Source organism: Papaver somniferum, chromosome 1, assembly GCF_003573695.1.
Source record: "Papaver somniferum cultivar HN1 chromosome 1, ASM357369v1, whole genome shotgun sequence".
NCBI lineage: Eukaryota > Viridiplantae > Streptophyta > Magnoliopsida > Ranunculales > Papaveraceae > Papaver > Papaver somniferum.
In genome coordinates, this window is record NC_039358.1 from 52,083,471 (window position 1) to 52,227,649 (window position 144,179).

The following is a 144,179-nucleotide window of genomic DNA, read 5'->3' on the forward strand; positions in this document are numbered from 1 at the left end:
TAAATGGGAGCATCTCCATTGTATTCTAATGTTAGCTATTTGCTTGCAGGAACTTTAAGACTTGAAGCTTTCTACGAGTGTATGATCAAATGTTCAGCTTCCACCTTTGTCGTTTTAACCAGTTAAAAAGAGAATGATTAACCTACAGATGAGTTTACAGGTGACGATTCAGTCTGCGGCATAACTAGTCTCGGCATACAAGAACTGTGCCGGCTGACTGGCACCTTATTTGATCTCTGATAATAAACTCCCATTGCCTGGATAGTATATGAATTAGAAGTCGAATCTAAAAGGGAGAATAAATAACCTGTAGAAGCTAGTTAGCAAGTGGGGGCAACTGCCCCCACCAGCCCTCCAACCTAATATTTGGAAACTGTCGATTCAAGGAAGTTAAAAAAGTAGTAAAACGGGTAATAAGTTCTCAGTTCTCACTTGGTTTTGCATGCAACCGAATAAGGAAAGGATGTGTCCTCCTTTAGCATTATACAGTATATAAGAGTACTGTCCTGTGTGTCCCCTTCTAAGCCGTAGCCTTTGTCGAGAACAAGAACGAGAGCGTAGGTTTTTTTTTTTCTTTTTGAAAGTTCCTGCGGTTTTCGAACCAAGTGCAGAAGTATTTTTCTGCATCCCTTTTCAAGGAGGTACCGGAATCCTTGGCGCAAATTGGACATTCAAGTATAACCTTCCCGCCAAGTATAAAATGTACGGAGAGGAACAAGGAACAATGTGGAGCACTGTATGATTCATCAGGCAAGACTCGCTCACCGGTTAAGGAGAGATCTTACCAGGAGATTCTTGAATAAGGGTCAGTCTAGTTCAGCAGATAGTTCTGACGGACAGTCTAGTACAGCAGATAGCCTGAGGCCGCTTTTCGGCCGGATGATTTCTGTGGAGCTGGAGATGCATGAAAATCAAAGGGTTATTATGAGGTCAACTGACGTCGTCTTACTCCATCTTGGAGAAAGAGGTCCTGGAACCCTTGATGCCAAACTTAATGAATTCGTATACACAGCCCCAAATTTTGGTATGGTCATCAAGAATGCAAATGTAGACGGGTGTTTCTGGCAGGGGCCTCTCTTGCAATTCCACCTAAAGCACCCCATCATGGTGGAGGAAAGAACGACGACGGATATCCAGTTCTGTTTTTATGACGGGACTGCAGGCCGCAGTGAAGAAAAGTTGAAGAACTTTGTCCACAAAGTTAAAGAAACTCGGTTGACTTACAGGGGCGGAGCACCAATCACACCTGTATATTTTGAGGCGCTAGATGGGTGCAAATTTCATGGATTTTTTCCCACGGTTAGACCAGCCATCTTTGCCGTGACTTATTCTGCCTTAGTTGAGATGGGAGCAGAAGAACTTTTCTCTGTGGTATCACTACACGACATCGAGATTGTTAACTTGGCACTCCTTGAGCCTGAAATGTTTCATATGACAGTCGTATTTAAAGACTTCAAGTGTGCTGTGCTTGAAATCCACTCGATTGGCTTAGAATTTCTCCCTGACATAAAAAAACGTCTGAACTATGCGGACGTCAAGTACTATGTTAACAAGGAAAAACGAGACTGGATTGATACTGTGAAAAGGATCTCTGAGTCTCCAGAGACCTTCATATGTGAAGGTGGATGGGAGTCATTGCATCTCGAGGATGATCGTACTTTGGCCTACTATCCGGAGGAGGATTCAGGTTCAGATTCAGAAAAGTATAATATGTCATTATGCTGAAGAAGTGGAAAGTGAAGCCTGAGACCGTGCTGGCATAGTAAACTTCTTCTAATATCTAAATATTATATATTGTAGCCTGAGCACAGTCTTAAGAATGTCAGTATTGTCCAGTTTTGCTAATAACAACGGCTAAGAGTAATAATATCAAATCATCAATACACAAAGCCTCAGCTTATCAATCACATGTGCATATCAAAAACAACTCGAGGTCTGTCGGATCAACAGTTGGCATGAGCCAAATTGGAGGTCTAGACCAAAAACAAGTATCAGAGTTATCTTTGTCCGAAGCTGCCAGAGAGTGAGCTAAATTGTTACATGTTCTTGGTTGAAAACAAAATATGCAAGCTACAAGATTAGAACTAAACAGAGAAATATCTTAAAATAAAGCATTCATCCGTTGATTGGCTTCAAAATTTTCCCGGGAAAGATAGTCAATTGGAGTTTTTGCATCACTTTCCACGATGAAGTGAGTAATTTGTTATTTCGCTGCTTTCCTCAAAGCTGTCCAGATGGCTCTGGTTTCTGTTTACTCTGGAGAATAGACTTCAATGGTGATGGCAACACAAAAAGATGGTCTGCCCGAAGATTCACGCATTATATAGCCGGAACCATTAGCCAAAGAGACATGATTGAAAGCACAATCAATAATGCTTTTGATCCAACCAGAGTCTTCCATGTATCAGCACCAATGGCATTAGAATAGGGTGATGGGGTATAGTGGAATTCCTAGGAAACAATCATGCCTCTAGCTCTAGATGAAATAATAACAACAGAAGGATTCTCTTTTTTCTTGTTGAAAATCAGATTGTTTCGACTATTTCCAAATAGATCACATAATAGCAGGTTTTTTTTAAGGTGTGTTATAAACGGAAGTTTATTTGGTAGATGCCTATTTTAGTGGGACCCCATTACTTGGACACAAAGTATGTAAACTCTATAAATAGAGTCTCAAACTTTTGTAAACACACACATATTAATAGAATTTTTCTTTCTCTTCATCCCCTCGAGCTATACCGAGTAAGCAAGAAGAAAAAAAAAAGTTTATTCTCGGTCCGTAATAGTGGGAAGTGTGATCAAACAGGGATAAACTTCCTGCCACACATGTGAATATTAAATCACTAGGGAGACATCTTATTCTTTAATCTTTGTTTTTAAGTTTTTTTTTTTCTTTTTTTGAAACTGAACTTCTATTAATAAGCATTAAGTACATAACTTCAGGTTAAACACATCATCCTTATGGCATCTTCAATTTCATCAGGGATACTATGCAAAATATCAAAAGAAGCTCTTAGCTTTCTAGCTCTGTTTGCTATTTTATGCGCTACATTGTTACCTGACCTAGTTACATAATTTAAATAAACTCCTACAGTAGTAGATAACAGATGCTTTATTTCATTTACAATGCCCTGATTCACCCAATGTACATTAGGGCCAGCATCATTGATAGTTGTCACTGCATTTAGACAATCCGATTCTAGATGTATGTGCATTGAGTGAAAATTCTTGGCCTAAAGCAGTGCTTCCTTAATGGCCAAGCATTCAGCCTGTTCAGAGTTTAGTCCTCCATTGCAGTTCTTGCCCCTGATGTCCCTGGATTTGCCTGCACAATCACGAGCAATTAGCCCAATTCCAAATTTTTTTGTTACATTATCAAATGATGCATCAATGTTGATCTTAAGTTGGTTGTTCGTCGGCGGTTTCCAGTTGTTATTTTTTGGCCTAACTTGCTTATTCTGGCCTTGCTCATTCTCACATTGCCTTATCACCCATCTAATATTACTGAGTGTGATCCACTTGTTAGGACTTTTGTTCCGAAAGAGCTTATCACAACGATTTTTTCAAATCTGCCAGGCAGTGTTCATTAAGATAAGCAACCAGTTATTATATTCTTCATTATAGGCAGCTTGAAAGGAAGTAAACCAGCTTATTATCCATGTGGATACTGGGATGTGCTGAGTTTGTAAATCAGAAACATTAACATTCATATCCATCCATAAAGATGAAGCATAAGTGCAGTCATAAAGAAGATGTTCTAGAGTTTCAGTGTGTGATCCACAATGAGGGCAGAGAGTATCAATTCCAGTCTTGTAATGGCTGATTTTGCACAAAGTAGGGACAATCCCTTTTAAGCATTTCCATACAAAATGGCTTCACTTTATGAGACACATTAACCTTCCATAATCTTTTCCATATAACCTTTGTTTTTAAGTTTATTATGCGCTTTTATATCTTACAACAAAGATTTGTTTCATATGGGTTCCCATTGGATATTGAGAACATTTTTTCTTTTTTTTTTGTCTTTTTGTAGGTCAAGTCGTTGCACTGGCGGTGGGCTAGGAAGATTTTAATTTTCAATCCTAGTCTGGGTTGCACGGACTCTCCATTCATTGAGCCGTGTCTGCGTCCGACTCGTGTCGGACACGAGACGCGAGTTGGACGCTGACACGACGCGTGTCCGACGCACCAATTTGCGCGTCATGCGCGCGTCTGGTTTGGATGCACCGATGACGTGTGTCTGACGCATTTTTTTTCATTTTCATTTAAACTTTTTCTTTTATTTTTACTATTATTAACCAAATGAAGAAAGATAAACATTTAGATCAATAATTTAGGTCTTTATTAGGTTTTTGTAATTGGAAATGACATCACATATACCCTTAGTTGGGCATGTGTTGTTCTAAGAATGCATTTTGATTATGCCATGTGTTTAATAGTGACAAATTGTTTGACTTTTGGCGTGTATATTCTTTTCTTTTGAAATTTATATGCATGTAGCATCATTTTCTAATTTTTAGAATCGAAATACTTGACTTTCTTGTATAAATACATGATTATATATAAAAATAATATATAAATAAAATATATATATACGTGTCCGCGTCCTAATTTTTTGAGAATTTTATAGTGTCCGCATCTGCGTCGTGTCGCGTCCGCATCTATGCGTCCGCATCTGTGCAACCCAGATCCTAATTAACCGTTTGGTCAAGATGAATCAAAGCTGTTTGTGGATGGGATTTGTCCTTTTTGGCGTTTGTCCACCACTATATCAACAGTATTTTATGTTTTGTTCTTATTTGATTTTTTTTCTTTCTTTCTTGGTCATTGTTTTTACTAAGGTAATCAACTTTGTTGAATAAGTTGATTTTTCTTTATTTTTTTCTCTATGTTTTTCATTAAGGAGAAAAAATTAAATCCATCGAAAGATGGTTTACCGTTTTTATCTCACTAGTGAAACTGTAATCACCAAAAATTGGCTATTACAATTTGATTACCTTCACGGTAATTGTTCACATGCATGGTTGAAAAACCTACGTCCAATTTAATTGGTATCTTTGTCCATTATACGAAGATCATGTGATTAATGGTTTCTATTTATTTATTTTTGTAAGAAACCATCCGTCAGCTGCCTATGCGATATTGAAAACGACAATATTTTTTCTAATTTGTCGATACAATTTTATTAATTGTACAAACCAATTGGTAGTGGTTTTTTCCCTCAATTCTCTTTATGAGTTGTAAAAAATTGGCAGTTTAAGAACATTTATCCAATTTTGGTTATTGAATTCTACTCCTTCAAAGAAATTTTCATCAACCAAAAGGTAGATTTTTCTCTACAAAGAATATAATAATGATTTCTTTATTTTCTTAAAAAGAATCATATAAGCCAATTGAAATTGGTTTTCTCTATTGGCTTCTGAATGATATATCATTATTATGCTATTCGAAAATGCAAACACCGATGAATTGTTGCATTCCCGGGGGATATTGAACAAGCTTTATTTTATTTTTTCGTCTTAATATTCTCCAAAATTTGAAATAGTTCCACTTGTAGTTAGAATTGGACACTAAAGATCAAAGGGTGCGCATCCGGCTTGTTAGCCAATAACATTAGTCATTGTAGTGACTATATTGATCTTGATTTAGTTTTATTTTGGTATAAAGAAAGTGTCCATACTTTAATTTTAAATGATTATCTCACCGTTCACCAATTTATTGGAGATTTTATTTGCATAAATTGGTTGTAATCAATGAAATCCATGGTTGATGGTAATTATATATGTCTATTAAGACTATATTTTTATGTCGAAAGACATATTTCATGATAAGTATATGTCTCGAATTAATCGGATAATACTTTACGAAACTTGTTTTCGTGTTTGAGATGAAAATATTTCCGTCATAATCAGGGGGAGACTATACACTACCGGAAGTTGGTGTTCATTAACTTGAATGTTATATTAATTCTTCTCCCATCACGATCAAATCGATTAAGGATGTCATTATATGATTGGCGTGAAATTTCTCATTTTGCTTTTATATAAGCTTTTGCCTCTTAAGAGGAATCCAGTCACATCTATGAACTTTGTAGAATTTTGTAAGAAGCTACAGATAGTTCTCCAATTGAGTCTATCAAAACAATATCCACATTCTCATGATTCATATCTCCTCACTGGAAGATAAGGAGATTTATAATGCCCGTGGGTGCTGGTACCAGCATTTCTGTAAATTTTTCAAGATGTACATACACTTGAGAATTGTGTAGAATCGTAGTTAGTTAATATTGTCGAATATTCATTTACAGTAGCTACTAAATGATGGTGGTTTTGAACCCCTCTGCAGAGGAATATTGACAAATGTGATTGGTTAGCATACAAATATAAAATTAGATTGGTTTAATTTCTCTATCAACGCGATTTTGGATCCAAGACTCAACACCTTACAATTTCCAAGCCTACTAATTACTGGTTGGTGTAATCATAATGTGTTGTACGAGAAATATGTTCGTTGTAAAAACGATTTGAGGGTTTAATTTTTGCTCAGACCCTAGGATTGATTCAATAATATTTTGTTCACCATATATGATGCATTTGGCGTGGTAGTCCTTAAAGGGCTCATATTGCATTTACACAAGAAATGTTATTAGGAACATACTCAAATCTGTAATCCCTGTGGGATTAAAATTATATTCTGGCAGCCACCTGACTCGATTATGTCATGTTTAACAATCCTTTATGTGTTTTTAGAAATTTGGTACGAACCAAAAATCCGGATTAATGAATTGATGTTACCAACTTTACAGGTCTCTTGAGGAGTCCTTAAAAACACAAAAATCCACGCTTTAGAAGCATATATTTTATTTTTTCCTTAAATCTGCAGTTAGAATTATGCTAGCTTAAACACTTCTTTGAGATATACTAGAGTTATTTGTTTGATGCTTGTGTGTTGTAAAACTCATATTGTTGGGTTAGCATCCATATTTTTGTCAACATTTGTACTCTTTTTCCTTCATTCAGGTTTTGTCCCATATGGTTTTCCTGATAAGGTTTTAACGAGGCAACATCTCATTGACGTTTATTTTTCTTTGAAAATGTTGATATTTATGCTCTTTTTCCTTCGCCCATGTTTTTTTCCCATCGGGTTTTACTGGCAAGGTTTTAGTAAGAAAATTTTATTCAACATTATGGTCATCCGAGGGGGAGTTGTATAAATTTTGATTGTTTAGTGGATCCCCACATTTGATTAAACCAAATCAACTTAATCATCTCCTAAGAATTTGGATTTCCTTCTCACAAATACGATTTGTGTTCACGTATGATAAGGTATTCTATTTTGGCACTTTGTTGAAGAAACTGCAAATCATCTCCAAGAAATTAGCAATCTAAGACACAAGTACTTAATGTATTTAAAGAAAGATGAAGTCTCGAGAACGGGACTATTAGAAGATTAAAGCAAAAGAAGACTACATCAACTGGCAGATTTCTCACAAAAGCATTGTTGTCTCCGGCATTCAAGAAATTCGTTTATCGAAATTGGGAAGTGTCGACTTGAAGATTTGCAAGCCAAGACTTAAATGAAGTACTTATCAGGGGGAGCATCATAGTAAAAGCTATTTTACTGGACTATCATGGTGTACTCTTTTTCCTTCGCCAAGGTTTTGTCCCACTGGGTTTTCCTGGTGAAGGTTTTAATGAGGCAACATATGCATGTCCAACTCTGTTTTAAGTTTTCTCATAATTTTACTCTTTTCCCTTCAGTCAGGTTATGTCCCTTCAGATTTTCCTGATAAGGTTTTTAATGAGGCAATTAACTTAGATACAGTGGTCATATAGGGGGAGTGTTATAAACGGAAGTTTATTTGGTAGATGCCCACTTTAGTGGGACCCCATTACTTGGACACCAAGTATGTAAACTCTATAAATAGAGTCTCAAACCTTTTTAAACACACACATATTAATAGAATTTTCTCTCTCTTCATCCCCTCTATTTTGTGTCTCCTTTTCCCTTTCTCTAGTTTACAATAAGGTGGTAATATTAACAATCCAGTAATCAAGCCATTCAAGCAAAGTAGAGTTATTATGAAAGTTCTGAACAGTCAAACAAAGAGAAGAAGAAAACCAGACAGAAGTAGCAAAAGGGCATAAAACCAAAGCATGCATAACAGTTTCATTGCAAGAAATACATCCAAGACAAATTATAGTGTCAATAGGTATTCTGATTTGTGAGACAGTTCTAGTTGGCAAGGAATTTCTAGCATATGTCCACATGAAAAGCTGAATGCGATGTGGGGCTCTGAGTTTCCATATGCACTTCCAAAGAGTGTTGCTTGGGGAAGGTCCAATACCTCTGAGACCCAAGTAGGCAGATGTAGAACTAAATCTACCATTCTATGAAAGCTCCCAAGCCCTCCTATCAAGAATTCACAACTGGCTTAAGGGAATAGTAACAAACTTCCATACAAGAGCATTATAAGTGGAAAGTGAAGCAGGGAGTTGTCTACTATTATTTTTGTTGCTCTAGTTTTTTTAGATTATAATATGTTTTTGTTATTCTGAACTAGATTTGAGCCCGTGCTGGCATAGCCTGAGCGCAGTCTTAAGAATGTCAGTATTGTCCAGTTTTGCTAATAACAACGACTAAGAGTAATGTCAAATTATCAATACACAAATCCTTCAACTTATCAATCATGTGCATCAAAGAAAAAACATCTAATTATCCTCAAAGGATTAATGTAGTCTGAAATTTGCGCAAATCGTTGCGTATATGTTAATCTTTCTTATCAAGAAAACAATTTTCAAAAGTAGTCTTTAAATCACTTTCAGAAACTGAAAAAGCAGGGGTACATGAACCACACCCAATATTTCGCTTGGAAATCTGTATGGACTAACTCCAATATACTTTCAAAAGAATCAACTAGACAGTCAGACTCAATCTTGAGAAAAGTATATCAAAGAGTTAATCTTTATTTCTTAATTCAATCCGCAATCAAACAAATAGGAATTTGTGAGCCTGATTGAACATAAGAAATAACTTGGACGGTATCAAAAACCAATATCCAAGTGTCAATCAATTTAATCAACAACCAAAGGTTGGATTCCCAATTGATTGAACTTACGCACAACCTGTGATATTCTATTATATAACAAAATATAATGCGGAAAAGAAATAACACAGACACCAAAAAATTTGTAACGAGGAAACCGCAAATGCATAAAAACCCTGGGACCTAGTCCAGATTAGAACACCACACTGTATTAAGCCGCTACAGACACTAGCCTACTCCAAGTTAACTTCGGACTAGAATGTAGTTGAGCCCTAAGCAATCTCACACTAATCAAGGTACAGTTGCGCTCCTTACATCTCTGAATCCCAGCAGGAAGAGACTCTACGCACTTGATTCCCTTAGCTGATCTCACCCACAACTAAGAGTTGTTACGACCCAAAGTCGAAGACTTGATAAACAAATCTGTCTCACATAGAAAAGTTTATTGTATAAATAAATCTGTCTCCCACAGATAAACCTATGAGTTTTGTTACGTCTTTTGATAAATCAAGGTGAACATGAACCATGATATACCAGACTTATATTCCCGAAGAACAGCCTAGAAATATCAACCAAATCACAATAATCTTAATCGTATGGTAGCGAAACAAGATATTGTGGAATCACAAACGATGAGACGAAGATGTTTGTGATTACTTTTTATCTTACCCATCGGAGAATAAATCTCGAGCCAATCTTAAAGAAGATAGTACTCAATACGATAGAAACAACAAGATCAGATCACGCAACTACAGAGAAAATAGTTGGGTCTGGCTTCACAATCCCAATGAAGTCTTCAAATCGTTAACCTACATGGTTTCGTGAAAAACCTAAGGTGTGGGGATTAGGTTTCCCAGTTGCTAGAGTTCTCCTTTATATAGTCTTCAAATCAAGGTTTGCACTCAATGTTACCTTAGTAACAAATCATTTAATATTCACCGCTAGATGAAAACCTAATTTGACTCAAGCTAATATATTTCAACTGTTAGATCGAACTTAGCTTGTTACACACAAATGAAATGTACCTTCATTTAGATATGAGTAACCGTACCTAAACATGTACACCTTGTTGGCTCAACAATAGTTAACCGAAGTTAGCCATATGAACACTTTCATATAAACCATATTCATCTTAACCATAACTAGTTCAAATGACTCAAATGAAACTAGTTCTAGAGTTGTTAAATTGTTAATATTCTTATAGAAGTATACAAGATACAATTGAAGTAAAATCGATTTTGATTCACTCGAATCAAGTCATGAACATTATAGCCACGGTTTGCAAAAGATTGCATTCCTTATTATATAAATGTATTAGTTCATGAACAAACCGATTTTAAAGCATCATCCACTTAGGTATGCGTATGGGTATGCGTACCTAAGTAGCCGGACTAACTTTGGGTTTCTCCAGTACGCGAACTGGTGCGCATACCGTCCAAACTCAGCAGAAATTCCTAGACCTGAACCTTTCGCCAGTATGCGTACCGGTTTGCATACCAGGTTCCCGGACTTATCAAACCAACAAGTACGCATACGGGTATGCATACCATGGTTCCCGTATATGGATTACATATATGCAATCATGCATACTATGCTTAAATACAATTGTTCTAAACTCTCATTTCAACCATTGAAACATTCTTGGAAGACGGGAATAGCTGTCTTACACAAACTATTAGCTTCAAAGCAATTTTCAAGTAATCGAATGATCAATACGAAATATTCCGAGTCTACATCAAATGACTGTCTCACACAAATCATGTAAGATTTTACCAGGCGATTTTCACATGATCATATTTTGACTTTCGTCAAGAATATAAGATGAACTTGGTTAAAGCGAAAGCTTACCAGCACATATTTCGAGAAATATGTAAGCGAGTTAAACTCAGCTCGAAATATCAAATGTGTATAAATGAAGTCTATATAACTATACGACTTTTGTCTCAAATAGGAGATAGAGTAGATAGACTTTTGAGTGATAGATGAGTTCAAGTCTCCACATACCTATTGTTGATGAAGTTCCAAAAGCTCCCCTTAGTAGTTCTTCGTCTTCAACGATGAACGCAGTGAAGTCTAAAGCTCAACTACACTTTCAATCCTAATCCGAGACTTAGCTATAAGTAGACTGAAAATCAAGACTTATAGTTTTGGCAACTAAACTTGAAAACAAGCTTGAGATAGCAACGCTTGCGAGTTCGACCGAGCAGTGCTCTAACAGAAACAACTCGAGAAGCATATAATATCAAAGGACGTATAAATAAACTTTAGAAGCTAGTTAATAAGTGAGACTAATTTCTTTATTTTTTTATTTTATTTTTTAAACAATGGCCTAAAGAAAGGCTAGAGGTATGCTTGATCAACAGTTGGCATGATCCAAATTGGAGGTCTATACGAAAAGCAAATATCAGAGTTATGTTTGTCCTAAGCTGCCAGAGAGTGAGCTAAATTGTTACATGTTCTTGGTTGAAAACAAAATATGCAAGCTGCAAGACTAGAACTAAACAGAGAAATATATTTAAAGAAAGCATTTGTCCGTTGATTTTCTTCAAAATTTCCCCGGGAGAAATTGTCAATTAGAGTTTTTGCATCACTTTCCACGATGAAATGAGTAATTCGTTGTTCCGCTGCTTTCTTCAAAGCTTCCCAGATGGCACTGGTTTCTGTTTATCCTGTAGAACAGACTTCAAAGGTGATGGCAACACAAAAAGATGGTCTTCCTGAAGATTCACGCATTATATAGCCGACAACATTAGCCAAAGAGACATGATCAACCATCAGTATGCCTTTGATTCAACAAGAGTCTTCCATGTATCAAAATAGGGTAATGGGGTATTGTGAAATTCCTAGGAACCATTATGCCTCTAACCTTAGATATAATAATAACAACATAAGGATTCTCTTTTTTCTTGTTGAAAATGATATTGTTTCAACTATTTTAAATTGACCACATAATAGGAAGGGTTTTCTTTTTCGTCGGAGAGAGAGGTAGTAACATTAACAATCCAGTAACCAAGCCATTCAAGCAAAGTAGAGTTATGAAAGTTCTGAACAATCAAACAAAGAGAAGAACAAAACCAGAAGCAGCATAAGGGCATAAAGCATGCAAAACAGTTTCATTGCAAGAAAAACATCTAACACAAAGTATAGTGTCAATTGGCATTCCGGTTTGTGGGATAGTTCTAGTTGGAAAGAAATTTTCATCATATTTCCACATGAAAGCTGAATGTGATGTGGGTGAGTTTCCATGTGCCATTCCAAAGGTGTTGCTTGGGGAAGGTCTAAGACCTCTGAGACCCAAGTAGGCAGATTTAGAACTAAATCTACCATTCTCTGAAAGATCCCACGACCTCCTATCAGGAGTGCACAACTGGATTAGGAAATAATAACAAACTTCTCTACAAAAGCATTGTCAAAACGGGTATTCAATCTAGAAACATTCCAATATCTAGTTTCATGGTTAATGAAATATGACACTTTTAAGCTGGAATAAGGAGGACAAGAGGATTAGGTTTGTCGGAACCTAAGGTAGGCATCTAATTATCATACCAAGGATAAAAAAACTAACCATCACCCACAATCCAAGAAATGAAAGGTTTTATTAGCTCCTTAATGGTATGGACACATATTCAAATCCAAGAGAAAGTATAAGGGCACTTAGCATCCAAAAAGCCATTATTAGGAAAATATCTAGCTTCAAGAATGGTGCCTAAAAGAGAGTTAGGATTTTCAACAAGTTTCCAAGCATTTCTAGTTAGCATAGCAAGATTATTTAACTTAGATTTTCTAAAACGCCCTTCACTCTTAGGAGAGTATAGAGTATCCCAACAAAGAAAGTGGAATTTTTTTATCTTTTGACTCTAGAGTTTCCCCCCACCAGAACTTACAGAGATGAGAATTCAATTTCCTACAAAGAGCTTTAGGAATGAGAAAAACTGTCATTTGGTAAATATGAATAACTTGACCAACATGTTTAACTAGAGAGGTTTTGGCATCTTGAGATAAAAGTTTAAAATCAAGAGGTAATATTAGCAGCAACATATGGCAAGATACTCATTTGAGTCTGGATTATATACTTCTGGAAACTAACCAGAGTGCCCAAGTATTTTTCTCCCAGATCTAGGGAGATAATACTAAGGATAAAAGAAAGTTGTTTATGGTGTGTTTGGTTGCAGAAATCATATTTCCGAGGGATATATAATTCCTTGGGATTGTAAATACCGGGAATCATATAAATTCCTCATGTGTTTGGTAGCTAAGAGAAAAAATTTAGACTTCTCATAATTTTCTTGTTTAACTCCCATATATTGTTTGGACGCTGTTTAGTGGGAGAAAATATGGTTTTAAAGTTAAAATAAAATGAGTACATAAATCCCTCCTAAGTTTCCCTGCAAATCTTTGTGGGTGGGGGATGTGATATTCAAAATGGAGGATTTGGTGGAATTTTAAATCCGAAGAAAATGTAAATGTAGTTGCAGGAAATCCTACACTACACTCTTCATGTGATTTCATTATTAATCAACTCATTTTAAGTTTGTATTCTTAATTTTATTGATTAATCTTTGGATGTTCTTACAAGAAAAGATAAAGAACTCAACAATGATCTCTGCTCTAAACTTTCTCTCTCCTATTTACTTGTTTCTTACTCAAAAAAGATCTCTCTCCTCTTTACAACTTAAATGACTATTTATAAGGAAATACATAGTGGATGACAGCTAATCTGTCCTTTATTTTCGTATATGGTCTACGACATTCTCGCAACCTTACAAATATTAATTTCACAAACTCTCTAATTTTCGCAGGACTATCATATCTTTCTCGTGATCTTAGCTGTCGTCATTTGTTTTATCATTTCTGGAATTGTTCTGCGACGCTTAAGTGTTGTGTCATTAATAATTTCGCTGAAACATTATCATTGCGAGATTCTGATCCTACATCTTGCCTCTTCTCATATTTTTTCTGCGAAGTAGAGAATGATGTGAGAAATATCGCAGCTGTTCTCCTCTTTATATTCTGCATTTATTACACGTATTCTTTCTTCCATTTATTTCTCGACACGTCTTTTGTAACCGTTATTTTTTAACCTCTTATATCTTTCCGTATTAATTGTGTTTATTTTCTCGAGGAAAAATTCCCTCTATATATATTCCTTTCCACTCTCTTCTTCTTTCCTTTTATTTTCTCTGCAACTTCATCGTTTTTCTGCAAATTCCATTATTGCAACTTTTCTTCTTTCTTCTTCAACCTTTTTAAATTCTTCTTCATCTTCATATTATTTCTTCTGCAAATCTTCATAGTTCATAATTTTCTTCGAAACAATCTCCCTGCTATTATCTTCCATGGATTCATCAAGGTTAGTTTTCTTTTTTCTTCTTTATGATTTTTTCTGAAATTGATATTGTTTATTGCCTTTGTTGAAATTGATCTTGTTTATGTGATTCCCATACTCTTGTTATTTCAGCAAAAGTGGCTCCAACACTAGATTTACAGTTCAGAATCCTAACATTCCCAAATCGCAGCATAAAGTTGTTGCACATAAAAGAAAATCTGTGAATGAGAAGGTAGTGAGAAACATTATCCTTTTCTAATAACAATATTGTTGCCTCTATTTCTTATCTAGATTGTAATTCGCAGGGTGATAAAGATGTCAATAAACATCTCAAGAAATCTCGCCACCTTAAAACTGTTCCAACCTCTGTTCCCTTTCATTTACTCATCTCTTCTAAATCTCCTGCGACATCTTCGCAGGATAAACCTTTATCTCAAATTCGTGAAAAATCTGCCTCAGACTTCATTTCTTCATCTGACCTTTTGATGACTGAAACTTTCCCTATTGATCCTACTGTGAATGAAACTTCTTCTCTTCCCGTTGAGAATATTTCTAAGCCTTCTATCTCTACCAGTTCTCTACCTCAGTCTCTTCCTCTTTCGAAAGAAACTGTGGAAGGGATAGATACCGCCTTCAAAGTCTTATCTGAGGTTTTGGATGATGTCAAGAAGTTTTCTACTGATCCTATCAAGTCTAATGTTTGCGAAAATCTGAGCAAGCATTTGGGTTCTGATAGAGCTGCTTCGCAGACAGCTTTGGAAAAAGAATGTAATGCTCTTCTTCTCGAAAATCAGAAGCTTCAAAATGTTTTACTGGATCGTGACAATCTTCGCAAGAAGAATGATGAATTGAGAGGTATAATTTTCTTATCCGTGTCTTGAATTTTCCTTTTTAATGGTTTTATTTTATCCTTCCCATACTTAATTATCCTTGAAATCCCTCTTTCGTATGTTAAGCTTTAAACCAGAAACGAATAATGGAGAGATACCAATTTGAATCTGCTGTTGAAGAAGCCCGTGTTGATAAAGAAATTTTGATGGATCAATATAACCAATTAGATAACCTCTATTCATATTCTCTTGATCATATAATAATCTTACCAATGAAAATACCCAATTAATTGAAAGACAAGATTTATTAAGCAATGAAGTATCTCGTCTTTCTTATTCTTTAACTAAAGCTAATTTAGGGATGAAACTTTATCAGATGAGAATAAAACCTTATCAAGAAGAGAACTTATTTAAAAAGATGGCGATATCTTCGCAACAACTTAGTATTCTTCAAAAAGTATGTGATGACCAAGAGCAATCTCTTCGCTCTTTGAGAAATGAACTTAAAGAAGTAACAGAGTCATCTATCGCTGAAAGAGATACACTCATTCAAGGTAGAATAGCTTTAAGTGTAAAGGCAATCAGCTTAAAGAACAATATTCCAAATTAGAAGAATCTTATTCTTCTCTTGCGAAGAAAAATGCCTTTCTTATTTCTAAAGAGAAAAATCTTCAGTCTCGACTTAAAGGTTTAGTTGGAGATAAATTTGATGACGCAATGGACCGTTGGGAGAATAGTTGTCTGTCCTTGATTCAACACCTTATTTCGCAAAAGGAAGGTAGTCATAATAGTTTGACTGCCTTAATTATCTTTTCTTTGTCATACTCTCTGAATTCTTATCTTAATGAAATTTTGTATTCTATCTTTCGCAGAGTCTGAGAAGAATCTTCATTCTTCTATTTCTGTTTTGGAGGCTAAATATGCCAAAATTCGCAAAGAAAATGCATTGCTCGTCTCTACCTTACTGGTTCTCGCGACCGAGCAGAAAGAAGACTTGATTATCTTGCTTATTTTAAGGATATTCAAGATAGGAATCATCAGAGAGCACTTCTTCGCCAAGTTCATCTCCGGGCTGAAGTCCTTGTAAATGACATTTTATCCAACTCTCTTCCTCCTACATCAATTGATCCTTTAGAAGTAGATGATGATGAAGTTCCTCGTCCTGCTGATAGTGATTATGATTACGAAAGCGGTGCAGAGGATAATTTCTTGGAAGATGAAGAAGAGGTTCCTTCTAAAGAAGTCTGCTGGTGTTAATCAGAATGAGAAAGAAATTTCTCCTGAAGAAGTAATTGCTGGCGATAATCAATGCTAGTCATGGCGAAGATCAAAACCGAAATGAAGGAGAGGCTTGCGAGAATATTGGCGAAGAATTTCTGTTATCTCCTGCTACTGAATTAATACTGAAGCTTGAGCTTCTTATCTAGCTTTGTTTCTTGAACTGTCTTATTTTATCACTTTTGAGAGTTACATTTTTCAACCAACTTTGGAGTCAACTTTTCCTTTTAATATTTTGTTGATAGAAAGATAATGCTTCTTGTGTATTGATTCCCATACTTGCCTCTCATTATCTTTCTTGCAAAAAAATCTGTTACGAATACTTATAATTATTTGTTTTATCATATGGTCTTATTTTGCCTTCCTAATTAAAGGTCTTATTATGCCACCTCTTGTCATTGCGACAAAATCGCAGGACGTCCTTGCACTTTCATGCAAAAACCCATTGATCTTGCCTTAACTTTTTCTTTTGTATTATGGCCTCTTCAGGAATGTTGCGACAATATGACAGGCCTAAATATTCTTGCGAAAATAAAGCCCCATGACATTGCCGTCTTGCGACGAAATCGCAGGACGTCTTCGCACTTTCATGCGAAAACCCATTGATCTCGTCTTATCTTTTCTTTTGTATTATTGCCTCTTCAGGATTGTTGCACAAATATGACAAGCCTTAATATCCTTGCGAATAAAAAGCCTCATGACATTTGCGTCTTAATACACTTATCAGCTCCCTAATGGAGGGTGCCGCCCTTATCTCCCCCTGGTTGCCCCTTCAAGGAGGCGTACTTCTACCATACAAGGTTAGCTCCTCCCATCCAGTCTTAACAACAACCAGTTGTTTTCGCAGCCTCTTATCCCTTTACCTATAGGGTTATGGTTACGAGACTGCACCCTAAGTGGGGTTTTCTTCAGGCCGACCGGTGCAGTATAAGCCAAGACTTGTCAAGAATGGCAAGGTACGCTTCAAACGTCCCTGGCACTCTTGACTCAACCGTGTACCTCGGCGCCTTGATCAGATCTGCACTCCTTGGGAGAGTCCTTATTACCTTAGTCGCCCAACCAAGTCATATGCTTAAGCTGAGAATCCAAGGTGCCTCTCCCGGATGGGCTTTATTGACCCCAAATCTCCATGACTCAGGTTCCGGTGGCGGTGTAGCCTTTCCCTGAGCCATGCAACAGGTACCCCCTAATATGACGTACTTTAGGTCTTACATTTGCCTCTTGCGAAATTTTATTCGCGAACTAGGGTGTACGCCATAAAGGTTCGCCCCTTTCTTTTATGTCATTGTTCTGTATTATCTCTGCGAAAATTTCGCACATCATGATCTTGTTTTGATATGAGTAATCTTGCAATTATTCTTTCAAATCCATAACTTCTCAAAGCTTCTTACGGATAATATTTTTTAAGTACAACCTGTTCCATGGTCTGTCTAATCTATGACCAACATCTCTTCCTTCTGGATCCATTAATCTATAAGCTCTGTTCCAACTATCTCCTTAATGATGTAAGGTCCATCCCATTTTTTCGCTAATTTTCCACCATTTTCTCGCTGATATATGGTGTTTCTCGCAGAACTAAATCTCCTGGTTGAAATTCGCGTATTTTGACACGTTTATTATATTCTCGGCTAATCTTCGCTGATAATTCTCCATATGTTGTAAAGCTTTTTCTTTTTTTCTTCTAATTCATCAAGTTTATTTATTAAATCCCGCACTAAGATTTTTCTCCCAAGCTTCTCTTTTTGTTGTCGGAATAACAACTTCTGTTGGTAACACCGCTTCAACTCCGTATGTTAAACAAAAAGGTGACATTCCAGTAGCTTCTCTTCTAGTTGTATTATAAGCCCATACTGCATTATGTACTTGTTCGCACCATGCTCTGTGATGTCCTTCCAATTTCTTCTTTAATATATCTGCAATTGTTTTGTTTGTTGCTTCTACTTGCCCATTAGCTTGTGGATACAAAGGAGTAGACTTTCCACATTTTATCTTGAATGCATTAAGTACATTTCTATATTCTGTCCTTCAAATTGTTTCCCATTATCAGATACCAACTGTGCAGGAATTCCGAATCTGCAAATGATATTTTCGAATATGAATGTAAAGATATCTTTGTCGCGAATATGTTGTACTGCCTTCACTTCTGTCCATTTTGTGAAATAATCTGTTGCGACTATTAAGTATCTTCTTTGTCCAGATCCTGGTAAAAATGGCCCCACAATATCTAAGCCCCACTTTCCAAAGGCCATACACTGGTTGAAGATGACAATGGTGCTCCAGGTGCATGTATTTTCTTTCCATGCCGCTGACAATCTTCGCAACGTCTTGATTTTTTTTGCATCTTCATGCATGTATGGCCAGTAATAACCTTGCATTTTTGCTCTATGTGCCAAAGATCTTCCTCCACTATGATTGCCAGCTCCCCACTATGTAACATTTTTAGCACCTTTTCTCCTTCCTCTCGTGTCAAACATCTGAGTGATGGTCCATTAAAGGATTTTCGGTATAGCAACCCATCTCTTAATTCATAATTCGTTGCACGGCTTTTTAACTTGTGTGTTTCCAATCTATTTCTTGGTGTTTCTCCTTTCGCCAAATATGCATGAAGTTCCATTCTCCAGTCTGCGATATTTTCATTTGTTCTTCTTTTCATTGTCTATTATCATCACATCCATCTTCTTCTTCTTTATTGATTGATGGTGACAAAGTGTTTGTATTTTTATGCATCTCGCAGTTGGATCTGTCATCATGCTTGAGATGAAAGCAAAAGCGTCTGCGAGTCTGTTATCCTTTCTTGAAATGTGCCTCCATTTTATTTTTGGGATTTTCGCTGACAATTCTTCAACCAGCTTCTTGTATTTCTTCAAGGATGGTTCATTTGTAGTATACTCTCCCTTTATTTGGCGAATAACTAGCTGCGAATCACTAGTGATCCTGGCATTTTCTAGTTTCATTTCTATTGCGAATTTTAAGGCATGTACACAGCTTCATATTTGTTTCATTATTAGTGGATGCAAATTCCAATCTGAATGAAAAAGCCATCTTTATTCCTTCTGGCGAAATTAAAACAATTCCAACTCCATTTCCTTCTCCATTTGATGATCCATCTACCAATATCTCCCATCTATTTGGTTCTGTTAAAAATCTTTTGGATCTCCATGTTCTTCTTCTACATCCATCATTTCTTCTACTGCTTCATCTTCTTCTAAAGGAAATTCTGCCAAAAATCTGCAACAACTTGTGATTTTGGTGAAGACAAAATTTCATATTTAATATCAAAGTGGCCTACTTGTGCATTCCATCTCTCCACTCTTCCTGATCTTTTAGAATTCTTCATCACTGATTCAATTGGTACTTTTGTTAATACCTTTATCTTGTGTGCTTGAAAGTATATGCGGAGCTTAAATGATGCATAAACTAATGCTAAGATTAACTTTTCAATCTTTGAGTAATTCTTCTCGGCAGTATTAAAAGTTTTGCTAATGTAATAAATGGGTTTCTCCACTCCTGCGTCTACTCGCAATAACACAACACTTAATGCATGCGACGTCGTCGCAAGATAATCAATAATTCTTCTCCTGATTCTGCTTTTTTAAAAATAGTTGTATTCATAAGATGTTCTTTGATTCCTTGAAAAGCTTTTTCACATTCATCAGTCCATTTAAATTTCGCACCCTTCTTGAGTATATCGAAAAATATTTGCATTTGTCTGATGATCGCGAAATGAATCTCCCCAGCGAAGCTAGAAGCCCATTCAACTTCTGTACATCTTTTATTGTTGCTGGTGTTGGCATGTCACGAACTGCTTGCACTTTTTCTGGATCAACCTGTATTCCTTCCTTTGATACAATGTAGCCTAAAAATTTTCCCGATGCAACTCCAATAGTACACTTCTCAGGATTCAATTTAATGTTATATTGCCGCATTTGTTCAAAAATCTCCCTCAGGTCTTGTACATGGTCTTTAGCTTCTTTACTCTTTACTAACATGTCGTCCACGTATACTTCTAATGTTTTGTGTATCCATTTTGCGAACACCTTCTCTACCATTCTTTGATATGTCGCTCCCGCGTTTCGCAAACCAAATGGCATTTTCGTGTAACAATATAAATCTCTAGGGGCAAAGAAAGCAGTATGTTCTTGATCTTCTTCAGCGAGAGGGATTTGGTCATACCCTTTGTACCCATCTAAAGATGATACCCTATCATTTCCCGCTGCGAATTTTTCCACCATTTGAGGAATATATGGTAACGGAAAACTATCCTTGGGGCAAGCTTTGTTTAAATCAGTGAAATCTATGCAAATTCCTTTGTTTTTCTTTGGGACAATGACCATATTTGCTATCCATTCTGAGTATTTAGCTTCTCTTATAATTCCTGCCTCAAGCATTTTCTGTAGTTCTTCTTCTATTTGGGAATGGTAAGTTGTTGCAATTTTTCTTATTCTCTGTTTAAATGGTCTCACATTTTTTTTAATCTCCAATTTGTGGCATGTAATTGATTGATCTATTCATGGTATCTCATCCATGCTTCCTGCGAAAATATCTTTATATTCTCGCAACAGGTTAACAGTTCTTTCTTCTTCTTCTATATCCATTTTGGTTCCAATTCTCAGCATTAGAGGCTCATCTATAGCCAACGTTTATTTCTTTTGTTGGTTCTGCGGCAGTGTAACTGGGTTTAGGTTCTCCCATTGATGTTGGTTCTTTTATTGTTTTTATGGGTCCTTCTCCTTCTTCCGAAATTTCGCTGGGTATTCCTTTGCCTTCTTTTTCCCTTATCATATATATTCTAAATTTTTCTTCCTTCTTTGCTTCCTTTGCCAATTTTCTGCGAAATTGTTTCTTTTTTGCTTGTCCTTCATAATGTTTTACCTCAATTTGATGACATAATTTCGCATTGTCAACATCTCCTCTGATTTCACCTATTCCATTTGGAATGGGGAATTTAATACATTGATGCAACGTTGATACCACAGCTTTTATCGCATGTATCCATGATCTTCCTAATAACATATTATATGGCGATTCCATATCCACCACGCACAATGTTACATGTGTTTCGATTTCTCCAAGTGGAATTCGTACCTCTATCTCTCCTTTAGGTTTTGTTGTGGATTTTCCAAAAGCCGTGAATAAAATATGTTGAACTGGACATTTCTCCATCTTTAAATCCCATTCCCCGGAATGCGTGATAAAATATTATATCAACTGAACTTCTTGTATCGATTAAAGTTCTATTCAACATCCATTCTCCTGTAGATTTTATTGTTGTTTCCCTCTTTTTTCGTGTAATAGGCACTGTGATGACCAACGGAGATGTGTGGTTCAAATTTTCTTTTGGTATTTCTTCCGCCATGAATGCAATTTTTTGCTTTTCCCAATCTTTCAAGGGTGATGTTTTTTCTACCGCCATAACTTTCTTTCCTTTAAAATTTCGTTTATGTATTCTTCGTTTGATGTTTTCATGGAATTCATTAATCATCGTTTTTGTTATCATATTACACTTCAATCTTTTGCCATTTTCATTAATTCTATTCATCTTTCTTCTAACTGATTCACTGATTTGTTTAATCACTTTCTTGACTTGAATATTCTCAATCAACAATCTTCAACTTTTGATCTTCAATTCCCTGTTTCTAGCGCCATTATGTAGTTGCAGGAAATCCTACACTACACTCTTCATGTGATTTCATTATTAATCAACTCATTTTAGGTTCGTATTCTTAATTTTATTGATTAATCTTTGGATGTTCTTACAAGAAAAGATAAAGAACTCAAGAATGATCTCTGCTCTAAACTTTCTCTCTCCTATTTACTTGTTTCTTACTCAAAAAAGATCTCTCTCCTCTTTATAACTCAAATGACTATTTATAAGGAAATACATAGTGGATGAAAGCTAATTTGTCCTTTATTTTCGGATATGGTCTGCGACATTCTCGCAACCTTACAAATATTAATTTCGCAAACTCTCTAATTTTCACAGGACTATCATATCTTTCTCGTGATCTTAGTTGTCGTCATTTGTTTTATCATTTCTGGAATTGTTCTGCGACGCTTAAGTATTGTGTCATTAATAATTTCGCTGAAACATTATCATTGCGAGATTCTGATCCTACAGTAAATTTCAAGGATTTTTGCAATCAAACGTGCCAAGAAAATCATAATTCCACCAAACCCATTGGACCCATGAATTCCATCTTTGAAATTCTGTATCCAAACCCAGCATTAGTTAAATGATGAGGCAAATCCTTGCTAAATATGATTTCATTCTCATCAAAGTTGATTTTCTGACTAGAAGCAAAAAATTATTTTTACAGATAGTCTTTCATGGTAATAAAATCTTTTTTTAACACAGACTTTCGCTTAAAATTACAGACCAAAGACTAGAGCCAGAGACGATTTTTTAGGAAAACTCTCAAAAACAATTCGTGATTCTTTCCCAATCTTTCATTGATCTTTGATCTTCTTCTGTTTTATTATGATGCCTTGGTGTCTGTTTTGATTCTTTTCTAGATTAGATTCGTCTTTCTGTTTTGTCTTTAGTTTTTTAATGCTGCTTGTCTCGTTTTCTTTTAGGAAAACTCTTTAACTTTTCAATTCATTCAGGTTTTCTCTCTTCTACTTCTAGTTTTTTTGTCTAAATTTTATACTTCATTCTAATGTGTACTTAATCTTCCTTGCAGGGCCTCATCCTTCTTTATACCATGGGGGGCATCCTTTATTGGACCTGTCTTTCTCTCTTCCTCATTGAAACTATATTGTTTCAATCAACAACAGTATGTAACAAGTCTCCTTCGGCAGTTTTGCAGACCATCATTCTCATGATGGATTCTAACAGTATGTCCTAGTATTTTGCAAGAAATCATTCTAATGATTTCAAAGTCTCAACCAAGATTCAATCTCAAGTGGTAATCTCTTGACTTCAAAATAGAGTTCAAATCATCCACCTTCCAGGGAGGGGAAACTTTCAAATTTTGAAGCTCCTTGATTGGCGGCATTACAGACGTTGTGCGTTATTTCAGCCAGAATTTTATAATTCTCTTAATTGCTCTCTTAGTCGTATACAAGGTGTCAATGGAGATTCTCTCGCATGCAAAGTCAGACTTATACTCTTTCAATACCAAATATCCGTCAAGAGTCTCAGTGGTTATATTCTTTCCGTGTATAAAAGATTTCCCTTATTCTTCTTCAACAAATTATGGAAATTCTGTTGCAGTCTTCATTCTTTTTAACCAAATAAAGTGGAAGTTGGATTCTCATCTTCTCATGTCAAACCATCTTCATTTTATCCAGGAAAAAGATATGGCCTCAAGCTCTAAAAACCCTGTCACTTCTATCACCAACCATCTCCAGAATGTGAACATCCGAAACATATATGTCATGAAAGTTAGGCAGTCAGTTGATTCTGCGAAGGCTCTCTCAGCAGCGCAAGAGGAGATAGAACATACTCTCATTGGTAAGATTTTTAATAAGGACTCCTTGAAAACATACCTAGTGAGGAAGGAGTTGAAATCGCTTTGGAAGCCTTACAAGTTTAGAGAAATACGTGCACTTGACAGGAATATCTTCCTTTTCAAGTTTCATACACAAGAAAAAATGGAAGAGGAACTCAAACTAACATCCTGGGACGTTTGCAAGTCCCATCTGAATCTTCTTCCTTATGATGATATAGTGCCTTTACAAGACTGGAATTTCACTCACAGTGAGTGGACTATTCAATTCAAAAATCTGTTGTTGGAACATCATTTTATCCAAGTTATTGACGAGGCTTTGATCGAACTTGGACCAAAGATCTCGACTGACCCGCCGAATTGTCGTCCTTCTTATGGAAGTATGATATCTGCGAGAGTTAAAATAGATCTGAGCAAACCTGTTTTTAGAGGAGGTTGGTGGAACACTAGGGCTGGAGGAGTTACCTGGGTTAGGTATCATTGGGAGCGTCAACCTCATAATTTGTGTGACCATTATTGGATAATATACCATAATGATGAAGAGTGTGCTGATGTTGCACACGACCTGAAGGCTCGACGATATACGAATGAGGAATATCTCAACTACATTCATAACTTGGAAGCACAATATGGAGTTGAAATCTGTGAAGATCTGGATCTCCTTATACAGAGAATTTGTGAAGCTAGTAGACAACTTTTAGCAGCTCAAGAAAATGACCATGAGGAACCAAGAAGGGCTAAACGATCTAGAAGTACTGAAGAAGAAAAAGAGGATGACGCTACTGAAGGTTTGGATAACAATGAGATGATCAATCTGGATGAGAAAAATACTGTAAAGAATCCATCTGGCACTGAGTTTGATGGAATGGAGCATGATCTAATAGAGGAGGGAGTTAATATTGCTAAGCAATCCCCCCAGGTGATGGATAAGACTACTGCTGTTGGGAACTTTTTGGTAATCTCTTTTCCACTGTATTTCTTTTTCAGTCATTTTCATCACCTGCAATTTTCTCATTCGAACTTTTCTTGCATTTTTATCTTAGTTAATTGCAGTTCCAACGTTTTTTTCAGTATGAGAATATTAAGTTGGAACTGTCAAGGTTTTTTAGGCAAAGATACCAGGGATCACCTTCTCTACCTCAATAATATTCACCGTCCTAATATTATCTTCATTTGTGAAACAAAAATTAATGATAATAGAATTGTCAGGCTATCAAACTTTCTAGGTATACCCAATAGTGTTTTTGTTCCTTCCGTTGGCTTAGCAGGTGGTTTACTCTTGCTTTGGAATGATGGATTTTCCCTTAATATATCTTATCGGGATGACAAAATTTTTCATATGTGCATTACTAATGACCCTAGTAGAGGTGAATGGTATCTAAGTTGCATTTACGGTACTCCCTATAATAATGAAAAATTTTGCTCAATGGTCTTTGATTAAGAATCTGAGTACGTCTATTAATAAACCTTGGGTTCTTATTGGTGACCTTAATATCACTTTCATTGCTGATGATAGAAATACTGTTTGTGATAATATAACTTCCAGTGATGTCCTTGATCTCATTAGGGATTCATACCTTACTGATCTAGGGTTTTGTGGTAGACCTTTCACTTGGACTAGCAACAAACACGGCACAGGCCATTAGAAGTCTAGGCTAAATAGAGCTATGGTAAATAGTGAGTGGTTTCTTCAATATCCTGATTCTGTGCTTAAGCATCTCCACCACTATGGCTCAGACCATACCCCTATAATGCTAGAAATTTCTAACACCAATAGGGTTACAGGTAAGAATTGGAAATTTTTCGAACATTGGCTCAAACATGACTCTTTCTCTGAGAATATTAAAGCTGCTTGGTCTACTAACTGTTCTGGCTCCAATGCTTTTGTCCTTACAAATAAGTTGTCAAATACTAGACACTTACTGTCCTTATGGAGTAAAAGCACTTTTGGCAATTTCAACAAGCAGATCACGCAACTTCAGTCAGAACTAAACTCTCTGCAATCTGATGACAATAATGGTTCTAATACATAAGTTGTTATTAATATAGAAAGCAAGATCAGATATTTGAATGAAGTTCAAGCTAGTTCCAACAGGCAGAAATCTAGTGATCACTTTTATAATGACATGGACATGAACTCGAGGTACTTCCATATTAGAATGAACCGTAGAAGAATATGCCGAAATAAAATTGATGCTCTCTTGGCACCTGATGGTACATGGTGTAATGATAGGAATTCTATATCTCAACTACTTCAGCGGCATTTCCAAGGTATTATGACTACTTCCAATCCTCCTAGCAGTGAGAATTTTCTCAGACACATACCTCAATGCATCTCTGAGCAAGACAATGAAGAACTTGAAGCTATTCCTTCATAACAAGAAATCTATCAAGGACTCATGACGATGGAGCCATGGACTTCACCTGGTCCAGATGGTTTCCCTCCTGGGTTTTACCAATCCCAATGGCAGTTGGTAAAAGAGGATGTGTGTAAGATGATAAAATCTTTTTTTCACTCAGGATTCCTTCTTCAAAAAATCAACAATACCAGAGTATCTTTGATTCCCAAGGTCCAAATAGAAAACAAGCCGGAGAATTTTCGTCCTATAGCATTGTGCAATACAGTATATAAAATTATCTCAAAGATCATTGCTTTGAGAATGAAGAAGCACATCACCAAAATCATCTCACCAATGCAGTCATCTTATGTACCTGGTAGACTAATCTCAGAGAATATTTTCCTGGTGCAGGAAATTGTACAAGCCATGAAGAAAAAAGAGGGAATCAGTGTTCACCTAGCTCTCAAAATGGACATTTTTAAAGCCTTCGACAGACTAGAGTGGAGCTTTCTTCTAGATATCCTCAAGAAATTTGGTTTCTCGGACAAATTTCGACCGCTAATAGCTCAATGCATTACTACAACTCATATTGAAGTTATGCTGAATGGTGCTCCAACACAATCTTTTAAACCAACTCGAGGCATCAGATAGGGTGATCCATTATCACCATATCTCTTCATTCTTGCCATGGAGTCATTCTCGAGATGCCTTGCTTACTGTGAATCTACTGGGCAACTCACAGGTATGAAGATTTCTCGTCCAGCACCTAAAATCAATCATCTGCTTTTTGCGGATGATTGTCTCTTATTTTGCAAAGCTAATGACGTGCAAGTGCAAAATATGTTGAATATGATCCAACAATTCTATCTATACTCTGGGCAATTAATTAATTTTCATAAGTCTGTTGTGTACTTCAGTTCTAATCTGTCACCTGAAGCTTGCCAGACTATCAGTGGTGAACTGCAGGTTAGATATTTGAATATTTCAGATGAGAAGTATCTTGGGCTTCCTTTCTTTGTTGGAAGGAAAAAACGCATTCCATTTTCTATGCTTTGTGATAAAATGGACAATAGATTTGCAACTGGAATGGAAGCAATATGTCAGAAGCAACGAGATCAGTAATGATCAGGAATGTTTCTAATGCAATCCCAGTTCACCATATGACAAGCTTCAGACTTCCAGACGTTACCATTAAAAAGATGAGCTCAAGTCAGCAAAAATTCTAGGGAAATAAGAAAACGTGTAAAGGAAATCACATCATCACTTGGAGAAGAGTTCATAAACCTAAAGAATAAGGGCGATTGGGCTTTCGAGATATGCACACTTTTAATAGGGCCTTGCTTGCGAAATCTTCTTGGAGACTCACTTCTGACACGGAGTCTATGATGGCAAAATCCCTGCAGGCGAAATATTTTCAAGATGGAGATCTTTTCAACCTAAAAAAGAAGACTAACACAACACGGTCATGGAGAAGCTTAAGTTCTGAATTATCTTTTGTACAAGCAAACAACTGTTGGTGCCTTGGAGACGGAAAAAGGATTCTAATCTGGCAACACAGGTGGATACAAGTTCTTCCTCATCCTCCAGTACCAAGACAAGGATCAACAACTCACTTGAATTTTAAGTATGTTTGTGAACTGTTTAACAGAGTAACAACTCATGGAACCTGGACCTTCTGCATGAACTCTTTGATCTCAACACTGTAAATCTCACACAGAATATACAGATTCACATCAACTGCGAGGACAGATTAATCTGGTTGCTGGAAAAGAATGGAAGATTCTTTGTAAAATCTGCTTACAGTAAACTCCATGAAGAACATAATAACTCATAATCGATTGAGCCAAGAATGATCAAAATCTACAAGATATTGTGGAAACTGCCTTTACTTCCTAGGATTCGGCAGTTCTTATGGAAGGTTGTCTCCTCACTTCTCCCTACAAGAGACGTTCTCCATTCTAAAATTCCTGGTATCAATCCTGTTAGCTCCTTCTGTGAATTAGTGCAGGAAACTCCATCACATGTTTTGATGGAATGTAATCTATCTCGAGCTGTGTGGTTCTCCATCACTGGTTGGTCTTCAGATGGTTCTATCCCCTTTACAGATTGGACTCAAAGCTGGTTTGAAGATTTTCAAACCAAGAGAATAGCAAAACAAGAAATCTGCAGTAGAGCAATCATTGTGTGGTGTCTATAGACTGATAGATGTGATAAATCTTTTCAGAACGTTAACCTCAATCCAGAAAAACCATTCTTAGAGCTCGCAGTTTCATTAATGATCACTTAGATCAATATCATATACAACATGTTACATCTGCTAGAGTTTGTCGTACCAACATACACTGGATACCCCCATCTGTTGATGTTGTTTCTATTAACGTCGATGGCTCTTATTTACACATAAACAATATTGGAGGAATTGGACTGATGGTTCGAAATTTTACAGGTGAACAACAAGCAGCAGAATGCATCTACTTGACGGGAATAAGAAGTGCAGCTCAAGCGGAGTGCATGGCTTTGTGGGAGGCAGTGAATTTGGAAGAGAGGCTAAAGTTGGACAAAGTGCGTTTTGAGCTTGATGCAAAGATAGTGGTGGAAGCCGTCAATAACAACGCTTCTATTGACTGGCAATTACTTAATTTAGTTAAAGATATTCAAAGTTTTCTTAGTAAATTCCGCTTTTGGAAATGTTCTTACAATCCTAAATAAGGCAATAAGGTTGCAGACATTCTCTCTAAACTAGCTAGAGAGAATGCATTGTCAGTAGCTTGGTCTAATTACTCTCCTGCTGAATTTAGATCTCAGCTTACTCGAGACAAAACTTATGTACTACATTAATCTTTCTTTTAATACATCACTTCTCGTTTCAAAAAAAAAACTTGAAAAATAGCTTTTGAGAAAAGTAATTAAACAATCATCAGCAAGCATAAAATGACTAATAAGAGGATCATTCCTACACACCTTAATTTGTTGCACTAGATCTAATCTAGTAAGTTTATCAATATGGGAAGATACAACTTCAGAACAAAAAATATAAAGGTAGATGGATAAAAGATCTCCTTACCTAAGGCCTCTTTCAGTTTTTATCGTACCAGTGGGGACACCATTGAGTAAAACAAAATAAGAGATAGTGGCCAAGCATTGGATTATTAGAGAAATTCAATGTTCACATAGACCCATCTTCCTGGGGATTTCTCGAAAAAATTCAATTCAAGCTTGTCATAAGCTTTGGACATATCAAGTTTAATTAGAATTAAACCTTCTTTTCCATGATAATAGTTCACTATATAAACGACCTCATTAGCAAGGAGGATATTATCTGCAATGCTTCTCTTAAGCACAAAAGCACTTTGATTTTGAGAAATCAACTCATCAATGAGAGGTTTTATAGTGTATTTGCAAGAGTTTTAGAAAAAAAAATTATAGGCAGAGTTACATAAAACGATGGGAACCAGCTACTAGATAGTTCGATCAGTCTTTCACACCTATACCCTAGTCAGAAGAACGATTTTCACGTCAATATTACTGCGAACCTCCACCAGAGTTTCCTCTGGCTTCTCCCTGCTCAGGCATAGTTCACCATCTTTCGGGTCCCAACAGGTATGCTCTCACTCGATTACTTCACAGAAGTTCTAGGTCGGTCGGCAGTGCAACCCACAAGGGGATGCCGCCAATCATCTTTCTTATGCCTTATGGGTTTTAATCCCCCGTGGACTCGCACACATGTCGGACTCCTTGGTCTGTGTTTCAAGACGAGTCAAATGGGGAACCCATAGGCTGACGCCTGGAGAACGATGATGCTAGAGGCACGACGTTAGGCGCATGCTACCTACCACGATTTATACGACGACGTCTCCGCGGTCATGACTACATCAAGGTCTTGAGAAGCCGACTCAATCCGCGTCGGTCCATACCCCGAGTTGATCGGTGGACCGGCTCATCACCGTTCAGCATCCGACCGGGGTACATTGCCATAGGAGTTTTGAAAATAAGGGCAATGTTAATATGTTTAAGGAAGTTGGTCACATAGGGGGGTATTCAAAATGGAGGATTTGGTGGAATTATAAATCCGAGGAAAATGTAAATTTCAAGCGTGCAATCAAACGTGCTAAGAAAATCATAATTCTACCAAATCCATTGGACCCACGAATTCCATCTTTGAAATTCTGCATCCAAACTCACCATTAGTTAGAAGAGGAGGCAAATCCTTGCTAATATGATTCCATACTCATCAAAGTTGATTTTCTGACCAGAAGCAGAAAAATATTTTTGCAAATAGTCTTTCATGGTAATAAAGTCTTGAAAAATAGCTTTTGAGAAAAGTAATTAAACAATCATCAGCAAACATCAAATGAGTAATAAGAAGATCATTCTTACACACCTTAATTCGTTGCACTAGATCTAATCTAGTAAGTTTATCAATATAAGCAGATAAAGCTTCAGAACAGAGAATATAAAGGTAGATGGATAAAAAGATTTCCTTGCATAAGGCCTCTTTCAGTTTTTATCATACTAATGGGGACACCATTGAGTAAAACAAAATAAGAGATAGTGTCCACATTGGATTATTAGAGAAATTCAATGTTCACATAGACCCATCTTCCTAGGGATTTCTCGAAAAAATTCAACTCAATCTTGTCATAAGCTTTAGACATATCAAGTTTAATAATGGTTCACTATAAAAACGACCATGATAATGATTCACTGTAAAAACGACCTCATTAGCAAGGAGGATATTTATCTTCAATGCTTCTTTTAGGCACAAAAGCACTTTGAGTTTGAGAAATCAACCATCGATGAGAGGTTTTATAGTCTATTTGCAAGAGTTTTAGAAAAAAAATTATAGGCAAAGTTACATAAAACTATGGGAACAGCTACTCGACAGTTCGATTAGTCTTTCACCCTTATACCCTAGTCAGACGAATGATTTGCACGTCAATATTGTTGCGAGCCTCCACCAGAGTTTACTCTGGCTTCGCTCCGCTCAGGCATAGTTCACCATCTTTCGGGTCCCAACAGGTATGCTCTCACTTGATTACTTCACAGAATATCTAGGTCGGTCGGCAGTGCAACCCACAAGGGGATGCCGCCGGCCATCTTCCTTGTGCCTTATTGGTTTTAATCGCCCGTGGACTCGCACACATGTCAGACTCCTTGGTATGTATTTCAAGACGGGTCGAACGGGGAACCCACAGGCTGACGCCGGGAGAACAATGCTGCCAGCGGCATGCCGTGAGGCGCATTCTGCCTACCACGGTCTATACGATGATGTCTCAGCGGGCATGACTACAACACGGGCTTGGGATGTCGACTCAATCCGCATCGGTCTGCACCCCGAGTTGATCGACAGACCGTCCATCACCGTTCAACATCCGACCGGGGCACATCGCCGTAGGAGTTTTTAGGATAAGGGTAATGTTAGTATGATTAAGGAAGTTGGTCACATGGCTAGTTCTAAAATAGGTTTGCACCATATTAATGACAGAGTCCCCAACAATATCCTGATATTTTTTTTTTATAAAAAAAAGACTTGTGGAACCATCTGAGATCTGGAGATTTGTTTCCCCATTTGAAAAGCATTATGCTTAAAATAGTGTTGTCATTCAAGGAGAATTTGGAAGGAAGATCAGCAAGTAATTCTTCTTGGAAAGATTGAGTGTTGGATGAGTAGAGGTTTTTTAAGTAAAGGAGGTACCAATACTACTTTTAAGGATATCTTCAGAGTTATTTTTTATCCAGCTGATGACGTTTCTTTTTCTTTTGTAAAGAGTGACCCTGTGAAAATAGGGAGTATTTTTATCTCCTTTCAATAACCAAACCTCTATGGACTTGTCCTTCCAGTAGAGCTCTTCCAAAGAACACAAGTAATTTAGTATAACTTTATGTCTTGAGACATGGATAGTATTAAAAGGATCAGAGGTATGGATTTCTTTAAGATCCTCTCTAGTGATAGATATATTGGTTTGAATATTACCAAAAGAGTTTTTGTTCCATTTTCTTAAACCTTTCTTGGTATTAAGCTTTTAGCTTTCAGTTTATAAGAAGGTGATCCAACCACATGAATAAACTAGGAAATAGCTATGATGTCTCTACAAGTGGGGTTTGTTATCTTCATAACCATGAAATTGAAGGGTTTAGGTATACAATCTCCATAAGGGTTTAGGTATACAGTCTCCACAAAATTAAAACCTATATGCATGGGATAATGATCATTAGAATCCTTGGGTAAACTATTAACACATCGATTGGGAAACAAAATTTCAGCATCATGGTTAATTAAACATCTATCAAGTCTCTCAAGAATCAAACCAGGACCACTTTGCATATTAGACCAAGTAAATCTAGGACCTGAATATCCTCATGACCAAGTAAATCTGCGTGATCGTTGCTAGGGATATGTGGAAGGTTTTTCTGGTTAGCCCAAAAAGCATCCTTAAGAGTTCGGTTTGGTTCACCATAGATAAGGTGTATGTGATATAGTTTGGAATGAGTAATATGATCGGTGGTAACATAGATGCCTCTTGAGTTGACCAGCTGGTTCATGAAAAAAACCATATGGGTTAACAATTTGATGATATTTATCATGTTGGTTAGGCTCAATGATGAGGGAAAGGTTCTCAAGACTATTAATTGGTAGGCAGAGGGTATTATAGTCAGGTTCTAGAGATTCCTGATTTTCTGAGAGGACAACAACAATATTGGCCAAAGCAGATTTAGCAGTCCTGGTGCGTATTCTTCCATCGACACGAGGGTTAATCTTTCTCTTTAGAATAGTGAGAGCATCATGTTCAGCTGCTAATGAAACAATTTTTTTCTCTAGAAAGAGGAGGAGGACAAAATGGTATAACTGCAGTCTTAAACCTTTTAGTGGAAGATTTTGGATTACAAGAATGATTAAACTGTTGTTGCTCAAAAATAGTAGGTGTTGGAGACGTTGGCTTAGACAAGAAATCCATTCTCTATAGTAGCCACAGCCTAATTTTTAATTTGACCCACTTCATGAACTTTCAGGACTGGAGATCTGCTGGTGAAAGGACCCATATTGAGTTTTTTTTGTAGATGGAGTTATCAGCCAGAGGTGAAGAAGTATCCTAAATGATAACAACTTTCCCTTTTTCTTGGAGCAACGAACTTCAATATCCTCTACCATGGTATTCTCGCTGACAGGTTGAGCAGCCGATAGATTCTAGAGGATACATAAACTGGTTGTGGAGGCATCCATCCAAAAACAGTAATTCTGGAGCAGGACTCGTATGAGAAGATTGACTAGATTCACCTTTCAGATGGATCCCATCATCATATTTGAGACATTTCTCCCTTCTCGGTCTCAATTTCTAGTGTTATATCACAAGTTTAGTAGTGTAGTTCTTCTTTGGCAAGATGAAACTTTTGTCCTGGAACATACAGGGTATAGGTACCCCTCTCACTAACCATTTTCATTACCTTAGCCAGTTCTATAACCCTGATATAGTGTTCCTAGCTGAGACAAAAGCTCCGGTGTCTCGGATGGATTTTTTCTTCAAAAAATCCAAATTTCATGACTGGTTCATCATTCCGTCTGTGGGAATAGCAAAAGGGTTAGCAATTGCTTGGCATAATAACATCGATATGAAATTAGTGTCAGCAAAATATAACGTGTGTCATTTTGAAGCAATCTTAGGTGACGAGAAGACTTTTATCACATGTGTTTATGGAGCTATTGAAACTGATGAAAAAAAATCAGACAATGGAACTACATCTCAGAATTGGCCCAGCAAGTGAATAAGCCATGGGCCCTAATTGGCGATTTAAACATCATCCTTGACCCAGATGAAAAGCAAGGGGGAAATAAAGCTAGCTCTAGCAGCAAGACTATCATCATCCAAACAATCGACTCCATAGGACTTCAAGACGCGGGTTATGAAGGCGCACTGTTTACATGGTCAAACAACAATAAAGGAGAAGAGAACATTTGCGAGAGAATTGACAGAGCATTGACATCATTTTTATGGGATCAAAAATTCCCGTACACCAAGGTAACTCGTCTACCTAGAGTTGGATCAGATCATACACCTATCCTACTAGATACAAATCCGAAAAAATTGAAACTTCAGAAACCTTTTAGATGTATTAGATCTTGGCTCTCTCACTCCACTCTAACCGAGGTAGTCAAATCTTCCTGGGAATTACACTCCAACAACACAACAAATGAAAACTTCTCCTTGAAACTCCAACTCTTATCATCCGATCTTTCCCAATGGAACTCAGACATATTTGGAAATATTCATAAAAATATTAGGAACCTAAATAATAAAATCGAGAGCATCCACAAAGCTGGAAATATTTTCAGAGACATGGACAAGCTAAAAAATCTCCAAGAAGAATTAGGAAAATGGTACGAAATCAAAAACGATTTCTACCATCAGCTGTCTAGAGATAAATTCTTCATGGAATATGACCGAAACACAGAATACTTCCATGCCACCGCATCTAATAGGAAAAGAATAAATTCCATCAACACCCTCAAAGAACCCTCGGGCCTCTGGCTCTCGGACAGGGAGCAAATTTACTCTCTTCTGGTAAACCATTTTACCCACATTGGTACAACACAAGTAAACAATTATAGTTTTGACATGTCCAGCATCATAAAGCCCTGTATATCTGATGAGGAAAATCTATCGCTCCTAGAAATCCCTTCTAAAAATGAAATCCGGCTCACTTTATCTAACATGAATCAGTGGGGGTACTCCAGGACCCGATGGATTCCAACCAGGGTTCTTCAAGTCTAATTGGGAAGTATTTGGTCCGGAAATTGTTAATACAGTTCATGAGTTCTTTAAAACTGGTATTCTTGATACTGAATTAAACCACTCCTACATTACTCTTATCCCAAAAATCTCAACTCCCCAACTCCAGGTGATTTTAGACCAATAAGTCTAAGTAACACCATCTACAAGATAATCTCAAAAATACTCGCAAATAGATTAAAGCCTATTCTTAACAAAATTATTTCCCCCAACCAATCTGCCTTTTTCCCGGGTAGACAAATCACAAATAATATTATAATCGCACATGAGCTCATCCATTCTATGAGAACTTCGAAAGCGACAAAAGGGTACTTAACACTTAAATTAGATCTTTCTAAATCTTTTAATAGAGTGGAGTGGAATTTTATCGAAAGGGCTATCCTTAGCTTTGTATTTGATGAAAAGTGGATAGATATCATATTACAATGCATTTCCACTACTTCCTTCTCAATCCTCCTCAATGGATCCCCTGGGTCAAAGTTCAAAACCTCGCGAGGATTAAGACAAGGGGACCCCCTTTCCCCATATCTCTTTCTGATATGCATGGAAATCCTATCCAGGCTTCTATAAAATGCGACAATGGAGAAGAAAATCTCAGGAATCCGAATCAATAAAAACGCGCCAAATATTTCCCATCTATTTTTCGCAGACGACTGTTTCCTCTTCACAAAAGCTGATCTGGGAGAAGCAAAAAATCTCTTAGACGTTTTATCCCTATTCGGAGATATAACGGGACAAATGATAAACCTACAAAAATCCAGTGTTACATCCTAAACATGGAAAAATTATAGTCAGAATTCTTAAAGTTCCTCTGATGACCAAAAATGATAGATATCTCGGCACTCCTCTATTCTTTGATAAAAATAGGAAAGCGAACTTCGAGCCACTCCTACAAAAGTATTACTCCACTTTACAAGGCTGGAAATCCAAACTCCTATCTCAAGCGGGGAGGACAGTTCTGATAAAATCAATTCTTCAAGCTTTCCCAACGTACCAAATACAGGTGCTTGCCCTACCGAAAGAAACGTTGAATCAATTAGATCGTATACAAAGAAACTTCTGGTGGAATAAAGAAGAGCAAAAAAGACAAGGGGGTTTCATCAGAGCTTGTAAATACATATGCAAGCCTATTGCTCAAGGTGGTTTAGGTATTAAAAATCCACATCAGTTTAATATAGCCCTTCTCACTAAACTAGCCAGCAGATTAATTTTAGAGAAATACCAACTATGGGCAAAAATTCTTAAGGAAAAATATTTTCCAAGTTCTCATCCTCTGGAAGCTTCTAAAGTTTCTAAATTATCTTGGATTTGGAAAAACATCCGAAAAGGTCTAGATTTAATCAAAGGAAATTTTTTCTGGCAAGTCAAAAATGGAAATTCGGTTAAAATATGGGAAGACAGATGGATTCCAAATTCAGAAATAATACTGCAACCACAAAAAATGCAAGACACGGCTCCAAAAAGAGTTCAAGGGCTAATAACTGTAGAGAATAAATGGAATCAAGACTCAAGACTCTAAAAAGAGTTCAAGAGCTAGACAGTTTCTTTAGTCCGGAGGTTAGAAAGAAAATTAAAGCGATTACCCCAAAAAAATAAGAAGAAGACAAAATCCAATGGTTACACCACCACTCAAGACTCTTCTCGGCAAAAAACATCTATAATTTCTTAGCAAATTAAAATCAAGAAGATGATAATTCCTTATTAGATTTACGATGGAAGATTATATGGAAAATTCAAGCAATACCAAGAATTAAACTTTTTGTGTGGAAACTAGCTGGGAAAGCTTTGCCTACATCTTCGAGACTAGGGGCGCATAACCCGGAAATTGACCCAATATGCTATCTATGTAATTCGCGAGCGCATGAAACAGAGAATCATCTATTTGGATCTTTCCCTTTCGCAAAAGTTATTTGGTTCAATTTCTCGCTAGGAAATTTAGCTTCTTCGACCAATACGGATCTGATTACAACTTGGGTTAAAGGGTGGATTTTAAACCCAGATCTGGATAATTTGGTAGGAAAAATCTCAACCATATTATGGTTCATATGGAAATACATATGCTTGGTGGTTTTTGAAAACTTAACCCCAAATCCAATGCAATTAATTGATCAGATCAACAGATTTTTGCAATCCACCCCTCAAAAGAACACAAAGGAACTGGATAACAATCAGTCAATGAAGATCAACACCAAACGGTCGGATATAAACACAGACTGGATAATATTTATTGATGCTTCTTTCAAGGAAGAAGACCTTTCAATGGGATACGCACACATTGTTTATTCAGTACAACACCAGACTTACATGGCTAAGTGACAACGTTTTGTCTAGCGTTTCAATAGTAACTGATTGTAAAGCCTTGGCAGACAGCATCAGCAAGGAAAACACAAACCCTTCGTGGACAGCCGAAAACACAGTTCAAGAAGCCAAGAAAATCTTAAAAGATCTTCCTCAAGCTCAGGTAAAATTTACAATGAGAAAATATAATTCATCAGCGAACCAAATCGCCAAGGAAGCAAGAATAAAGAATCTTCATCACATGTCTACGAAATTACAACAAAAAATCGAGCATTCTAGCATTATTTCTAATGTTTTTGATAGAAACGAAATTGTAAATCTTATGTACTATCTTTGCTAGTTAATATATTCTTCTTTCCATCCAAAAAAAAAAATTAAAAAAAAAAAAAAAAAAAAAAAAAAAAAAAAAAAAAAAAAAGACTAGATTCACCTTTTTGCTGAACCATAAATGCCCCCACTAGCCCTCCCTAAGAGCAACCACAGTCAAGACTAAATTTGGGGACTAAACCCAAATTTGGTCTCAAAATGTGCCGCAGCGGAAGGGAGTAAACTCAAATTTGGTCGCCAAAATTAGGGTTTGAGACCAAATGTGGTCGTCAACCCAGACTAAACTTCGTTTAGTGGGACGGAAGTATTAATAGCGTATGAAAGCAGGCAAGATTTTAGTGATCGTATGAAATCAGACGAGAATATAATTACCGTTTGAAGGTGGGGCGGTGATACAATTAGCGTATGAATCAGGTGCATCTATAAACTCCGCCTAACCAAACGCATGTAATACATACGCCCCAACACAGGCTTAGTTATATTGTACGCCCCAATGGGGCGTTGGTATATTTTCCGTCCCAATGGGGCGTTGTTTTAATGTCTGCCCAGTGTAATGCATGACTAACTTTAAAATAGACTTAATGCATAAGCTAGGACCAAGCATAAGACCAGTTAGCTAAGACCAGTTAAGCTAAGACCAAGCATAAGCATAAGCATAAGCTAAGACCAGTTATCTAAGACCAAGCATAAGACCAGTTAGCTAAGACCAAGCATAAGCATTCAGGCGTTGATAATAAATACGCCCCAGTTCAGGCGTTGATAGTAAGTACGCCCGGGTATACGTTGGTTATATGTCCGTCCCGTATCAGACGTTAATTGTAACTATGCCTGTGTGGAACGCTGTTAATACTTACGCCTGAACTCGACGATGTTAATACTTACGCCTGAACTGGGGCGTTTGTTATACTTCCGCCCTACCCAGACGCACCTTCTATGTCCGCCCGAGTCATACGCACTTTCTATCTCCGTATGTATCAGACGCACATAACTTCTCCGTCCCAGTAGACGCACTTCCCATCGCCGTCCCATGTTAGGCGTGAACTATACCTACGCCTCAATCAGGCGCACGTAATAACTCCGTTTCATTCAGACGCATATTTTAAAGAACGCTCGGTCAAGAAACGTGAGTATAAGTTCCGTCTGCACCAAGCGTTCGTATAAGTTACGCTTCACCAAATTTTGGTCGTCCTCCATTGCGCTTGAACACCCAGAATACCAATTTTTTTTGGTTTTTAGTCTGGCTTTTGGTATTTGGTCCGTATCATGACTGTGGTTGCTCTAATAAGTACTCTTTAAAATATGGGGAGTAAAAAGAATAAATTAATCCGGGTTCCAAAGAGAACCAAAAACACCAAGGACCATTAACAACCTAGAAGAAAGAGGGCAAGTCCAGTTTCTTTGGTATCCTTGTAGCAGGTCCTCTTCCCCCCTGAGCTCCTAAGATGCAGAGACTTTCGGCGTCTTCTTCAAAAACCCATCTCTGCAATCAAAATTACAAACTCATATTATCTTCGTTCAGTCTAATTGACAATCATAATCTCATTCCTAACCCTCCTGCATACCAATCTCACCATTTTTCATCAAAACCCCAACATTTCTCCACTTCTTCTCAAAACCTCACTAAGGACTCAACTTTTTCGTCGCATGATAACAATCGAGAGACCCCAAGATTCAGTTTTCTTGAAAACAAGCCAAACTTTCAAAAACCGCACAACTCTGATTCATACACTGCAGATGCAGAAAAGGTATATAACATTCTAAGGAAATTTCATACTAGAGTACCAAAACTAGAACTAGCTTTGAATGAATCTAATGTTGTTGTTTGTTCCACATTAGTTGAAAAGGTATTACGTAGATGTGGTGATGCTGGTAACTTAGGGTATAGATTCTTTTCATGGGCATCAAAACAACCTGGTTATACACCTAGTTATGAAGTATATAAATCTATGATTAAGGTTTTAGGTAAAATGAAACAATTTGGTGCAGTTTGGGCTTTAATTGATGAAATGAGGAGGGATAATCCTCATTTGCTTACTAGTGATGCATTTATTGTGTTGATGAGAAGATTTGCGTCTTCAAGAATGGTGGCAAAAGCGGTTCAGGTACTTGATGAAATGCCTAAGTATGGTTGTGAACCTGATGAATATGTTTTTGGTTGTTTGTTGGATGCGTTGTGTAAGAATGGAAATGTTAAAGAAGCTGCTTCGTTGTTTGAAGATATGAGAGTTAGGTTTAAACCTGATATTAGACATTTTACGTCGTTGTTGTATGGGTGGTGTAAATTGGGGAAGTTGATGGAAGCTAAGTTTGTTTTGGTTCAAATGAGAGAAGCTGGTTTTGAACCGGATTTAGTGGTTTATAATAATCTTCTTAGTGGGTATGCGATGGCGGGGAAAATGCAAGATGCATTTGATCTTATCAGTGAGATGAAGAGGAAGGGGTGTGAGCCGAATGCGAATTCGTATACTATATTGATTCAGGCTCTTTGTGGTAAAGAGAGAATGGATGAAGCAATGTTGGTTTTTGTTGAGATGAAGAAATGTGGTTGTAATGCTGATGTGGTTACGTATACTACTTTGATAAGTGGGTTTTGCAAATGGGGGAAGATTGAAAAGAGTTATGAGCTTTTAGATAGTATGTTGAAGGAAGGTTGTCAACCGAATCAGATGACGTATTTGCATATTTTGTTGGCTCATGAGAAGAAAGAAGAATTGGAAGAGTGTTTTGAACTTGTAAAGGAGATGAAGAAGATTGGGATTGCTCCTGATCTTAGTACTTATAACACTTTGATTCGGTTAGCGTGTAAGTTGGGGGAGATAGATGAGAGTGTTCGAGCTTGGAATGAAATGGAGGCGAATGGGCTTAGTCCAGGACTTGATAGTTTCACTATAATGATTCATGGGTTTATAAGTCAAAATTGTTTGGTTGAAGCTTGTGGCTATTTCAAAGAGATGGTTGGAAGAGGACTTTTTTCTTCTCCTCATTATGGGACCCTGAAAGAGCTTCTGAATCCTTTACTGAGAGCACAGAAGATTGAAATGGCAAAGGATATTTGGAGTTGTATTTTGGGTAAAGGGTGTGATCTTAATGTACCTGCGTGGACTATTTGGATACATGCTTTGTTTGTAAATGGGAATGTGAAGGAAGCTTGTTCGTACTGTTTAGATATGATGGACACTGGTGTTATGCCACAACCAGACACCTTTGCGAAGCTTATACGAGGTTTGAACAAACTATACAACAGAGAGATTGCTGCAGAGATCACCCAGAAGGTTAGGAAAATGGCTGAAGATAGAGGGATGACTTTCAAGATGTATAAGAGAAGGGGGGAGAGAGATTTGAAAGAAAAGCTGAAGGCCAAAACTGATGGTGATGGAAGGAAAAGGAGGGCACGGAAACGTCAGTGGGGTCCTCGTCAAGGTCGACCTCAAGCTGGTGTTCTTTAATTCAGACAGAAGGTAAAAGCAAAAACAAAATTTGACCCCTTGTTCTCTCCTCAGAAAGGGAGTGTGTGCAGGCTGTATTTGGCACTGGCAACTACCCAAATACCCAATACGTCAAATTCTGGATGTGGCTAGATCCGGTGGTTCGAAAACCCTAGTCCTTGTGACCTCATCCGCACTGCTGCTCAACGCTCCAGCTCGTTATAAAGTTGATCCAGACAGTAGTGCAGCACCAGATGCAGGAACGATACTCTATTCAGGAACAGTCGCTTTGTTGGAAGAATACCTATAACCAGGCTTTTATTTTTTATGAAATGCTTGAATGCTATATGTACCTTGATCAGTAGAAAAGATTTTAGGTCACAATAGTTTGGCAGTTCTTTGGTCACTGCAAAATTCACAACAACCTAGTACACATAAATGTCAGTTACTGAGATCCAGATGAGTGTTTCATGTACTGTCTGCAACATTTACTGTGGTTTTCATTGTATATGATTTGAAAATGAGAAATTATTGTTTAACAATCTGTGGAACACCTTCCCGTTCATTTCTCTTTAAGAGCCGAGGAGATTTAGATTCTGCTTTCTAATGTTCTATTATTGAAATCGAAGTTACATATATTACAGGACATTGATGTATGATCCACTATACACAAGAAGCAACTTTTGCCTATAGTAGACCCTAAAGTTGATCTCATAATGCCAGCCTTTTATGAAAAGAATACAACACTCTCAGAACTCAAATGGTCCAAAATTCTTTGCCGGGAAAATTCATAATCTAATCTGTGTCGGAATTGTCAGAGTGTGCTGTTGCATTTATGTACAAGGCATTCTGGAATAATCAGATCACACAGTAATTATTCCATCAGCACTGCCCATTCTTCCTTTCTGATTTAATGGCCTCGTAGGATGACATCACCTCTTTAAACTTCGCCTCAGCAGCATCTGCAGCCAAATAAAAAAGAAACACAATTAAGAAATAATCAACACAATGAACCACAGCACCAGAACATTACAATATTTACAATCTCTGCTCTCTCACTCTCATCTCTCTTTCCTTTCATATATCAATTCTGTTTCTAATATAATTCAGTGCAAAATTGCTGTGCTCTCACCTTTATTTTCCTGGTTCTGATCAGGGTGGAACTGCTTTGCTTTTGCTCTAAAAGCTGTCTGCAGGAAACCCACAGAGAAGTTGCCTCCGAATCAGATGGCGATAAGAAAAGCAGAAACTAGAGCAATTACTTCAACAATATTATTAGGAATCTCATATGAAATAGCAGAACAAGTTTACAAAGCTGTAACGTCAGGGAGTCTGTTATAAGAGAATTGCAGTCACAGAGACACCTAAAATAGGCCAAATCACCTCCCCATACGGTGTTTTTTAATTAGCACAAACTCTTGTCACGTGACATGCAAACAAGAGGTAGATTCCAATTCCACCAATTCATTACCAAGAGATCGTCAAATTCTTCTTGAAGTCTGATTTTGTCCATGTCTGGTGCAATGACCTACTGGTATTTCCGAAGTGAGTACTAACCTAAACCCTGAACCCAAAACACTAGTTAAAAGGGTTATACATAAGCCAACAGCATTAAATGTGTTCATATATGTACCAAGGGAAAGAGGTAAAAGCATCAAGGCCCTCAAAGAAGTCTGACCCAAACATGTAACTACACAAGAAAAAGATTCCAATAAAAATAATGAGCTAGCAAGAAACACTCTCATTTCTCATATGTTTTTGCACTGTTATAAGCTAAATATCAACTCCGCCTATGTAGTCTTTCCTGCATAGCCTGTCCCATGCCAGGATAAAGGAGGGGGATCGTGATAGGCGTGGAGAGCCAACGACTGAATTTCAGGCTCAAATGAAACCCATATTTTCTGTCTTTGGCTTTGGTAACTGTGACATGGGTTTCATTTCTAGCCTACCCCAACTTGTTTGGGACTAAAGGCTTGGTTGTTGTTGTATAAGCTAAATATCCCTGATGCGATAAATCCGTCTCTGCATTGTAATTTCGTGAAACTTATTTGAAGCTTTGGTCTTCCTTGGTTCTCAATTGGTTTCCTGAACATATCTAATTTATAAGTGGCAAACTAACAAATCAATTTCAGAAAAGCCATGGTAAGTTGGTCGAAAGCATGTGCAAATACATCGCAAACACAGCATATGCATAACCATATTTATGAGTCCCATTGATAGAGAATCTAATAATTTCACAAGTTTCACTAGCTGAAAGGTGAAAGAGCCATTCTTACCTTAATTTCAGCTTCTGTATATGGCTTTGTCCTCCACCTAGTGCACAGATAAGGCAGCAAATTATTTTAATAATTCAAAAGATGTGCATGTTAAAGAAAGAAAAGTAGATCATGTGTAACATCTGATTACATTTACTTTCACTTTATTAGTTATGACAATCTAAATATACGAGAACATAGGATTTGAACTAATCTGTCAAGTCAGATCTTAAACTGTTATTGGTATATTTGAATTTCAGCTAAAATATTTGATGAGAGGCTGAGACAGTTGTTTAGCTTCTATATTTGTATTTGCTTGCTTCTAAACTAATATTTTTGCTCCAGACTCCCAATAACATGAAGGGATATAGTCTCCTTAGAAGGCCATGCATACAAAACGAATAAGATTTATGTACGAAAGTCACTGTTTCGGAGAAAACTGAAAACCTTGGGCTTTCTTAGAGGAGCCAAGTGGACAGATAGATATGACCAACTCCAAAGATAGAAATCACCTCAGAGCTAACAAGCCATTAGCAACTGGATATACCAAGAATATAGATCATCTTGGCGCTGTGTATATACACACTTTCTTGCAATTGTATCTATAGAAACATAAACTTCAATGTAAACCTTTGTCACGACTTGAGACGTTATGTGTTAAGAGTGCCAGCAGAAATTGCAAAAAAACCACAGTACATGTAATGTTCCCAAGGTTTCAGAAAGTTTACGCCTGGACTGGACCCATGACCAATATCACATTGCATGCCAGGTGTAGATGCAAAAGTTCATTTTACTAACCTTTTCAGGCAGACATAATTTTTGTAACCTGGATTATGAATATAAAATCTTGGTATTTAACTAATACTTTTATTTAAAGGCAAGGATCTTACCTATCCAGGCCCAAAATCGAGTAGTGATGAGATAACATATAACTTCCAGGCTCCCTTGGAGCAGCTCTAGCATTGGAGTTTTCAGCTTTGTGAGATGTACTGGTTTTCCAATACCAATCTTCACGCTGGAAGTGCTGATGATATGCATCTGGCTCTGCCTCGTTCTCCCTCCACCTTTCAAAGCCCCTCCTATGTTTATTCCTCTCTCTGTTAAATACACTCTGCATACGCCTTATACGTTCCTGCACAAGGGTCGACGAACTAGGTAATGAGGAAAAACTGTAAGAATGCAAATACACATTGTTAACCACAAAAGGAGGGCTAAAATTTATTATGCGGGAATCCAAAAACAAATTAAACCTCAGCCACAAACCAATAATTATTGCACAGATGTTATATAATGGCATAATGGTAATGGCCTAATATGGATGCCACCACAGGCCCAAAACTGTGGAGGCCGACAGAACATTTAAATTGTATAAAAACTGATAGACATCACTATGTTGCCCATATTTGCACAAAGAAGCTGTTATAGGTGCAGAACGGAACCGCCAAGACTTGATGCAGTACAACATTTGACATGTTTAGTTTTACATGATTAGAAAAGAAACTACCATGTTAGACATACACAAGAGGGAGTTTTCTTTTCTTTTGATAATCTCGGTAAGTTTTTCAATATTTCAATTCAACAGGAAGCATATGTATATCAAGCAAAAGTTAAAGTGTGTCTGCAAAGCAGCTTGACCCAAGATGTCAATAGTTCCTTCCTAAAGGAAAATTTCTTGGCTGCAGTTCTCATTCACACTATTCCGGAAGTAGTTCTTTCACATGATGGTTCAAGATATTTATGACAATTATTGCTATGGAAAGAGGGATCTGCTAGGAGATGCACCATGTTGGTGTACTTGTAAATAATAGAAGTTGAATGTAACTAAGAAAATGGGAGAACAAAAGTCAAGCTCACCACTCTCTCAATTTCTTCTTCTAATTCCTCCTGCATCCGTTGCTGATATCTTCTGCGTGCTTCCTCCTTGAAACTTGAACTATATGAACCGTTTGATGTGCCTTTCCATGACGCCGGTGTCCTGCCAAACTTTAATTGAGACATCAAAAATACATTAGCTACACTACAACTTCTGGAAACAGGAAGTTAACCATAAGAGATTAAGACATGCAGCCTATTGATTCTGATAGCTTTGGAAGAGACACTCAAACAGGTTTCCAATTAAGTAGGCACCACTACTAAAGTTATCAGAAGTTTTAGAAGAATTTCAAGCAAGCAATCCCACTAGATGATAGTCGAAGAAGCCTTCCAACCACTTAGATTAATAGGCATCAATCTCAGAGTATGAAAAGAGGTACAAAAGGGTAGCGCAGGTACTGAATGTACATTAATCAGCTACAGATAACCACCTAGATGAGCTTCGAGTCTGACTACTGACTCTTAAAGAGCATGAAAGGAACCACAATGTTATGACCTAAATTACATAAAAGCAAGCAACAACTTATATTTACCTGGGAATATATCCAATTAATAGTGTATCTCAATTGTCCAACCTGCACAAACAATCAAAATACAAAACTTACTCAGAAAAAACTCGTATATGAATGTCATAGACTCATAGTGCATTCAAGCAGAGGGTTATGTTTATGAATTGGTGAAACTCTATAAAGGGGGAAAAAAAATCCAGTAGAAATGCTTATTAATCAAAAAGGTTAAAACTTTAACCTTTTAAACCTAGCTGAGCAACTCAAACTACAATTGGACAATACAGTATCGCTAAATTAAGAAAGAAAATGTTCAAATTGGGTTAAAAAAACTCTGAATTTCCCGAATTAGATACAAGATTTAAAGCCCCAATTATATGACTTTCAGAGTAGAAATGAAACAACTTACAGCTAAAGTGGTGGCGGTGGCGCCAATAAGACCAAACAATAGAATTCCCCAAACCCTCATTCCTTCTTCTTCTTTATGAGAAACATTTTTATTGGGCCATGAATTTGATGATGATGAAGAAGATGGTTTATATCTATTCTTTCTTCTTTCTTTCTCTTTTTCTTCATCTTGTTCTGAAACCATTTTCGTTTTCTAACTTTCAGAACTCCGCAAACCTCAGACACAGAGACGAGAACCACAAAACTCCGTAAATATTTTTCTAACTCACAAACCGGATTCACGATTCACAAAAAGTTCACCTTTTTTTTTTTATCTACTTTTTGAGTCCCCGACTCTGTTGATGTTTTCCCATCTACTGTATGTGGTTTGAGCACGTTTGTTCGAGTTCGACCCTGATCTGGAAAGAGCTCACGTGAGGTCAATTAGTACACGAGTCAGACAGACGAGCAGATTATGAGTCAGTCACTGTTCAGATTCCCGGTGGAAAACAGATTTTTTGGTCCAGCTTATATGAAAACATCTCTGAATCACCGGTAGGGATGGCAATGGGGCCGGGACCTTCAATCCCATCCCGTACCCGTTCAAAAAACCAAAACCCATCCCATACTCATTGCCATAAGAACTGGAGAGGGGACGGATATGAGAAATACCCATAGGAGACGGGGCTTTTCATGGGTTACCCATAGTTAATGAAAAATATTTATAACGCTGTCACAATTCACCAAGTGCGATCGAGCATATCCATAATAAATTAAGCCAAAAGTGTAAAAAAAATTATATCAAGTACAAAGTTACTTTTTCTTTTCAATCTTGGTTATAGTCCAATGAGATTGATTATATAGGTGGACTAGAAGAAAATATAGTTAACATTTTAAGATCGATCATCTACGGTATAATTTGTATGAGTGAGTTACAGAAATATTATATCATTCATAAATTTATATGAACATTGAACGAAATAATAAATAAAATTCATGATAATACTTTTTTGATAAAATTCAAAACCCTATATATATGAAGGGTACGGGGCGGGTATGGGGGAGGGGATCTTCAATCCCATCCCCACGTAACTAATTTCTGGAATTATCCGTATCCAACCCATTCCCGTTTGTGTGGGGAAAACTCTATCCAATAGGGACGGGTACCCTCGAGAATGAGTTTGGGCGGGGAAATTTGTCATCCCTAATAATCGGATAGATTTAAGATTTAAAGAAAGAGCGGTGCTATCCCATGCAGCTGCGTGGGAAAGCCTAATAAGCAAGCATCATTTTAGACGTTATCTAATTATACACTGATAGATTGAATTTTACTTTATTCTCATTAAAAAAATACAGCTGGCAGAGTTTGGATATTAAATTTAAGTCCCTTTAATTTATTTTTATTTCATTCTATGTCCTTTAATCTGTTAGGTGTTTGTTTCATCGCTGTTCTTATTGCAAGGACCAAACCGATGATGATGAACTCGAAAAATAAAGCAGACATACATAAACTATTATAAATTCACCATGCAGTACTAGGGGTATACTGGTCCTATGTTGTAACAACAATCATTGATTTACCAAGTGCTCGTGTATACAAACTATATATCAAAAGCTATGTACTAATCACTTAGATATACAGTTAATGAAGCACTAACTTAATAGTAATAAGTGGGGTTCTATTCTCTGTAATGTAAGAGATGCTTAAAGGTCGTAATAGAGAGAACTTGGCGAGGAAACGAGCAGTGTGTTATTAATTATTTCATCTTACAAGAACTGAGTGTTACAAGGCTATATATAGCCGAGCTATACAAAGAGAGAAAGCCACGTTGAGGAGGAACGTGTCATTATAAGGATTATCTTTAATCCTTAATGCTCAAGTAATATCATCCTTATCTTCATTCGGTGGATAGAGCTGGAGGACTTATGAGAGGTTTCTCGATTCTTTCCAGGTGGTGAAAATGGTGGGCCACCTCTTAACTCATTCTTACGTAACACTCCTCCTTGGACCACCATTCTTAAGAACATTGCCTCATTAAAACCTTGCCGGTAAAATCCAGTGGGACAAAATCCGGACGAAGGAAAAAGAGTACAATAAAAAATCTTAGAACGGTGTTGGACACGCGTATGCTGCCTCGTTAAAACCTTGACAAGGAAAAACCCAGTGGGACAAAACCTTGGCGAAGGAAAAAGAGTACAGCGCGTTATAGTCCAAAACTCCCCCTGAACAAAACCTCCGTTAATTTTTCTGCTTGTACATGTGGCGCATTCCGATTCCATATACCAACTTCTGAAAAACTTTAGTTGGCAGAGACTTGGTGAATAGATCAGCATAATTCTCACAAGATTGTATCTTCTGGATATCAATCTCCTTATTTTTCTGGAGGTGGTGAGAATAAAATAACTTCGGTGAAATGTGCTTTACTCTATCACCCTTGATGTAGCCTTCTTTCATTTGTGCTATGCACGCCGAGTTGTCTTCACAAATTGTCGTTGGCACAGTAGTTATGGAAGTCAGACCGCAAGAGCTTCTGATGTGTTCGATTAATGACCGCAACCATACACATTCTCTACTTGTTTCATGGAGAGCAATTATCTCGGAGTGATTCGAGGAAGTAGCTGGGATGCTCTGCTTACAGGAACGCCATGAGATTGCAGTACCGCCGATGGTAAAAACGTACCCTGTCTGAGAGATTCCTTTGTGCGGATCTGATAGATATCCAGCATCCGTATATCCTGTTATCTGTGGATAGTCTAAAGAATCTTTCGAGTAGAATAAACCCATGTCAGTAGTACCACGAAGGTAACGGAAAATCTGTTTTACCCCTGTCCAATGTCTTTTTGTTGGCGCAGAACTATACCTGGCTAGTAAATTTACTGCAAAAGAAATATCGGGCCTGGTACATTGAGCTAAATATAATAAAGCCCCAATTGCACTTAAGTATGGTACTTCCGGACCAAGAAGTGCTTCATCCTCCTCTTTAGGACGAAATGGATCTCTTTTGGGATCAAGGGATCTTACAACCATTGGGGTGCTAAGCGGATATGTTTCGTTCATTTTAAAACGTTTCAAGATTTTCTCTGTGTAAGTGGATTGATGAACAAGAATTCCGCTTTCATAATGCTCAAGTTGTAGGCCAAGACAAAATTTTGTTTTACCGAGATCTTTCATCTCGAACTCCTTCTTTAAGCATTCAATTGCTTTGGAGAGTTCACCAGGAGTTCCAATTAAATTGATGTCATCTACATATACAGCTATTATTGCAATTCCAGATTCTGTCTTTTTAATAAATACACATGGGCAAATAGGATTGTTTACATATCCCTCTTTTATTAGGTATTCACTGAGGCGATTATACCACATTCGCCCGGATTGTTTAATCCATATAGAGCTCTATTTAATTTTAGTGAATACATATGACGTGGTTTCCCTTCAGGTAATTTGAATCCTTCCGGAAGTTTCATATAAATATCTGTATCTAGCTTGCCATATAGATACGCAGTGACCACGTCCATTAGATGCATGTCAAACCTTCCAGAGACTGCCAGACTAATTAAATATCGAAAGGTAATTGCATCCATAACAGGGGAGTATGTCTCTTCATAGTCAATCCCAGGTTTCTGTAGGAAACCCTTTGCCACTAGTCGTGCTTTATAGCGAACGACTTTATTGCTCTCATTACGCTTTCTTACAAACACCCATTTGTAATCTACAGGATTCACATTTTCTGGTGTCTGTATTGGGCGCCCAAAAACGTTGCGTTTAGAGAGAGATTCCAATTCATCTTGGATTGCCACTTTCCATTTAGGCCAGTCGTCTCTTTGTCGACATTCTCTATAGAGTGTGGTTCAATATCATCATTATCTGTGGCGATTTCAGTAGCTACTGAGAATGAAAATATATCGTCGACAATTATTGTATTACGATCCCACACTTCTCTGTCGCATGCATAATTTATGGAAATTTCCTCATTCACAGGTACCTGTGTCTCAGCGGAGACTTTATTCTCTTCAGGAGGTTCATCAGAGAAAGTGGATCGTTCTTTGATTGTCTCTTCAGGAGCACTATCTGTAGCCTCTTCAGGAGCACTACCTTTGATTGAGACAGATTGGCTCTTCCTCTTTCGAGGGACAGAATCTTTTGAACCAATTGGTCGTCCACGCTTCAGGCGTGGCTTTGATGACTCGTTTGCCGCTGGGCTCCCAATTTGTCCCGTCGGTACATCAATCCGAGCTGGAGCATTTCTAGCAGGCACATAGGATTTTGTAATTCGACCAGTATCAGTAAATGCATCAGGCATTTGGTTTGCAATATTTTGCAGATGTATAATCTTTTGCACCTCAATTTCAGATTGATTAGTGCAAGGGTCAAGATGAGACAGACTTGGTGTGTACCAAGATATTTCACGCCGTTCTTTGACGGTTTATCCTCCCCCTAACGGCGGGAAAAGTGTCTCATCAAAATGACAATCTGCAAATCTAGCTGTAAAGACATCACCTGTTAAAGGCTCTAAATACCTTATAATAGACGGTGAATCAAAACCAACATATACCAAGGCGACGTTGTTGACCGAATTTAGTGCGTTGTGGTGGTGCAATAGGCACATAAACAGCACAACCAAAGACACGTAAGTGCGAAATATCTGGTTGCTTCCCCAAGACAAGTTGTAGAGGGGAGTATTGATGGCTAGCAGTTGGTCGAAGTCGGACTAAAGCCGCTGCGTGCAAAATAGCATGTCCCCATGCAGAAACTGGTAATTTAGTCCTCATAAGCATGGGTCGAGCAACCAACTGAAGATGCTTTATAAAAGACTCAGCTAATCCATTCTGAGTGTGCACATGTGCTACAGAATGCTCGACATCAATACCAACTGAAAGGCAATAAGCATCAAAAGCCTTAGATGTAAATTCCTAGCGCCATCAAGCCGAATGGACTTAATAGGAAAGTCCGGAAAATGGGCTCGCAACCGAATAATTTGGGCAAGCAGTCTGGCAAATGCAACATTACGTGTTGATAATAAGCAGACATGAGACCATCTAGCAGATGCGTCTATCAATACCATAAAGTATTGAAATGGTCCACAGTGTGGGTGGATAGGCCCACAAATGTCACCATGTATCCTTGTAGGAATGTTGGTGACTCAATAATAACTTTGGTTAAGGATGGTTTTATAACCAGTTTTCCTAGGGAACAAGCAACACAATTCATATCCTTACTTAACAAAAGCTTCTGGTTTTGTAACGGATGTCCATGAGCATTTTGTATTATTCTACTCATCATGGTAGAACCTGGGTGTCCAAGCCGGTCATGCCAAAGCTTGAATAATTCAGGGTCATTAAACTTCTGGTTAATGACAATATGAGATTCGACTATTCGAATTCTCGTAATATATAACCCAGAAGAGATGGCCTTAAGCCTCTCCACAACGTGCTTCTGGCACGAGGCAGATGAAGTAATATACAGGTACTCCATATTATGCTCATCCGCTGTTTCAAGGTGGTAACCATTACGCCGAATATCTTTAAAACTCAACAGATTCCTTTGGGATCTGGTAGAATATAAGGCGTCTTCAATAATTAATTTTGTACCACCTGGTAGAATGATACACGCTCTTCCGGAGCCGTCTATCATATTACTCGAACCCGAAATGGTATTCACATTACCCTTAAACCTCTTCAAGGTTATAAAATATTTATGGGTTCTAAAAATTGTGTTTGTTGTTCCACTGTCAACCAAACAAACATCCCCACCGTCCATTTTGGATAGATTACTTCTGGAATCCATATCCTTCAACACAAATAGACGGAGAAAATTAAACATTAGTCAAAATGTCCACTTATATTACACCAAAAAATGTGGTATACATCACCAAAAAGAACAACCCAAAATTACAACAAGAGAAAAGAAAAAAAAAAAACATACAGAAAACACAAGGAAATATACTACAGGGCATAAGGAAGAAACAGTTCTACAGCTCATCAAAAGAAAACTGACTAGGCTCGCCACTTTCAAGGTCGACGAGATAATCAGATACATCCAAGTGGGTATCACTGGTACTGGGGGACTGGCATTTTCAATTAAATTTGTTTCTATGTCTTCGGCAGGTCGCTTCAGGGACGCCTGATAGAGCCTAACAAAATGTTCTGGCGTACGACAGGTACGCTGCCAGTGATCAGTTAAGCCACACCGATAGCAAACACTTTTCTGAGAAGGTTGATTAGAAGAACCCTTCCCATTTTCTTGCTTCGGTTCCTTTGGTTCCGCAGTTTTTAGCTGCCGTTGGTACGGCTGGTAACGGACACCCTTTCCTCGTTCATTTTTGTAGCCCTCACGTTGGTTTCCTTTACCATTTCCATGTTTGCCTTTGTTACCATGATTATTTCCTCGTCTAAAATGCGTAGCAGCGTGTGCTTCAGGCACCGCTGCGGAACCAACAGGACGAGCTTCATGGTTTCTTAACAAAAGCTCATTATTCTGCTCTGCAATCAACAAACAGGAAATTAACTCGGAATATTCTGTAAATTTACGCTCTCGATATTGCTGCTGCAGGAGCACATTCGAGGCATGAAAAGTTGTAAATGTTTTCTCTAACATTTGTTCGTCAATGACATTTTCCCCACACAATTTTAATGTCGAGGTAATTTTAAATAGAGCAGAATTATAAGCTGCCACTGATCGAAAATCTTGCAGCCGCAAGTTCAACCAATCATTCCGAACTTTTGGAAGTATGACCAACTTCAGGTGGTCAAACCGTTTTTTCAGACAGTTCCATAAAGTAAATGGATCTTTAACTGTCAAATATTCCCTTTTTAAATCATCATGGAGATGATGGCGAAGGAAAATTAGAGCCGTAGCGCGGTCCTGATTGGACGCGTTGTTTCCTTCCGTAATAGTTTTCCCGAGGCCTTTAGCTTCCAAATGAAGCTCGGCATCAAGTGCCCAAGAAATATAATTATTTCCTGAGATGTCAAGACCTGCGAATTCGAGTTTCGTTAGATTTTCCATTTAAGAAAAGTATTCAAAAGAACAACAACTACCTATACTCCCTGTATTTTAGTTGTTGAACAGCAGTAGCTTGGCCGTCGAGCGTCGGGAGCGATTCGTGCTGATAACGTATTATAAATTCACCATGCAGTACTAGGGGTATACTGGTCCTATGTTGTAACAACAATCATTGATTTACCAAGTGCTCGTGTATACAAACTATATATCAAAAGCTATGTACTAATCACTTAGATATACAGTTAATGAAGCACTAACTTAATAGTAATAAGTGGGGTTCTATTCTCTGTAATGTAAGAGATGCTTAAAGGTCGTAATAGAGAGAACTTGGCGAGGAAACGAGCAGTGTGTTATTAATTATTTCATCTTACAAGAACTGAGTGTTACAAGGCTATATATAGCCGAGCTATACAAAGAGAGAAAGCCACGTTGAGGAGGAACGTGTCATTATAAGGATTATCTTTAATCCTTAATGCTCAAGTAATATCATCCTTATCTTCATTCGGTGGATAGAGCTGGAGGACTTATGAGAGGTTTCTCGATTCTTTCCAGGTGGTGAAAATGGTGGGCCACCTCTTAACTCATGCTTCCGTAACATAAACTATCTTGTAACCTGCTGATTTAAATTTAACGGAAACCTTACGATAGTTCAAGTGATTGTCGTCCTAAGTTATCTAAGGATGTTATTGGTGAATCTAAAATCTAAATCACAATTAGCTGTTGGAGCCAATGGTTTGCTCGTGTTTTAATATTTCAAATCTGATTTTGTAACCAACAATTAGTCTAAAATTGATTTTTAAAAAAAAAATCACGAGTCTGAAAGGGATTAAAATAGGATAATTGGAGTTTAGCACTCGGGTTTTGACCAACACTAAGGTTTGGTCTAACATTTGTCCAACGTTAGGGCTTGATACCTGCACTGGACGTCGACTGCAATTGACAAGATCAAATATTAATATATATTTATAAATTATTAAATAAATTTCAAATAAAAATCTACAATTAAATTAAATGAAATTGAATAACGAATTTACAACTATTGCCTTCTACATAAGATTATTAATTTCATTTCGCGTCCTTCTTCCCAGACGACCACCACCATCACCTTCTCTGTGATGCTTCAGAAAAGGAAAAATCACCTTCTTTGTCTCATTTTTTTCCATCATGAATGCAACCATCATCACAACCAAAGTCTCATCCATCCCTTATTTTTTCTTCCCATCGTTAATTAATTGATGAACTCAAATATTTACCCGTTCGAATTTTAGATCTTCCATTCTCCAACCTCTTTTTCTTCAGTAATTTGGGGGTTTCCATTCAGTGAAGTTGGGGTTTGATTTAATTCGGTAAATTGGGGTTTCGTTTGAGTCAGAAATTGCGATATTGTTTGATTCAGAAAACTATGGTTTTGTTGATTGAGAATTGTTGTTAACATAACGAGGAACACCATGAGTTCTGGTGGTGGTTGATGTCATTGGGTTTTTAAATTAAATCGTTTTTTATCAGTGGGTTTGAGTTGATTTTAAAAAAGAATATCAACAATTTTGATAGATTCTTCATTGATTTTATGAGGTTTATCTCTGAACGTGTAATGAAGTTTTAGGGTAGAAATGGATTTGAATGAATCTTTAAAGTTGGTGATGTTAACGTTGATGATACTGAAATCAAGGGAAGAAGAGAAAATTTGTGGTCGTGTGGGTAAAATGGATTTGAAGATGAAGTTACTGAGATGTTGATTGAAATTTGCAGAAGATTTACATTAGGGTTTGTTGGTGCCAATTGAGATTCAATAAGGGTTTTAATTGAGATTTCGATTTGAGTTCATTACCCTTTGATATCAAATGCTCAGATTTTGCTACTTTCAAGTACTGATTATTATGGGTGAAATATTTTTGCTTTTGGATTTGGTTTTTACTGTTTGCAGAGATTAGAGATGGGTTTTGATGGAGGAGATCAAGGATGAAGATTAGAACAAATAAGAGATGCGTCTGTGGTGATTTCGGGGTAAGATTTTGGGATTTGAAGGACTGTGGTTGAATCGAATATGGTAGTTGATTCAGGGTTCTGATGATAAATTAAGGATTTAATTCTGGTGTTGTTGGTGGTGTGAACAATGAGAAAAATTAGAATTTGGGTCTTGTTCAATTTGATAATGGTGATAGAGAAGAAGATAAAGATGCTAGTGCTTTGAAGGCTGCTGTTGTTGGTTGTGATGTTCAGAAGAGAAAGTGGTGAATCAAGAGGAGATTGAATTTCAGCGAGAAGAACAAGTTGATAATTTGGTAAATATTAAGAAAAATGAAGGGTATGATAGCACATTCTTTAGTAATAATATTTTATATCAATTTTTAAATAATTATTAAACAGAAGTGAGGACTTAACCAAGTCAATGGGGGAGAACATCCAGTCCAGGTACCAAGCCATAACGTTGGACAAATGTTAGACCAAATCATAGTGTTGGTCAAAACCTGAGTACTAAACTCCAATTATCCCGATTAAAATACCCGTATATCTTGCATCTTGTTCTTAAACTTCATATCTGAAAATTTAAAATAAAAGCTTTGAGAAATTTTTCATGAACAGTCGGAGCTGTTCTTCATCAAGATTTGATTTTTGTTCTTTCAAAATATTAAACCAATATCAGTTTGTATTACAGATCTACTGTTAACAAAGCTTGTTCTTCGTACCCATCTCAAAGATTTTCGGATTTATTCATTAGCTCTTCTCAGAGCCGGTACTGAGTCTACAAGGGCCTTGTGCGAAAAAACTTCGCAGGGTCTTTTATAAGGTCAACTTCTTTTTTACTGACGCGAATGATAACTTTTTGTTAATGTACACTTACAAGAAGAAAAATACATGAAGGAAACTCAAAATATATAGCTATGGGTTCTTTACATTTGTATAGGATCTAGCAATGGGCAGGTGCTTGTGTTAATAATATGTCAATTTGGATTAGTGGTTTGCTAAACTACCTTCTACCGGAGGCTTCTTGTTCGAACCTCTCCGGCTCTTTTTTTTCCCTTCTTTTTTCTTCATAAACGGTTATAAGAGAAACATGGGCTTGAAAAAAGCCCTTAGGTCAGAGTCGGGCCTGGTGCATCGCACCCTCTGAACCCCCTCAAGAAAGGCTCTGGCTCTTCTCACACCATGCTAGAGCTAGAAAGCAGAATCAAAATGAAGTTGGTTGGTGATGTCAACCTGTTTTTGGAATAAATATAACTTCACCAATTTCAGTTGCTCATGCAATTAATTTTGTATGCACATAATCCATCTCTCGACACGTGTCCAAAGATCTACACGTGGAAGGCATGCGGACCATTATACCAAGGGGCACTGAAACTACGAACCACCGAGAAATAGGGAAAGGTGCCATAAACGTTATTTTATCCAATCTCAAGGATAACTCAAAGATCGACAATAGGGGTTCAACATACTGACATGGATGTGATGGGACCTGCAGACAGCTGACTGTCGCACGCAGACGACCCAACCACCCATATTAAATGCCCTAACCATAGGGTACGTGTCAAGATATCTAAGGAAGAGAAGACATCGATCCAGCGGTATCAACAACAGTCGCTGGGGGCATCGGTTCGGAACGAAGACACCAACGGGATTGGCACAGAGAACAAGAAGATAAGATTTCAACGGTCTCTGACAAGAGACCCCGCATATTTTCCCTATAAATACCCTCCTCCTCTGAGAGAGAAAGGGGAAACCAATCTGTAAGAGTGAAGAGAGAACTATGAGACAGAAATAGGAAGAGTAAGTATGATTTCCATTCCCTCCATTATCGTATTTCACTTAAAGTCATTTGACTTCATATGTAACCCATCAACGCATAGTGAAATTCAACACCCCGTGGATGTAGGCCTTAGTGCCGAACCACGTAAATCTCTGTGTTATTTACCTTTTAGCAGCGTATTTACAGTTTATTACTTATATCTGGATCGGTCATGCTTCGTAACCCTGTGGGATGATTGATCTAACTTAATCTCGACTAGACAATGACGAGTCCGAAGACTCTGAGGCGATGAGTCATCGTGTTTATGCGATATATAATCGTCGTACTGTGTATAACTTCTTTCATTTATGAATGCGAACATTGTTTGTGGACACGTGGATGCCTTCGTGATTTATGTGTTTTCGATACTATTCCTCGTGAAATAGTATCTCAAGCAGTTTATTCTAACTTCGTTATGGTCGCCTTTAAAGGCCTTAGCAATTCTATAAGAGTTTTATGCTGATTCTTCTACAAACTTCGTTTACGGGCTTGTAAAAACAGCAGATCTGTTTCCTAGGATTTGTCTTTTATGTTTTAAGGTAACAGATCTGCCATCTGTCCTTTTAAAATACCGAATCTGTCGACTTTGAGTGTTGAAACCGCAGATCGGGTACCTTTTCTATTTAAAACAAATAGATCTGCCAACCATTATCGTTTAAAAACCGCAGATCTGTCGTATTAGGATGTTAGAACACATTTAAAACTCCCTCGTGTTCTTCTTAGAGTTTCACGATGGATCGAAGGAATCAAGAAAATCCAATACCTCTGAAGAGGAGAGTAATAGATGGAATATTTTTTTCGCACCTTCAGTGTCGTGATCGCCCTCACTTAAGTTTAACTATGCTAACAAAACCGTTGTGGTCCCCTCCTCCCTCGACTGCTTATCGTCTTTTGCAGGAATCTGACATGGAAAAAGTCAAAGAGGTAGGAAAAAGAAAGGCCCCATCAAAAGAAACGTTGAGGACCACACCAGTTGTGACCCGCAGTAAGCAGAAGGGTGAGAAGGCAAAGACAGCGACCCAGAAGGTGGACACAACTGAGATCACCTCACCAATGAACGCCAGCACGATAGCAGCGGCAGCGGTCAAAGCCCTTGCGGCACAGGCTGATAAGACCAATCTAGCAACGGGATCACGCGTTCATGAGCAACGTGAAGGGTTCGCAGAATCAACAATGCACCTGGAATCCTTCGGAATGCCGTAGACAAATGATCAAAACCAGACCATTCCAACCACTCAGCCATTGCTAACGATGAATCAACCCATCGTAACACAAGGAGAGCCACCGATGAGGGCTACCGATCCCCCTGCCCCCCAAATCCATACAATCGACGAAGGTCGAACCATGGCGGTTGGAGGGCAGGGACAGGTAGGGACACCAAACCAAGGATCAAATCATTCCTCCCAATTGATGGCAGAGCTCGAAGAACTAAAGAAGAATCAGAGAACATACGCAGAAGCAGTGGCATTACTGGCTAGAGAAAACCAGGAGCTCAAATATAAGTTGGCGAACCAACATGACGAAGATAATTCAAAAGCACCAGGGCCGAATCACGATCGAAGAATGGTCGTAACAAACGAAGCCAATCCCGAGCCCTTGAACCGAGGATACATCAGGGGAAACCGATCGTCAGACCAAGAATATGATCCCGAAGACTCGGATTACTTCTATAGTAATGATCAAAGACCAGGGAAATCCGCAGCAATAGCCATCCATTACCGTACGACGGAAGATCTTCGCGCTGAAATGATGGCAGAGATCAAGCAGCTGAAGGCCCGGCAAGGAGGTGGAAGATTGGAGGAAGTCATGAGAGAAGCTAATACTACTCCTCTAGTCCTAAGCTTAGCCAAAGCTGAAATCCCCAAGAAATGTCTGATCCCATCATTTGAATGCTACGATGGATCAAGCGATCCCGCGTCCCATCTTCGTATTACAACCGGATGTTGGCCCGATGAGATCAGGACGACGTGGTCCTCTGTAGATATTTCCCTTCAAGGTTGAAGGGATCGGCTCTGTCCTGGTTTGATAACCTACCTCCCAACTCCATCGGGTCGTATGAGCAACTCACAAAAAAGTTTTTAAGAACTTACATGTATAACAAGGCTGTTCACGCTGGGATGGACAAGTTATTCCCATTAGCCATCAGATACAAGGAGACGACCAGGGAATACACGGATAGATAGCATAAGATATGCCAGGCTATACATAATGTAGACCCAGTGGTCAACAATAACTGCTACAAGTGGGGTTTAGACAGGATGAGCCCGTTGTTTGTCGAGATTCATGGGAGTGTACCCACGACGGAAGGGGATCTTCGAGTAATCATCGGAAAACATGCCAGGTTGGAAGAAATCCAACGAGAAAATCCGAGGGCCCATGCTCAAAGATCTCATCGAACTAATTCCACAGAGCAGGCCAGCGGATCGAAAAGAAGTTCAATCGAACGCCCATACGAAGATAGGAGAGGAAGAAGAGAAGGTCCTCGAAACGATGATCGAAGATTCGAAGATCAAGTCTACACAAAGCTAAACACAAGTTACGCTCGAATCTTAAAATAAATTAAGGGTCGAGAAAACTTGGAATGGTCATGGTCAAAAGGAAAGCAACCCCCAAGATCCGAAAAATCGAAGGAATACTGCGACTACCACTGTTTAAATGGGAACCCAATCGAGAAGTGTAAGAACTTGAAGATAATGGTACAAAAGCTTATCGACAACGGAGAACTTAATACATAAGGAAGGAAGAAGCAGATGACAAGTCGAAACGAAGCAAACAAGTTCAAGTGCCTGAAGGCAATCGAACACTAAACACTATTTCGTGTTCGGAAGCCGCTGGACCATCGTTAACAGCGCAGATTGGAAAAAGGCTGAGAAAGCAATTCGAAGAATACTGCGAGCTGTACAAGATAGATGGGTAGAGATAGACGATCACGATCAATGGATGGATGCACCGATCACTTTCGAGGCAAATGATGTGGAGGAAAACATGGAGGATCACAATGATCCTTTGATCCTCACACTTCCCATAGCAGGGTGCAACATCAAGAAGATCCTCATTGACGGAGGAAGTTCAGTCAACGTATTGTTCTATGATACGTTCAAACGAATGGAGCTAAACGACGAACAGCTGATATCTTCGCACCACACCATTTATAGATTCAACGGGGTTCCTACGAAACCATTGGGGGACATTGTTCTACAAATAAATGCAGGACCGATGAAGATAGACACCTTTTTCAGCGTGGTAGACGCTCCTTCCCCCTACAATGCTATCATCGGACGAAGGTCAATGGGATAGAATCAACTTATCACCAGTGTCTTCGATTCCCATCACCCGAAGGGATAATGGAGATCAAGGGTGACCAGGTCACTGCTCGGGAATGCCAAGCTATGCAAAACCAGCTCAATAACGAGCTAGATGAGCAATGGAAATCTCGCAGAAGCCGGAACAAGGAAGCTGCCAAAGAAAAGGCCATTGATTTGTACCTCGAAGGAATCGCAGGAAAAAGCCTGACGAAGGGGGGAGACGTCCAATGCGCTGAGGCAATTACCTCAGTGGCCAAGACGACGGAGGAGCCTGCCAAATAGCAATTAAAGAACGTCCCTCTCCTAGGGGAACCGAAGCCTACATTTACATCTTTGGAACCCACTAAGGAAATCAACATAGGGACAGAGAAAGATCCGAAAATGATCAAGATAGGAACTTTAATGAGAAAGGAAAGAGAGCAAGCCCTAACCAAACTACTCACATAGTACGCGGATGTCTTCGCGTGGAAATTAGGAGACATGCCGGGAATAGATCCGAAGATAATTCAACATGAGCTCCGTATAAACCAGGCACAACTCCTTTCAGACAGAAGGTACGCAAGATAGCTCTCGAGTATCATCAACCCATTGAGAAGGAACTCAGCAAGTTGCTAAAAGATGGATTCATCAAGGAGGTGAAATACCCACGTGGATTTCGAACATGGTCATCGTGCCAAAGAAAAACGGAGGGGTGAGAATTTGCATCGACTTCACCAACCTCAACAAGGCCTTGATAGGCACATTTTTGTGTCTTATATAATCTCAATTGTATATATTATTAGTGCTCGATTTTATATTTATTATGGCTTTTTATGTCCCTGTAGGTATTTTTGGAGAAATAAGCTTTTGCGGCGAAATTGGCTAAAAAAGTGGTTTTTGCGCCCGTGGGAGAAAATTACTATACGGGCTCTCACTTTGGATAAGGGGTAACCTAATTACTAAGGGGTGACCCATTTCCAGGCATCTGCTAAAGGGAGACCGGGACTGGATAGGGGAAGGTCACATTTCTTCACGTTTTCAAACATTCGTTTTGGCGGGAAACTATGGGCAGCGAAGAACAATTTTTAGGGTTCGAATTTTGGAGCAGATTTCAAGAGATTCAATCGCTGGAAACAGTTGGGATGAACGTGATTAATCTAAACATGGATAGTGTAAGTGATTTCACGAAGCAAATTGGGCTGGATAAGTTGTGAAAAGAGAACAAAGAATGTTGTTTTCACGGGATTCTGTTGGGTCCAGTTTTGGCAATTGCGTGGAGGATTAGGAAGGATATCTTCTCTTATTCGATTCCCTTATATCTTGGGAAATTTTGGTAACAACAGAAGACGCGTACGAAGAGTTTGAACAAGGATCAGCAACCGTGTAGAAAAGAAAAGCCGTGACTTGGAAGAAAGGAAGAAGAAGAGATTTTCTCGGGATTTCTGGAGCTGATTGGGTATATAAAGGCTGGTGCGAAGTGAGAGAAGATTATCAAGATTTTTGGGGTCGATCAGAGACCAGAGGGAGGTTGCAGAGGCGAAGAATAGGATTTGCAGGAAAGCTTCCTGCTGCTGCTCGAGGAGGAACAAGAAGACGAAGAACGGACCTTCCAGGGCCGTCGTTCTTCAACAGTGCAAGCAGCAGAGAGGAAGTGTCGTAGTTTAGCTGCAGTTACCATCTATCGTTTCTTTCTGGACGCTTACTGAGGGTCGTTGATCCTCTGTTTTATCCTTTTTCAATCTTTTAAACATCTTGTGAGTCTTAGAATCATTGTTTCATAACTTTTGACTCTTTTAATCAGATTTTGAGCATCAAATATATATTTTTAGAACATGATTATTATGAATAGATAAACCCCATTACTGGGATGATGGAGGAAACCATTCTTTATGCATGAGTAATTCTATTTAATTCTTTTATGACTATTTGCACTATTATGAGTTGATTTATGATTTTTCTTGATTATTTGTGATTTATCTGATGATGTATGCTTAGTCTAGGAACTCTTGATGCATTATGCTTATGATTTACATCTAATACTTTACAAAATCTATTTTTTGGCAAAGAAAAGAGTCGATATTTGTTATCATTATAAGCTATAGTTTTCTAGAATTAATAGTTGATTCGCATGAGTATAAGAATTGGTGGAATCCTGAGTCCTAGTATCTCTTGATCCTGTGACAAATTTTGTATATATTTTTGTTTTAAAAATCTTTTCAAGTCCGAGCAACGAATCCTTATTTACCGCAATCGAAATATTACAACAAATTGGCGCCGCCGACGCGGATTTGTGTTTAGGTAGAAGTTTTAGGTTTTTATTATTTTTTATTATTCCATTTGTTCTTTTTACGTCTCTTTGGTTGTGTCTTTGTATTGCAGGTTTGAAGTTGGATACTAAAGACCTTGGAATCAAAGCTTAAAGCTAAAAGAGAAGGAAAAAAGACAAAGCAAAAAAAGAAGAAAAAAGAGAGAATTGTTTTTTTAAGAGACTTTCCATTTTTTTGTAATTATTATTATTATTTATTTATTTTTCTTTTCTTTGGACTGGACAATCGGGACATTATTTTTATTTATTTATTTTTAAACCCTACGGAAGGGTTATATATATAAAAATATATATATATATATATATACACATATATAAACTGTTTGCAGGGAAGGACGACGATTACTATATCGTCTCGGCCCCTCGGGTTCGTACATGACATAGGAGTCGTGGCCCGAGTCGACTTAAACGGTTCATCCCCCGTCTGGTATGGGAGGTAAGTCCATCGAAACACTCGCGAATCTCCTGTAAGCGAGTTACTGTATTCCTTAAGGTGATTCATTGATTGAGGACGAATTTGGACTGTTTTTAAATTCCTAGTAAAGGGCAAGGCCTGGCCAATACAAGATAAGGGTTCGGATTTCATCACCGCTCCCTTCTTGCCCGCCTTAGGAAAACGAAACCTAACGCGAACCCAAGCTTTAAAATTTGGAATAGAACGAGACCGATAGGGTAACGAGCTTAATAGGAAACTCGTTCGAAAAATATTGGTTGCTCTTTAAGCACACTTCAAAGTTCATGATGGTTTCTGTGAGTTGAATGCGTGATTGCGCCGCCTTCTAATGCGGTGAGGCCTTGGGTATCAAAGCTCTACTAAGCTTCCCTCGCCTCGATTCAACTTACATTAGCTCGGATTGATTCCATAGGGGTGTGCTCAAATTGTAACGAATTCCTTTTCGAAGGAATAGAAGATGGTCCAGAAAACAATCTAAGTGGAGCCATCACGCTTTTTGTTTGCTAGATTCTATAGGTTTGATTTGGTCGAGTCAGCCTTGTTTGTGATTGTGTAGAATTCCCTTGCAATCAAGAATGTCGAACTGGTATGACAGAAGCCAATACAATGAGTATCGATCTGAATTTGAATATGGACATCATCATTTTTATGACCATGGTGGTAATAGTAGTTGGGAACGCCAACCTTTTCAAGGTTATGGTTCATACCATGGTGAGCCAAATTACTATCCACACGCGAATTGGTCTTACGAGCAAGAAAATCAGGAACATTGTAGTACTGGTTACTCGTTTTTGGAAACTATTCCTGATTATGATATTTCTGAACCTGTTCCATCTCTAGAAGAGACCCAACAACGGATTGAAAGGACGTATAAACGTTTAGTTGCAATGAATAGTTCAAAAGAAGAGTGTACACGATATTATGAGATGATAAACGAGAGTGGTGAACGTATAAGTGTTATGCTCAGTGAAATTCAGGCACGTCTAGAGGCAGAAAATGAACAGTTGGCTAATGTTGCTCGAAATAATCTAAATTTCCAAAATAGGGTTTCTAATTCTACCCTTGATATCAATAGTGAATATTTGCCTAATTTAGAGGATGAGGCTAGATAAAAGACACTACTTATTTGGATAAGGTTCAATCATCTTTGTACTATTATGATGATGATGATAGTAGTAATGAAGAATCTGAAATATGTAGGCATAGTGATCAGGATTCTATTAATCCAATTGAGCTTTATAATGATTATATTATTTCTAGTTCAAATCCAAATAATTTTTATGATTATTCACTTATTCAAAAGGACGAGGATTTGATTAGGGATACCACCGTTTTAGACGATGTAGTTTTTCCTTTTGATTACGAAGCCGATAGTGGTTTAGAGGAACGGGTTTATTCTGAAAATGTTGTTTTAGAGTCTAGCGACTTAGAAACAATAGTATTAGATGAAGAATATATACCCGTAGAGATGAGTAAAGATGCACTACCTGATAATAAATTAGAAGAATCAGTTGACCATTTTCAAGAATCTAATGATCCAGAAATTAGGGAGATTGTAACTAGTCTATTTAGAGACACTGAAAACTCTAAGTTTGGGGGTGATTATCACCTTCCTAGTGCCTTAACTTTAACTCTCAGAAAGTCCCTTCACTTAGGACTTGATATCTCTTCCTCGACAATTTTACAAGATTACCTTCATACTCGTTTTCCCGAACCTAATGATGTCCAGGAAGAAGTTCAGTCGTTAGAAACTCATCCTCTGGTTGATGTGGTTTGCCCAGGCTATGATCACCAGATTGACTTTGTTTTCCCACCAAATAGTTTTCTTCCAACTGTGGGAATGTTTATATTCCAAATGTGTCGAATATTAAGTTGTGAGACTAAACCTAAATGCTTTAGGAAAATAGAATCAACACATTTGCTTAAGAATGACCACTACTCTCATTGTGGTCAATTATGTAAGTCAAATCTTATTGACTTAGAGGATCCTCAGTTATTTAGGTTATTATTGTGCGCTTCTAAGATCATATTTGAGTTTTTCCAGACTCTAGGACCTAATGATTCGGATCCCACCTATGAAGAAACGCAGCCAATGAAAATTTTCTATTTAGACCCTTTCATAGAACCTGAACCTAAACCACAATTAGATATAAATTTCTTAATCAGGAAACTAAGTAAGGGCATGCTAGTCTTGTTCACTTTCTTGGTTCATTGCAGTTTCCTTTGGTCAGCTCTATTTAGTTTTGAAGACCCACAGTTATTTCGACTGTTACTTTATGGTTCGAGTTGACTAATCCTTTCCTAAGTCTGGCTGAAGACTTTAAACTTAGCACTTCTTGGGAGGTATCCCATGCTCAAGCGACACGGTAATATCTTTCCTTATCTCTTTTGCTTCATTGGTAACAGTTTCTCCTTGTTCATGCTTTTAATTTCATCTTTAGAACATTGAGGACAATGTTAGATTTAAGTTTGGGGGTATGGGAGAAACTTTTTAGTTGCATAATAAATAAAATCCAGAGCCTAGAAATTTATGCCTGTTAAGGATTGCACTAACTAATCTAAGTGGATGGAAGCATTTTGGTTGTAGGAGTTAAGGAACCAATCTGATTAGATGGAAACATCTAAAGAGTCTATTCATAAAAGCACAGAGCTCAGGTGTTAGAAATAACATGATAGTTTCACCATATCTCGTTGAGTCCTTTTCACTTCTATTTTTATTTTATTTTGTTTTTAAACTATGTTTCTCTAGGTGATAGGTGGGGCCCACGATTCAAGTTGTTACCAATTCTAGGGTGAATTAGAGTGATTGAGATACCAAAAAAAAAAAATTGAGACCAGACCATTTGACCAAAAGGAATAAATTCAATAAAGTCGACCACTGGTACCCTTGTATATGCCAGTTGTGTTGACCTAGAGTTAGGATATCGACCAATGGTTCCCTTGTATATTCCAGTGTGTTGATATTAGTCAGACTAGTACCTCAATCCATTAGGATAGGTTCATTTTGGCGGAGGTATTCAGACAGATATGGGAAACGCCGTTTACTTAGTAAACATCAAAACCATCTATGTTTTTCTATATCCATCTTCTTGATCTATCCATGTGATTAGTTTTGACTCCGGATATTGATGTCCATAGTGCAACTATTTGAGTAGAGCTATGTCACTTTATATGAATTTTAGTATGCTTGAGTGCAAACTCGTGTACATCAATTGGAATTTCGCATCAGGGTACTTCCTCTTGTAGTCAATAAGTATGCCAACCAAGGATATTCTTTAGTGCCTTCCAAGGTTCGTTGTAGATAGCTAGGGTCCGGAGTATTAAGGTTTTGTGGGTATATCTCTAGTAAGCCCTCCCGAGACTATAACTCGGCCACTAGGGACACCTAGGGGTTTAAAGGCTTATTGCATACGCTAAATGCAATCGACGATGCCTGCGACAGTGAGTTAGGATTTTATTTTCTATTTGATTTGCTCGAGGCCTAGCAAATAATAAGTTTGGGGGTATTTGATAGGCACATTTTTGTGTCTTATATAATCTCAATTGTATATATTATTAGTGCTCGATTTTATATTTATTATGGCTTTTTATGTCCCTGTAGGTATTTTTGGAGAAATAAGCTTTTGCGGCGAAATTGGCTAAAAAAGTGGTTTTTGCGCCCGTGGGAGAAAATTACTATACGGGCTCTCACTTTGGATAAGGGGTAACCTAATTACTAAGGGGTGACCCATTTCCAGGCATCTGCTAAAGGGAGACCGGGACTGGATAGGGGAAGGTCACATTTCTTCACGTTTTCAAACATTCGTTTTGGCGGGAAACTATGGGCAGCGAAGAACAATTTTTAGGGTTCGAATTTTGGAGCAGATTTCAAGAGATTCAATCGCTGGAAACAGTTGGGATGAACGTGATTAATCTAAACATGGATAGTGTAAGTGATTTCACGAAGCAAATTGGGCTGGATAAGTTGTGAAAAGAGAACAAAGAATGTTGTTTTCACGGGATTCTGTTGGGTCCAGTTTTGGCAATTGCGTGGAGGATTAGGAAGGATATCTTCTCTTATTCGATTCCCTTATATCTTGGGAAATTTTGGTAACAACAGAAGACGCGTACGAAGAGTTTGAACAAGGATCAGCAACCGTGTAGAAAAGAAAAGCCGTGACTTGGAAGAAAGGAAGAAGAAGAGATTTTCTCGGGATTTCTGGAGCTGATTGGGTATATAAAGGCTGGTGCGAAGTGAGAGAAGATTATCAAGATTTTTGGGGTCGATCAGAGACCAGAGGGAGGTTGCAGAGGCGAAGAACAGGATTTGCAGGAAAGCTTCCTGCTGCTGCTCGAGGAGGAACAAGAAGACGAAGAACGGACCTTCCAGGGCCGTCGTTCTTCAACAGTGCAAGCAGCAGAGAGGAAGTGTCGTAGTTTAGCTGCAGTTACCATCTATCGTTTCTTTCTGGACGCTTACTGAGGGTCGTTGATCCTCTGTTTTATCCTTTTTCAATCTTTTAAACATCTTGTGAGTCTTAGAATCATTGTTTCATAACTTTTGACTCTTTTAATCATATTTTGAGCATCAAATATATATTTTTAGAACATGATTATTATGAATAGATAAACCCCATTACTGGGATGATGGAGGAAACCATTCTTTATGCATGAGTAATTCTATTTAATTCTTTTATGACTATTTGCACTATTATGAGTTGATTTATGATTTTTCTTGATTATTTGTGATTTATCTGATGATGTATGCTTAGTCTAGGAACTCTTGATGCATTATGCTTATGATTTACATCTAATACTTTACAAAATCTATTTTTTGGCAAAGAAAAGAGTCGATATTTGTTATCATTATAAGCTATAGTTTTCTAGAATTAATAGTTGATTCGCATGAGTATAAGAATTGGTGGAATCCTGAGTCCTAGTATCTCTTGATCCTGTGACAAATTTTGTATATATTTTTGTTTTAAAAATCTTTTCAAGTCCGAGCAACGAATCCTTATTTACCGCAATCGAAATATTACAACAAATTGGCGCCGCCGACGCGGATTTGTGTTTAGGTAGAATTTTTAGGTTTTTATTATTTTTTATTATTTTTTATTATTCCATTTGTTCTTTTTACGTCTCTTTAGTTGTGTCTTTGTATTACAGGTTTGAAGTTGGATACTAAAGACCTTGGAATCAAAGCTTAAAGCTAAAAGAGAAGGAAAAAAGACAAAGAAAAAAAAAGAAGAAAAAAGAGAGAATTGTTTTTTTTAAGAAACTTTCCATTTTTTGTAATTATTATTATTTTTATTTTTTATTTTTTTTTCTTTTTTTGGACTGGACAATCGAGACATTATTATTATTTTTTTTAAACCCTACGGAAGGTTTATATATAAAAAATAAATAAATATATATATATACATATATAAACTGTTTGCAGGGAAGGACGACGATTACTATATCGTCTCGGCCCCTCGGGTTCGTACATGACATAGGAGGTCTGCGTAGATGATATGCTGGTCAAAAGTAAGATGTGCGTGGATCATCACCAGGATTTGAGAGATATCTTTGAGGCTATGAGGAAGCACGACATGAAAGTAAACCCGGAGAAGTGTACGTTTGGTGTTACTTCAGGGAAATTCCTTGGATACCTAGTAACTAAAAGGGGCATCTAGGTTGATCCTGCCAAAATCCAAGCCATCGTAGAAATTCCATCCCCGAAGAACTTGAAAGAAGTCCAAAAACTCAATGGATCCCTAGCAGCGCTAGGGAGGTTTATCTCAAGATCATCAGATAGATGCAAACTCTTTTTCAACATCCTCAAGAAGGGATGCAAATTCGAGTGGACCCCTGAATGTGAGATAGCTTTCCAACAAATTAAGGAGTATTTGGAAACAATCCCCATTCTCCAGAAGTCGGATCCTGAAGAAGTATTGGCTCTTTATATAGCTGAAATCGATGATGCGGTCAGCGCAGTGCTGGTTAAAACCAATACGAAGATTGAGCAGCCAATTTACTATGTCAGCAAGACACTTAACCCGGCGGAACGGAATTACACGAAGATCGAGCAGCTCATTTTGGCACTAGTATGGGCAACTCAGAAGTTGAGAACCTATTTCTTGACTCATTATGTTCGTGTCCCCTGCAAAGCACCGTTTGAGGCTATTCTCAAAAGCACTGGGAAAGTTGGGAGGATAGCAAAATGGAACAAACATTTCGACCAATTCAACATAATCCATGAGATTCAACATTCCCAGAAATCTCAAGTTTTGGCAGATTTCCTAGCGGACTTACCTCTGGACAATGACGAGGAAGTCCAAGGCATGCCAGAAACCGAAGATGGAAAAGACCCTGTCGATATTATGGAACCTACAAACCAAAGGCAATGGGAAGTCTTCGTAGACGGGTCCAGAAATCGGGAAGGTGCTGGCATAGGCATCGTAATCACCACCCCCACCGGAGAAAGGATCGTCCATGCGCTGAGACTAGAGTTCAAGGGGCATGCCAACAACATCGTCGAATACGAGGCTGTGGTACACGCTCTTCGTTTAATAATAGAGATGGGCTTAACCGAGGTACGCTTGACAAGTGACTCACAGCTGGTCATACGGCAAATCGGGGTAGAATACAATGTCTACGACGAAACCCTTTCAAAGTATATGGCGTTAGTCCAGACTCTGGCAGCCCAGATACCGAACATCAAATTTCGGCACCTATGCAGAAAGAAACTCAGGCATGCCGATGCCTTGGCATACATTTCATCTATGTTAAAAGATGAGGGCGTGAAAGTATCAAAGTATCCAGGGTGTACGAACCTTCCATCATCCCTCGGCAATCCCTCGCCACACACCGCAAGGACAACGTTGAGAAGGACATTGCTGAGGATGATGTAGGGGAGGATATTGCCGACGATTTCATGGAAGATGACATCGTAATAAAAGAAAATGAGGATGAGGATGAGGATTTTACCAGGGAAAAAGATTGGAGATCTGAGATTCATCTTTACCTATCAACTCAATTCAACCGTATACAATTTGATCTGACGGCAATTGTGATGCTTGCTTATGAGGCTTTCCCACGCTGAGCACTGCTCTTAAAAAAATCGCGATTTAGTCGCGAGTAAAATCTAGATCAGGGTACAATTTTCAAGTTATCGGATAAATTTTGGATAACAATACAACTTTTTTTTGAACAACTCGAGGGGTATATTTTGAGTCAGACCTCAAAATGTTTGAAAGACAAAATTTCAGTTAGCATTCTCATTAGAAAAATGCTACATACTCTAAATACAAGAAAGACAAAAATTAAAGCATGTGATGGTGGGGAAAGATGAACTCTACAACTCTCATTAAACAAATTGCCTTGGCACTACAAGTTCACTTACAGATACAGAAAACTAAACAGAGCGTGAAAATCAATAGAAAGATTCCATGAAAGGGAAGATATCAAGAACAGATCGAAGTGGTGGAGGTAACTAGTAAATCTCTTGTTTCCTCCCTGCCATTTTTCTTCTTAGTCTCTTCTTCTTCATCTCAAGTAAACATCAATTGCAGCACCAAATCCATTAAGGAAGACTTTTAACATGGCAGAAGGGAGAGAGTTCGATTTTTCTCCACTTATGCAACTCATTGCTGCGAAAAATGTCAAGAAACAAATCCCAGCTGAACCACATTGGGTCTTTTGTTATTCCAATCTTCAGAAAGATTCTCCCATGATCGACTTTGCAGTTCACCTATGCTTGAGCCCCGAGCTTCGTGACACTTTCTGTGTTTCTCATCTAGTTCTCAGGGCGCTTGATACAGTTGAGGATGACATGAACATAGCTTCTGATATTAAGGTGGCTATTCTTGAAAATTTTCATCATCACATATATGATAGTAATCTTAACCTGTCATGTGGTACAAAGAAGCACCACAAAGATCTGATGGACCAATATCATCACGTTTCAACCGCATTGTCGGAGCTTCAAGAAGGCTGTCAGGAGTTAATTGTAGAAACAGCAAAAAGAATGGGAGCTGGAATGGCGAAATTTATACTTAAAGAAGTAGAAACAGTTGATGATTACACCGAGTACTGTCACATTGTAAATGGCATTGTTTGGGTAGAAATGTCAAAATATTTTCATGCATCCAATTTGAAGGAAGTGGCGCCCCCAGATTGTCTCGCCGATTCCTTGGGTTTAATGACTCAGAAGCAACATATTATTCAAGACTTTATGGAGGATATGAATAAGATACCGAAAGCACCCATGCACTGGCCTCGGCAAATTTGGAGTAAATATGTAGATAAACTTGGGGACTTGGCATCTGAAGAAAACTCGGAAAAAGCTGTATTTTGCTTGAATGATATGGTTACTGATGCCTTATCGCATGCCCAGAGTTGTTTAGAGTACCTGTCTGCATTGCAGGATCCTGCCATTCTCCGATTCTGTGCTATTCCTCAGATCATTTCCATCGGAACGTTGGCTTTGTGTTACAACAACATTGAAGTTTTCAGAGGAGGCGTGAAAATAAGGCATGTCATCCGTCTTTGTGCAAAGGTTATCGACGAACTGAAATCTATGTCTGATGTTTATGGTGCTTGCTATGATATTTTGAGTACGCTAAAAACTAAGATCGATAATAATGATCCAAATGCAACAAAGACACTTAGCCTGGTAGAAGCAATACAAAATGTCTGCGAGAATTCTGGTTTATTGAATCAAAGAGGTGCATACTCAGAAATGGGGTTAGAGGGAAAGAGAGATCAAACTCAGCAGGGTAGGAGATTTTTGGTTGAGGGACAAGTAGACCCATTTTCTCTAGTTGCTGATGAACTCTGTCTTATTGGTAATCGTTTAAGGGATATGGTGGTTGCTCATGAGGTCCCTCGGCTTTCCTTAGCTGCAGAATATTTCTTTGAGATGGGAGTAGAGGGAAAGAGGTTCCGTCCCACAATTCTGTTGTTGATGGCATCAGCACTGAATGTGTCACTACCTGGGTCCATTCCTGATGCTGCGACCAATGCTTTTAGTGGCCTACGTACAAGACAGCAGCGTCTTGCGGAGATCACCGAGATGATCCATGTTGCAAGTCTTCTTCACGATGATGTCCTAGACGATGCCAATACAAGGCGTGGTGTTCCTTCCCTTAATTCTTGTATGGGGAATAAGCTGTCTGTGCTAGCAGGAGATTTTTTGCTTTCCAGAGCTGTTGTGACATTAGCCTCTTTACAAAACAATGAGGTTGTTACCTTGCTCTCAACGGTTCTGGAACATCTTGTAACTGGTGAAATAATGCAAATGTCCGGTACATCAGAACAGCGCTGCAGCATGGATCAGTATATGAAGAAGACTTTCTACAAGACAGCATCACTGATTGCAAACAGCTGCAAAGCAATCGCTTTTCTGGCGGACCAGGAAACTGAAGTTGCAATGTTGGCTTATGATTACGGCCGAAACCTGGGGTTAGCATTTCAGTTGATTGATGACATTCTTGATTTCACAGGGACATCAGCTTCTCTTGGAAAGGGTTCCCTGTCTGACATCCGTCACGGGATTATAACTGCTCCGATATTATTTGCTATTGAAGAATTTCCACAACTACAAGAAGTCATCAATCGCGGCTTCGACAACCCTGCAAATGTTGATCTTGCCCTTGATTACCTTGGGAGAAGTTGTGGAATACAAAGAGCTACAGAGCTAGCAACAGAGCACGCCAACTTGGCAGCCTCGGCCATTGACGCTCTTCCTCAGAGTGAAGATGATAATGTCAGAATATCCAGGCGGGCACTTGTGGAACTTACTCGGATAGTCATCACAAGAACAAAGTAGACGGGTATCATTTTCCTTTTAAACATTGATTTCTTGTACTCGTCTTATTTTGAAGTGACGATTTGTTTATCAATTTTTAGTAGGACGGGTTGCCAGATGTTTGATTTTCTAAGGATTTTAGTGCATGTAATGAAAATGCATCCCTCGTCAGAAATAAAATTGAAGATTTACTAAAATAAAGGGTAAACTGGAAATACTCTGTTGAAGATTGAAAGTATCTCTTTTTATGGGACGGGAAGTATTGAGAAACAACTACTACATCAAAACTATGATTCTCTTCATTTATGATTCTTCATAATACATCAGGGTTCAATGTCTACAATATTTTGCTACAGAAACCATGTTACTTACATGTACCAAATGCATACGTGTTACGAATTCTCGTCATGATGATCTGTCTCGTCGAATATCTCCTCCTACAGTTTTCAAAACAACAGTTCATCTTAATCAGCTCTACAAAGATGTCCCGAAGAAACTAACAAGATTTTGTCTTTTTTTTTAAACAAGTTTGCTTCCAAAATTGTGTTCAAAACTTCAAATACCTGAAGTAGCTCTTCAATGAGATCCTCCATGGTTATAATGCCAACAGCCTCCTCTTCCTCACTAAGTTTGGGAAGTGGGTTGTCATCAATCTGCAATACATCAGCATCGATATCTCTCGCGAACTTCTTGCTCCTCATAGTCCTCAGTGTTCCCTTATTTGAATTGCCTTTGTCTTTGCCATTATAGGGAAAGCTTTTCCACCTTTGCAACGATACCTGTTTCTTCAAAGTCTTCTCCTGTTGCGTCTGCTCCCCATCAATGTCCACCCTCACTGAGTCTTTATAAGCTTGTAAATAGCAAAACAGGAAGGAACATCATATAAAAACAAATTAACTAAAAAACTTGAGAAATTCAGAGTGAAAAAAAAAAGATTACCAAATTAGTGCTTACCATCAGCCAGAATCTTGCTTTCTGGTGTCGTCGATTTGTTGTGGTGCCTTATGACGACAGCCATGTGGCTATGCCCTTTCTGAAACTCATTTAAGATATCATACAAGGGCATATTCTCCGGTACCCTAGCACATGAACCACGTTTAAAAACATTAATATTAACTACTAGTCGTGACCCATTTTCAGTCTAGCAGTTACTATTGGAATATGGCTCAGAGTAGGTAATTATGGGAAACATTCAATGACACAGCTCAAAAGAGTCGTGATGGAGCCAAATGGAAACCTCATTACATTTTATAATTTGCATCCTCACTTGGCATATACTCAAAAATGACGGAAGCTAAGAGAGCTACTTATATATCTTTTCATGCACTTATTCACATAGAAGAGTAAGCCTACCAAAAAAGAACTAAACAGGAGATCAAAACATTGTCAAGTGAACTAAAGAACGACGAAGTGAATTATTACCAAAGCAACATACCTTGGAATCTTGCGAATTGTGACATTCTTAACAGGTACCTCATCCGCAGGATGGATGGTTAGTAAATTCTTTACCTATATTTCAGAAGGAAAAAAATTAAGTTAAGGATTGGCAACATGGCTTTTGCCAAGGAAAGAAGGGCTAGTTTCCTGGTCACTTAAAGTGCACAAAAGACAACAAAATATACCAGAACAAGTCCGATTATGTTTGTAGGCTGTTCATAATAGACAGGTAGTCTGCTGTGACCTTTGTCCAGTATTAGCTTCATCAGATTCCTGAAATCACAAGAATCACATAATGCCATGAAACAAAGCTTGAACCATGTAAAAATGATATGATTGTTACTTGCATTACAAAGTAGTAGCGCACCTATCAAGCTTCGCATTAATATCAATAACAAATGCTTCGGAAATAGGAGTCATGGCGTCACTGGCTGTTTTCTCTGTGAGCTCTAGTGCTCCTGCAATGATTGTTGTTTCGTCGTGGGTCAGCTCCCCACCCTTTCCCGCCTGTTACCAAGAGCAGTGTTACAACAGCGTAACAGTATGACATTTGCGTGAACTTAAGACTAACCAAGCAACAAATATCAGATAAACGTAAACGGGATGAAATCTAGCCATAGAGAAATGGAGAACCATCAAGAATTTTGTTCATTTTTAATCAAAACAGGATTTGTTAAAGAGGAACTTACCTCATTACCATGGAAGCCCACTAGTGTTTTTAACTCAGCTCTACGGAAAAGAGCGACATGCCGATCCCCCAGTAGAAAGTCCAACAGCTGGAAAGAATAGCATATTAACGGCCATGAGAACTATCTAGAATAACATAGCATATCTAAAACAAAACAAATTAAAGTAATATAAGAAAGAGAACCCCAGTGCAAGTATATCGATAATTACCTTGCTAATTGGATATGCCACCGGAAAGCAGATCCAAACTAGTACTCGGACAACTGGAGCCACAGCAGCTCCAATTGCCAAACCATGTCGAGAACAGATAGATTGGGGTATAATCTAGAAGTGTACAGTGAACCAATTAGCATGCATCAAGAATAAATTAAATTAAAAAATAGAATGCATCAGTGTTTCAGATGGTGTTTAAATCAAACAATTGACTACAAGACGATTAAGAATTGACATCTGATTGAATTTCATAACTTAAACAGCAACCATGAGTTGCTAACCTCTCCAAACAAAAGTATCAAGGTAACTGAAATCAGTATAGCTCCCCAAGCTGTAATGAGACTATCAAGGAAAATGGGCAGCGCCTGGTGAAAAAACGGGAATTCAATAGAAAGTTAGCCTCACCTGGAAACGTGTTACAAAAATTATTAATAAATATTCCTGAAGAGACTTTACCTCCATGGCAGCAGCATTGCAAATCAGTAGGGTGCATAACAGCAAATGCTGTCTTTTGACCACTGGTAATATCTTCGCTGGTGGAAACAGGTTGCCAAAACTGTTAGTACATGCAGCTACATTAAGATATATATCATATATTGTAACTTCATAAGGCCACATTAAGATATAGTTATTGTCTCATCTCATATCACATGATATATCGCACGACATGAGTACAATGAAAAGTACAGACAAAAGCATATACTACAAATACATGTAACAGTTACACAGTAGTGGTACTTCGCTGCTCAGCCTTAGAAATGGAGTTTCCAACATATAACAGGGCTAACTTGGAAATGATCAAGTGGTTAGCTTGGATGATGACATTTGATTCAAAAAACATATAACCCGTAAGTAGACGATTCACAACGTTTTCAATTTTAACGTTAACATGGTGATAATCTATGATGGGAATCTTTGCCTCCTAGACCATACACAATTTGATGTGGACAAATTATCTGCCCCTCTTCTATTATTTGGGTACAATTGACTTGAAAAGAAGTCAAGAACTCAATCTGAGCACCAAATAAGGGCAAGTTTACTCTATTCCTCTAATTTGCCTGCTCGAATTATTGCTTGAAAGTAGAAGACCTACTGAGTACTCACACAACCTTAACTGCATTGTTGAGACTACAAATTTGAAGTTACAAGTTGCTACTTCTCTAAAACACCACATATAGAACCTTATGGTGTCTCTTCAAGGGCACATTTGCATAACCAAAAGAAGATGAGGAATCCCAATTGCTCTGCATCCTTTGGGAGAATACATCCCCAGGAATAGTATGCGAATCAATCAAGGAATAGAATCACACAATTGACCTCCATCGACCCAAAATATTAAAGAATTCCATGAAAAGATGCAAAAAGAAGAAAAAAAGAGAGTAAATAAAATGTACCGGCATGTTTCCGATCAATTGGTGTACCGGATTTCGCAAGAACTTCAAGATCAACCAAACTCATCGACATTAAACCAAGAGTAAGTCCAGACATCATTCCAGCAAACAAAACTAAAACTGATATTATAAGTACGTGGAGGAAAAACCCTGCCTCACAACAAGTATACTCTACCGCCATTCCCAAAATTCAATTCTTGAAACACTCTAAAACCCTAACAGATTCACACTCATAAACCCTTAAATCAACAACCAAAAAGCTTCAGCAACTCCATTAATGGGTTGATATTTCAGTATCAGAGAAGAGAGATGTTTCTGACGGAGGAGGGTGGTGGTGGGGATCAGAGTGGCAGTTAAAAGAAAAATAATGGAGTTTAGTTTTTATGGGGAGAAAACAAGCTTCCACGGCATGTTCCACCTATAAATGCACGTGTACTTCTCTCATGGTTTTCGTATGTGCATGCATGAAATAAAGGGTCCGTTTGGGAGTTTGGAAGCGGGATAACATATCCTGGAAAAGTTTATCTTAATTTAATTTATGATAACCTTGTTAATGGTTATTTTTAATAGTGTTTGTCTAAAATTTTATCATATCTTGGGTTAGGTTAATTTGTGTTTGTTTGACTACAAAAATAGGTTAATATAAATAATTATTTCTTAGATAAATACTTATTTTAAAGGAAAATAACTGTCTAACCCAGGTGAGGATACAGGTATCCCAGGTATTTGGAAGAATACCATAACCTCACTTTTTATACTTCCTAAAATCAAGGAAGGTTTAGTAATCCTTATCCAGGATTGGAATTGTAGTGAGACAAACACATTTTAACAGTTTTTTACTGGATAACCCAACCTAGGATGGGATATCCAGGATACCAAACATGACCAAAGTGCAAAGCTGAGAAAAGGGAAAGATAAAGGTGCATTTGCAAGTGGGGGGTGGGGGGGGGGGGGGGGGGGGGGGGGGGGTCTGATGTTGATAAAAACAATGCAATTCGGTCATCAGCAAACATTATCTTTCTGTTGCAACAAAAAAGTCGAACTTATACCAGAAATGCTGATGCAGTGGTAATGTAATTCCTCTTTTTCTTTTCTTTTATGGAATTATTCACTGTTGGTGTAGTTTGATTCCTCAAAATAGATGTTTTGGTTTTCTTTCGAAAATAAATGGTAGAAGTACCGGATCTGAGGATGTAAGATGTTAGACATATTACTCTTGGGTTCTGTTGATCACTTTTATCGCATGACTACGAACATTGTTGTTTTTCTGATGGTATCCAACTCAAAATCAATTGGCAATGAATGGGGCCCTAAGGATTATAAACCGCAGGATCGACACAAATAGCATGCTCTCAAACCATGTTAGAACAACACAAGTCCATAAGTTTGGTTCCTTCGCAAAATAAGGATATCACCGAACTTTAGTTTACGAAAATAATGAGAAGAAAGTTTTAAGTTTCTTTGTAACCGAACTCTACCTTTGAAACTTCGTAACCGAACTCTACCTAATTCGCCAAGAAATAAATTTCGTAGTAACCGAACGTTTGCCTAATTGCATATATAAGCCCAGTTCGGTTGATTCGCAAAATATGTTGAAGTTTGCGAACCAACCGAACTTCTAACACTAGGTTACTTTTAACCTGCAATTCGGTTGGGAACTTGGTTGCGTTGAAGTTTGCGAACTAACCGAACACACAAGATGTACCCAAATAAATTGTTAAGTTCAAAGTTCGGTTACCTACCATTTTATCCTAGGTAACCGTACATTACACTGTACGACCAAAACCTCCATTAACGAATGAGTTCGGTAACCTGCGTGTTTGGAAAACGTAACCGAACTACACTTTCAGGTGTGTTCGGTTACATGTTCTTGACATATGGTAACCGAACTGGCCCAAATCTACATAAAAAATTTCATTTTTTTTGAAAGTTTGGAGCAATTCAACCAACATTATCTAAGTTTGAAGCATACCTGGGTACCCAAATACCCTTCCTCCGGTTGTGGTTGGTAAAATCCATCGTTTTTCATGTTTTCCTTCTTCATCTTCTCTAACTTTACTCTCTCAATAATTCTACTTCTCTAAAAAAAAAAAACCATCTGATTTTTTAATCTCACTAATTATCCTTAACTTAATCATCTCACTACTCATTACACTAAATATTATTAACACTAACTAATCATCACCCAAAATTAATCAGGAGGGTAATTTAGGTATTAATATAAATATCTAGATAAGGGGTGACCTAGATTTACTTCTAATGTCTTTACCCAAAATAAAACCATGGTCCCCCAAAAAAACCATGGTCCCCAAAAAATCGTTCCTTGTTCTAGTAAAGAGGCCAAAGGATTATAAACCGCAGGATCTTAGATGACTCAGACAATGTGGGACTAATAATCCCAACATATGTTTATGTTAATTCGCATATGACTTGCTAAGTATCCCCTAGCTGGGGACTGATTCCATAAAGCATTGATGTCCCAATGAGGCTTGAACTTGGAATATGAGAACCTTACTAGGTCAAGGTCTTCACTTTACATTTCGAAAATCTTATATTGGTCGCTTACCACTATCGTGATAGCATTGGATTTTCTCTGACTATTATTCTGATTTTGCAGGTTATCGCAGATGTGATGGGAAAATTAAAGGGGGTATACTGCAAATCATCGAGCACAACACTCGCGCAAGCTTAAGAGAACAAGCCAAAAGCATGAACAAGTCTCAAGACAACGTCAACACCGTCATGGAGAGGACAATCAAGGAAAAGCATCCAAAGAGAATGCACCCAAAGAAAGGGCATCCCTAAAAAAAAGTATCCATGGAGAGAGCGAACACAGACAGAGCAACAACGACTAAATTAGCATCATCCAAAGCGCTATTGCGCTAGTAACTAAGGAGATGGGAGAAAATGCATCATAAAAGCTGAAGATAGCAGAAAAAATTCACTTAAATAGGACAGTAGAACAAATTAGAGAAACATTGGGAACGCGTTAACAGGAAAGCTACCGCTACTGGATACCGAAAATCGAGACCTGGTGCTGGGAGGGATGTTTACTCGGTTGTCGCAAACTAGAGTGATCTAAGAAGTCTTCTTGGACCAAAGAAACCAGTCAAAGGACCCAACACCACCCAAGGTTGTAACCTATGTTGAAGATAGCACACCGAGAGACGCTACCCAGGAAGCCGTTGCCACATCCATTGCATCGGTGAAAGCCACGGCTCTGGCTGGAGCGAAAATTGTATATCAGGACGCGCAGAACAACCATTCTTGATTCAACTTCTTGCAGCTATTGTGATTTCCCCCTATTGGTGAAGTTCTAACTGAATCTCGTGTTAAGTTCTTTATGCAAAAGCATGATTAGTACAAATATTAGTGGCAGGACAGGCCGGAATCCTCCTGATCATCCGGCGAAAATACTTATCAAGAATGTATACTGAAAAAGGGGTCTCGATATGCGGTAGACAAACCTTTGTGCGGGGAGAAGAAGATCGAGGAGCGCAAGAAGAAAAATCTTAATTCTTCTAACTTCGCATCTCCTCGTTCAGAGCGTGTTGTCTTTCTTATTGTGTAGCGCCTCCCGATATGGAAAAAGATTGCAATGGGTCTTATTTACAGATATTCTCGCGGGCCTTCCTCCAGTTCCGACCATTGCGCACGACGAGAGCCGAGCTCTTCGCCAAAAAGACATCTTTAGACACCTCTCCTTGGACGCTATCAAGATTTCCTTATATGGTGAACATGACGACCTTACATATAGCATTGACCAAGGTGATTTTACGTGGTTTAGTCGGAGCCGGGTACTGAGTGAGTTCTTACCGGTAATGATTAGTGTTACAAAGTGATGTACAATTTTTAGTAATGAAGTATAAATAATGTTGTTATTACAGGTTACTTCACTCTATTCCTAGCTCCTTCTCCAAAAATTTGCCAACCCCTTCTCCAAATATCTAAATCCATATTTATATAGTTCTGAGCGGGCATTTCCAAATTCTCCAGTTATCGAGCATATCGTAGACCAGGTATCGCTAAGTTCTGCTCACGCTCTCCTCTAGTATCCCTCGTTACGCTGGAAACTAGCCACGTGGTAGGTTGGGTAGGTGGTGGCATTAAATGTTGAGTGTATTTGTCTCGTATGTGTAACAACGACGTTCTCTCATATCCTGTCGAGTCAATGCGCTGTGGTTTCTTCCCATCCGTTCATTGAAAAGTGTCTTGAGAGTGTAAATATAACTTATCTTTAGATTCTGCGCATCACATGTGCATTTGACTACATTACTATAGTCTATAGCCCTGAGATTTTGCCACGTCTATGTTGATAAATTGGTAGTTACAACTGTGGCAAGACCTATGTCATACCACAGGGATATATTATTTATATGTCCCTATTTTTGACACCCAATAAATATATCCTTATACAACAATAAATACGTCTCTACTTTTTAATGATCTTATCCATTTAAAATTAGATTCCCTTAATACCCCCACCAATATAATATTTTTCTTTATTTCAAAATGCAACAAATTTCTTCCTCTATCACTTCACCACCACCACTAGCACCACCATCACCAACATTTTACTACAATTCCACCACCACCTACCAACCGCCACCACCACTAATATTCTACCACCACTCCTTCACCACCACCATTACACCACTAGTTCGTCGTCGCCACCACACTAGTCCGTCGCCACCACCGCCGCCGCCGCCACCACTGGTTCAGATATTTTTGTATCAACAACAGTAGTTGATCCAAATAAAAATAGAACCAACAGTAGAAGTTGATCCAATTTAGGGGATCAACAATGGTAGTTGATCCAAAAAAAAGGATCAACAGTAGAAGTTGATCCAATTTAGGGAATCAACAATGAAAGTTGATTCATGCAAATGGGGTGAACTTGGCGTGAATCGAACACGCATTATCTGACATGGAATCAGTCATGCTACCATTGCACCACAAGTTCAACATTCGAAGAAATTTACATGATTTAAACTACAACATTAGATTTAAAATACAAGCATGATTATACTTATCCAAGGAAATATTATCAACAATAGGAGTTGAAAGGATCAACAACAGTAGTTAATCCAATAAAAAATTGGGTCAACAACAAGAGTTGATCCAATAAATGGATCAACAACCGTAGTTGATCCCATAAAAAATTGGGTCAACAACAAGAGTTGATCCCATAAATTGATCAACAACCGTAGTTGATCCCATAAAAAATTGGGTCAACAACAACAATTGATCCCATAAAAACATATAAACAACAACAGCTTCATCTCCTTCATTGCAGTAACCACCAACAGAAACATCAACCACCATTTATAATCCATAGCAGCAACCGCCACCGTCTTCTATGAAGCTTCAACACCAATTCGAACCACCACCACCATCGCCACCAAAACCACCACCGCCGCTACCATTATCATCATTACTTCTCTCTTCATAATTTTATATTCCTTGTAATTCCTACACATTCATCTATTCATTTTAATCACAACCCATTAAAAGCATCAGCAACTTCAGATTCGAACACACCCATTACTTCTCAGCAACAACAAGTTCATTATCTCCAACATATCATATTGATTCACACACCATAACCATCTCGAAAATCAATTTTATCGTAGCAGCTCTCAGATCCCCTTTTCTTAATCGAATCGGACCACCAAATCGTTCGCAGACGTTGCTCAAAACTTGATTTCAAAACCTAAAAAATCAGATCTCATTTTCTTTGGATATGATTTTAAAAATCGATATAGAAGAAGAAGAAGAAGGTTTCATATGTTGCTGATACATCTCGATTGTCGGCGACGAAGGTAGGAGAATTTGCAGAGGTGGTGACGATGGAGATGCTGGTGGTGGTGGTGGAGCAATGGATATGATGGTTCGCTGCTAAATGAATAAGAAGAAGAAGTAAGTAGGGATAGATAAAAAATAGATATAGGGCAAATTTGGAAGAAATAAAATCCTTATTGGACCCCTGATGGGCTTATAGATAGAGAGGGACATATTTATTGTGTGATAAGGATATTTGTAAAGTCCATCAAAAGTAGGGACAAATATTCAATTACCACATACCACAAGCCAGTTCATTTGTCGTGTTATATTGAAGATTGGGGTCCTCCACCATGGTGGTTCTAAGAGACATGATTCTTGGATAACTCCATATTGAACTCGATGAAAGATTGATGGGTTTCCGTAAGAGTGGTAGGTTTATCCTCAAATGAACTATCACTGCGTCTCAAGCTACCTATACAGATCATCTTAAGTTAGTTTTTGAAGACTCGGCTGATATGCAAGAGAGGTATTGTAAGTCTAAATTCAATGACATCTAGAAAACGAGAGGAATATGAAGCATTGTTAGAGCATTGCTCGATCGAACTCACAAGCATTGCTATATCAAGCTTGTTGTCAAATTTAGTTTTCAAAACTATATCTTGATTTCTAGTCTACAATTAGTTAAGTCTTGATCGGTCTAGGATAGAGGTAGTTAAGAAACAAACCAGTCATATTTTGCGTTCTACCATTTGAAGGTAAAGATCAACCGAAGCTTTTGGAGAACTTCATCAACAAAAGGTAAGTGAAGATTGAACCACCTATTTCTCAAGTTATATTCACCTTTCTATCCTTGAGACAATTGTCGCATAACTAATTAGACTAGCTTGCCTAGACAAGAATTTCGAGTCGAGAACTAATTATTTAGTTTACGAATTTCTCGAAATATAATGACTAAGCTTAATGAACATTTGTTCATACTTGATCAAATTCTGTGGAGACCATTTTATTGTTCGGAACCATTTCTTGATTCAAGTTTATCAATCGAAAATAGCCTGGAATAATGATATGTTTCATTAATTTTATTCAGGAATGTCTCGAATTGAGTTAGAGAAATATAGAACTATATTTGTAATACAAGACAGTGTAATCAGTCTTACAAACTGGGAAAACTGTTATATGTATGAAGTCGTATTACATATACTCGTACACGTAGCGGAGTATCTATATATGGACTTTAAGATTTGTGTGATACGCATATTCGTATGCACATCATGGGAAAATTTATTTGTTTCGTGATCCGGATAGGTATGTATTTTCATATCAAACCATTATGGAACTGTGGTAAGGGAACCTGATTAAAGTATTAAAACAGGTATGCAAACTAATACAGTTCTATGTTTTAGAACCAGTTTAGTAACCAAATTAGTAAGCAAATTGAAAAGGTTTTGTGAACTCCAGAACCGGTGAATGTTTTAAGTTTGCAAACCGGTACGTGAATTGAAAAAGTTCTGTGAACTCCGGAACTTAGTGTTGCACCTAATTTTGCAAACCGGTACATGAACTGAAAAAGTTCTGTCAACTCCGGAACTCGATTTTCCTTGTAAGTTTGCAAACTTGTTCGTGCGCGTACCTTGATTCAGCCGATTCACAAACTACTCAATTGCGATTATGATTCAATTGCGATTAAATTATTTCTCTGAGATAATTTGTATTTGATCAATTCTCTAATTAACACTAGACTCATTTGATCACACGATTGTAACTCAAGATCAATGTCTTTGTATTCATGGAAATGAGTGTTAAGATTTTAAGTTCAAACCGGCTAGTTTCAGCTAACCATATTGGACATAGTTTTTATATACGGTTCAGTTACAGTTTACCTAACCAAAGTGTATATCTTGTTTATGTGAATAAGATTCAAAGCTTTTATCTAACGGTGAATATTGTTTACTTGATTCCAAAGTTATCTTAGCTTAAACCTAAAGCAACTTAGGCTTTGAATTCTATATAAGGGGTGAAAAAGTGGGGGTACAACAACCTCAACCAATATTTCGCTGAGCAATCTGTATGGACTAACTCCAATATACTATTAAGATAATCAACTAGGCAGACAGACTCAATCTTAATAAAAATTATATCAAAGAGTTATATCTCAATTTCTCGATTCAATCCTTACTCAAACAAATAGAAATATGCGAGCCTGATTGAATACAAGAGAAATACCTTGAACGGTACCAAAGACCAATGTTCAAGGATCAATCAATTTCAATCGACAACCAAAGGTTGGATTTACCAATTGATCGATACAACGCACAACCTGTGACATTTCAATTAGATAACAGAATATAATGCGGAAAAGAAATAAAACAGATACCAGAAGTTTTGTTAATGAGGAAACCACAAATGCATAAAAACCCCGGGACCTAGTTCAGATTAAACACATATTGTATTAAGTCGCTACAGACACTAGCCTACTAAAACTAACTCCAGTCTGGACTGTAGTTGAACCCTAATCAATCTCACACTGATCCAAGGTACAGTTGCACTCCTTACGTCTCTGATCCCAGCAGGATACTACGCACTTGATTCCCTTAGCTGATCTCACCCACAACTAATTTCTATAACCAAAGTCGAAAACTTTAATAAACAAATCTGTCTCACACAGAAAAGTCTACAGTAATAGATAAATTTGTCTCCCACAGAAATACCTACGAGTTTTGTTCCGTATTTTGATAAATCAAGGTGAACAAGAACTAATTGATATACCAGACTTATATTCCCGAAGAACAGCCTAGAAATATCAAACACCTTACAATAATCTTAATCGAATAGCGAAACAAGATATTACGGAATCACAAACGATGAGATGAAGATGTTTGTGATTTCTTTTCTATCTTTCCTATCAGAGAAATTAATCTCAAGCCAATCTTACGATTGTACTCAAATACGATAGAAACAGCAAGATCAGATCACGCAACTACAGAGAAAATATTTGGGTCTGGCTCCATAATCCCAATGAAGTCTTCAAGTCGTTAACCTACAGGGTCTCAATAAAAACCTAAGGTTAAAGGAGAATCGACTCTAGAGTATACAAATAGTATCACACAATGGGCGTAGGGATTAGGTTTCCCAGTTTCTAGAGTTCTCCTTTATATAGTCTCCAAATCAGGGTTCGCAATCTAAGTTACCTTGCTAACAAAGCATTCAATATTCACGGTTAGATGAAAACCTGATTAGATTCAAGATAATATCTTTCAACCGTTAGATCGAACTTAACTTGACATACACAAATGAAATGCGCGTTCATTTAGGTTTGTGTTATCGTACCTAAACGTGTACACCTAGTTGGTTCGACAATAGTTAACCAATGGTCATCCATATGAGTACTTTCATATCAACCTTATTCATCTTCACCATAACTAGTTCAAAAGAACTAGTTAGAGAGTTGTTCAATTGCTTAGATCTCATAGAAGTATACAAGACACAATCGAATCAAAAACATGTTTTGATTCACTCGAATCGATTCATGAACATTATAGCCACGGTTTGCAAATATGCATTCCTTAATTTATAAATATCTTAGTTCATGAATAAACCGTTTTTAGAAAATAACCCACTTAAGTACGCATACGCGTACGCATACTTAAGTGCCCGGACTGAGCTTGTTTTCAGTTCACAAACTCCAGCAGAAATTCACGGGATGTGAACTTCCGATAGTATGCGGACATAGCTCTGGTTGTCCTAAACAGCAAAGTACGCATACTTTGGTTCAAGGATTTTGGACTTACACAAGTATGAATTCACATACATTGTTTATATCCATTCAAGGTTATATATTCTAAACTCCCATTTTAATCATTGAAACATTCTTAGAGGATGTTATATATAGCGGTTATTCACACACTATTTTTCATCAAAGCGATTTTCAAGAGATTGAAACAATTAACATGACTTTTGTCACGAGTAAAGATGAACTTGGCCAAAGCGAAAGCTTACTAACACATATTTCGAGAAAAAGATAAGCGAGATAAACTCGGCCCGAAATAGCAAATGTGTATGATCGAAGTCTATATAGCAATACGACTTTTGTCTCAAGATACGAGAAAGAGTAGATAGACTTTTGAGTGATAGATAAGTTCAAGTCTCCACATACCTTTTTGTTGATGAAGTTCCACCAGTTCCTTGAGTAGTTTTTCGTCTTTGTATGATGAACGCCGTGGAGTCTAGAGCTCAGCTACACTTTCTATCCTAGTCCAAAACTTAGCTATAAGTAGAGTAGAAATCAAGACTTATAGTTTTGGCAACTAAACTTGACAAACAAGCTTGAGATAGCAACGCTTGCGAGTTCGACCGAGCAGTGCTCTAACAAGGGGAAATCTTGGAAATTGGGATCTTTGAATCCTGACACTACTTTTTGGTGTATCCTAGTTGTATCTAGAGTCGTCCTCTCCAGAAATCCTTTTAGGGTTTAACGACTATCAAATACTTCATTGGGATTCATGAAGCCAGGTCCAGTTATCTTTTATCTTGATCTTGTTCTATTTTTGATTTATCACTTGAACAAGATAGATGGAAATCACAAAGTTCTATTCGTCTCAAACTTTCTGATTCCACAAGTTTTATAATTGTGAGGTGAATAATAATCTAGGCTGCACTTCGGGTTGCATAAGTACGGATTTTGAGGATAGCCAGACTTTTGTCAAGTTAGTATCGATTTCCATTACCTAGATATTTTGATCTGATCATCCATTTCGATCGTAAATCAGGAAATCAATTATATAGGCTTAATATGTGGGAGGAAGATTTGGTTTAAAGTCTACAATTAAGTTGAAGCAACTCTTAGTTGGTGCGACGTCATCTAAGGAAATCAATTGCGCTGAGTCCTGTTGGGATTCAAGAAGCATAAGGAGCGCGACTGTACCCGAATCAGTGGGAGACTGAGTTCGGGCTTAACTACATTCTAGACCGAAGATAATTGGTAGTATGCTAGTGTCCGTAGTGGCTTAATACAGTTTGGTATTCAATCTGGACAAGGTCCCAGGGTTTTTCTGCATTTTCGGTTTCCTTGTTAACAAATTTTTTGGTGTCTGTGTAATTTCTTTTTCCGCATTATATTGTTTATCTTACAAACTGGGAAAACTGTGATATGTCTGTCGTATTACATGTATTCGCACACGTAGCAGAGTAGCTATATATCGACTTTCAGATTTGTGTGATACGCATATTCGTATGCACATCATGGGAAAATCTATTTGTTTTGTGATCCATAGGTATATATTTTCATATACAAACCATTGTGGACTTTGGTAAGGGAACCAGGTTAAACTATTCAAATAGGTATGCGAACCAATGCGATTCTATGTTCTAGAAACAATTTAGTACCCAAATTAGTACGCAAACTGAAAAGGTTTTGTGAACTCCGGAACCGATGAAAGTCTTAAGTTTGCAAACCGGTACGTGAACTGAAAAAGTTTTGTCAACTACGGAACTCGATTTTTCTTGTAAGTTTGCAAACCTGTCCGTACGCGTACCTTGATTCAGCCGATTCACGAACTACTCAATTGTGATTATGATTCAATTGCGATTAAATTATTTCTCTGAGATAATTTGCATTTGATCAATTCTCTAACTAACACTAGACTCATTTGATCACACGATTGTGACTCAAGATCAATGTCTTTGTGTTCATGGAAATGAGTGTTAAGCTTTTAAGTTCAAACCAGCTAGTTTCGGCTAACCATGTTGCACATGGTTTTTATATACGGTTCTGTTACGGTTTACCTAACTAAAGTGCATATCTTTTTTATGTGAATAAGATTCAAAGCTTTTATCTAACGGTGAATATTGTTTGCTTGGTTCCAAATTATCTTTTATCTTGATAACTTGTATATCCTGATCGTGTTCGATTGTTGATTTATCACTTGAACAAGATAGATAGAAATCACAAAGTTATCTTCGTCTCAAACTTTGTGATTCCACAAATTTTATACTTGTGATATGAATAATAATCTAGGTTGCATTTCGGGTTGCATAAGTCCGAATTTTGAGGATAGCCAGACTTTTGTCAAGTTGTTATCGATTTCCATCACCTGGATCTTATGTTTGATCTGATCGTTTGTTTCGATCATAAATCAGGGAATCATTTATATAGGCTTAGTTTGGTATTGTTGCAGCTTTTATAAAAGCACTTTTCTGCTGTGCGTTGTTGTGTTGTGCTGTGAGAAAAAAGCAGTTGGACGTCTGGTAAAATATTAACTAAAGTTAAAGCTGAATCAAAAAGCAACAAAGTGTGTTTGGTAAAATATCAGATTAAAGCATTGTTGTTGTGGCAAATGACAAAAACAGTCATATCTCTGAAAATAGATTTATTCAATTTTATTGAATATAAAAATAATTATTTTTTTTACTATTAAATATAAATATATTAAATATTAAATTTACTAATTGCTACTATTATTATAATTGCTAGAAAAAATTATTTTACTTAACCATTTTTTATTATATATATACATAATTTTCAAACAAAAAATCAAACTAAAATTAAGTATTTATAAATATTTGTTTTTATTTTATTTTTGACAAATTAAATGAAATGGTATCATAAAATAATTTGAAAATAAAATATAATAATATTTAAAGAATAAAATATAAGAAATAAAAAATTGATTGTATATATATTTAAGGGTAATTTTTGTCATTTACAAAATAAAATAGGGACAAAAAAGATAAATCAAGCATTAAATTTTGGTGGGACCAAAGCTTATGCTTTTATAGCTTTTAAAAGCTCCTCCTCAGCTTTTGAAAATTGAGGATTTTGGGAAGTGCTTTGGGTAAAAAGCACTTTGATATTTTTTTACCAAACACCAATTTCAAAAATTATTAACATATATAGGTTTTGAAAGTGTTTTTGGAAAAATAAAAGCATTACCAAACCCAGCCTTAATCTATGGGAAGCAGATTTGGTTTAAAGTATTCAATTAAGTTGAAGCAACTCTTAGTTGGTGTGACGTCATCTAAGGGAATCATTTGCGCGAATTCCTGTTGGGATTCAAGAGGCGTAAGGAGCGCGACTGCACCTGAATCAGTGGGAGACTGAGTTCGGTCTCAACTACATTCCAGACCGAAGTTAATTGGTAGTAGACTAGTGTCTGTAGCAGCTTAATACAGTTTGATGTTCAATATGGACAAGGTCCCGGGGGTTTTCTCCATTTGCGGTTTCCTCGTTAACAAAATTTCTGGTGTCTATGTTATTTCTTTTTCCGCATTATATTGTTTATCTTTTTATTGAAATATCACAGGTTGTGTGTTGATCAATCATAGTAGATATGTCTGACCTTGTTTGTTGGATAAGACTTGATTGATCCTTGGATGTTGGTCGTTGGTACTTTCCAAGAACTCTCTTTGAGATTAGGTTCACGGATTCAATTCTGTAAACGTTTTAATCACAAGAGAGATTGAGATATAACTCTAGACACTTTCCTTGATTAAGTTTTAACTCACGGAGTTGTGTTGAGTTTGTCCATACAGATTTTCTACGAAAAAGTTGGTGGTATATTTTGGTACCCCTAGTGTTTGCAAGCATTATCATAGAAATTAATAAATTTAGAAGAATGAAGAATACTTTTACTTTCCTGAAGATTGATAATAAATGAGTGGAGGATAAGAATCATGAAAAATAGTACATTGTGTATCATTTCCACACAAGAGGAGCTTTGGTAAGGTTGTATCTATCTTATTTGTGAAACTTTCTATCTCCCATAGTCCCATGATGATAATTTCAAAGGAAACTTTAAAAGGCAAAGATGATAGAGCTTCTCCCACGGGATTCAATAATAAGAGAAGGGATTGGCATACAAACTTTACGACATAACAATGACAAACTACTTTTTCATTTGAATCTTAAATTCTCTTCATAAGTGCATTATCTGATAAAAGAAAAATAAAAATAAAAATAAACAGAATAAAATTATATTCGTCACAGTAGCTTAAAATAAGAAGAAGAACAATGGCAGTAATTCATAATAAACAAGAAGAAACCCATATCCAGATTTCATTTCTAGACCACGAATCCATAACACAAACCCTCAGAAATCAAAGAAAATAAAATTTTCCAGTAAACCCTAAGAAATTGAAACTGAAGAAAAAAAATTTTAATTTTTTTTAATCAGTAGTGAATACAAAGAAAAAGTTTGGAAATTTCACCTGAGAGTTTACTCATTTAATCCTGCAAAACAAAGAAATAATAAAACAAGCAATTAAAAGCAAAACCAGTCCTTAATCAAATAAACAAAAAGAGATTAGAAGTAATACAAAAAAGAGAGGGGAAATCTGACCTTAAAGTTTACTCCTTTTGATCCTGCAGAACAAAGAAACATAAATTAAAAGTAATATTAAGCAAACCAGATCTAAAAAAGTCTAAGCAAAACCAGTCCTTAAACAAGGAAACTAAAATTAAAAGTAATACACAAAAAAAGAGGGGGAAAATCAACTTCGATTGACTCCTTTAGATCATATTAATCGAAAGAAAAAAAAACCATTAATGGATGAGAGTAAGCTCAAGAATAGTGATTACAGACGAGATGGAGGAGATGGAGAGAAGGAAAGAGAATCAAACCTCTCAGAAACTTCTTCGACGGAGAAGACAAGAAGTAAGAAAAGAAGAAAACCAGAAAAGAAGATAAGAGAAAGAAATAAAAATACTGATGGATTTTCTTGTGTAGGAATCTTAAAACTGACAGAATACGTTTGACTTTTGACTAAGTTTAGTATTTGTGACGGGTTGGTCCAAAAACCCTCGTAAATGTTCTTGCTGGACCCTTGAAACTGACCGAAATGGTGTTGACTTTGACTGCCTACGTATTTGTGGCGGTTGGCTTAAAAACCTCACAAATAACATTTATTAATTTGTGACGCCCCTCTTTAAAAAATCCTCACAAGTGAGACATGTTTTTGTAGTGGCATTAACACGAAATAATGTGTGTTTTATCCAGTGTAATATAAAATGTATCAGTTCTAACAGGGGTTTCTCGGATTCAGAGTTATAAGGATATTTAAAAATCCTAAAAATACATATGTATTCCATTGGATTTTTTTAAGATTAAGGTATTCAATTCACTTGAGATTTATTATAGGATAGTTAGGGCTGAAGATATATGAGGATTTTTATGGATAATTATAAAAAGAATATGTGTATTATTATTATTTTCTATTAAGCTCAGCCTAAAACATGGGAATTTTATGAATTCTCATGGATAACTTGTATACCAGAATATTTTTTTTACCACGATATGTTACGTTTTTCCATTTAAGACATAGTATTCTCTCTGAAAAAGCGGGGTATAACAACCACACCCAATAATTCGTTCAACAATCTGTATGGACTAAACTCCAATATAATTCTGAGAGCACCAACTTAAAAGTGAGACTCAATCAATAAATATATCAACGAGCTTTATCTCCTTCTCAATACAATCTGCAAACCGAACATATAGAAATCCGTGAGCCTAATTGATGTGAGAAATAACTTGGATGGTACCAAAGACTAATGCCCAAGTGTCAATTGGTGGACCCCGGAAAGCGTATAAAATTGAAGCGAAATGAAACGGGCCTACAGTAATACCGCAAGTGCACGGTCGTCAGTTGTAGCTCGTGCAAGTACGGGTTGATCCACAGAGACTGGGGGTGTTTTGAGTTTCTAGCTATTTGGGCTCTAAATTGCTATTGGGCTTCTAATTGTGCTTTGGGCTTAGTGGGTTTGTTTGTAATGGTGAAGTGCTTTAGGCCTTGGGCCTTTGAATGATGTTGGAATGAACTGTGAACTTGGGCTTAACAGTTCAATTATGAACTGGGCTTGGTAACAGTGAACTGGGCCTTAGGCCTTAACCTGAACTTTTAGTCTTTGGTTCTAGGCTAGCTGTTTGGAGCAGCAGCAGACAAGGCTGGACTGGAGAGGAAGCAGCAGCAGCAGTGGTGGCTTCAGCAGCAGCAGAAGCAGTGCACAGCAGCAGCAAAAGCAGTAGCAAGTAGTAGCAGCTGGGGGAGAACAAGGCAGTGAATGCAGTGACAAGAAAAGGAGAAACAAAAGAGAAGAAAGAGCAAATAGTGGCAGTGAAACTGGGATATTTACAAAGCAATGAAGATGGTAGTGAAATAATGAGACAATGGATGATAAAACAATAAACACAAGAAAACAGATACAAATACAAAACACAAAACAGGTGACAGTGACAGTGGAGAGTGATAGTGAAGAAAAGCAAAGGAAATGGTGAAAATGGCAGTGAGGATGGCAATGGAAATGAAGCAAAGAGAAAGACCAAGGCAGTGAAGTAAATGTGACAGTGAAGCAAAGGTAACAGTGGCAGTTAACAGGAAACAAAGCCAAATAAACCAAGGCTGTTAGCCAAGGGCAGGGAGGAGAAGAAGTTGACAATGAAGTAAAAAAAAGGAAAAAAAAAACAAAGCCAAGGCAATGGCTTTAGGCATTCATCTAGAGTGGGAAGAGAACCAGCTTGCTCACAGTCACTAGTGAGCACTAGTTTCTCCCCACTGCTCAATCAACTCAATGCTCTAAGGCTCTAACCTAGCATTGACACACAACAGTAAACTAATCCTAACATTTGAGAAGCTAACAGTTGACAAAACAAGAGATTCAAAACAGTGACAAAACAGGGGATTATATTAACACTAACAATGACAAAACAATGAGGATTAACAGATACAAAACAACCTTTAAACTACTAAACAGTGAATGAAATTTGCAAGAGAAGAACCCTAAAAATTAACAGTGAAATTAAATTAACCTTGAGAATTAAATTAACCCAATTAGGGGGTATCTCGGCTAACCAAGAACACCCTTTAACATCCTACATCACTTCATATTTATAGTTTACAACCAATTACAAAATTTCACCAAACCCTAAATTGCAAACCCTAACTTTTGGGGAAAATCAAATTCGACATACCCATGTGTAAATTGGCTTCGACCCATGCCCTGTTGATGTTCTACTGCTCCTCCTCTAGCTCTTGTTGCGCTGTTGGCCTAGCCCTAGACTTCTGTGAACCCTAGCTTCTCTCACTGTCGAGTTTGCAGCATCAGGACTCGATGCTACAGACGAGAAAGGGAGAGACAAGGGTGGTGATTGACTCCTGAGTTTGTCGGGGGAAGGTGGTAGTGGTGGTGTTCGAGGTGGAGATGGAAGAGATGGTGGTGATGGAGTTGCAGAGCTCTGCAAATTTTTGGGAAGAAGGGGAAGAACTCGATGGAAATGGGATTAGGGTCTGTTTGTTTGGGGTGTAGGTGTTCGGTTGCTAGGGTGTGAAGTAGGTTCAGTGGAGTTTGATGATCTGCGACAAGGAGCGATGGATGGGAAGATGGTAGGTGGATCCAACGGCGATACGGAGGTAAGCGTGGAGCGACCGTCGGATGAAGGGATGTAGCAAAACGGACGACCCAAGATGGAGATGGGCGTTGCGATGTAAAGCGGGGGCTTCGGAGTTTGATGTGCGATGATGGAGCGACCGTAGGATGCTGAAATGCTTCGATCTGACGGCTGAAATCCGAGACGGGCTTGGATAGTGTAAATGTGTTTGAGTAAGGGTTTTGGGCCTTGGGTATGCCAAGCCCATATCTTCTTTAAGGACAATTCTTCTTCTTCAAGCCCACTTCTAGCCTTTTGGTCTTGTGCACAACATTCTTCGCGGCTTCCTTGTGTAATTCCTCCCGGCTTTTCACTACTTTTCTGCTCTTTTCCGCTCTGCTATTCATCCAAACTTTATTTATTACCTAAAAATGCAAAATTAAGTAAGAAAAATATTTATTCTTGAAAACAATGAAAATACAGAATATGGGATAAAATGTAGAATTAATGCACAAAAGATGAGTTAAATGCCAAGAAAAATATATAGAAATATGCACTTTTTAGCACTCATCATCAATCAAGTTATATCCAACAAACAAGGTCGGATTTATCAATTGTGATTGATCCACGTACAACCTGTGATATTTCAATTATATAAATAAATATAATGCGGAAAATAAATAACACAGACACCAAAAATTTAGCTAACGAGGAAACCACAAATGTAGAAAAACCCCGGGACCTAGTCCATCCTTGAACACCACACTGTATTAAGCCGCTACAAACACTAGTCTACTACATGTTAACTTCAGACTGGAATGTAATTGACCCCTAACCAAGTTTCACACCAATTAAGGTACAGTCGCGTTCCTTACGCCTCTAGAACCACGTCGGATTCTGCGCACTCGATTCCCTTAGTGATCTCACTCACAACTAAGAGTTGCTACGACCCAAAGTTGAAGACTTATAAACAAATTTTCCTCCCACAGATATGTCTACCCTTTATTCTTTTTGTTCCGTATTTAGATAAAAATATCAAGGTGAACATGAACCAACTAATAATCCGGTCTTATACTCCCGAAGAGCAGCCTAGAAATATTAATCACCTCACAATAACCTAATTGATTAACATAAGAAATTATTGCGGAATCACAAGAGTCTGAGACGAAGAACCATTATGATTACCTTTTATATCTTGCCTACCGGAGATAAATCTTAGAGAAGATAAAACTCAATACAATAGAAAAAGTAAGATTATAATATGCACCTACAGAGAAAATAGTTGGATCTGGCTTTACGAATCCCAAATGAAGTCTTCAAGTCGTTAACCTAATAATGGTTTTGGAAAACCTAGGTTAAGGAGAATCGACTCTAGTTTGCAAGTAGGACACAGGAAAGTGTCGGGATTAGGTTTTCCAGTTTCTAGAGTTCTCCCTTATATATCCTTTCAAATCATGGTTGCTTACAATCAAAGCTAAGATAGCTTAGTAACAAAACATTCAATATTCACTGTTAGATGAACTCCTGATTTAAGATTCAAGCTAAGTTCGCTTAGGAAATTAATCTCCATCGTTAGATGGTCTTGGCTTGTTACACAAAAATGAAATATACTTATATTTAGATATGGGTAACCGCACCTAAACGTGTATATTGGATTGGCTTAATAACAGTTAACCGAAGTTAGTTATATGAACATTTTTGACTTAGCCGTATTAATGTACACTTCTAGATCAAATATGATGATCAATCAATCATCAAATGAATCTAATTGTGTTTCAAATACAGTTTTTCAATTGTTCACTATCTCATAGAAATATTCATGAATAAATTGAAACGAAATCGGATTGATTCGTAATCGTACAAAGTACTTATACAAGAATCAATTCATGAACATTAAGACAAGTTTTGCAAAGTTAATTGACATTCCTTAAATCATAAATGTTTTAGTTCATGAGTATGAGAATCATACATAACCGATTTTAGAACTTAACCATTGTGTTCGCAAACTGGGTACACGAATAGCAGCTCCGGCCTTGGCCTAGACAAGCCGTTCGCAAACCCGGTTCGCTTTGTTCCGGACCCAACTCAGGTAAACCCGTTCGCATACTAGGTACGCAAACAAGAGTTCCGGACTTGAATCATCACAATACAGTTCACATACTGGATATGCATACCGTGTTGTATCCAGACATAGGTAATCGTTCTAAACTCTAATTTCAATCATTGAAACATCCTTAGAAGACGACAATATGGTGTTAGAGCATTTCTCGGTCGAACTCGCATGCGTTGCTATCTCAAGCATGTTTGTCAATGTTAGTTATCAAAACTATAAGTCTTGATTTCTATCCTATTTGTAGATGTCTCGGACTAGGACATAGATAGTGTAGTTGAGCTTAAATCTCTCGACGTTCATCTCTTGAAGACGAAGAACTACTAAGGGGAGCTTGTGGAACTTTTTCTACAAAAGGTATGTGGAGACTTGAACTTATCTATCACTTGGAAAGTCTATTTCTACTATCTCCTATATTGAGACATAATTCGTGTTACGATATAGTTTTCTCTATACACATTTGAGATTTCTAGCTGAGTATATCTCGCTTACATATTTCTCGAAATATGTGTTGGTAAGCTTTCGCTTCGACCAAGTTCATCTTATATCATGAGAAAATTTCCGAGTAGCATCTTACATGGTTTGTGTGATACAATCATTTGATGTAGGCTTGGAATGTTTCAACAATGATTATTTCAATATCTTGAAAATTGCTTTGATGTTAATAGTGTGTGAAAACGGCTATTGTCATTATAGAAGAATGTTTCAATGATTGAAATAAAGAGTTGATGATGTAACCATCTTTGGATATAAGCATATATAGTGTGTTCGCACGTTAGTGTATAAGCATAAACCGGGATCCAAGAGTATGCATATGTGTGTATACGAAATTGGTGAAGGAGACTGATTAAGTATGCGTACCCGTACGCATACTGGCGGAAGTTCTCAAACCGAGAATTTATGCTGAGCTTGGTTTTGGCAAACTCTTAACTAGTCACCTTAAGTATGCGTATCTGTACGCATACTGGCGGAGGTTTTCGAACCGAAAATTTCTGATGAGTTTGGAAACTTAACAAACTCAAATCCGGTTGCTTAAGTACGCATACCCGTACGCATACTTAAGCTGGTTACTTTGTCAAGTCGGTCAGTTCATGGACTTAAACATTTAAATCATAAGGAATGCAATCTTTGAAAACCGTGGCTATAATGTTCATGATTAATTCAAGTGAATAAAACAGATTTGATTTCAATTGTGTTTTCTAAACAATTGAACAACTTGAAAAGGCGAGGGTCTAACAACCACACCCAATTATTCGTTTAGCAATCTGTATGGACCAAATCCAATATACTTTCAACAGAATCAACTAGACAGTCAGACTCAATCTTAAGAAAAGTATATCAAAGAGTTATATCTCAATTTCTTAATTCAATCCGCAATCAAACAAATAGGAATTTGCGAGCCTAATTGAATATAAGAAATAACTTGGACGGTATCAAAAACCGATATACAAGTGTCAATCAATCTAATCAACAACCAAAGGTTGGATTCCCAATTGATTGAACTTACGCACAACCTGTGATATTTCAATTATAAATATAAACAATATAATGCGGAAAAGAAATAACACAGACATCAGAAATTGTGTTAACGAGGAAACCGCAAATGCAGAAAAACCCCGGGACCTAGTCCATAATAAACACACACTGATTAGAAGTTGTTACACCAATTTCCTACTACCTATTCGTACTAGATGTAATACCTACTTCAGCACTTGTAGAACTCCTGGCAGAATACCGATTCTCTTTAGAAATTCTTCACGGAAATCTTCTAGCAGAACCCACGGCTCTCTTTAAAAGATACAACAACACGACTGATATGATTTGATATTTTGTTTGCAAAAAACACCGGTTTGATTTTCCTTTAGATGTTAATCAAGGTTTTGGAAATCTTGTGTTTGTTTTGATAAACAATTACTAGGTAAAAGTAATATCAAATACAAACTTGTAGATTATGGATTATTATACTCTTCAATAATAGGAAAAGAAACCTAATAACTCTACAACAAGAACAACTAAAATAAATCTAGAGATATCTTGTTTAAAACTTCAAAAGGATTTTTAATAGATATCTTAATTGGAGTTTTCTTTCTAGCTTCCGATTTCGATTAACAAGTGTTGGTATACGATCGGAAACTGAAATCTATCAAAACCTAGGGTTCATGATCAACAACTCTTGAATGGTTTTATATCAGAAGGGAAAACCTTAAAATAGACAAGAGGTGAAAAACCTAGATTACAAGTTGTATAATCAATCACGAAGATTAAATCCAACTCGGCTTTGTGATCCCCAATACAAAGACTTTTATCTCACTCTTGTTCACGAAGAACAGAAGACATGGAAAACAACCTTATGAAGCTTACACCAAATTTTCCAAAGGGGAAGAAAACCGTGTAAACTCATGAACCCTTTATTTATAATGAATAAGTTAGCTTAAAAGCTAATCTAGGGTTTTGACTATTTTCCTTTTTCAAGACTCTCCTAAATATGGGGGAGTCTTTCCTAAGTTACAACTCTTGCCAAAATAATTAAATATATAATTAATTAGCAAATATTGTATTTATTGTTGGAGTGATAATTAGGGGAAAGTAAAAGGAAGATAAGAGTTCTCATTAATCAGAGCTAAATAGGTTACATGGAATATTCCTTATATACATGTGAAAGGGAAAACCAACAGGCTTCCGTTTTGGACCGCACATCCATGGGTATGGGCCCTTCAACACTCCCCCTTGTGTGGTTCAATAATGGAACTCCAGATGTAGTGCCACATATAGTGTTTTGAATGTAGTTCTTCAAATTTCGTTCTCTCCTTGATGACTTGTGTAGAAATCAATTGCCTTACTAAAACTTTCACAAGGAAAAACCCAGTGGGACAAAACCTTGGTACATCTCTTCAATGTAGTACTTCACATGTTGCCTCATATTTTACATGTAGTTCATCACATGCAATACAATCTTCAAAGATCGTCGAGTCTAAGTTAGTTGTCTCGTTAAAACTTTGACAGGCTAACCCAGAGGGATAATACCTGAACTAAATAAAATAGTACAACATTAAGTAAAACTTAGAACATAATTAGATGCGTATACGTTGCCTCATTAAAACCTTGACAAGGAAAACCCAGTGGGATAAAACCTTGACGAAGGGAAAAGAGTACAACGTGACAGATGCAAGTAAAGGTGATCCATTGCAGATGATCACTTGGCTCCGTCGAAGTTGACTAGTTGATTCACAACTCCTAAGGAAGAAAATCCTTGTAGGAAAGACAATAGTCTTGGCTAGGAAATTACATTCCCGGTGTTTGTCGTTGTTTCATTAAAAACCTTGCCGAGTAACAAAACCCTATGGGAAAAAAGTAACCTCGGAGAAGGAAAATACTTCAACACACCATTGGATGCTCCCCCTGATGTCAGACAATTTTCATTAGTCTAATGCAGTCAAAAGGAGTTAATCACACTGTACCTTGGTGACTTGAAAGCTTATAAGACCATTTTGTTGATTCTGGAAGTTACGTTGCTTAACAGACTATCGCGTTTCGTTTCTTTGATTCAGATATTTTCATTAATATCATCGCGATCTCTTCAACGTTCAATATACTTTATGTTTTAGTGTTGTATCACTAAAAACCTTATCGAGTAACAAAACCCTTTGGGAAATACTATTCTCGATCGAAGGAAAAAGAGTACAACACAACTTCAATTTCGAAGTAAAATATGTCAACATCATATCCTTATATCCTCCCCTTGATGTCGGCATCTCCCCCTGATTACTTTCAGAGTTGTTCCAGAAATTTCCTTTAGTCATGTATTTTTCGAAATTGAATATTGGTCCATATCTCCCCCTGATTACTTTTGTTGGAGAAGATATTATTGTTCCTTCATAATCAACAACTTTTGGATTGCACTTTTATTAGCATTCCTTTTTATGTCTTTGCAGGGATAAAACAAATTTATGTCAATGGTTACTTTTAAGTACATGATTACATTCACTATGCCACTCAAATGACGTTGCGTCGGCGCGGAGCTATATCTAGCTAACAAGTTCACTGAGGATGTAAAATTAATCGAGTATATTATTATACTACGTACAAAAATGCATCTATATATTGTAATTAGATATGGGAATTTCATTTCCCAACACATCTTCGTCATCTTCCTTTAGACGAAGGATCAGTTACTTACATTTGAACCTCGACTAATCATGTAAGTGCTATCAGGATGCATGTCTTTGTTAAATTGCCTGACAACTTTAGACATATGCAAACTGGTGGAATAATATACCACAAGCTCAGTATTCGGTCGAGCTTTCCCTAGACTTTTCATCTCAAATTCGGATTTCAAATAGCTTTTAAGGTATCTTATTATATCAAGAGTACCCATCGCGTTTGTACCATCGACATAGATAGCTACAATTCCAAATCAGGAACTTTCTTGTAAATAAGCAGGAAAAATAACTTACTTGTCTATCCCCTCCAAATCAAATAGTCACTTAGACGGGTATACCACATCCGTTTGATTGCTTCAATCTATAAGTGAGTGTTATATCTAACTGTAAACGCACTCTGTGGTTTAGAGTCACTTAATTTGGGTAACAAAAGGCTATCAAGTACTTTTGTAAATATCTTTTATCTCTTGATTCTTTTAGAGATACGTAACAACCACATACATATGCTGCATTTTAAGTCCTTTTGAAACTACCAAGCTACCTAAGGAGTTGAACACTATAAAGTTCATTACAAGAGAACAATTTCAGGGCTTTGTGAGAAACCTCGCGCCACAAGGCCACTCTTTATACTTTAAGACTGCTTTCTTCTCATTATGCTTTGTGACAAATTAATCATGTATGTCCAATAGGCTTTACACTTAGTTGGTTAGCACTACCACATCAACTACCTGTATATTTGTCAAAGAACCAAGTTCTACATGGATTGTATAGGCCAAATATGCTATTGATTTGAAATTAATCAAAATAAAGCATGGTTCGATCTCATTGTGCTCTACTTCTGGAGCAATTATTAATTTATGGATTATATCATCACTGTGCACGCACGATCCTTCCATTGATTCATGTGCATTCTCATAATCCGTTAAGATTTCATTGTTCTCTAGAATCATTTAAAACTTCGGAGCTTCCTCCAGTATTGATTCATGGACATAGTCAAAGACAGTCACATGAGATGATTTCATTAATGGTACAAATTAGGTTGTGCCTTACTCATCTACTTCCTTTCTAGGTGAGCATTGATCGAACCTGGTGGTCTCTCCATCTTCCTTTATAGAGCCACGACCTCAACTACACTTCCACCAAGTGTAGTTCCAACACCTTAGTCTATGTCGTACCCCATACTGAGGATTTATAACCTTGCATGAATATTTGCAGATGGTATGTGTGATCTTGTCACTTTAGCGACATCAGTGTACATTCTAAAAATCAAATATTCTTTATCACTTCACATTTACATTTGTGGAGTAAAAGAATCAATATGAGACACATTGGGAACACACCACGACAATTCCTGTCGTTCCCTTAGAAAATACTTTTTCTTATCTCCCCCTAACGACGGGAAGATTGTCTCATTAAAGTGATAACCCGCAAATCTAGTGGTGAGAGATCTCCTGCCAAAAATTTTAATATGCGGATAATTGTTGGGAACTCATTTCCAAAATAACTACTTAGCAGTTTTGAAGATCCATCATAGTACGATGTGGAGTCGTAATGGCACATATATAGTGCAACCAAAAATGCGTAAGAACACGAACGTCAGGCTTAAATCCAGTTACCAACTGGTACACAGAAAAGGTTAACTAATATTGGTTTCAAAAACGAATTAAGTAAGATGCGTGTAATATTGTATATCCCCAAAGCAATAAAAGATAGGTTGGTACGCATAACCTATTCCTTAGGCACCATCTGTAACCGTTGATGATAGCCTTAGCGAGACCATGGGGTATATGATGATCTACATTGATCATATTAAACATGCAATAACCATCAATTCCTTTTGATGTATACTCTCTAGCATTTACAAGGGGTGGTGTGTCCTTACATGTATAATATGTGCTAGTAGTTTTTCGAACGCAACATTACTTTGGAACTATAACTAGTCCAAAATGTCAAAAATCCACGAGAGCCATAAGTCGCTTTAATGGTCCGCATTTTGCATGGATATTTTTCTAAATATCACCTCGTTTTGTTTGTAATATGTATTGTTTACAATTTGCATCTTAGGATGGTCTCGATCTTGTTTTACTGAAGACTTTGTAAAATGACTGATATGCTTTCTTACTTAAAAGTATAATGGGGGGGGGGGGGGGGGGTTGTGCATATAGTACTTTAGAAAACACTTATTTTATTGAGAGATATGCCATTACTCCGTATTCTGTCAATATTTTCCCGTTTTCGTTCACTCAAATAAAGTGATGTTTGTATGAGTTCTTTCAAAAAAATCATCATGTCACAACCGAAGTTGCTTTATGGTTATGCCCAAAGCCTGTATGAGTCAATTCCCAACATTTCATTGTCGGAGTCAATATGTATTCAATAATTCAAATACTATAGTGATGTACATGTCACTAGATTGACTCATTAGTTTCTATAAAATATATTTCCTTCCAAATATATTAGAGACTATAAAAGATGCAATTATATTCTCGCCACTGTGAGGTTCCACATGATATCTATTTGCATGGGTTTGTTTGGAATTTAACAAGGTGTTACTAGCCCTTAGTACATATAGAGCTTATGTGACTTTTAGTCATTGTTCCATCTTGGCAACAAATTTATGAGCAGTGCTTCGCTCGATAATCCAATCATCATAGTTACATTATAAGGAATTAGTTCAACAACTAGTGTATATTCCTTAAATTAGTGGAAGAAAAACAACTAGAGATTAGACATTTGGGTCTTGAGAGTTTTAATAAGTGGTGTGGTCTTATTACGTAACAAAAGTGAGGTTCAACTCAAGTACTTTAGAGTGATATATATTACTTTTCGCCCAATATATCTCAAGTGCTTTAGAGAATTTATGTCTCTTGTTTCCATTCCATAAGTGCAGACATTGGATCTAGTTCAACTGAATAAGATAGTTAATTGTCCAAGAAAAGTTCTTGCTGCCATTAAAGTTGATGTGAAAATTGGTTGTTACTATGATACACACATTACATATTATATACCAACACCTATGACCAGGTGCATTTCAAACTCTTTTATTTATGATAGGAGTTAGAATTACATTTTAGCTGATCCCATATTCGGTTGATACTTGTGTGTTGGTGTTATTACTACCGAAGACAAAAGTACATCTTTGTCTCATGATATATGTCATTTTCACATGCTTTATATGAGTCGGTACGTCTAACCCTCATTACTTAGGGGTTCTTTCCATTTTCAATTTTTTTATATTTAACTTAATTTGAGAAATTTCTTTATCTCAACAGGCCAAGAGAATCTCACTACATATGTCAATCACTTACTTTAAGTTCAATATATTATTAAATATAGTTCTCTTGTTGTCATACTTCAATACATACAGGTTCGTTAGTATCATGGATGAAGTAGAGAAATGGAAATTTTCTAACTCATATTGCCTTTTGTGAGTTCTTCCACAAAAATTGGAATACATATGATTTTATTTGCAACGTATCTTTTGAAGATATCGACTCTTTAATAGTCGAGCAAATGGATCACATCCCACGAAACATTTCAAATTTGGGGAGACAATATCAAGTACGCAGTAATGGTCCAAGTACTTCAAAACCCCAAATAAATACATTGGAATCGAGTTGGTACAATCAATTGAACAAAAGACACCATTCAACTATAGCCAATATCATATTCAAGAGAACAAAATAACATTAAGACCAAAAATTTTAATGATCGGGATCAAACAATCATAATTTAAATTGGCCATTTATATGATGTGGACTTATCTTAAGAAAAACAAACAAAACTAGGCATCTACGAAAATAAAATAAATAAGCCTAGCAAGCACTCAAATGTAAAATTCCCCATTTATAGTTACATACCTCGGGTTTTGGTTCCCGTTTTATATACGTAGAACCGGAACAGTCTTGGTCGCGCACCGCCCAGAACCAAGCTAAGCTAGAACATGAAACCAGAACCAGGCTGGAACAGGACAGTCCAGGAACAGGGTCGTCGGGTGGGTCGGGTCAAGTGAGTGTCTTCTTCAAGATTTTAAAAGAACGTCGACAAGTTCTCTCTCGCCGACAGAAAAGTACATACACAGTACGTACGTATACAAGCCAAATCAATCAAATTTATAAAATAATTGAAGCACAGATAAAGGCATGCATGGGTGCAATTTATTTATATGATGACATCAATCAATACAATATAACGTAAAATGATATCAATGACGAGTTAAACAATTTTTTTTTTTACAGTGAACATATACATCATGGGTACTAATTAGTCATGGTGTAGTATGGACATCAATTTCAATATAATTTTTACGGTTTAGATAAAAATACTGTAATGGATTTAGTCACGGTACAGTACAACTAGCATCGACAACGGACAAGAAAAGCATACAAAGAAAAACAAAACTAAAAAGAATTCACCCGGTTCATAAAGTGCATGTAAATAGAATAGTCACATCATGGTAGGAGGTCAATTATCTTAAAAGAAAACACGAGGTCAGTGGATCAATATCAAATTGGGACCATTATAGATAACCAGCCAATACAGAAGAATTTAGGCAAGATAATTAATTGAATCGCATGTTATGTATAGTAATACAAACATTTAAAGCAAGATAAATCAACTTTACAACATACATGATGTTTCAATTTCTTTTAAAATTTGTCCACAACTATCAGGGACGCAATCAAATCCCAATTAATTTGAACATAGGAAACATACCTTTTTAAAGGTTTAACGGATCTGATTGAAAGAAGAACGGTAGAAGTACATAATCTCCCTTTTTTTTTGGGTAAGCGGCTGATTCCGTGATTCAGTGATAACTAATTAGCCCGTCTGTTCGTGCTTTAACAATTCCAAGTACAAATCAAATGAGGATGAAGATGTCCATAACTATATATGGTGATGATCGATTGAAGGGAAAAAAAAAGATTTAGGTGAGCTCGCGCTGATAACGTGTTGGAGTGATAATTAGGAGAAAGTAAAAGGCAGATAAGAGTTTTCATTGATCAGAGCTAAATAGGTTACATGGAATATTATCCATATATACATGTGAAAGGGAAAACCAAAAGACTTCCGTTTTGGACCGCACATCCATGGGTATGAGCCCTTCAACATTTATGTGAATAAATCACATTTTAACTTAGGAAGGAATTAAAAGTTATCACAAACATCACCAAGTTCGTGAACCGTTACAAACAGTCCAAGGATTGTTTCCTACTAACGAACTGTAACAAGTACAGCAACACTTATAATTGTTACTTTAATAAATCACTCATAACTTCATCATTATAACTCGGAATTGAGTGATTTTTGGCTCGTTGAATTCGTAAGCTCATTCACTATAACATGAGATCCTTTATAGGGATAAAGTTTATTGTCACCAAATTCATGAATCAATAACCTCAAGTATATATACATAAATGTACATTTACCGTCAAAGGAATTGTTCCATAGAATGAGCATTTATCTCGATAGATTAAAAAGGTAGAATTGAACAAGAATACAAATGAAATAAATTACATACCTTTGTTGATGAAGTACTTGTTGATGTCTTCTTGTAGTCTTCAATCTTCATCCTTTAAGGATAGCTTCGATTCAACTTCTTAGACCTAATCTAGTCTGAAACTAATCTTTAGTATGCTAAATCAAGAATGCATTTTGGAAACTAAAATTGACGACTAACTTGACATACCAATGCTAGTGGGTTCAACCGAGCAATGCTCTAACAATCTCCCCCTTTGTCAATTTTAGTGACAAAACCATTTTACATATGGATTGTACTTGTTAAAAGCGTTACAGCTCCAAAAGCCTACATGCTTGATTTCCTTGGTTCTAGACTCTGCGTGTGTTCATCCTGTACTTGTTGAAGATCCATCATAGTATTATTACACAACATTGTATCACAACTTTGACAGTAATACTACGGTGATATGTATCACTCCCCCTTAGTCAATACTCCATCTCAACATGAAAACCACTCCCCCTTACATAATGGTCCGTAAACCATATGTATTTGTAGTGTGAACTACACATTAATTCTCCCCCTTTTTGTCAATAAACATTGGCAAAGGTACAAAAACTAGTGGGATGCTCATGATATTTTCAAGAAGACACTTCATGACCAAAAGAAAAAAATATCAACTTTGTTTAGACGATATCACAAAGTCGAAACTTAGTGACTTCATCAAGGAGTTTATTAAGATACAAGTTAACCCCTACATGTTCCAAACCCGCTTCTCCCTAAAAATATATGACCATTAAGCACAAGTTCATTTAAGAATTCTCCCCCATAAAATGGCATTCCTTAACGAACAGCAAGAGTGACCTTTCTTCAGAGAGAAGGATTTATATATTGGATTTTAGAAATACTACAAGGAGATATGATTTAAGAACCAATTATTAAAAGTTTCTCTTGAGATTGTGTTACTAAAAATTTAGAACTATCTCATGGTAACAATACACAATATGTAATCATGAAGATCAAGTATTGTGATCATCTTTTATAAGATACAAACTTGTATAAACAAGACTGGATATGCTTAGAAGGAAGAATAACCCTTTCAACAAGTATTTACACCAAGAATGGTTACCAAAAGTGTATGAAAAAGTTTCCTTGGCAATAAAAACCAACATCCAATGGCTTTGATTATTGTTTCTAACCTGTTATACTTAAGAATTTCAATCACAAATCAAGTTAGGTAATTAAGAATCATACACGTGTTATTTATCCATATTCATCTTTCTCATAACTAGTTCCAATGACTTCAAAAGAACTAGTTGAAGAGTTGTTCAATTGCTTAGATCTTTATATATAGACATAAATGAAACAAAATCGGTTTGATTCATTTGAATGAATTCATGAACAATATAGCCACGGTTTGCAAAGATTGCATTCCTTATTGATTTATTGTTTTAAGTTCATGAACTTCCGATTTGAGAAATATAACCAGCTTGGGTACGCGTACGGGTACGTATACCTTAGCTACCGAATTTGAGTTTACAAACTCAGTAGAAATTTTCGGTTCGAAAACTTTCGTGGGTATGCGTACCTAAGGTGACTGGTTTAACAGTTTGCAAACTACAAACTCAGCAGAAATTTTCGGTTCGAAAGCTTTCGCCAGTACGCGTACCCAACCTGTCTCCTTCACCAATACCGTATGCACACATATGCACACACTTGGTTTTCGTCACATGGATTTATACACTAATGTGCAAACACACTATATATGCTTATATCCATAGATGGTTACTTAATCTCAACTCTACATTCCAATCATTGAAACATTCTTCTATGATGTTATAACAGTCGTTATTCACAACTATCGTCATCAAAGCTATTTTAAAGATTGAAACGTCATCATGACTTTCGTCACGGGTTAAGATGAACTTGGTTAAAGCAAAAAGCTTCCACATATATTTCGAGAAATATGTAAGCGAGTTAAACTCAGCTCAAAACAAGAAATTGTTCCACATATTCAAAAATTACCCAACATAATATGTGCGCCCCAATTCTTTTGAAATCCTCACCATATTTAAAGGGCTTCTTGGTGAGGATGCACTTCCAACACAATCAGGTTGTATTGAGGTGAACAAAATCTTGCTCACAACAGGTATTCGAAAAAAAATCATGCATGGAATCTAGGAATTTAACAACTTCCTTGAAACTTTCAATAACTATCCCATACCTTTTTAAGACGTTAACCCTTGTCGAACTCTTGTCTGGGAGATCCTTCTTAATAGTACTCGTTGCTTTATTGGTCTTCTTTGGTACCCATTTATGAGCAGCTTTTGGAGCAACGTGTTTCTTTTTCTCCCCAATATAATTATGAAACTTCTTGGGGGGAATACTGGAAAAACTGGTATTATGAGACTCAGTTTTTCTCCAGTTTGGAACATCAGATCTTGTCATCCTAACAGAATCAGATCTGGTTTTATCTCGTTTAAGAAATATGCAATTCCTTTGCAAGTGACATGGTTTTCCACAATAAAAACAATGTTTAGTGGAATGGAAAAAGTTATTTTTAGTGTTACCTGAATGTGTATGTCCTTGCTTTGGAGCTTGACAGAATTTCCTCTTTTCGTCATCCGTAGTTGGTAGAGATACTTTACTTTTGTCAATCGTGGAAGGTCTTAGTTGAGAAGAATCTTTAGCTTTGACAAATTTTACCTCTTTGCAAATACTAGGAGCGTTTATTCCTTCATAGCCCAATCCTCTTGTATCAATATGAATTCTACATGCTCCTAATATCGAGGATAATTTATATGAGCTGTTATTTCTAGACAAACTCTCTTTTAAGCTCGAGTTTTCTTCTTCCAACCTTTTGACATTTTCAAGTGCAATAACTAGATCATTCTTGGATGATTCACATTGAACTTTGAGATTTTCTCGTTCCGAATCAAATAACAAGTTCATCTCAATGTTTTTAAAAACACGAGGTCAGTGGATCAATAACAAATTGGGACCATTATAGATAACCAACCAATACAGAAGAATTTAGGCAAGATAGTTAACTGAATCGCATGTTATGTATAGTAATACAAACATATAAAGCAAGATAAATCAACTTTACAACATACATGATGTTTTAATTTCTTTTAAAATTTGTCCACAGCTATCAGGGACGCAATCAAATCCCAATTAATTTGAACATAGGGAACATACCTTTTTAAAGGTTTAACGGATATGATTGAAAGAAGAACGACAGAAGTACAGAATCTCCCTTTTTTTTTGCTTTGGGAAAGCAGTTGATTCCGTGATTCGACGATAACTAATTAGCCCGTCTGCTCGTGCTTTAGCAATTCCAAGTACAAATCGAATGAGGATGAAGATGTCCATAACTATATATGGTGATGATCAATTGAAGGGAAAAAAAAAAGATTTAGGTGAGCTCGCGCTGATAACGTGTTGGAGTGATAATTAGGGAAAAATAAAAAGCAGATAAGAGTTTTCATTGATCAGAGCTAAATAGGTTACATGGAATATTATCCTTATATACATGTGAAAGGGAAAACCAAAAGGCTTCCGTTTTGGACCGCACATCCATGGGTATGGGCCCTTCAACATTTATGTGAATAAATCACATTTTAACTTAGGCAGGAATTAAAAGTTATCACAAACATCACCAAGTCCGTGAACCGTTACAAACAGTCTATGGATTGTTTCCTACTAACGAACTGTAACAACTACAACAACACTTATATTTGTTACTTTGATAAATCACTCATAACTTCATCGTTATAACTCGGAATTGAGTGATTCTTGACTCGTTGAATCCGTAAGCTCATTCACTATAACATGAGATCCTTTATAGGGATAAAGGTTATTGTCACCAAAGTCATGAATCAATAACCTCAAGTATATATACATAAATGTATATTTACCGTCATAGGAATTGTTCCATAGAGTGAGCATTTATATCGATAGATTAAAAAGGTAGAATTGAACAAGAATCCAAATGAAATCAATTACATACCTTTGTTGATGAAGTACTTGTTGATGTCTTCTTGTAGTCTTCAATCTTCATCCTTTAAGGATAGCTTCGATTCAACTTCTTAGACCTAATCCAGCCTGAAACTATCTTTAGTATGCTAAATCAAGAATGCATTGTGGAAACTAAAATTGAAAACTAACTTGACATACCAACGTTAGTGGGTTCAACTGAGCAATGCTCTAAAAATCTCCCCCTTTGTCAATTTCAGTGACAAACCCATTTTACATATGGATTGTACTTGTTAAAAGCGTTACAGCTCCAAAATCCTACATGCTTGATTGTAAAGTTAGGTAATTAAGAATCATACACGTGGTATTTATCCATATTCATCTTTCTCATAACTAGTTCCAATGACTTCAAAAGAACTAGTTGAAGAGTTGTTCAATTGCTTAGATCTTTATATATAGACACAATTGAAACAAAATCGGTTTGATTAATTTGAATGAATTCATGAACAATATAGGCACGGTTTGCAAAGATTGCATTCCTTATTGATTTATCGTTTTAAGTTCATGAACTTCCAATTTGAGAAATATAACCAGCTTGGGTACGCGTATGGGTATGTGTACCTTAGCTACCGAATTTGAGTTTACAAACTCAGTAAAAAATTTCTGTTCGAAACCACGACAGTTATAGCATTGTACATCATCATTAGGAGATGTTGTAAGTTTATAAAAACTCTTTTTCATGTCTCTTAAGAGTTTTTTAAATTTTTGTGGAGTAACATCCTTCATATCTGGCGAACCAGATTTATCCTTAGAGAATTCAGAGTTGTTTGCAGCTTTAAGAGAAATCACCTCTTTTCTAGATGCGTGTTCATTATCAAAGATCTTTAACTTTCCAACAAGAGTATTTCTGGAGAGTGTATAAAGATCGTTTGCTTCTTCAATGGCATGTTTTTTAGACTCGTATCTTGATGGTAGAGACCTGAGAATTTTGCACACAATAACTTTCTCTGGAATAGTTCTTCCTAATGAATATGAGGAGTTAACTATTTGAGAAAGTCTTTGGTTAAACTCATCAAAGGTTTCATCATCAGACATGCGAAGGTTTTCCCAGTCAAAAGCTAATTTTGAAGCCTTGTTTCTTTCTCTGCGGCATTCCCTTCGAATACGGTTTCTAAGATATCCCATGCATCTTTAGACTTATTACACGTATTAACGCGGTGTTGAAGATTTGGGGTAATGGCATGGATGATCGCATTTAATCCTTCAGAATTTTGCTTTGCAGCAAGAGTCTCAAGATCATTATAGTCACCAATATCCTTTGCAACAGTTACACAGTCTACTGTAACTAATGGAGGATCATAGCCATTAACAATACGAACCCATGATTGAAAATCTCGCGCTTGAATAAAAGAACGCATAACAATTTTCCACCATAAATAGTTAATGCCATCGAAGACTGGTGGTACGTTTATAGAGATAGCACTTCTGTCCATAACAATAAGATTGCTTAAAACACAGACTTATAAGGTCTTAGCGTGTTTTCCCGCTCTGATACCAATTGGAAAAGCGGGGGTCTAACAACCACACCCAATTATCCGTTTGGAAATCTGTATGGACCAAATCCAATATACTTTCAACAGAATCAACTAGACAGTCAGACTCAATCTGAAGAGAAGTATATCAAAGAGTTATATCTCAATTTCTTAATTCAATCGGCAATCAAACAAATAGGAATTTGCGAGCCTAATTGAATATAATAAATAACTTGGATGGTATCAAAAAAAAATATCCAAGTGTCAATCAATTTAATCAACAACCAAAGGTTGGATTCCCAATTGATTGAACTTACGCACGACCTGTGATATTTCAATTATAAAGATAAACAATATAATGCGGAAAAGAAAGAACACATACATCAGAAATTTTGTTAACGGGGAAACCGCAAATGCAGAAAAACCCCGAGACCTAGTCCAAAATAAACACACACTGATTATAAGCCGTTACACCAATTTCCTACTACCTATTCAGACTAGATGTAATACCTACTTCAGCACTTGTAGAACTCCTAGCAGAATACCGATTCTCTTTAGAAATTCTTCACGCAAATCTTCTAGCAGAACCCACGGCTCTCTTTAGAAGATACAACAACACGACTGATATGATTTGATATTTTGTTTGCACAAAACACCGGTTTGATTTCCCTTTAGATGTGAATCAAGATTTTGGAAATCTTGTGTTTGTTTTGATAAACAATTACTAGGTAAAAGTAATATCAAATACAAACTTGTAGATTAGGGATTATTATACTCTTCAATAATAGGAAGAGAAACCTAATAACTCTACAACAAGAACAACTAGAATAAATCTAGAGATATCTTGTTTAAAACTTCAAAAAGATTTTTACGAGATACCTTAATCGAAGTTTTCTTTCTAGCTTCCGATTTCGACTAACAAGTGTTGGTATACGATCAGAAACTGAAATCTATCAAAACCTAGGGCTTATGATCAACAACTCTTGAATGGTTTTATATCAGAAGAGAAAACCTTAGAATAGACAAGAGGTGGAAAACCTAGATTACAAGTTGTATAATCAATCACGAAGATTAAATCCAACTCGGCTTTGTGATCCCCAATACAAAGACTTTTATCTCACTCTTGATCACGAAGAACAAAAGACATGGAAAACAACCTTATGAAGCTTACACAAAATTTTCCAAAGGGGATGAAAACCGTGTAAACTCATGAACCCTTTATTTATAATGAATAAGTTAGCTTAAAAGCTAAGCTAGGGTTTTGACTATTTTCCTTTTTCAAGACTCTCCTAAATATGAGAGTCTTTCCTAAGTTACAACTCTTGCCAAAATAATTAAATAATTAATTAATTAGCAAATATTATATTTATGTGAATAAATCACATTTTAACTTACGTAGGAATTAAAAGTTATCACAAACACTTTAATATGTTAATCAAATATGTTTGGATTAATAGCCATCTTGCCTAGATAAGAAAACATCACCAACTTGACCAAAATGCCTTTTAGTCACGTAATTGGGCCCAAGTCTGTGAACCGTTACAAATAGTCCATGGATTGTTTCCTACTAACGAACTGTAACAATTACAGCAACACATATAATTGTTACTTTAATAAATCACTCATAACTTCATCGTTATAACTCGGAATTGAGTGATTATTGGCTCGTTGAATTCGTAAGCTCATTCACTATAACATGATATCCTCTATAGGGATAAAGGTTATTGTCACCAAAGTCATGAATCAAATAATCTCAAGTATATATAGATAAATGTACATTTACCGTCATAGGAATTGTTCCATAGAGTGAGCATTTATCTCGATAGATTAGAAAGGTAGAATTGAACAAGAATCCAAATGAAATAAATTACATACCTTTGTTGATGAAGTACTTGTTGATGTCTTCTTGTAGTCTTCAATCTTCATCCTTGTTGATGGTTGTTTTTAGCTTAGGGTTAAAATTGTAAAACCTTACATATGATGTGACGTCACTCTGTAAGGAAACAGAGCCATGAGTGTCCACCTCTTCACTGGCAAATTTATTGAGCAACTCAATATTTTCTTATGAAATTTACCCAGAATGGTGCATGTGGCAACAATCCCAAGTATTCTGTAAATTTTGACACCTTGCCTACATTCGGTTAATATAAGTTTCTTTGAATGCTTCATGTGCTATGTTCCCCGGCTGAACCCTTAATGTTGATAGGGCATGACAATTTGTGTTCACTAGCAGCAGAATAGCACGAATTTCCAAGTATCAAGGATGAGGTCTTTGCATAAGGTATTCAAATCAGAAAGCATGTTGCTCTCTGGCAATGGACTTTAAAGAACTCTGTGTCAACACATAGAATTCAATCAATTACTTTTGCGCCTTGTGCAGTATACCAGACCTTGCTTGTCGAAAGTAAGCCTAGGAAAACTAGGTAATTAATCCTCCATGGATTAGTATGTGAAAAACCTTGCCCGGAATCAGAAAACAGGGAGCCGCAGCAGCAAAGGGAGGCGTGGCCATGCCTTAGGCCAGCTGGCGCCACTTTCCATTGGCCACACCCCATCCTAAACCGACCCTACTTCCCTCGACCAATCAGGTCGCCTTAAAACCGCCACGCTCACAGCAGTTGTGGCTGGTCCCATACCTTCCGGCCCCAGTTCCCATCGACCAATCAGGTCGCTCTAAAGACGCCACACTCACGCTGGAAGTGTGGCCACACCATGTTTGGCTGGCCTTCCCTTTTTCGACCAATCAGGTTGCTCTAAACCTGCCATAACTTTAAAAGAGGTTTCAAGATGTCGACATACCATGTTGGCTTCCCAAAAACGCGTCAACATACTAACGTCATGCCAAACACGCCAAAAAGCATGCCAATCGCACATGACAAATGGGCATGCCAAGTGCACGTGCCAAACATGCCACTTACTGCGTCAACATGCTAACGACATGCCAAACCTGCCAAAACGCGCCAACGCGCCATAAATAGCACCCTACGTGCTAACCTACCTCCTGTTCGGGGACAACGCCATGATAAGCTCAAATTAGGGTTTTCTAGTCAAAAATCACGACTTTGCATTAACCAAAACCCTAATTTTCGCAACAAAAATTATGCCACTTCGGCCCCATAACATGCCACGAGCCGCGTGGGGCCCAGGAATCCCTAGGAATGGCGCCATATCATAGCCACCCACGATAATCCTTACTCCTGTGGTCGTTTCCACACTACGTCCTTGCCATAGTTCCTTTGGCATAGCTATGGAACCGTTTGCACAAAAAAGTGTCGCCATGCCGCGACCTCATGCCACACGCACCAATTAGGATTTCGACATGCCAAAACCTAATGTAGGCAAAGTTGTTACGCCAACCAAGCCAAGTAACGTTTCCCAGAATGTTGGGATTGATGTGGCAACATGGCCAATGTTGTCGCGCCACATTTGGGTCTAACATCGATGTTCCAAAGTCTAGCGGCCATGGCTACGCCAGTCGCTACTTCGTGCCACTGTCATGTGCTAACTATGCCAGCCACACCACCATGCCACAGTCATGCCGCACGTGCTAAATAGAGTTGTGATACGCCAAACCCCAATTTAGCTAAAAGTTTGCATGCCAAATGGTCCAGTAACTCTCCAGAGGCATCAAAATTAACTTAGCTACAGGGCCAATGTTGCCAGAAGCCATATTTGGGTCTAACACCAATATGCCAAAACAGCTGCCACGAATACGCCACTGGCATGCCGCTATGCCATGGCTCCGTCAGGCGCCACTATGTCAATGGCGCCACTTCGCTATACAACAAGATGCGGCCATAATCAATGGCCATCCTTCCCCATGATATGCAATCTTAGCCATCCAAGTTCGCCACCGAACTGACAAACTTGTGGCAAGTTTCAGGAGACCAGCTTCCTAAATCTAGTGGCCATGGCTACGCCACGTGCCACTTGCATCACCGTGCCACTGGCATGCACGAGCCATGCCAGCCATGCCATATTTCCACTGGCGTACACCAAAACACCACCGCGCCATTACCAGGCGCCAACACAAGGTAGACATAATCAACGGCTACCCTCCTTCATGAGATGCGATCTCAGCCATCGAAGTTCACCACCGAACTAACAAATCTGTGGAAAATTTTAGGAGACCATCCAAAACGAGCCTAATAGCATTGCATGCTATTTTCTTGCGGTAAGTCCCTTGACTTTGACTTGCCACACATAGCAAAGTGCTACATGTTTTCCACGAAAACACCCGAAACATCAAACATGTCACAAACTGGGGGATGCTCATCAGTGTATTGGTCTGGCGTTTTACAGCGTGCGGCGTGCAATGCGCCCGTTACAAGAAATTTCATGAAGTAGGACAATTAGTGGTGGTAAAAAGTGACGGTATAAACGAATTCACTTCCTTCATCATGGAAGCATAATGACTGACGGTTACATGTTACTTTATTCTTCCACCACTCAATCGTTTCCACTTCCTACGAGACCAGGGTATGTTTCAATATGACTTGTATAAATAGGCTTCACCTATTTTCACCACACAACAAGTTTTGGTCGGCAACAACATAGTATCCAGAAATCACCAAGAACTGATAGCTTTTCACTCTGCAAGCCAGTTCCATTTTCAGATACAAGTCATAAAACAAGCCACATCTTCACAATTAACCATTCTGGTCTCAAAACTCTCTTTGCTTCCCTCCCTAAGACCAACCCTTCTCCTTCACTTTATGACCGAAGCAAGCCTGGAACGACCATTTCTTGGTTTAGGCCAGGATTGTACAGATTGATCTCTCGAATCAAAAGTACTCCAGTACAATGCATTGTTTAGGGTTTAGATTTGTTTCTCATCCACACACCCAAAATTACCAAAATCAGCAGAAACAATTTTCACCCACAAACAATCCTTTAAGGATAGCTTCGATTCAACTTCTTAGACCTAATCTAGTCCGAATCTATCTTTAGTATGCTAAATCAAGAATGCATTTTGGCAACTAAAATTGACAACTAACTTGACATACCAATGCTAGTGGGTTCAACCGATCAATGCTCTAACACAACTCTTAGATAGTTTTATTTGAGTCATTTGAACTAGTTATGGTTAAGAGGAATAAGGTTGATATGAGAGTAATCATATGGCTAACCTTGGTTAACTATTTGTGAACCAACCTGGTGTAGACGTTTAGGTACGGTTACATAAACCTAAATGAGGGTACATTTCATTTGTGTGTAACAAGCTAAGTTCGATCTAATGGTTGAAAGATATCAGCTTGGTTAAATCAGGGTTTTCATCTAACAGTGATTATTAAATGCTTTGTTACCAAGGTAACTTGGATTGCAAACCCTGATTTGAAAACTATATAAAGGAGAACTCTAGCAACTGGGAAACCTAATCCCCACACCTCTTGTGTGTTACTAGTTGCATAACTAGAGTCGATTCTCCTTTAACCTTAGGTTTCTTATCGAGACCACGTAGGTTAACGACTTGAAGACTTCATTGGGATTGTGAAGCCATACCCAACTATTATCTTTGTAGTTGCATGATCTGATCTTGCTATTTCTATCGTGTTGAGTGCAATTGAAATAATTGGCTCGAGATTTTATATCTCCGATAGGCAAGATAGAAAAGTAATCACAAAAAAACTTCGTCTCATCGTTTGTGATTCCACAATAACTTGTTTCGCTATTCGATTAAATTTATTGTGAGGTGATTGAAAATACTAGGCTGTTCTTCGGGAATATAAGTCCGGTTTATCAATTGGTTCTTGTTCACCTTGATTTATCAAAAGAAGGAACAAAAACTCTTGGTATTTCTGTGGAAGACAGATTTATTCAATCTTATAGACTTTTCTGTGTGAGACAGATTTGTCTATCAAGTCTTCGACTTTGGGTCGTAGCAACTCTTAGTTGTGGGTGAGATCAGCTAATGGAATCAAGTGCGTAGTATCCTGTTGGGATCAGAGACGTAAGGAGTGCAACTGTACCTTGAATCAGTGTGAGATTGATTAGGGTCCAACTACAGTCCAACCCGAAGTTAATTGGTAGTAGGCTAGTGTCTGTAGTGGTGTTCAATCTGGACTAGGTCCCGGGTTTTTTCTGCATTTGCGGTTTCCTCGTTAACAAAACTTCTGGTGTTTGTGTTATTTATGTAGTTGCAGGAAATCCTACACTACACCCCTCACAAGATTTCGTTAACATTCAACTCATTTTAGATTAACAATCTTAATTTTATTGATCAATCTTTGAACAAACTTCCAAGAAAAGATAAAGTAATCAAGAATAACCACTGCTCTAGATTTTCTCTCTCCTATTTACTTGCTTCTCACTCAGAAAAGATCTCTTTATCTCTTTTCCTTTACAACTGAACGGCTATTTATGGGGAATTACATAGTGGATGACATCTAATCTGTCCTTTATTTTCGGATATGGCTTGCGACATTCTCGCAACCTTACAAATTTTAATCTCGCAAACTCCCTAATTTTCGCAGGACCATCACATTTTTCTCATGATTTAGCTGATGTCGTTTATTATTTCGTTTCTGAAGTTGTTCTGCGACACTGCTGTGTTGTGTTGTTAATAATTTCGTTGAAGCATTATTGCTGCCAGATTCTGATCCTACATCTTGCCTCTTCTCATATATTCTCTGTGAAGTAGAAAACGATGTGATAAATTCCGCAGTTGTCCATCTCTTCATATTCTGCATTTATCACACCATCCTTTCTTCCATCTATTTCTTGACACGTCTTCTGTAACTGCTGCTTTTCAACCGCTCACGTCTTTTCGCATTAATGGTGTTTATTTCTTTGAGTAAAAAAAATCTTCTTTATATATTCTTCTTACTCTTCTTTCCATTTTATTTTTACTTTCTCTTCTCTTTTTACTCTCTCATCTCTGCAACTCTATTGTTCTTCTGTAAGTTCTGCTGTTGTAATTCTTCCCTCTTCAATCTTCTTAATTCTTCGTCCATTCCCATACTCTATATTCATATATTCCTCCAAGTGGTCAAAAACATGAGAAACCCTTAAAGGACATTCAAAAATATTTTGCCGAGAAAGGTTTTACACTTTCTACCATTCCTGGTGAAAGTGCCAAATCAATTCTTTCTATCAAACTTTTATCTGATCAACATTGTGATGATCAATTAATCATAGTTTCGCTGGGTCAAATTCTCGCAAGTCTCCACATTCCTCTTTATAACCCAGATATTCCTCTGTTCTATGAAATTCTCGCTCACTCGGGATTTTCGCGAGCTATCTTCCAATTGAGTGGGGATTGCATCCGTCTGATGCTGGAGTTCGCTAACCGTGGTGCTCGTAAAGGATATATTTACTCTAAAGAACTTAGGTATCCTAAATTCGCAGACTTGGAGATAATTGCTGAAAAATACACAGTAGCGAGTTTCTTTGAAAATTATGAATTGATCTCCATGAAGAAAGAGAATACTCGCTGGGGTATTCGCTTGAAAAGGAAAGATAATATTGATGAAGGTAAAATACTCATGCAAGACATTGATTGGCACTCTGGTAAGAACACAACCCCTCGACAATCCAAAGATGATAAATGGTGCGTTTTTCCCTTGATGCTAAAAGGACCTTACATTGCTGGGTCAAATGTTCTTCCTGAGAATCTCGCTACTTATCAACCTTGGGTATTCTCTTGGCCCGAGAGGGAGAAAGAGGTATGTTTATTCCAGTTTCACCCACTTTACATTTCTTTATTTATATTTATTCTTTTGTTCGCTGATTCTTGCGACATTCTACAGATCCAGAAACTGAAAGATAGCTACCACAGGACTGGTAAGGCTAGTACCTTGTTAGCTCTTCGCTCATACACAGATGAGGTAATAAATATTCTCTTATGATTTTAAACAATATATTGTTGCCTCTGTTTCTTATTTCTATCTGTGTGTGAAGGTTATTGCTGAAATAAAAGAGCCTGCCAATGTTGCGAAGACTGGTGATAAAGTCAAAGGTGCTCTTCGCAGGGAAAAACCAACTGCTCCTCCTTCAAAGAAGAGAAAAATCCGTTCTTCAAATACTCATTCTCATGAAAACTCCGAGAGTGATGAGGATGATGATGATAATGATGACCTTGCTGCAAATGAAGATTCCCCATCTGAATCTTCTATGGTTAAACTCTCTGGCATCTTTTCTGATTCTTGGCAAGGAATGGGAGATAGTCAACTCGCTAATACCTGCAAAGCTCTCGCTACAATTTGCGATGTTCCTTTATTGGATGGTGATAATTCTCTTCGCGGAGTTTCTAGATCGGTGACTCCCAACTTCCTGCATTCTCTTAATAGTCTGGTATGCTTTCGTCTTTTTACTTCTTCATTATTGTAACTCAAAATATCTTTCTATTTTAATACTTTTTACATTTTCTCGCAGGATGGAAAAGCTTCTTTCGTTGTTGCCTCAGATCTGGAGAGGAGACGCGAAATTCTTGAAAAGAAGAATCTTCAATTTCGTACAAAGAATGAGGAACTGGAAGCTGAAGTCAAAGGTCTTCGCAAGAAGAACAAACAAGTAGAAATTGATTCTTCTTCGTACAAGAATAAAATCTCTAGTCTTCAGCAAGCTAATAGTCAACTCTATGGTATGTTTCCATGTCTCCTTTCCCTTCATTCATTCATCCTGTTGTTTTATCTTATTTGATTGATCCTTTTTGCAGACATTTATGGTCTTTCTGATGAAGCTACCATTCTTCGTTCATTTCCGAATGCCTTGGATAATGATACCCTTCTTGAGCGTCTTAATAAATCTTTAAATAGTTTCTCAAATGATAAAATTTCATCTCTTTCTCTGAATGAACTAAGATCCAAATTTTGCCTCTTAGAGATTGACCATAGATCTAGTTTAGGCTTAGCCAACCGATTTAAGCGTTTCTTTCTTAATTCTAAAGAGAAAATCAATGAACTAAGAACCAAAATTAGTGGTCTCATAGATGATAAAGATCGCATCTCTGATCAAGGTGTTAAGGCTTTGGAGAAATTCCAAGAGACCCTTCTTAAAATTCAACTTGAGCGAGATGAAGCTAATCGCAAGAATACCGAGCTATGCGAAAGAGAAAACCAAATTCGTTCTCGTCTCCTTATAAATAATGAGGATGAATTCGCTTGGGCTGCGGAAATCTTAGACGATGCCAGAAAAGATTTAGGTGTAAATGTTAGTCTCCAAGTTGAGCATACAGCCTTGATTAGAGATATGATTTCTGACAGAGAAGGTTATTAACTGTTCTTCTTCACTAATATTTTGTTTCTTATGAATTTTCATCAAGTTATTAATTGATTGCCTTTTGCTCGCAGGTTCTGAAAGTAGATATCGCGAAAGAATTGAAGAACTTGAAGCTGAAAAAGAGGAACTCACAAAGAATCTTTCTTCTCGCAACGAAAAATATTCTAGATTAAAGAATCAAATCAAAATCACTGTTGCGAACTTTAAGAACGACGCTCTGCATTTTCGCAATCAAACTATTCAAATGGTTTGTGATGACCATAGTATTCCTCACTATGATTATACTTGTCTCTTGGAGGAGATCCCAAAGAACATTCATAGTCTGACCATCTCTGACAGCGAAGATGGTGATAAAGAATCTGATGGTGATGAAGGTTCTGATGGAGATAAAAGTTCTGATGCAGACGAAGAAGGGAACAAGTTTGATGAAGATGATGAAGGATCAACTAAGAAGTAGTCTTTGTTTCTTTCTTTGATCTTCTATAATACTTGTACATTTATTCCTTCTTTCTGTATATTTGCGAACTCTTTTGGTTCTCCATATTCTTTAATATATGAGTTTCTTTCATTTTGACCTGCATCCATTAAAACAATTCTTCCTTGCAATACGGTTAATCAACATAATCATTAATTTTTGAATTTTTGCGTAAATCTATCACGTGGAGACAAATAACATTTTCTAATTTCATTCATTCCCATACTTGCCTCTGTTATTTGTATCCAAATGAGACATTTTGCAGATTTTTCTTATTTTGTGCCTCAACTTCGCAGTTGTTTATGTATAATTTCGCAATCATATGAAGTGAATTTTGATTCCTGTGTGGTCTTGTTTTTCCTTCCTAGTTAAAGGTCTTATTATGCCACCTCTTGTCATTGCGAAAAAATCGCAGGACGTCCTTGCACTTTCATGCAAAAACCCACTGATCTTGCCTTAACTTTTTCTTTTGTATTATTTCCTCTTCAGGAATGTTGCGACAATTTGACAGGCCTAAATATTCTTACGAAAATAAAGCCCCATTACATTGCCGTCTTGCGACGAAATCGCAGGACGTCTTCGCACTTTCATGCGAAAACCCATTGATCTCGTCTTATCTTTTTCTTTTGTATTATTGCCTATTCAGGATTGTCGCACAAATATGACAAGCCTTAATACCCTTGCGAGTAAAAAGCCTCATGACATTTGCGTCTTAAGACACTTATCAGCTCCCTAATGGAGGGTGACGCCCTTATCTTCCCCATGGTTGCCCCTTCAAGGAGGCGTACCTCTACCATACAAGGTTGGCTCCTCCCATCCGGTCTTAAAAACAACCAGTTTTTTTCGCAGCCTCTTATCCTTTTTACCTATAGGGCTTATGGTTACGAGACTGCACCCTAAGTTGGGTTTTCTTCGGGACGAGTGCAGTATAAGCCAAGACTTGTCAATAATGGAAAGGTACGCTCGAGACGCCCCTGGCACTTTTGACTCAACCGTGTACCTCGGCACCTTGGTCAGATTCTACACTCCTTGGGAGAGTCCTTATTACCTTAGTCGCCCAACCTAAGTCATATGCTTAAGCTGAGAATCCAAGGTGCCTCTCCCGGATGGGCTTTATTGACCCTAAATCTCCATGACTCAGGTTCCGGTGGCGGTGTAGCCTTTCCCTGAGCCATGCAACAGGTACCCCCTTATATGACGTACTTTAGGTCTTACATTTTCCTCTTGCGAAATTGTATTCACGAACTAGGGTGTACGCCATAAAGGTTCGCCCCTTTCTCTTTTGTCATTGTTCTCTGATTGTCTTTTGTAGAATTCATTATCTCTGCGAGATTCTCGCACATAATCATATCGTATTTGCATTTCGCAATCTCAATTTTGTCATTCAATAAAATGTATTTTTGAGAATTTTATTTATTGCGAGAGTGTCGCAACAAATCAATCATTCATATATTTCTTATTTTTATTACCTTTGCCATTCTCTGCTTCTTTGTTATTTTCTGCTACTGCTTCCTTGGTAGTGGTATGTTCACCTTTTTTTATTCTGAGCTAGCATTAGTTTCGCAACATCTCTTCTTCTTTTCGTTCGATTGCATCCACCATCAATCTCTCACTTCTTTGTGTCTCTTTGATTTTGTGTCGCCAACTTTCCTTCTTGTTTGCTCTTCCTTCGCAGGATTCTACCTCAGTTTCGTAACACCTCTTTCCTTCAACCCAATCTCCCTTTATGATTCCTACACCTGTGGGGTGAGGGAATTTGATGCACTGGTGGAAAGTTGAAGCTACACCTAGAATCCCATGTAGCCAAGGTCGACCAATTAATGCATTGTAGGGTGATTCTACGTCAACGACACAGAACAGGATTTCAGAAGATATTCCCTTCAATGGAATTCGCATAGTAACCTCCCCTTTAGGCTTGTTGGCAGTACCATTAAAACCATATATCTTATATGTTGATGGTATAAGATCATCATCTCTTCCTCCCATAGTTTTATAAGTATGATAAAATAAGATGTTCACAGAGCTTCCAGTATCGATTAGAATCCTATTAATTGCCCATGAATCTTCAGCTTCATCATCCTCATCTTCTTTCGGTTTTGGATTAATTTCTAATTTTACCACCAATGGATTGTCATGTACCTCCCACCTTCGGGACTTCTTCTGCGGTAAAAGAAATAGTCTGTTTCTGCCATTCCTCTAGTGGCGAGATTTTCGCAATATTCATAATTTCTCTTCCATCATTGTCTCTTGCGAACACTCTACTCAAAACTTGTCATGAAAATCTTCAATTGTCTTGTATGAATGTACGATAGAGTGACAAATAGATTCTTTGCTTTTGCACCAACTTCTATGAAGAATGTTTCCTTCTTTTTCATCGTGTTTACTCTGTGATGCTCTGGTGGTGGTGGAAATGGTTGAGATTGTGGTGCCCTACCAAAAGTGGTTTAGTTTTCCTTGATCTATCATTCTCAGAATAATTCTTTTTACATTTCTGCAATCATTTGTAGTATCCATGAAAATGATGATAAGAACAGAACTCATGACTTCTGTGGTTTGGAGGTGGTTCCGTTCCCATGTTCCATGGTGTTGGTATTCTCCATCAAAATTATAGCTTCCCATATTTTCTCCACACTTGCATTTAGAGGTGGCATCTTGATTTCTTCCCATACTACCTTGTGACCTCCTTGTCCTCTATTATAGTTTTTTTGACCTCCATAAGTTTCTTGGCTGATCGAGTCTTTGAATCTTGTTATTTCCACCACGATTGTAGAAATTCTTTCTTTTCATACTCCTCTTGATCTCGGCTTCCCATAGCCACCAGTTTCTGTTGATTGTTGCCCGTCACCTTTTCTTGTTGTACTTGTGAAGTGCTCGCCACTGTGTTTATTAGTTTGGGTAATAAGCTTGCATTCGCTTTTGTGAACTGGTGTTCGCAACCGGGTGATTCCATTTCATTTTGCCTTTCCTCTAGAGAATATATTCTTCCTGAAGTTCTCGCAATTCAGTCATTGTGATCGTATTCTTGACTCTGAAAATTTGGATATACATAGATTGGTTGCAAACATAGCATTGATAAATGATAAGATAAGATATTCTCATCCACAGGCCAGCCATTTCGCTACACATAGTCCTCCATCTTTTAGTTAGGTTCTTCAAACTTTCGCAATCCTTTGTTTTAATCCAAACACGTCTTCAATACCAGGTCCGAAGAATTGTTACTTATATATGCCCCCAGGAATGTAGTCTGCAAATGATTGGATGTTTTTGTATTCTTGGTAGACCTTCGAACCATTTTAAACGCCTCCCCTGTTAAGGGATGCAAATACTTGCATAATACGACATCATGATTTTCCCATTGCAACATGCACCTCACGTAGGCTTTAATGTGTTGAATTGCACAAGTTGTTCCATCAAAAATGCTGGTTAATGCGGGAAAATTGCATTTCGGAGGTATTCCTCCTAGTTGTACTTCCCTTGTAAATGGAGTTTTCGCAGCTTCTTCTATAGCTTCATCTAATTGTCTTCTGCCTACTTCTCCTCTATTATTTAGCATTCCTCTCATTTCTTCTAATTCTTTTAAGATTTGTTTATTTACACCTGAATTTTGATCCATTGGTCTTTTTAATTTCGCCTTCCTTCTTCTGCGTTCATGTCTTTCTTCTCTCGCGAAATTTTGCATTTCTTCTTCATCATCCTCATCTCGTCTTCTTCTGCGATTCTCTTCCTCATCTCTATCTTGAATTCGCATATGATGATGTTTCTCATTTTCCCCTCCATGATTTTGTTCATTTCTTATCAATTCCATTCGCTGTCTTTCAGCCATCTTCTGTACTCTATCATACTCTTCATTGATATTACCGTTATTCCGGTTTTGTGTACGCCTTCTTTCTCGATTGTCGTGATTGTTCTGGAGAATTGTCTCCTGAAGCTCTTGTTCTTCCATTTTCGCTCTCAATCTTTCACGTTCGCAAATTAAACGTGCTTGTTCAGCATAATGTCTTTCAATTTCTTCTTCTTCAATCGTTTGTTGATTTCTTTGAGCTTCTCTCTCATGTAAAATTCTCCTTCCTTCCTCTCGATTCCCTTCGCCATCTTGATTATTTCGTCCCTGGCGTTCTCCATTCTCTTGATTTCTATCATTTTGCCTATCATCAAAAGTTTCATTTTGTGGAACGTAACGATCATCAATCCTTTCTCTATCTTTGCGATGTTCTTCATTAGGATTTGATATTTCTTTTCGAATACTATTTCCATCATTAATTGTGGGTGAGTTTCACCTCATCTCTCTTCTAGTCGATCTTGAATATGATTTTGTAGCACTTCTCGATCTTCTACTCTGTAGTCTCATATTTTCCATCCTCAATTCGTGATTTTGCCTTGTTAGATTTGCACGTTCTTCTGCTTTAGCTCTTCTTTCTTCATGTATTCTTCGTCTCAACGTTTCTAACGCTCCAATTTCCTCATCTCCATGAATTATTCCTTCATCTGCTTCTTGATTTCTCTCTACATGTCTATGGTTTCTGGTTTGCTGCTCTTCTTCTACTTCTTCTCCTGAATTTGATTGCCAAGTGTGTATACTCACCCTATCATAATTTGTATTCCTTCCTTGTACTAGTGTTTGTTGAACTGGTGGTTGAATTTGATTTTCTCCATTATTTCTCATTCTAGTAGATTCTTCCATTTCACTTCTTTCCCTTCCAGCAAGTCTCTTGCTTCTTCTAACAGTAGTTGGTTGTTCTGATGTATTTCTTCTTCTAGCCATTTCTTCAATATTAATGAATTGCAAGAGATTATGTAAAATTCTTAACCAATTACTCCAAATCTTCACAAATCTCAATATTAATCTTCAATTTTTTCTAGAATAATCTTCAATCTTCAATCCGTCCCTGTTTCTAGCGCCATTATGTAGTTGCAGGAAATCCTACACTACACCCCTCACAAGATTTCATTAACATTCAACTCATTTTAGATTAACAATCTTAATTTTATTGATCAATCTTTGAAAAATCTTCCAAGAAAATATAAAGGAATCAAGAATAACCACTGCTCTAGATCCTCTCTCTCCTATTTACTTGCTTCTCACTCAGAAAACATCTCTCTCTTTTCCTTTACAACTTGATGAGTGCCAAATATTGTATATATTTGTCCCTTTTTATTAGCATTTAACTCATCTTTTGTGCATTAATTCTATATTTTATCCCATATTCTGTATTTTCATTGTTTTCAAGAATAAATATTTTTCTTACTTAATTTTGCATTTTTAGGTAATAAATAAAGTCTGGATGACTTGCGGAGCGGAAAAGAGCTGAAGAGTGGTGAAAAGCCGGAAGAAATTACGCAAGGAAGCCGCGAAGAATGGTGCGCACAAGACCAAAATGCTAGAAGTGGGCTCAAACAGGAAGAATTGTGCTTAAAGAAGATATGGGCTTGGCATACCCAAGGCCCAAAACCCTTACCCAAACCCATTTTCTATATCCATACCCGCCTCCATTCTCAGCCGTTAGATGGGATTACATCGAAATCCAATGGTCTCTTCAGTAGAGTGGATCAAAATCCGAGGTTCTTGTCAAACACCATAGTGCTTAAATTCCAAGCCTTCAGATTAGATTGCATTTGAATCCTACGGTTGCTCCTATGCATGTGCATCAAATATCGATACTTCCGCTAACACTACAAGCACCTAACCTCGATCTTCGCCGTTAACTTCGTTATATCAAGGCATCCGACGGTCGCTATCAGTCTCTTCACTTGGAGCCATCCGATCAATCCATCATTTTCACATCCCACGGCCCATCTCACAAACATCACCACTTGATGTCCCCGCTTCACACCGTAGAACCCGATACCCTATACCCAAACAACACTTCCTTTCTCCCAAAACAGTCGAGCTTCTTCCCCTTCTCCCAAAATCAGTTGCAGAACCACCACCACCTCCATGCCCTGTCTCTGCAAACTGTCACTACCTCGCCTTCTCCACCACCATCACTTCTTCCCCGACCATAGCAGATACCACCATCACGTCCCCTTCTTCTCTAGCCATCTATTACATCAACTTCTCAACCCGACAACCCTAGTTTAGAAGTTGATGAAATAGGTGAGGTTAGAGACAGAAATTGAAGCAGCCGAGAAGAGCAGGAAGGTCAGAGGAAGCATGGGTGAGAGAATTTGATTTTCCCCAAATCAATTTAGGGTTTTCAAATTTTAGGGTTTCTCAAAATTAGGGATTTTGTTGTAAACTATAAGTAGGAACTGATGTAGGATGTTAAAGGGTGTTCTTGGTTAGCCGAGATACCCCCTAATTGGGTTAATTTAATGTCAATTTTGATTTCTCTGTTAATTTAGGGTTCTTCATTTGCTGTCACTGTCCAAATTTCAATTCCATACTTTATTGTTTAATTCCATGTTTAGGTTAGTTTTAATTTCAAATTCAGTTAATTTCAATTTTCAATTTTATTCTTAGTGTTTGCTGTTAATTGTCTGTGTTACTGTTAATTTTATTTTGTAAATTTTGTTAATGTTTCATTTTTTAATCTATGTTAGGATAGTTTAATTAGAATGTTGCACTGTTTAATTTCACTGTAAATGCTCCTGATTTGTGTATGTTACTATGTTATCTCTGTGATGTTTACTGTTTTGTGTGAATGTTAGGCTAAAGCCTTTGAAGCATTGGATTGATTGAGCAGTGGGGAGAAACTAGTGCTCACTAGTGACTGTGAGCAAACTGGTTCTCTTCCCACTCTAGTTGTATGCCTAGGCTCTCTTGTTTTGTCAACTGTTAGCTTCCCAAATGTTAGGATTAGTCTACTGTTGTGTGTCAATGCTAGGTTAGAGCCTTAGAGCATTGAGTTGATTGAGCAGTGGGGAGAAACTAGTGCTCACTAGTGACTGTGAGCAAGCTGGTTCTCTTCCCACTCTAGATGAATGCCTAAAGCCATTGCCTTGGCTTTGCTTTTGCTTTTTTTTTTCCTTCCTTTTTTTTTTACTTCACTGTCTTCTTCACACCCCTGCCCTTGGCTTAGGCCTTGGTTCCATTGTTCTTGTTTAGTTTCATTGTTCTGTCACTGTTACCTTTGCTTCACTGCTTTTACTACTTGCTACTGCCTTGTTTTCTTCCCCTTGGCTTGCTGCCTTTTCCTTGCTGATGCTGCTGCTTTCTTTCCCCTGCTGTGCAGTACTGCTGCTGCTGCTGCTTTCTTTTCCTTGCTGCTGCTGCTGCAACCTGGTTTCCACTGCTGCTGCTGCAACTGAGTTTGGCTCACAGCATAAGCCCAGTCCAGGTTAAAAGGCCAAGAGCCCATTGATTGTTCAAGGACCATAAGCCCAGTTAACTGCTTGGCCAAAGGCCCAATTCACTCTTGGAGCAGAGGCCCAGCCAATTAAACCACAAGCCTAGATCATTTCAGCACAAGACCAACTGAGCCCAAGCTCAGTTCACTTCATCATTACAACAAACCACTGAAAGCCCAACTCATTCCAAGGGTATTCATAACCCATTAGCACTCAAAATCCCATTGATTATTCATAGCCCAATAGCAATTTAGAGCCCAAAGTAGCTAAATACTCCAAACACACCCAGTCTCTGTGGATCGACCCGTACTTGCACGAGCTACAACCGACGACCGTGCACTTGCGGTATTACTGTAGGCCCGCGTTTCATTTCGCTTAAATTTCACACCTTCCCGGGCCCACCAAGTTTTTGGCGCCGCTGCCGGGGACCATTTTGCATTTAAATATAATATTTTTGGGCCCACCAAGTTTTTGGCGCCGCTGCCGGGGATTGGTGCTGTGTTTTTCTTGTTGTTTTATTAGCTATTTTTGCATTTCACTGCATAGCATTTGCATCTGCATCTGCTTCACTTCATTTGCTGTTGGACCTGCTGTTCTGAACTTGTTTTTCCTCTGCTGGGACGCCACCAAGGAAAAGAACCAAAGCCCAACTGGGTTTTTGCAACAATATCAGAGAAGCTGGGCTGTGCTTAAAAGGTAACCCATTTAAGAGAACCCGAATTGTGGGCTTCCAATTTTTAATTGTGGGCTTGTAATATTAAAGCCAATTTTTGGGCTTCTCTTATTTTCTGTTGGGTTTGTAATAATTTATTTGTGGGCTTGTTTGTTTAATTTGTGGGCTTGTGTATTTAATTTTTGTGGGCTTGTTTAAATTGGACTTGTATCTTGTATTCTGGGTTTAAACCCAGCTGAGCTTGTAACCGATCACGCTAGGTTAACTCGTTAGTGGGCCGAGTACCCAAATTCTAGGCCGAGATTTTGGACTCAGTTTCACCAAACGTTTTCAAACCAGCTGAGCCACAGCAAACACAAAACCAACAGTGGGCGTGCTCCCATTTCAAAAACCAAATTTTATTTTCTTCATTTTATTGTTCTTAAAAAAAAAAAAAAAAAAAAAAAATTCTTTTGCTCCCAATTTTAAAACCAAATTTCTACTTTGCTCCCGTTTTTAAACCAAATTTTCTTTTTCAAATGTATCCCATCAAAACCAAAATTTTCCCATAAAAAACCAAATTTTTGAAAACCCATTAAAACCAAATAGTGGGCTTTGTGTCTTTTCAATATGGGCCAACCTCGTGCTCTCCATGAATACATGTATCCGTCAATAAAAATTCCATTATCATGTATTGTATCACCTCAAACCAATAACCCTTTTAAAATAAATGCAAGCATGATACAAATACTTCCTATATTTCGAGGGTTCGATTCTGAGAACCCCTATACTCATGTAAGAGAGTTTGAACAAATTTGTCGGACTATGCAACCTGATCATATGTCCGAAGACTCTCTGAAATTGCGTTTGTTTACATATTCTTTAAAGGAAAGGGCCAAAACATGGTTTTACGGTTTGAGACCACAATCAATCAACACTTGGGACCAACTCACAGATCTATTTTTCAAAAAATTCTTTCCACATCATAGGACCATCGCTATTCGTCAAAGTATCAATTGTTTTGTCCAATTGGATGAGGAAACTGTTTTTCACTATTTTGAACGTTTTAATGATTTGTTGAGCGAATGTCCGCACCATGGATTTGAGAAGTGGAGACTTGTCGTCATCCTCTATGAGGGACTAGACTTTAAATCTCGAACCATGGTTGAGTCTATGTGTAATGGTGAGTTTATTGATAAATCTGTGGATGATGCATGGAATTTTTTAGCCGAGATTGCAGAGAAAACCCATCAATGGGAATCCGTTAGGGAAACAGGAACAACACCACATGATATGAGTCACCCCCATGAATTAGAGTTTTATTCTTGTAATAGCTCCGACCTTAGGATTGAAAATTATCCTAGATTGCAAAATCCCTATCATGATGATGATGATGATTATGATGTTATGTTAGAAGAACATGTCTATACTGAAAATGTTATGGAACCTTTGGGTTCAAATACATTAGGCTTCTCTGCCTCGACCTTAATGCATGATATTTCTTCTAGTATTCCATGTGATGTTTCCCCTGATGTGCCGATACACGAGAATCAATCTGTTGATGATGTTGAGGATTCTGATTGTGATCTTGCCAATTTGATTGATGATTGTGAGCATGATGTGACATGTGTAGATGAGTTAGGAGATTTTGATTTGATTGATAATGATATGCCTATTCTTCTACCTAAGTCACAATCTGATGGCCTTCCACCCAACCTAGATTTGGTTTGTACCCATATTGTCAAACCGATTTTTCTGAAAATTCCTAATCTAGGATTGGAACTGTATGCTTCCCAAGTCCTTTTGGACTATTTTGCTTCTAAGTATAATATCTTTGAGGAACCACAGTTGGAAATTGCATGTTTGCCCGTCCCTAGCACAGTTCATTTTGAGCTAGACCTTGTGCATGATGAATCCCCAAAACTGCGCGATTTTGTTTTCAAAACTATATCTTCTGTAAAATCCAGGTTTGGGGGTAGCTCATTTTGTTTCACAGTTTCACGTGCAATTTTTCCATTTTATTATTGTGTGAAGCTGTTGAAACCTCTACACTTCGTCTTTTGGGTTGATCCTCAACTCTTTAGATTGTTAGTGTATGGTGAATTTTTGTATATAATCCAGTAGATAAAATTTCTTAAAAACCCTTTTTGTTCCTTTTGTATATATTTTGCTAATCCAATATGATCTCGACTGACATATGTTGGATTCTTGCCTTGAATAACGGAGTTCTAATATTGCTTTCGCCGAAATCGGGTATTCTCTTTCCTTTTTCTCTACTCAACATGATCCTCTTCATATATTGTTTTATAATTCTTTCCATATTTTGAAACATTGAGGACAATGTTTAGTTTAGGTTTGGGGGTATAGAGTAGATACTACGATAATTTGCCATAATTGAAAACAAGAACTCCATCTTTTTGAAAAAATTGAAAAATTCCAAAAAAATTAAAAAATGAAAAATCATAAAAAATGGAGCTCATTTACCTTGAAATGTTGACTCTTGTGCAAATATGTATAATTATTAGGAGTCTTAGTCTAGATATTTAGGCACCCTGATTCTAGCACAATTCACATAGTGATAAGAAATTTGCACGCGCACGATCTACCAATACATGTATGGCCTCGATCTTCAAGGTGTTTGATAGGAAGTCACGATTGCCAATCACTTTAGAATACTGAACGAAACTTGACTAGCTTGTTCTTTGGTTGGTTGGGATAGAAGGTGGAGGTTACATTAAGAAAGACAACCATCGAATTTAACTGGGTGCATCAAAAAGGGCTACCTCTTGCAAAGTGTCATGTAATTTTTTGTTTCTTTTTGTTATGTATCAAAAGAGCTACCATATGTAAAAATCAATTTCAAGTTCTTGTGAAAAAAAAAAAAAAAAAAAAAAAAAACGATGTATATTCAGAAAAATACAAAAAAATCAAGTATTTATCAATTCCATTCTCTCTTGTTCCAAAATAAAAAAGAGAGTAGTCAATGTAAATAAGAGTCATGTAAATAGTCATTTTGTTGTTTCTTTGTAATAAGCAAGGAGGGTGTATGCCATTGATGTACAACGCGAGTAATTGTGAAACACCTCCAACTCATTCACAATTCTCGTAAAGTCCGGACAGCTAGCTAGATTTCGACCTTGGTTCTTAGCCTGAGAAACTATCTCTTGGTGATTAGTAGTCATAACTTCAGATCTTTCTTTACACATGTGTAGATACACTTTACACTCTTATCACATGTCTTTTTTTGTTATCAGTGCTAGGATTGTGCCTTTGATAGCTAGAATGACATCTCCATTTTGCTGTGAGCTTAACTGACTTGCACATGTCACATTTGATGGAATCTGAGCTTATATTTTGACCTAGAACTTTGTAGGTACGTTCTAAGCAAACCTTCACGAGACTTCAACTCGTCCACTAGGGACACTTAGTGGTTTAAAAGGCTTAGTGCATACGCTAAATGCATTCGAGAGACCAGCGACAGTGGTATAGGTAGGATTTCCTTAGTTTTGTTTTACTTGAGGACAAGTAAAATACAGGTTTGGGGGTATTTGATGAGTGCCAAATATAGTATATATTTGTCCCTTTTTATTAGCATTTAACTCATCTTTTGTGCATTAATTCTATATTTTATCCCATATTCTGTATTTTCATTGTTTTCAAGAATAAATATTTTTCTTACTTAATTTTGCATTTTTAGGTAATAAATAAAGTCTGGATGACTTGCGGAGCGGAAAAGAGCTGAAGAGTGGTGAAAAGCCGGAAGAAATTACGCAAGGAAGCCGCGAAGAATGGTGCGCACAAGACCAAAATGCTAGAAGTGGGCTCAAACAGGAAGAATTGTGCTTAAAGAAGATATGGGCTTGGCATACCCAAGGCCCAAAACCCTTACCCAAACCCATTTTCTATATCCATACCCGCCTCCATTCTCAGCCGTTAGATGGGATTACATCGAAATCCAATGGTCTCTTCAGTAGAGTGGATCAAAATCCGAGGTTCTTGTCAAACACCATAGTGCTTAAATTCCAAGCCTTCAGATTAGATTGCATTTGAATCCTACGGTTGCTCCTATGCATGTGCATCAAATATCGATACTTCCGCTAAACACTACAGCACCTAACCTCGATCTTCGCCGTTAACTTCGTTATATCAAGGCATCCGACGGTCGCTATCAGTCTCTTCACTTGGAGCCATCCGATCAATCCATCATTTTCACATCCCACGACCCATCTCACAAAACATCACCACTTGATGTCCCCGCTTCACACCGTAGAACCCGATACCCTATACCCAAACAAACACTTCCTTTCTCCCAAAACAGTCGAGCTTCTTCCCCTTCTCCCAAAATCAGTTGCAGAACCACCACCACCTCCATGCCCTGTCTCTGCAAACTGTCACTACCTCGCCTTCTCCACCACCATCACTTCTTCCCCGACCATAGCAGATACCACCATCACGTCCCCTTCTTCTCTAGCCATCTATTACATCAACTTCTCAACCCGACAACCCTAGTTTAGAAGTTGATGAAATAGGTGAGGTTAGAGACAGAAATTGAAGCAGCCGAGAAGAGCAGGAAGGTCAGAGGAAGCATGGGTGAGAGAATTTGATTTTCCCCAAATCAATTTAGGGTTTTCAAATTTTAGGGTTTCTCAAAATTAGGGATTTTGTTGTAAACTATAAATAGGAACTGATGTAGGATGTTAAAAGGTGTTCTTGGTTAGCCGAGATACCCCCTAATTGGGTTAATTTCATTCTCAAGGTTAATTTAATTTCACTGTTAATTTTTAGGGTTCTTCATTTGCTGCCACTGTCCAAATTTCAATTCCATACTTTATTGTTTAATTCCATGTTTAGGTTAGTTTTAATTTCAAATTCAGTTAATTTCAATTTTCAATTTTATTCTTAGTGTTTGCTGTTAATTGTCTGTGTTACTGTTAATTTTATTTTGTAAATTTTGTTAATGTTTCATTGTTTAATCTATGTTAGGATAGTTTAATTAGAATGTTGCACTGTTTAATTTCACTGTAAATGCTCCTGATTTGTGTATGTTACTATGTTATCTCTGTGATGTTTACTGTTTTGTGTGAATGTTAGGCTAAAGCCTTTGAAGCATTGGATTGATTGAGCAGTGGGGAGAAACTAGTGCTCACTAGTGACTGTGAGCAAACTGGTTCTCTTCCCACTCTAGTTGTATGCCTAGGCTCTCTTGTTTTGTCAACTGTTAGCTTCCCAAATGTTAGGATTAGTCTACTGTTGTGTGTCAATGCTAGGTTAGAGCCTTAGAGCATTGAGTTGATTGAGCAGTGGGGAGAAACTAGTGCTCACTAGTGACTGTGAGAAAGCTGGTTCTCTTCCCACTCTAGATGAATGCCTAAAGCCATTGCCTTGGCTTTGCTTTTGCTTTTTTTTTCCTTCCTTTTTTTTTTACTTCACTGTCTTCTTCACACCCCTGCCCTTGGCTTAGGCCTTGGTTCCATTGTTCTTGTTTAGTTTCATTGTTCTGTCACTGTTACCTTTGCTTCACTGCTTTTACTACTTGCTACTGCCTTGTTTTCTTCCCCTTGGCTTGCTGCCTTTTCCTTGCTGCTGCTGCTGCTTTCTTTCCCCTGCTGTGCAGTACTGCTGCTGCTGCTGCTTTCTTTTCCTTGTTGCTGCTGCTGCAACCTGGTTTCCACTGCTGCTGCAACTGAGTTTGGCTCACAGCATAAGCCCAGTCCAGGTTAAAAGGCCAAGAGCCCATTGATTGTTCAAGGACCATAAGCCCAGTTAACTGCTTGGCCAAAGGCCCAATTCACTCTTGGAGCAGAGGCCCAGCCAATTAAACCACAAGCCTAGATCATTTCAGCACAAGACCAACTGAGCCCAAGCTCAGTTCACTTCATCATTACAACAAACCACTGAAAGCCCAACTCATTCCAAGGGTATTCATAACCCATTAGCACTCAAAAGCCCATTGATTATTCATAGCCCAATAGCAATTTAGAGCCCAAAGTAGCTAAATACTCCAAACACACCCAGTCTCTGTGGATCGACCCGTACTTGCACGAGCTACAACCGACGACCATGCACTTGCGGTATTACTGTAGGCCCGCGTTTCATTTCGCTTAAATTTCACACCTTCCCGGGCCTACCACAACTGAACGGCTATTTATAGGGAATTACATAGTGGATGACAGCTAATCTGTCCTTTATTTTCGGATATGGCTTGCGACATTCTCGCAACCTTACAAATGTTAATCTCGCAAACTCCCTAATTTTCGCAGGACCATCACATTTTTCTCATGATTTAGCTGACGTCGTTTATTATTTCGTTTCTGAAGTTGTTCTGCGACACTGTTGTGTTGTGTTGTTAATAATTTCGATGAAGCATTATTGCTGCGAGATTCTGATCCTACAATTTCTTTTCCGCATTATATTTTGTTATATAATTGAAATATCATAGGTTGTGCGTTAAGATCAATCAATTAGAATATCCAACCTTTGGTTGTTGATTTACATTGATTGACACTTGAACATTGGTCTTTGGTACCGTTCAAGTAACTCCTCTTATATTCAATCAGGCTCGAAGATTTCTATTTGCTGATTGCGGATTAAATTAAGAGTTAGAGATATCAACCTCTTTGATATACTTTAATCTAGATTAAGTATGACTGTCTAGTTGATTCTCTAGAAAGTGTATTGGAGTAAGTGCTCTCAGATTTCCAAACGAATTGTTGGGTGTGGTTGTTAGACCCCCGCATTTTCAATTGGTATCATAGCAGGCAAACACATTAAAGACCTGATAAGTTTGTGTTTGTAGTAATCTGACTATATGGATGAGTCTATCTCTGATAACGTACTAGTTCAGAAATTACCAGATGATTTGAAAAAATTGGATTCTCCTGAGAGAACTATCACATCTAAGTTAATATTTAAACATGTGGAAACTGTTAATAACTGGGAAACACTCCTAGATGAACAGTTGGATGAACTTTCTGACGAAGGTGACTCAGATATTGATAGAGATGTTGATGAGGAAGTCTCAGAGTATGTTAAGATTTTGAATTCGTTGGAAAAGAAAAAGTTGACAACTTCTCATGTCACACCTTTTCTGACTAATATCTGTCGTACAAATAAGAAATTGAGAAGATGTTACGCAGGTGTTTATGTTTCGAATCGTTCTAACGAATCGATCCTCAAGGATTCTGAGGAAAACCTACTTATGAAATCACTCGAATGTGATAATCTTTATCAAAAGTATTATTTGTTCGAAGAGAAACTTGCAGAATATGAAGTAATGATTGACTCTCAACAAACAAGTTTTGATGACAGAGAAAGCGCTTATCTCGCTCGAGAAAAGCGCCTTGAGACTGATTTAGCTGCTGCTCTTGATAAAATCAAGATGTTGGAAGATGACTTGAAAAAATTCAATACTAGTTCAAGTAGATTAACCACTATGCTAGGATCAAGTAAAAATCATCGTGATACACGAGGATTGGGCTATAAGGGAATAGATGCACCAAGTATTAGCAAAGAGGTAAAATTTGTCAAGGCTAGTGATTCTTCTCAACAAATGGTTTCCACTACTGGAAAAAGTGAAATACCTTCACCGACAGTTAAAGTTCGAAAGAACAATGTATATCAACCTCCAAAGTCAGCAAACACAGATCGAGGTAAGAACATTCCTTATGTTTGCCACTATTGCGGAAACAAAGGTCACCTGGAAAGGAGATGTCGTTTTCGTATAAGGAATGAGAAACTTCATGATGTTCTTGTTTGGGCATCACAAGAAGTTGTGAAACCAAGATCATACGTTAAGACTAATCCTCTTAACGTTACAGGTTATAACTGTCCAACCTTTAGGCAAAGGAATCATTGCTGTGATATACCTAGATTTGCCTATAAACGTCATACGAAGCCCTTTCACAATCGTAATGGTTATCAAAAGGATAACTTCGTAAAGACGAAGACAAGATTCGATGCTCCAATTGGATAAAGACTAACTTGCAAAAGAATGGTGAATCCAATTCTCTTGCGAGAAATCTTGACGAGAGTAATGGGAAGAAGGTTCCGGGTGTTCCTAAACACAGTTAGAAGTGGGTTCAAAAGAAAGTCAATGATTCTTTGAGTGTGAAAAGGAATTATCTCCCAGAAAATTCCATGACTATGGAGAAGGCAGTATCCATGATGTTGGAACTTAAAGAGTTCTTTGGAAAAATGGATCTGGATGTGAAAGGTTCCTAAAAGCGACCTCTTTCATGATAATCCAAAAGTCACTTGTGGTGAGCAAGACATTTCTCACCTCAACACAACTTGAGTGTGTTGTAAGTGCATCCTCACCAAGGAATGCCCTGCTATGAATACGGTGAGGGAAGCACGAGAATTGGGGCGCGCAAATTATGTTCGGTAAGGCTGTAGAATTCGATTGGATTCTTCTAAAAAGGTATGTCTATAAACTTGATAAATATTTGTGTTTTTATTTCCTTAGGGTACTTATAATGATCCATGTACCGTGCTTATCGTTCATTTCTACCTAACTTGATCTGTGTTTAAGATTCTTAAATGTTTAGGTATGAAAATACTAGTTCGGGATGTTTGGACTTCATGGTACACATACCAAATATGCATAATATCATTTAAAATCAAAATCCAGGGGTTTAAGTACGCATACCCGTTTGCATACTGCTCCAGGATACGAAAATTCGTTTACAAACCCGTATGCATACTTGACGTCGATATTCGGTAAATTTGTTTTGGACGTAACTTCTTCGTCCGAACTCAGAATGACCTCATTATTTTTGAATTCTCTTCCTATTTGAATTCTCTTAAATATGGAGATGGGAAAACTTTAATTTGGATGAGTTAAGATTGGTATTTGTTCTATCTCTTGTTTTTGAGTGTTTTGCTCCGTTTCGTCGCACTTGTTCCACTTCTCTTGGACTTGGGCACTTGGATTCTTGGAGAACTACTCTTCTAAGCTAATGTGTAGCTTTTACAAGAATTTTGTTGGTGAATCACAAAGAAGGAAGTTCAAGAATGGGCAGTAGTATGCATTGCTATGGGATTCTTAAATGTTCACAATCGTCCTTTGTGAACTATGATGCATGGTCGTTAATAACTTTGTATGTTCTTCTTTGTTAAGAAAATCTTTTTATACGCCTTTGGTAGCTATTCTTTGTGTCAATCTGGGCGAAAAAGATTGATTCTACCCTCTAAGGACAAATCTTCTTATATGTGCATTACGAGTTTGTCTTGATGCCTAGGAAACTTCTTATGAGAATTTATTCTTGTTTTGAGAAGGATTACTAGAGTTTGGAATAGCCATTATTGTCAGTACACATAGCTATGTCCAACGATTTTCATCTTCAATGTTTTTAGATTTATTTATTTAAATTCTAATTTTTTGGAAGATGATTTTTGTAATTTTAATATTTATGATTTTTTATATTGCAAACTGTTATGGGATATGTTGTTTACGTCCGTGAACCTGTGACTGTCCCATACTTGTTCAAAAGTTATCTCTATTATGTCGGTATGAATGTATTGATAGAAGATAAAATGAACTTTTGACATTACAAAAGTTTAAGCCTATTGTATGTCATTATGCAAATATTGATGGAAGATAGGATGAACTTTTGTTTATGAGGATTATGTCTATTGTATGTCATTGTGCAAATAGTGATGGAAAATAGAATGAGTCCTTGTCTATTCCGCAGTATTGATCTTCCCCGATCCATATTTTTATGTATATACCGTGTGGCTCCATAAGTTCTTTTATGTTGAGCATTTCCGATTAAATTAATCATGGGTTTTCTTGTGGTTAATTTAATTGAGTATTTTGGATTCAAATTCATATTCGTATGTGATTTGTTATGTCCAAAGAAATCCTTCTTTTCTAGTGAAAGTAAGGTCGCTCTTGTTGTTCTTTTGGGGATGACATTTTATGGGGGAGAGTTCTTTTGAACTTGTGCTTAGTTTCCAAATTGAAAAGGCGAGGGTACCCAAATATACCTCAAGCTAAAAAATTTCCTACCTATAAGTCCTTTCTCCGGAAGTGATTGTCTATGGACTGAGTCGAGACAATACAACTAATCGGTTCACACTTCGTGTGATCCTCTATGGATACGAGATCGAGACAATACAACAACGAAGTATGTTACTTGATAAAAAGGTTCAGACTTAACCAAACACAATAGGATTCACTTATCAAGTAAATAGGAATTAACGTTTGTGTAATTTACTTTAATAATAACAAAACAATTATAATGCGGAAATATAAAGTAAATGACACGACAATATTTTGTTAACGAGGAATCCGCAAATGCATAAAAACTCCGAGACCTTGTCCAGAATTCAATACTCTCAGGATTAAGCCGCTATACAAAATTACACCTAACTTCGTATAGTTGAGACCAAGCAACTAAACCTATAGTCCACCTAGTTCCGTCTGTATTCCCACGCCTCCGACCTTAGTCACGTACTTGGAAAAATTCCTTTGGTTCGTATTCCAAACAGTAAAGGAACAACAAATCTGTTTGGTACCAACACTCTTCAACCAAGTGATATGAGTTGGACAAAGTCTCTTCTGTTTATCTTAACATAAACTCCTTCGTCAGGTCCTTAGATCTATCTTATATGTTCAATTACCGAAGTAATTGTTTAAGATTAAGCCAACAACACTATTAATCCAAAGAATTGTGTTAATGCCGATCTACTCAATTAATCAATCCAATCTATCACAAGGATAAACCGATTATTAATTGGATCCTCTTTTACCGAAACAAGTATTGTGCACACTAAAGATTATGAACCCACAAATCAGAAATCTTCAATATATTCTTCGTCTTCAAATCTTCTTAGATCTTCAATGATAACTTGCACACAATCACTTGAATCTCTTGTGATCAATCACGCACAGAACGGAGTCTGTTAACAATGGATTATCACGAGATCGTCTTTAGAACTAACAACAGTCTAAAGATCCCTGTCGAAACTCTGAACTAGTTTGGTGAATCTTATATCAGAAGAGAAGATTCCCAAGCATAAACAAACTAGGTGCAATCAAAGTTCAACCACCGTTAGTCAATTAAATCAACGAAAACAAAAGATAAACCGCAATTATCTAGTTTCCCACCAACGGTACACGCTAGAGCTTCTCAATCCCAAAGAAGACTTTAAACTGAGCGTCCGTAAGAGATTTCGCCTAATTAGGTTATTCTCCTCTCCGAATAGGCGGCTACACCAGTAACAGTACAACAAAGAGGAAGCTTGTTATTACGAAGGATTAGTTTGCTAGAAAGGAAAACTTCAAGTATTTATAAACAAGGAAGTTTGGACACCAAGGAATTTCCAAAACCGAAAATATTCTCAAGATATTCATTAAAGCACAAATTCGGTTTTCATAACTCCTGGAAATGCTCTGTCCAAAAATAATGATCGAAATCTCTCGGAAAATCTCTAATTAGTAAATGCACATTACTAATTCTTATTTCCCTACAAAATGAAGTTAAATACCTTAATTAAAAGATTCTTAACTTATTTATGTTTCGATCCTGGGATTCTCTTCCCTTAGCTATTAAGGAATACCGTTGAACAATTAAATAATAAACATCCATAGCACGTGTTCAAAGTATGTCGACATCTTAACTTTGTAAGTTCTCTTTCACACTTACAACCTTGAAACCGATTTCCCACACTTCCAAACAAGTTTAGAATTGGTTCATCTGACTTTCAAGAACTATGTGATTGATCAAATAACATTCAATCACAATCATGGGTTTATCGGTTCTACAAAAACAAGTTTCGGTTCTACCTTCCATGTGAGTACTGTGCATAGTCACACTAGCTTTCCAAAATTCGGTTGACTAGGTACTAGGATCGGTTCCCCACATATATATGGTATCTAACTTATATGTGTTGCACATGTCCATAGGATCGGTTCCCCTTTGCCTAAAAACGTGTTGCACATGTTCATAGGATCGGTTCCCCTTTCGGCTATAAATCTTGTTGCACCTCATACAAGGATCGGTTCCCCCTTTGTGATGTACTGCACCTATTACTAGGATCGGTTCCCCTCTCCCATATTTGGTCAGACATAAAATCACAAACCCGATCATACCATCTCAGGTAATTACTTAAGATCGGTTTCACTAATAAAAGTCATACTAATACATAAGTCAGGCCTTTGTGAATAGTTCTACCAAGAACACAAACAAGTCGTGAGGGTTATACTCAATCACACATATTGGTTTTTCATAAGATATGCAATGAATAACAAAACCAATATCGCCTGGCAATTTCCTTTTCGGTTCACAAACAAGTTTATGAACTTACTTCCTTAGAACACATGTAAAACATTGTTCCCCAGGATAAAATCCTCACCTCATACCCATAGATAATCACAATAGCATTCAAATGATTATGGCGATGTCTTATCTACAAAGTTTAATGGTTAAGCAATAAAACTCGTATGCTTCATAGTTTTGTTTTCAATATGCACGACTTGAAAGATACGCTAGGGAATGGAACAGTTCAAGTCAAATATCACTAACCTCAAGTGGAAGGATGATTGTTGTCGTTGTAGATCCTTGCTTCTTCAAATTTTCAAGACTTCGCAATAGTTGTAATGTCTCATATCCTAATACTTTCAAGCTAACCTATACGAAGTTGACTCTAGTACATAATAAAGCGACTCTTAACATGAGTTTTGATTCACTAAAATATGACAACCAAACTTGACATACCAACGCTTGATGGGTTCAACCGAGCAATGCTCTAACACAAATCTTTGTGGGGAGTGCGGGTTATCTTGTATCTTCGTTAACTCCTTGATGAATTCATTTAGCTTCGGCTTTATGATTGCATCTAAATTTGTTGGTATGTTAATACACCTTTTGGTCATGATGTATCTCCGTGGAAATTTCATTAGGATCCCACTAATTTTCGTACCTTTGCCATTTTTTTTGACAGAAAGAGGGAGAATTAATGTGTAGTTCATACTACAAATACATATGGTTTACGGATCATTATGTAAGGGGGAGTGGTTTTCATGTTGAGATATGTATTGAATAAGGGGGAGTGATGCATATCACCATAGTGTTATTGTCAAAGTTGTGATACAATTGAACTTTGATGCCGTGTAATAATACTATGACATTGTATAACAATGGTTGAGAGCATTTTGTTTTCTCATTGTCATAGCTACGGATCTTCAACAACTGTGATGCTGAACTTACAACCTTTAGGATCATGGATTACTTGGAAGTGGCGAAGATTTCGAGTCGCGTTGAAGATGCCGAGGAGATCAAGCTTGTGGATAACAAGCTACATTTTTTTTATCTTTTTTTGTAATCCATATGTATTGATAGTTTTGTCACTAAAATTGACAAAGGGGGAGATTGTTAGAGAATTTCTCGGTCGAACTCGCATACGTTGCTATCTCAAGCATGTTTGTCAATGTTAGCGATCAAAACTATAAGTCTTGATTTCTAGCCTATTTGTAGATGTCTCGGACTAGGACATAGATAGTGTAGTTGAGCTCTTAAATCTCTCGACGTTCATCTCTTGAAGACGAAGAACTACTAAGGGGAGCTTGTGGAACTTCTTCGACAAAAGGTATGTGGAGACTTGATCTTATCTATCACTTGGAAAGTCTATTTCTACTATCTCCTATATTGAGACATAAGTCGTGTTACGATATAGTTTTCTCTATACACATTTGAGATTTCGAGCTGAGTATATCTCGCTTACATATTTCTCGAAATATGTGTTGGTAAGCTTTCGCTTCGACCAAGTTCATCTTATATCATGAGAAAATTGCCGAGTAGCATCTTACATGGTTTGTGTGATACAATAATTTGATGTAGGCTTGGAATGTTTCGACAATGATTATTTCAATATCTTGAAAATTGCTTTGATGCTAATAGTGTGTGAAAACGGCTATTGTCATTATAAAAGAATGTTTCAATGATTGAAATAAAGAGTTGATGATGTAACCATCTTTGGATATAAGCATATATAGTGTGTTCGCACATTAGTGTATAAGTCCATAAACCGAGAGCCAAGAGTATGCATATGTGTGTATACGAAATTGGTGAAGGAGACAGGTTAAGTATGCGTACCCGTACGCATACTGGCGGAAGTTCTCGAACCGAGAATTTCTGCTGAGCTTGGTTTTGGCAAAACTCTTAACTAGTCACCTTAAGTATGCGTACTCGTATGCATACTGGCGGAGGTTTTCGAACCGAAAATTTCTGCTGAGTTTGGAAATTTAACAAACTCAAATCCGGTTGCTTAAGTACGCATACCCGTATGCATACTTAAGCTGGTTACTTTGTCAAGTCGGTCATTTCATGGACTTAAACATTTAAATCATAAGGAATGCAATCTTTGCAAACCGTGGCTATAATGTTCATGATTGATTCAAGTGAATCAAACCGATTTGATTTCAATTGTGTTTTCTAAACAATTGAACAACTCTTAACTAGTTTCATTTGAACTAGTTATGGTTAAGATGAATAAGTTTGATATGAGAGTAATCATACGTCTAACCTCGGTTAACTATTTGTGAACCAACCTGGTATACACGTTTAGGTACGGTTACATAAACCTAAATGAGGGTACATTTCATTTGTGTGTAACAAGCTAAGTTCGATCTAATGGTTGAAAGATATTAGCTTTGTTGAATTAGGTTTTTCATCCAACGGTGATTATTGAATGCTTTGTTACCAAGGTAACTTGGATTGCAAACCCTGATTTGAAAACTATATAAAGGATAACTTTAGCAACTGGGAAACCTAATCCCCATACCTCCTGTGTGTTACTAGTTGCATAAATAGAGTTGATTCTCCTTTAACCTTAGGTTTCTTCCCGAGACCCCGTAGGTTAACGACTTGAAGAATTCATTGGGATTGTGAAGCCAGACCCAACTATTATCTTTGTAGTTGCGTGATCTGATCTTGTTGTTTCTATCGTGTTGAGTGCAATTGAAATAATTGGCTCGAGATTTTATATCTCCGATAGGCAAGATAGAAAAGTAATCACAAAAAAACTTCGTCTCATCGTTTGTGATTCCACAATAACTTGTTTCGCTAGTCGATTAAGTTTATTGTGAGGTGATTGATAATACTAGGCTGTTCTTCGGGAACATAGTCCGGTTTATCAATTGGTTCCTGTTCACCTTGATTTATTAAAAGACGGAACAAAAACTCTTGGGTATTTCTGTGGGAGACAGATTTATTCAATCCTATAAACTTTTCTGTGTGAGACAGATTTGTCTATCAAGTCTTCGACTTTGGGTCGTAGCAACTCTTAGTTGTGGGTGAGCAGCTAAGGAAATCAAGTGCGTAGTATCCTGCTGGGATCAGAGACATAAGGAGCGCAACTGTACCTTGAATCAGTGTGATATTGATTAGGGTTCAATTACAGTCCAGACCGAAGTTAGTTTGCAGTAGGCTAGTGTCTGTAGCGGCTTAATACAGTGTGGTGTTAATAGGATCCGGAGATACCTATTTATATAAACCGCAATTGCACGGTGTCGAACTAGTAGAACAATGGCAAGTACAGGTCGAACCCGCAGGGAGCGGTGGAAATAATCTAATCAATATCTCTAATTAACTAACAAGAAATGATTTTTGGGATTTTTATAATGAGAAATGTAAAACGAAATAATAAAACTACTGAAATAAAATAAAATCAATGGGGAAGTTGGTAACCAGG

General features: G+C 37.5%; 6 protein-coding genes and 1 long non-coding RNA gene across 8 annotated transcripts in view; 4 read left to right on the top strand and 3 right to left on the bottom strand.

The window, feature by feature from the left end:
- LOC113286654 overlaps positions 1 to 74 on the top strand; it is a 2,941-nt gene extending 2,867 nt beyond the window's left edge. Inside the window, exon 2 of the mRNA XM_026535222.1 lies at positions 1 to 74. This exon is cut by the window's left edge and continues 2,008 nt beyond it. The gene's annotated coding sequence lies outside the window, so the exon portion shown is untranslated.
- A 38,995-nt stretch (positions 75 to 39,069) lies between these two features.
- On the top strand, positions 39,070 to 41,862 carry LOC113286663 (pentatricopeptide repeat-containing protein At3g49730-like). The gene has a single exon (XM_026535235.1). It carries the CDS (start codon positions 39,124 to 39,126, stop codon positions 41,125 to 41,127), a length of 2,004 nt encoding a protein of 667 aa, XP_026391020.1. The 5' UTR covers positions 39,070 to 39,123; the 3' UTR covers positions 41,128 to 41,862.
- Positions 41,583 to 46,440, bottom strand: LOC113286669. Of its 2 annotated transcripts, XM_026535246.1 has the most exons (7): positions 46,149 to 46,438; positions 45,767 to 45,808; positions 45,216 to 45,344; positions 44,252 to 44,493; positions 43,383 to 43,419; positions 42,239 to 42,296; positions 41,583 to 42,068 (listed from the first exon to the last, which is right to left on the bottom strand). In XM_026535246.1, the coding sequence occupies exons 1-7, from the start codon at positions 46,329 to 46,331 to the stop codon at positions 41,989 to 41,991; spliced, it is 771 nt and encodes a 256-aa protein (XP_026391031.1). In that variant the 5' UTR covers positions 46,332 to 46,438; the 3' UTR covers positions 41,583 to 41,988. The 2 variants fall into 2 exon arrangements, with proteins under 2 accessions (XP_026391031.1, XP_026391040.1); XM_026535255.1 differs by lacking the exons at positions 41,583 to 42,068; positions 42,239 to 42,296 and adding an exon at positions 42,322 to 42,670 and having other exon boundaries at positions 46,149 to 46,440.
- A 13,413-nt stretch (positions 46,441 to 59,853) lies between these two features.
- On the top strand, positions 59,854 to 60,210 carry LOC113309449. Its single transcript, XM_026557902.1, has one exon. The coding sequence runs from the start codon at positions 59,854 to 59,856 to the stop codon at positions 60,208 to 60,210; it is 357 nt and encodes a 118-aa protein (XP_026413687.1).
- Positions 60,211 to 70,398: 10,188 nt separating this feature from the next.
- On the top strand, positions 70,399 to 72,943 carry LOC113286673 (solanesyl-diphosphate synthase 1, mitochondrial-like). Its single transcript, XM_026535261.1, has one exon. The coding sequence runs from the start codon at positions 70,539 to 70,541 to the stop codon at positions 72,765 to 72,767; it is 2,229 nt and encodes a 742-aa protein (XP_026391046.1). The 5' UTR covers positions 70,399 to 70,538; the 3' UTR covers positions 72,768 to 72,943.
- Positions 72,944 to 73,023: 80 nt separating this feature from the next.
- LOC113286680 (DUF21 domain-containing protein At2g14520-like) lies at positions 73,024 to 76,848 on the bottom strand. Its single transcript, XM_026535273.1, has 11 exons — positions 76,478 to 76,848; positions 75,540 to 75,616; positions 75,365 to 75,448; positions 75,081 to 75,194; positions 74,873 to 74,959; positions 74,551 to 74,690; positions 74,369 to 74,456; positions 74,182 to 74,255; positions 73,701 to 73,825; positions 73,310 to 73,596; positions 73,024 to 73,183 (listed from the first exon to the last, which is right to left on the bottom strand). Exons 1-11 carry the CDS (start codon positions 76,653 to 76,655, stop codon positions 73,139 to 73,141), a joined length of 1,299 nt encoding a protein of 432 aa, XP_026391058.1. The 5' UTR covers positions 76,656 to 76,848; the 3' UTR covers positions 73,024 to 73,138.
- A 13,362-nt stretch (positions 76,849 to 90,210) lies between these two features.
- LOC113328930 lies at positions 90,211 to 90,979 on the bottom strand. The gene is made up of 3 exons (XR_003349640.1): positions 90,873 to 90,979; positions 90,592 to 90,614; positions 90,211 to 90,482 (listed from the first exon to the last, which is right to left on the bottom strand). It is a non-coding gene; the product is annotated as an uncharacterized LOC113328930 (long non-coding RNA).
- Positions 90,980 to 144,179: the final 53,200 nt, after the last annotated feature.

Coding starts and splice junctions, on each gene's coding strand:
- LOC113286673 (XM_026535261.1), top strand. CDS start 70,539: ATGGCAGAAGGGAGAGAGTTCGATTTTTCTCCACTTATGCAACTCATT.
- LOC113309449 (XM_026557902.1), top strand. CDS start 59,854: ATGGATGCACCGATCACTTTCGAGGCAAATGATGTGGAGGAAAACATG.
- LOC113286680 (XM_026535273.1), bottom strand. CDS start 76,655: ATGGCGGTAGAGTATACTTGTTGTGAGGCAGGGTTTTTCCTCCACGTA. Junction 74,691..74,872: donor TGGGCTTCCATGGTAATGAG/GTAAGTTCCTCT, acceptor TCTTGGTAACAG/GCGGGAAAGGGTGGGGAGCT. Junction 73,597..73,700: donor AAGCAAGATTCTGGCTGATG/GTAAGCACTAAT, acceptor GCTATTTACAAG/CTTATAAAGACTCAGTGAGG.
- LOC113286669 (XM_026535246.1), bottom strand. CDS start 46,331: ATGGTTTCAGAACAAGATGAAGAAAAAGAGAAAGAAAGAAGAAAGAAT. Junction 45,809..46,148: donor CCACCGCCACCACTTTAGCT/GTAAGTTGTTTC, acceptor TTGTTTGTGCAG/GTTGGACAATTGAGATACAC. Junction 42,069..42,238: donor TCAGAACCAGGAAAATAAAG/GTGAGAGCACAG, acceptor ATTTGGCTGCAG/ATGCTGCTGAGGCGAAGTTT.
- LOC113286663 (XM_026535235.1), top strand. CDS start 39,124: ATGCAGAGACTTTCGGCGTCTTCTTCAAAAACCCATCTCTGCAATCAA.